At 47.9% G+C, this 142,027-nt stretch overlaps 4 protein-coding genes across 8 annotated transcripts; 3 read left to right on the top strand and 1 right to left on the bottom strand.

Moving 5' to 3' along the window:
• The first annotated feature begins 76,820 nt into the window (after positions 1–76,820).
• Positions 76,821–100,832, top strand: RAD54L (RAD54 like). Its single transcript, XM_030573346.1, has 18 exons — positions 76,821–77,544; positions 77,632–77,718; positions 79,129–79,248; positions 79,822–79,882; positions 81,754–81,889; positions 82,856–82,925; positions 84,869–85,157; positions 86,861–86,985; positions 88,279–88,429; positions 90,337–90,463; positions 92,332–92,406; positions 92,995–93,125; positions 95,230–95,340; positions 95,759–95,882; positions 96,299–96,377; positions 96,483–96,662; positions 97,790–97,953; positions 99,627–100,832. The coding sequence occupies exons 1-18, from the start codon at positions 77,542–77,544 to the stop codon at positions 99,826–99,828; spliced, it is 2,235 nt and encodes a 744-aa protein (XP_030429206.1). The 5' UTR covers positions 76,821–77,541; the 3' UTR covers positions 99,829–100,832.
• A 532-nt stretch (positions 100,833–101,364) lies between these two features.
• Positions 101,365–112,473, bottom strand: LRRC41 (leucine rich repeat containing 41). 3 transcript variants are annotated; one of them, XM_030573343.1, is made up of 10 exons: positions 112,264–112,473; positions 111,457–111,543; positions 110,425–110,495; positions 107,485–108,712; positions 106,076–106,318; positions 104,531–104,695; positions 103,626–103,724; positions 102,997–103,119; positions 102,214–102,289; positions 101,365–101,664 (listed from the first exon to the last, which is right to left on the bottom strand). In XM_030573343.1, the coding sequence occupies exons 1-10, from the start codon at positions 112,373–112,375 to the stop codon at positions 101,430–101,432; spliced, it is 2,439 nt and encodes an 812-aa protein (XP_030429203.1). In that variant the 5' UTR covers positions 112,376–112,473; the 3' UTR covers positions 101,365–101,429. The 3 variants fall into 3 exon arrangements, with proteins under 3 accessions (XP_030429203.1, XP_030429205.1, XP_030429204.1); XM_030573345.1 differs by having other exon boundaries at positions 112,304–112,396; XM_030573344.1 differs by lacking the exon at positions 104,531–104,695.
• A 25-nt stretch (positions 112,474–112,498) lies between these two features.
• Positions 112,499–116,749, top strand: LOC115656536 (cytochrome b-c1 complex subunit 6, mitochondrial). Of its 2 annotated transcripts, none has more exons than XM_030573351.1 (4): positions 112,499–112,632; positions 114,642–114,677; positions 115,643–115,804; positions 116,475–116,749. In XM_030573351.1, exons 1-4 carry the CDS (start codon positions 112,582–112,584, stop codon positions 116,505–116,507), a joined length of 282 nt encoding a protein of 93 aa, XP_030429211.1. In that variant the 5' UTR covers positions 112,499–112,581; the 3' UTR covers positions 116,508–116,749. The 2 variants fall into 2 exon arrangements, with proteins under 2 accessions (XP_030429211.1, XP_030429212.1); XM_030573352.1 differs by lacking the exon at positions 112,499–112,632 and adding an exon at positions 114,015–114,166.
• A 110-nt stretch (positions 116,750–116,859) lies between these two features.
• On the top strand, positions 116,860–127,551 carry NSUN4 (NOP2/Sun RNA methyltransferase 4). 2 transcript variants are annotated; one of them, XM_030573349.1, is made up of 6 exons: positions 116,860–116,960; positions 123,816–124,228; positions 125,074–125,228; positions 125,567–125,721; positions 126,197–126,321; positions 127,036–127,551. In XM_030573349.1, exons 2-6 carry the CDS (start codon positions 123,870–123,872, stop codon positions 127,310–127,312), a joined length of 1,071 nt encoding a protein of 356 aa, XP_030429209.1. In that variant the 5' UTR covers positions 116,860–116,960; positions 123,816–123,869; the 3' UTR covers positions 127,313–127,551. The 2 variants fall into 2 exon arrangements, with proteins under 2 accessions (XP_030429209.1, XP_030429208.1); XM_030573348.1 differs by lacking the exon at positions 116,860–116,960 and adding an exon at positions 121,311–121,406.
• Positions 127,552–142,027: the final 14,476 nt, after the last annotated feature.

Genomic DNA, 142,027 nt, shown 5'->3' with positions numbered 1-142,027 from the left:
ACAGAATTTGACCCCATCCCCCCCGCAAGTGAGGATCCCAATCGTCCAGTGCAGATTTGGGGCACTGAGCAAGGATTTGAGATGAGAGACTGACTCACAGTGTCAGGTTGGGACACAAATAGGTGACTTCATCAGATGAAACAAATAATTCTCTCTCACTTGTCCTACCTCTTCCCGAGCCCTTGTCTGTCCTCTCCTGCTTTGCCATGTCCAGTGTGGGGAAAGGCTGCCTGCCAGAGCCAGGGCTACTCACCTGTGTGGTTTGCAGGATCAGGGTCTGAGGCTGAAACCCCTTTGGGGCAGGGCCCTGTCTCGAGCTGTCATGACGCCTGTGATTCTATAGTGACAGTAATAGCACCAGGATGATTTAGCTCACAGGGAGCTCTCCTGGGAAAGCCTGTTTTTCTGGGCTGGGGAGCAGGTTCACGTTCACACTGATGCGCAGCAAGACCATCCTTGGGACTCGCACTGATTTGGGATTGCGACGTCCTGCCTGCATGCCCCGTCCCACGGCAGCTCCATTTGACTCTGCACCCCAGGTGACCCAGTTTAGAGTCAGCTCGCTGGGAGAATGTTTAGCAGTAACATATGGCTGGGCTTAGGCTCTATGATGGCAGCCTAATTAATGGTATTATGGGGGGAAGAGGGTGGAAAAGAGGAAAGGTTGGAGATGGGGAACGGGAGTGGAGTCGGGGATGGAAGAGAGCTTTCAGAGAGGCAGGATGGTGCAGTGGTTAGGGCACTAGCTTAGGGCTTCAATTCCTCACTATCCCACTGACTTCTTCGTGAGCTTGTGCAAGCCACTTCACTGCTGGGTGCCTGTTTCCCCATCTGTAAAAGGGGGATAATGATGCTGCCCTCCTTTGTAAAGTGCTTTGAGATCCAGGGGTGAACCCTCATAGAAGAGCTAGGTGCTATTAGTTGCAAAATTGTTGCTGAAATCCCCACAAATTGCATATTTTGTTTATTATTACAGGCCTCTTTAAGCCACGCCCTGACTTTGCTGAAGTCTGGCAATATCACGATCATATTACGGGGAGAACTGCAGATGAATCACTTGTGGTTCCCTCATTGAGGTAGAGTAAAGCTTTGCCCTGAAGGCAGGGATTCACCCACTCTGGGATGCATGAAGAATATCGTGTATATCCACCCCAGAATGACAGCACTTACTCTTCCAGGCTAGAATGATTTTTCTGAGAATTTACAAGTAAACCCATTACATAGTGTGCGAGCTAAAATTAATGTAAAGTGGGTCCTTTAAGAAATGTAGCACCCTGCATCAGACCCTTTTTTGATTTAAATAAACTCCTTTGTAAAGTGCCATGAGATCTATGGCTGACAAGTGCTATATAGGGGCTAGGTATTATTACCCCCATTTTACAGGGGAAACTGAAGCATAAAGCATGAGCATGGCTTGCCCAAGATTACCCCATGGCAGAGCCAGGCCTAGAATTCAAGCTCTCCCAGAGTCCCAGACTAATTTTTGTGCCTCAAGCCAAGCGTGATACTACGTATGTACTGCAGCTTTCTCCAGTCTAGTTTTGTCCAAGGGTTGGGGGAGTGTCAAAACCCCTCAGACTGTGGACTTGGGCTTGGTCCCTCTGGAAGCGATGTAGGTGATGGGGTTGTTTCCGTTGCTGGTGAACCGCTCTCCGCTGGTGCACCTGAGGGTATTTCAGGCTCTGGCTGAGCCTTTTGGGTATGGCTGTCTGTTGCTTCTGCCAATTCTGGCTCGCTGGCGCCCTCTGGCGTTGAGTTTGAAGATGTGGTTGCACTGGCTGGTGCTGGTTGCTGTTCCAGTTCCAGGCCTGGGACTGGAGGTGCTGTGGCTGTTTCAGTGGTAGGCATGGAATCCGGGTCCACTACCTCTGTCTGGGTCTCTGGTAACACAGACGGGCCATCTGTGGACGGCTCAGGAACAGGAATGGGTCTGGAAGCTTGCCTGGTTTGGCTACGTGTAACCATTCCCACTCGCTTGGCCCGCTTCACCTGGTTGGCCAAGTCTTCCCCCAGTAGCATGGGGATGGGATAATTGTTATAGACTGCAAAAGTTCACATTTTTGACCAGCCTTTGTACTGGACAGGCAGTTCAGCTGTAGGCAAATCTACACCTTGTGACATGAAGGGGTAAATTGTCACTTGGGCCTTTGGGTTGATGAATTTGGGGTCTATGAAGGATTGGTGGATAGCTGACACTTGTGCCCCCGTGTCTCTCCATGCAGTAACCTTCTTTCCGCCCACTCTCAAATTTTCCCTTCTCTCCAAGGGTATTTGAGAGGCATCTGGGCCTGGGGATCTTTTGGGTGATGGTGGTGTAATGAATTGCACTCGGAAGGCGTTCTTTGGACAGTTGGCCTTGATATGTCCCAGTTCATTACACTTAAAGCATCTTCCATCTGATGGGTTACTGGGCCGAGGTGAGTTACTGGAGACGGATGAGGTGGAAGAATAGGGTGTCTGTGGCTTTACTTGGGTTGTATGTGGGGTCTTTGGCTGTCCTTGGTTGTAGGGTTTATGGTCGGTGTGCCCCCTGGGGTATTCGTTCCCCTTGACCGTAGCTTTCTTGCTTTCTGCTACTTCCATCCATCTGGCTCCAATTTCCCCCGCCTCAGCGAGATTTTTGGGTTTTCCATCTTGTATGTACCGTGTTATGTCCTCAGGAACACCATCCAAGAACTGCTCCATTTGTATGAGGAGGTGCAGTTCTTCCAAGGTTTTAACATTGTGTCCTGATATCCAGGCCTCATAATTTTTCCCAACGTAGTAGGCGTGTTTGGGAAATGACACATCGGGTTTCCACTTTTGGGTTCTGAAACGGCGACGGGCATGATCCGGGGTTATCCCCATTCTTAATCTGGCCTTGGTTTGAAAAAGTTTATAGTCGTTCATGTTCTCCTTAGGCATTTCAGCTGCCACCTCTGCTAAAGGTCCACTGAGCTGTGGCCTCAATTCTACTATGTACTGGTCTTCAGAGATGCGGTACCCAAGACAGGCTCTTTCAAAATTTTCCAAGAAGGCCTCGGTGTCATCACCTGCCTTGTAGGTGGGAAATTTCCTGTGGTGTGGAACCATAATTGGCGAAGGGTTGTTAGGATTGGCTGGTGCATGCAGCCCAGCTTGCGCTAAGTCCAGTTCATGTTTTCTCTGTTTTTCCTTCTCTTCACTTTCTTTTTGTTGTTTTTCCATTTCTCAGCGGTGGGCCATGTCTTCTTCTTCTTGTTTCCTTCTGTGTGCCACCTCTTCTTCTTCTAGTTTTTTTTTGTGGGCTGCCTCTTTGGCTGCTTATTCTCTTTTGTAGGCTGCCAGTTTGATGCTTTCTTCCTTTTCTTTCAGCTCCACCTCTTTTTGTCTTTTTTCCAGTTATCGCCTGTGTTCAGCTTCTTTGATTTGTTCTTCGGCCTCCATTTTTGTATTGGAAGGCATGGTTCCTGTTTTCTTGTGTTGGGGTGCCCTCCGGTGTTTATTGTCTGAACTGCAGGCTCTGTTGCCTCCTGGGGTCTGCCTAGCAACAGTGCCTTTTTTCCTTTCTTTCTCTAGCTAATGTTTTCAATGTAAAGTAAACCAGAAAAACCACTTTATTTGCATGTATATAGTGCTGGTATTTGACTCCTAATGGGAGTGCTATTGTGTGACAAAAGACCCTTAACAGCTCCTTAATGGTTTCTTGCTTAATATGCAAGCCACAACTGCCAGAGAGAGCAGAAAAAAAATTCTCTCTGGTTCCCTTTTAAAACCAAACTGTTTCTCTCTGCTAAAAAGCCCCTAGCAGAGAAAAGAAAAATATAATATTCCTACTGGCTTCTGGATTCTATCTCACCACTGCCACTCATGTCAAAACCTAGTCCCAGATTTGGACCTTAGCGTCCAAAATATGGGGGTTAGCATGAAAACCTCCAAGCTTAATTACCAGCTTGGATCTGGTAAAGCTGCCACCACCCAAAAAATTAGAGTGTTTTGGGGCACTCTGGTCCCCCCAAACCTTCCCTGGGGACCCCAAGACCCAAATCCCTTGAGTCTCACAACAAAGGGAAATAAACCTTTTCCCTTCCCCCCTCCAGGTGTTCCTAGAGAGACACACAGAAGCAAGCTCCGTGAATCTAAGCAGAGGGATTCCACCCTCCCCCGTTTCCAGTCCTGGAAACACAAGCACTTCCCTCTTCACCCAGAGGGAATGCAAAGTCAGGCTAGTAAATCTAACACACACAGATTTCCCCCTGACTTCTTCCTCCCACCAATTCCCTGGTGAGCTGCAGACTCAATTCCCTGGAGTTCCCAACTAAAGAAAAACTCCAACAGGTTTTAAAAGAAAGCTTTATATAAAAAGAAAGAAAAAATACATAAAAATGGTCTCTCTGTATTAAGGTGACAAATACAGGGTCAATTGCTTAAAAGAATATTGAATAAAAAGCCTTATTCAAAAAGAATACAATTCAAAAAACTCCAGCAACTATAGACATGTAAATACAAAAGAAAAAACAATAACCCCTATTATTTTTATGATCTCTGTACTCACAACTTGGAAACAGAAGATTAGAAAGCAGGAAATAGAAATCCCCTCATAGCCGAGAGAGTACAGGCAGAAGACCCCAGAACAAAGGACTCCCACACAAAGTTCCCTCCACCCAGATTTGAAAAAGCCTTGTTTCCTGATTGGTCCTCTGGTCAGGTGTTCAGATTACTTCTTCCCAGGTGTAAGAGACATTAACCCTTAGCTATCTGTTTATGTCAGGGAGAGACTCTTCTAGCTAGTTGTTCCTGGTGAGTTCATTAGCATGGAGCTATGTTTTGCCAGGTGACAGATGGACCGATGAGGAAGTGGTGCATCATAGTTTCAGTCTGCTGACGGCCCAGGATTTGCTTAAACAAATTCCTTAATGCCCCCAGCTCTTTCTTCCCACTGAGGACAATTATTTCCAGAGAAGGTCACTATTTGTCAAGGAAACAGTTGCTTTGATAAAATATGGAACTTCTCCCAGAGAAAAGCCTTGGTGTAAGAGTGAAAGTGAAGTGGACGCCGTAACAATCTCTGACATCACAGATTTAGGGTTTGTGATAACAAGGTAGCTATTTACAAATGTAACAAGAACGGGAATGTTTTGGTGCGTCACTGGCTAGGGGTGTGTGTGTGTGTTCATGTCACTCCCTAGTGGCTGGTCCACTTATGGGATAAATGCCTACTACTGCGACTGTAACCCTCTGGTTAAGTGTTATAAGGCCTCCTCTGTGGCAGGCCCCAGATAAAATCCTTGCTATGTTACTCAGCTACTGAGAGCTGGCTCTTTTGCCCAAGCTGTAGTAGCCCAGGCTTTTGGCTCTGTAGGATCCCGGTTCAAATACTGCTGTTGGCCACCCTGGTGGGGAACATGCTACCGTCTAGCAGAGTCGCTCCTTTAGCCCAGGGGGTAGAGTCCTAGGCTAGAGGAGAAACTTTGAGTACCCCCTGCACAGCTGGCCCCAGGAACAGCTCCTAGCGCAGGGAGAGAGTCTAGTGTGATGTAACCACATGTGTGCAGCTGTCAGGGCTCCCCTGTGTCATGGTGGCTGCTCTAACAGGCCCTGGGCAACTGGCATCGTTTATGTCATCCTTCGGGCGGTATTAAGGTGCACCAGGGAGATCAGGCAGCCGTGCAGTCAGCCGAGGATTGAGGAAGCACCAAGGGTCCTTAAAGTTACCTGTGCCCTCCGCCTGAGTGCATGCCCCCTGCTGCCACTGCAAATTGGAGCCGTCTGGGGAAACTGACCAGCCTCGTTCCATCGCCCTGCAATGTGCAAAGAGTCCACAAACAGCACAATGATCTAAAGCCAGGGAGGCTTCAAAACACCCAGGATTTGTACTGTGGAGGAGCTGAAAGCCACTGAACCAAAACGTGAACCCTGTATATGAAGGAAACCGCTTCAAACCAGGGGAACGACAGCACCCCCAGCACCCTTAGTCCCAGCATCTATGAAAACACCAGTCAGCTCCAACAGCCCCTCCTCCACCTGTCAAAGGCATGAAAAGGCCAGCTCCTGGTGGGCTTGGGAGGCGGCAGGGAATTCCACGCTTTGGATGCCTTTGGAGAAGGGACAGCATGGGCTGCTGGACACGACCCGGGCTGCTGCAGGACACAGCAGGCTGGGAGGCTGAGCTCAAGACTGCGGGATGAGTGCAGGGAGCAGCTCAAATCCTTTGAGGGACAGGACCCTGAACCAGCCCTGTGGCAGTTTATTCCTGATAAAGGTGTTGGAGGGGGAATTTCTGGGTAAATTCCTGCCTCACCAATGGCTGCAGGGGGGTCTTCACCCAATTGCTAATCTAGTCTGTACCTCACTCAGCATAGTCATATTTGAGCATATTCTCGTCCTGCAGTAGGTTATGTGACTGACCTCCATCTTGTGTGTGGTGAGCAGGTGTGGGGCACTGCCTGGTTTGGGCAGGCTGGTTTGATTCTTTAAATACAGATGCTGCTGTATGTTTGTCAGGGAATGCAGGTCAGAGAAATGCACCTTGCATTTGGGGTGGAAGCTGGGGGCATTGGGATGGTGCCCAGTTCCTGCGGGAGTTCATCCCACCCTCGTGAACTAGCCTGCAAGAAAGAGAGCTCTGTCTCCTGCATAGCTGAGCTTTACCCCAAGGGGTGAGGATTTGCAATCAATTACTTCTCTGGGGAGTCCCTTTGCCCACAATCTAGCGTAGCACAGAGAGAAACTGTCTATTATAGAGCCTGAATTTTCCATCAACAATGGAACCTCTCTCACTCCTACACACCCATCTGTCTGTCTGTCTTTCACACAGTGACTGCCTGTTCTATTCATTCCCTCTGGGGCACCTGGCATTGGCCACTGTTGGCAGACAGGATTCTGGGCTAGATGGACCTTTGGTCTGACCCAGTGTGGCTGTTATTATGTCTATAAGAAGCATTTCTGCCACAGGGGGCCCGTAACCGTCCTCCCCAAAAGATACGATCACTTCCCACCCCCACCCACATTCCTTGTCTGATCTGCCACAAGGCATAAAACTCAGCTCTCCACATCTCAGCTCTCCTGGGGCTGTCTTTCATCTCAGCCCTTCCTCCTCCAGCGAGGGGGAAAACGCTCAGCTGGTGCCACCCGCCTCCGTCATGCCAGCCCTGGAATTTGGACTGTCTCCCTTGACGGTGGCAGCGCAGGAGAGATCAGAGCCTAGCATTCATCAATGGAGCAGTGCAGGTTGTTTATCCGCCTTAGGCAGAGGCCTGTCAGGCGTCTGATTGCTGCAGCACAAGGGGGCTGCTGAGATTTAGCGATAGTGTCTGTGGATGGGATATGCTTGGCTTCTGCCTGACAGAGCCAGGAGCACAGACCGTGCAAGCCTCACGTACAGCAGGGCAGAGGGATGGGGTGGCGCTGGGTTAGGACAAGCAGCCTTTCAGCGCTACGTCACCCATTCCAAGCCAGCTGGGGAAGGGACAGCTACACCCATTTGAGGATGGTTTGGTGGGTTCGGTCCGGTTCTAAGAAGTCTGGTGTGGTGCGCAGGAATAGGGTGTTGACAGTCCATCCGTGATGATGATGATGACAAAACCCATGTGGGACATTTTGGAGTGAGAAAGCTGTTGCCCAGGGGCAGCCCCACTCTCTGGGTTGTGGAAGCCAGACTTCCTTAGCTGCCCTGGGTGACCAGGACATCTTCTGTGCCTTGTCAAGCTCTCTGGGCCCCACGGCATGCTGGTGAACCGCCTTCATGGCCGTTGAATCACAAATTGATTTCCTCCGCCCAGTCCGCTGGAACAGTCCTCGCATGCTAGAGAGAGACAGTTTCTCATCTCGCTGGGGGCAAAGACCTATCGGCTACCTTCACCTGGCTTAGCCCGCTTGTCGAAGCGGGTTAGCAGGGTGTGGCCGCTGTCGCATGCAAACAGCTATTTGGAGCCACAGATGGGAGCTGGGTGTAGGTGGGGACCAAAGCGGATGAACTACTCCCTGAGGAGCACGATGTGTTCCTCAAACAGAGGTACTGCCCCTCCCTGGTATCCCCCATACACCCCATATCCCTTTAAATAGCTGGTGTGCCCTCCAATGCCGCTCACTGGGTCCTATGGTTTAGAAGCCTCCGTAAACCAGCCAGAGCAGCAGTAAATACATAATTAGGCCTTGACAGTTGCATATATTTAGTAAACAGGGATATAAATCAGCATAAATTGGAACAGCATAGAGACTATCATGAACATGGGACCCAGGACTGGTGGGGACCTCTGGGGTCATCAAGTTCCATCCCTTGTTATCACAGGCAACCCCAATGCCAAATCCCAGTCATTCATTTATCAAGTTCCATCTTCAAACTAGTTCTATTGTTGGCCCCCAGTGCTCTGACTGGGAGGTTGTTCCAGGACCTCCCTCCTCTGGTGGTTTAGAAACCTTCATCCTATTTCCGGCCCACAAGGATTCCTGGCCAGTTTAGCCTTATTTGTTCATGAGCCAACATTGGCTGTTAGCTTCCAGTGGCTCTTCTCCCTTTCTGATGCCCACCCCCTTTGGGGTATTTATAGAGAGCAAACGGCTCCTTCAGATATTCCAGGCACTCATACACGTCTCACGGCAGATAATCTGGCAAGGGGGAAGCAGGGGATTTCCCATGACCTGAACTGCAAAGCTTATTGATTAACTTTGATTGCCCTCCTCCCCATCCCGCGGGGGCGGTCATGGGTGGCACGTGACTCCTTCAGTTCAGGAGGCTGGGCGTGAGTGCTGGACTCTTCATAGAAGTGTGTGGGGGGCTGGCTCCTGGACATCAACCCACCCCTGCTTCACCCCAAAGCCCACCCCCCACTTGGCCTCCTCCCCTGAAGCCCTGCCCATGCAGTACCCCCATTCCACCACGCTCGGCACCATTCCTCTTAGCCCCCCTCCACCACCTCCTCCAAGTTTTGTGGGAAGAGACAGAGTGAAGGCTGGACCTCAGGAGGAAGAGATGGCGCAGATGCAGGAAGAGGAGCAGCGTTGGTGGGGCCACGGGGGAAGAGGACAAATGGGAGCAGGGCCTCGGGGCGGAGCGCGGGTGGGGCCATGGCCCAGGCATCCTTTTGGCAGCGACACTCCAAAAGAGGGAGGCTGGCGTCCTTCCATGGGGAGGTGAGCCCCATCGTGTTTGGATGGCGATAGATTCCCCGCTGGGGCCGAGGATCTCACAGCAGAATTTCTTTGTGGCCTGCAGAGAGTTGGAAATGAAAGCTCTTCGTTTCCCCAGGCACTCAGACTGCTGTCAGCCGGGTCTGACGAATTTGGCGTTACTCTGGTAAAGATGAGCTGCTTGACAGTGTATCATTTTGGACGTCTTTTCCCATCACGTCTCATCAAGATCAATTTAACCCGCGATGCGGATAATGCAATATAATGAATCACTGCAGATGAAAGGCCCTTTAAAATAAACCCACCGACACAATGTACTTCTTGTCAGATTGAATCCTCTGTTCACACTTTGAAACCACAGCAGGGGAGCAGGGGGCACAGGAGAGTGATCAGGGTTAAATGGAGCCCTCCCCCCAAAACATCATCACTCCCTGAGCCAACCTTTCTTGCCAATTTAGCCAGCCCCCACCAGCTGGGCTCTTGAGCTAAGAATCTGATTTTCACCTCCTTGGCCAGCTGCAGCCAGCAATACCTGGTCCAGCTTCCTGCCATCCGACCCCTTTTATGCTCTATCTGTGCATCCTGTGCCCCTGTGCAGCAAACAAATTGTTTTTCATGCACCTGCCCCCCAACACATCCAGGCAAAATAATTTATAACACACTGTTTATTCAGCGAATTCCCCCTCTTCTTCTGTTGGTTAATTATCTCTGCACAGGTCATGATTTTAATCAGACATAGCCTTTGTTCAGCCTTTGCCAAACAATGTCTCGGTCCATCATTCACTCACGATCACTTTGCCTCCCCGGTGAGCATTTCGAGTCAGAAATTTGAGCTGTTTTGAATGGTGTCGTAAGTCACATGATATGTTTCTGTCCTCTGATTGGAGAGCGTAAGTCTTTGAATCAGGTTTTTGGTGTGAATACTCATGGTGGCCAATTGAAAGGAGCATTTAGCAAAGAGTCTCCGATCGTCACCTCAAATGGATTGTTTTCTTCTCTTTTAAAAGCTCCTGCCAAAACGCAGGGCATGTCTACATTTAGAGCTTCCCAGTTCGAGAGACACACGCATTCTAGTGCTCACAGAATGTAGCCACGGCAGCATGAAACTAGCCACCCCAACTACGTGCCTGTGATCTCAGATGTGTATGTACTCGGACTAGCTACCCACTCCCACCAGCCACGCTGCCGCAGCTATACGCTACTGTCAAAGAGATGCCTCCTCCAGCTGGAAATTACTGCCCAAGCTCAAAGTGTGTAGACACACCCTTAAAAGGTTCACGGGAAGCAAACACATAAGGGACATGGATTGGGCCAATATGAATTTGTTTCACAACATTTGGGAGGACTGTCCTTTTTATCCCAGTGTTCAACTCTCCAGGGCTTGGGTTGTTTTTTCTCTTTTATAGTTAGGATCATGTGCAATGGATGGATGGATGGATAGCTACAGGATTATGTATGAGGCTGGATGGACAGATACACAGATTATGTATGAGGAAGGAGGGATGTATGGGGATAGATAGATGGAAATATTATGTATGGTGGTGGATATCTAGCTAGCCAGCCAGCCAGACGATTCTGTATAGGGATGGATGGATAGACAGATCATTGTTTGGGGACACATTGCTAGACCGGCCGACAAATAGATACGGGAAATGATTGCTGAAATGGAAACTTTCCTTCATCACTACATTAGGGTCCAATCCTTTTCTCACTGAAATCAGTGGCAAGGTACTCACTGACCTGAACTGTGATTAGTTACCAAAGATACCTCCTTAGCTAGCATCTTGCAATGCAATGACATAGCCTGAAATTAGTACTCCTGGGTGAATTCTGTGCCACTGCGCAATGCAGACGTTGCGCAGAATTTAATGTTGGGTGTGCAGAATTTCCTTTTCTCTCGCTCCAGAAATGGGCTTCGGAGCTGCTGGCTGCCACTAGGAGCCGCTGGACCTAGCAGAGCTGAGCTCGCAAATACTGCAGAAACCCAGCTGTGGGGAGGGGGAAGGAGCTGGAGGGTTCCTGGCAGCTGCAGTTCTCAGCATGCCCTGAAGGAAGGAGATAGGGTGCAGGAAACTACATACAAGCCTGGGATCCAGCATCAGGCTGGTTTTTCCCTCTGGATCCCTGGGCTCTGGAGGATAGGGGGAGTGGGTGTTGGGGCTGGGGGGATCCCCAGAGATGGGCTCTGGAGGGTAGGGATGCAGGTATCTGGGCTGAAGGGGCCCTTACCTGGGCTCTGGGGGGAGGGGATGTGGGAGACTGGGCTGTGGGTATGTGCCCTGAAGCTCTGGGTACTGAGGGGGCAGAGAAATAGGAACTTGGTTGTTGTAGGGGGTTCTTTAATTCAACTCCTGGGGGAATTTTTGCTTGTGTCTGTATTGTTAGAGACATGCTTGCTGACAGGTATTTTGAAATAAATTACCAAAGTAATTAAAACTCATGAGATTATGTAGCGTTATTTTGACAAATAAAATTTGCAGACTTTTAAATACTGTGCACAGAATTTTTAACTTTTGACACAGAATTCCCACAGGAATAAATTAGGTTTGCAACGTTACTTTGCCCCTGGCCTGTTGAACTGGCAGTGGACAACATGATCATATTGCTAAGTTTTGCAGTGATTTTTTTAGCATCTCAAAGAGACAATCACTTATGCTGCACAGAGACAGACCAATTCCCCTGTAGTACCCATGTTTCTAATTAGTTTTCTAAATACATAACAAGGTGCTGCTGCAGCAGTATGAATCTAGTTGACCTTTTGAGATGTAGAATGCACTTATTAAATGCCAAGCTACTCTGGAAACAGCCAGAGGATAATTTTCTTGACTTCTCTCTGTCAGGTTGGTTTTCTGAGTGACAGGCGCAGCAGAAAAGGGTGTTATTCAGAGCAAGGAGAGTCAGGAACATGGGGTGAGAGAAAACAGCCTTCTGCCTGCAGTGAAATGCACTTCAGAGAGATTGTTAAAATGAGGAATTGGAGGAGGACGTGACCTTGGTGTCTCACCATGCACCTGATTCTTATACTCTTGAGATAGGCTCCAAAGAAGAAAAACTATGGGCACGCAAAGCAGATTCCTTGCAGATACATCCATTTTAAATATCCTAACTGTTGATTAATAGGACAGCTAATTGCTTGGCCACACTCATGGTTTGTTATGAAAATATCTAAGAGATCGAATAATAAACATATACCCCAAATAAAAAAAAAACGTAATAAGAGGACCAAAAAAGTGCCATCGTGGCTAAACAACAAAGTAAAAGAAGCAGTTACCGGCAAAAAGGTACTCTTTAAAAATTGGAAGTTAAATCCTGAGGAAAATAGAAAGGAGCATAAACTCTGGCCAGTCAAGTGTAAAAGTATAATTAGGCAGCTCAAAAAAAGAATTTGAAGAGTGACTTGCCAAAAACTCAAACTCACAGCAAATTTTTTTGTAAAGTACCTCAGAAGCAGGAAGCCTGCCAAACAATCAGTGGGGCCACTAAGGATCAAAATGCTAAAGGAGCACTCCAGGGTGATAAGCCATTGCAGAGAAGCTAACTTTAATTCTTTGCCTCAATCTTCACGGCTGAGGATGTGAGGGAGATTCCCGCACCTCAGCCATTCTATTTAGGTGACAAATATGAGAAACTGTCCCAGATTGAGGTGTCATTACAGGAAGTTTTGGAACAAATTGATAAATTAAACAATAATAAGTCACCAGGAGCAAATGATATCACCCACGAGTTCTGAAGGAACTCAGATATGAAATTGCAGAACTACTAACTGTGATATGTCACCTATCATTTAAATCAGCTTCTGTACCAGATGACTGGAAGATAGCTTATGTGACACCAATTTTTTTTAAAAGGCTCCAGAGGTGATCCTGGCAATCACAGGCCAGTAACCCTAACTTCAGTACCAGGCAAATTGGTTGAAACTATATGTGATGGGGTGGACTAGGCCCTGAGGCCCCTGCTGGAGGCTTCGTGGTCTTGCCATACTCCACCCCAAAAAGGGCAGTGGAGAGGGTCCTCCAAGCTTTCTAAAGTGGCTGTGTGGGATGCAGCCAACCAGAAGGGGCCGCGTGCAGAAGCCAGTCAGAGCCCAGGAGACTAGTATAAAAAGCTGTAGGGGCAGAGTGAATTCGGTTCCTTGCTGGAGCTGGAGGAGGATGGATGGTGTGTGCCTGGCTGGCTGAGGGAGCTACAGGACCTTGGACAGAGCAGTGTTGGCAGAGTCCCGGGGAGCGAGAAGGCCCTCTGGGCTGGCTGCTGAGACTCAACCAGGACAAGCCCTTGAGATAAGGGTGAAGAATCTGCTTGGGCCACGGTGAAGCGGCTCAGGGAATTGTACCAGCGATGCAGTTTATTTAAAGGGCTGCAGTGGATGACTGCTGTGTATAGGGTCCCTGGGCTTGGATTTGGAGTGGTGGGTGGGCCTAGATTCCCTCCCCCCTATTAGCCACTGGAGAAGTAGCATGGATTTTTGATGCACCCCAAAAGGGGGAACTGAACTCTTTTAATGGCCCAGCAGGCTTGCTGGAGCCAGGAAGGCCCTGAGAGGGTGAAGACGTTGCCTCCAGGGAGGGAGCCCTGGGGCACCACTGTATACCAGAGCACAGACAATTTGAGAGAGCCCAGAAGGGGTTAGGATGATGTTGATTCCATATCTGTTTAAATGGCATCGCAGCATCTGCCATGGGCCAAGGATGCCACAAGATGTTCCAGCGAATGCAGTTCTCCGAGTGGCTTGTAACATCTGGAATAAAATTCCACCAACCAAGGGGTGGAGATGGCCCAGAGGCAGACTCCCTATTATGTGGGTTCATCAAGTCTGTTCCAGTATTGGGACTCTCAGGCCATCAAGCCTTTGCGGCTGTGCAGGAACAGACAAAATGGTGAACAATCGCTAGAGCTGACTGTCTGGCTACTCGTTGAAGCAGAAGAAGGGTCCAAGAGACCATTTGAACCAGAGTACTGTGATTGGCCCTGCTGGACTGATTGAGGAGTGAGTGCTGGCATAGAGCTGCAGATAAAGAGCCATGACAGAGGACGCTGAGAGAGGCCACTGTTGGACTTGTACTAGGGAAGGGGTTTGCTTTTAATTTCATACACAGACTTTGTGTGACTTGGCCGGAGGGCTGAGTTGCTGAAGACTCTATGCAAGCCAGAGAGGAAGGGCAGGTCCATACATCTGCCACGGTGCCACTGGCGAGGGGTGAGTGAAACCTGGTTACACTAGAGTAAAGAACAGAAGGATGATGAACAGGATTTGTTGGGGAAGCGTCAACACGGCTTTTGCAAAGGGAATTTGTGCCTCACCACTTGATTGGAATTCTTTGAGGGGCTCAACAAGCATGTGGACAAGGGTGATCCAGTGGATATAACCAGGGCCGGCTCCAGGCACCAGCCAAGGAAGCAGGTGCTTGGGGTGACCAATGGAAAGGGGCGGCACATTCGGGTCTTCAGCAGCAATTCAGTGGCGGGTCCCTCAGTCCCTCTCGGAGCGAAGGACCTGCCGCCGAAGAATGAAGCGGCATGGCAGAGCTGCCACTGAACTGCTGCAGATTGCGGCTTTATCTTTTTTTTCCCCCCCTTTCGCTTGGCTGCTTGGGGCAGCAAAAAAGCTGGAGCCGGCCCAGGATATAATGTACTTGGACTTTCAGAAAGCCTTGACAAGGTCCCTCACCATAGGCTGTTTAAGCAAAGTAAGCAGTGACTGGATAAGAAAGAAGGTTCTCTTGTGGATCAGTAACTGGTTAAAAGACTGAACACAAAGGATAGGTCAGTTTTCAGAATGGAGAGAGGTAAATATTGGGGTCCCCCAGGGGTCTGTACTGGGACCAGTGCAGTTCAACATATTCATAAATGATCTGGAAAAAATGGTCAACAATGAGGTGGCAAAGTTTGCAAATGATACAAAATTACTCCAGATCGTTAAGTCCGTCAATGGCTATTGGCCAAGCTTGGCAGGGATGCAGCAGCTCCAAGCCGTGGGTGTCCCTAGCTTCAGACTGCTAGAAACTGGGAGTGGACTGACAGCGGCCGGATCATTCGATAATTGCCCCCTGCCCCTGTTCCAGTGCCCCTGGCTGTGGGAGCATTGGCACAGTGATTTAAACCCAGGGGCTTGTTGCTATGGTTCCTTGAGCTGCCATCCTAAGGCCTGGCTATTTAAGCTCAGAAATCCCTCAGCGTCCAGGGAAACCTGGCTCCCCAAATGAACAACGGCACCAGTGGCTAAGTCGTGCGGTGAGTAGCAGAGAAATAATTTGCTCGGCTCAAATGACTTGTTGCTGTGAGGAAACCAAAAGGCTGCCCACGCGCAGCCTCCCCAAGAGAGTGGTGTGCGTGCTGTGTGGAGACAGGGATTAAAAATGCCTTGTGAACAACACTATCGGGTGTTTACCAAACACTGGTTAGTGCAATGTTCGCTGACAGCCCGCACACAGGCTACGCGACCTCCCCAATCTCAGCTGTGAGCAGCCAGGAGGAAACAAATTGCTCGCCGGATAGCATGTCATTGGCTTTGTCATGGCTTCCCCGACAAGACGGATCAAGGGAACGGAAGCGTGACTGTCAGAAGACTGAAAAACAGTGGACAGCCCCGGCTAGCTACGTCCTGTACATCTGCAGACTGCCTCTGTGTTTCACGGCCTGGTACAACCCCAGCACCGCTCAGGAGGATTGTTATCAGCTGCAGTGTTAGCCTTCTAGTCAAATCCCACGCTGTGCTGAGGGGCCAACGCAGGGCCCTGGGTCTGTCTGCACCACAAGGTTAACCCAGGTGATGGGTGCCCAGTTAGCCCAGGTGTGAGCTACCACACTACAATGCACTGCCCATGTTAGTTTTTGCTCTCTGGCACTGCCCTCACCTGTGCCCGTCTCTATGGCCTCTGGGGCACATCCCATGGCTCTGATTCCTGCCCAGTGAACCGTGGGAGAACCTCTCTGCCATTCTGGGCATATGGGAGGAATAATGGCACTGGAAGACCATCAGCCCTGGAGTGGTTTAGCCTGAGTCCATACTGTGAAATTGATGGGATACCAGCCCCTGTGATAACAGCACCTAGGCTTTCAGCTAGCCCAGGCTGAAACCCCCCCAAACACCCCATAAAAGCCCAAGGTAACTTTCCAATAAAGACACACCTTAAGTGTAACCCACTGGCGAATGTGTGTTACAGGTCCCCCCTCTCTGTGTCCAGCAGGTGTGAGTTGGTAGAATCCAGTTGGAGGGGGCTTCCGTGTTCTGCTGCAGCAGCCCATGCTTTTAATGGTGGCGGTCCCCTGTTCAAATCCTGGTGCGTCAGCTAACGTAGCAGTTGTCATATATGTGCCGCAGACCATAGCTGCCCCCCTTCAGGGGACTGAATTCCACCCTCCATGGATGTCCCTGGAAGGCTTTGTGGTTCAAGGAGCTGCAGACGTGGGGACATGTGACTCCTCTTCTCTTCCCATCTCTGCTACTGCTTGTATAGCCTTTTGCAATGTGCTCGGCCTCTTTGTACCATGGGGATGCCGAGGCTCACCAGCCTCTGTTGAACGCTGTGGGAGCGATGGAGGAAACAGGGCTGAACATGATTGCTGTGAATGTTGCAGTCGTCCGCATTTCTGTCTGCAGCACTGCCACAGAATCTGCTTGTTGCATCCAGTCCCCCTGATGATTGGCAGGCTGCTTTGGAGAGGATCTTCCCGGGGAATAGATGGGTCTATTGCAACTGCTGTAAATGATGCATGAATGGCACAGTGTGTTGTACAAATACATTTAAGCATCCTGGCATGAGTTTATGTGCAATCCTGCCCAGGGCACAGCATATTTTGTAAGTGAGGTCCCTTGGGGCTTGCCCAGACAATCTGGGCTTGGCAAGAAGGGTAACCTTGTGTTTAAGACACTCAACTACAACTCAGGAGCTGTAGGTTTAATTCCTACTTCTGCCACAGACTTCCTAGAGGACCATGGGCAAGTCACTTAATCTGCCTGCACCTCAGTTTGGTGGTCTGTAAAATAAGGCTAGTAATGCTCAGCGGTGCTGACTTTTGCAAGTGTATTGTGATAGCTGGTATTTCGCTTAATGCCTCAGCTCCCAGAGACAAGCGGCGGTGCACGAATCTCCGCTTGCATTTAAAACCAGAACATAACAGCATGTTTCCCAGCCCTCCTGGTTACAGAAGGAATCTTGAAGACAAGACCCCAGCACACCATGAAGGCCTGGAAGCCTGCAGGCAAAGAAAAAGAGCCCCCTTCACCTTTAAAACCCTTCTCCTGATCATAGAATCATAGAATATCAGGGTTGGAAGAGACCTCAGGAGGGCATCTAGTCCAATCCCCTGCTCAAAGCAGGACCAACACCAACTAAATCATCCCAGCCAGGGCTTTGTCAAGCCTGACCTTAAATCCCTCTAAGGATGTAGATTCCACCACCTCCCTAGGTAACCCATTCCAGTTCTTCACCTCCCTCCTAGTGAAATAGTGTTTCCTAATATCCAACCTAGACCTCCCCCACTGCAACTTGAGATCATTGCTCCTTGTTCTGTCATCTGCCACCACTGAGAACAGCTGAGCTCCATCCTCTTTGGAACCTCCCTTCAGGTGGTTGAAGGCTGCTATCAAATCCTCCCTCACTCTTCTCTTCTGCAGATTAAATAACCCCAGTTCCCTCACCCTCTCCTCGTAAGTCATGTGCCCCAGCCCCCTGATCATTTTCATTGCCCTCCCCCGGACTCTCTCCAATTTGTCCACATCCCTTCTGTAGTGAGGGGGTCCAAAACTGGATGCAGTACTCCAGACGTGGCCTCACCAGTGCCGAATAGAGGGGAATAATCACTTCCCTCAATCTGCTGGCAATGTTCCTACTAATGCAGCCCGATATGCCGTTAGTCTTCTTGGCAACAAGGGTGCACTGCTGACTCACTGATGTTTTGGGGTTGGCAATCCTGAATAGGGCCTTTGTTTATTTAGGCTCCAAGCTGGAATGTCATCGGGTTCATTGTGTGTGGTTAAGGGGCCCTTGGGTCAGGTCTCCTCAACCAGCAGGTGTGAGTAGCGACCTTTTAAGACGTGGAATGGGCAGCAGATAGTCTATGCTCTGATGGAAATAGGGTGATCAGATATCCTGATTTTATAGGGACAGTCCCGATATTTGGGGCTTTTTCTTCTATAAGCTCCTATTACCCCCCACCCGCTGTCCTGACATTTCACTTGCTGTCTGGTCACTCTAGATGGAAAAGATGAAGGAAATTTAGCAATTATGGCACAAAATGAGCCTGTTCAGTTGTTTACCAAGAACAATCTTTACAGCCTGTGTGATTATTTGCAGGAGATGCTAATTTCCTTGCTCTGGGCTCCGCAGCGAACACCCAGCAGCAACGCCTCAGCGCCTGAATAATCCTCCTGCGGCAGCTCACATAGAGTGGCAGACTCGAGCCGAGGGGGCAGGAAATGGAATCCTCTTGCCTGGTGATTTTTAATAGCTATGCCATAGAGACAGAATGACTCTGGATGAACTGTAGGCTGGCAGCGCGGCTGATGGGAGCTGACGTCCTATATGCAGAGAGATTGGTCTTTCAGCCGCCGCAGCAGGAAGAAAATAGCCCATTGATGCCTGATTTCAGTCACACGTGTGTAAGCTGCCTTAGTGGGTTTGCTGCTGTGTAACGGAGAAGAATCTGCCCCCTCACCAAATACTCAGTCATGTCGGAAATGCAGATGCAGAGCTGCTCAGAAGTGGTCTTGTTCCCGTGTGGTAGCGAATGGAGCAGGTGCTATACATGCTACAGAACACAAGAGGGACGTTAGCCAAGACAAGAGAGGAGGAGGCATAAAGATGATGGTGCAAACTGTTGCCTTTTGTGTGTTTACTTAGGCAAGGAACCTGCTTTAACGCCATTCACGGTTCGCCTGGCCTGCTTCAGCTCAAATGCAACAGGCTGGTGGAACCTGAGCTGTGGAACTGAAGAAACACTGCTCAGAACTCACAGCAGAGGAGCTGGGAAGGCAGAAGTGGCTTTTAAGCCACCTTCGCATCCTCTTAATCTTGTGTTACTGCAGGCGCTAGAGTGTCCCCCAGCATCATTTGGACAGCCCTGGGGGACGGTCTTAGTTACAGCAGCCTGTCCCTGACAGCAGTGCTGCTCAGTCTCTGCAGCATTGTATGCTGGGGCCCAACCCCAATATGTCCGCTTAGCTTCACCCCAGTACGTCCACTACACTAGGGTTTGTGAGATGGTGCTCAGAAGACAGCCTGATCTTACAGCTGTCTTCCTCAGTTCCTGCACCAGGGGAACTTTCTCCCAGCCAGTACCGGGCCTTTTAAAGTCCCTTTAAGCTTCTCTGGCCCCTGCCCAGTGTCAAGAAGCCTGAGTGGGGTTGAGGACCTCCCCCAAGGGATTTATTAAAGAAACCGGCGACAACTACAGACAAACAAAGGGGCTTCTACACAGCTTGAGTTCTAGCTTTGTTTCTGTTGTTTACCATGCCTCACCCACTCCCTGGAACACTATACAAGTTGTTTTCAAGCTTTTCCATATCAAACCCCACTTTTCCATACCACAACCCCCACCTCCACCCAGGAAATCTTCCTTTTTTCTAGCCAGGATCTCCTTTAATTTGTTAAAATAGGAATGATGAGGGGGGGTCATGACCCCATGACACTTGTTTGTGTCCGCCAGGTGGATAAGCCCTGCTTTATACAGCACACACAGACATCTAGTCAGGGTTGTGGGAACAATTTTTATCATGGGGGTGATGAAGCTGGAAACCACGTGTTGGGTGCATCCAGGAGCAACAGGGAGGGGGAAGGGCCACTGGTTTGCCTCCCCCAATCACAACCGAGGAGGCTGTGGCTGTGTTTGAGAAACACAGTGGCTGAATTCTACACTTCAAGTAAAGAGATCTTCTTGCTCCCAGTGGAGGCAAGTTTGATCAGAGGTGAGGTAGTCCTGCCGGCTTTTTCCACAACATCCCAGAAACTGGTTATCTTTCAAAATCATGAAAGGGGATAATTTCTCTGAATCATGCACCAGAAATGCCCCTCACCTCACGCTGTAGCATTGGTTTATTACCAAGCTAGAGGAAAGTGTGCTATATATCTTCAAGCTAGCGGTGTTGTTTCAACTCTGGGTAAATATTTAAGGGGAGGGTTCGCACAAAACACATCTGCTCATTCTGTGACAGGCTGTATCCTGCATATATCCTTGAGACATTTTGTTTTCATGAGACTGACAACAAATGGGGGACAGCACTCAGACGGCTCTGTTAAGTTCATGTAGTGTGCAAACTGCCCCGGGGAAAATAAAATCCATGCAACAGAACCATCACAATCACGTTCAGCACAAAAACAGAAGCGTAACATGCATGTGTGTGTAGGAACCCACAGCAATGATATTAAAGAGACATACAGAGAGTCAGCACCTCGGCTATAGAGGAAGAATTGTCTAGTGGTTAGAGCAGTAGCTTGACTTAAGAGATGCTGGTTCAGTTCCCTGCTGGCCCTGCCGTAGATTCCCTGTGTGATCTTGGGCAAGTCTCGTAGGCTACGTCTAGACTTGGATTCCCAGCTCGCGTAGACATGTGTACTAAAAACAGTAACGTAGCTGTGTGTATGTACAGCGTCTTGTGCAATGAGCCATGACTGGGGCTCCTGGATGCTACTGCAATAAAGATAATAAATAAACAGCACTAAGTGATTGTCCATGGTGACACAGTGAGTCACTGGCAGAGATGGGAATAGAACCCAGGTGTCCTGACTCCATGTCCCTTTCTCAAGTGCTTTTTATTGAAGGGAATCACAGAATGCCAAGTGGCATCTGCTGAGTATGCTGCACCATAGCCACTAGCTTATGCTGCTTCTTAATCAGTGACTAGAGCAAAGGAATTCTAAACACCTGTCCCTTACTCCCCACACCCCACGTCTTCTCTGAGCTAGGAATATAACCGGACACCAAAAGTCTGGTTAACGTGGCGGGTCATTAACCCAGGCCAGAACCTGCTCAATCGGGGCAGGCCTGCAGACAATCAGGATTCAAGGCACAGCCTCCTGAATTTCACAATTTCAGCTCCAGGAGCAGCCAATGGCAGAGCAGCTCTTGCTCCATATTCCACGGCTTCTCAGAGACAATTGCCATCGGGGCTTCATTTGCTGGGCCGGCGTTTGCGCAATCAATTCTGCTGATGACTCCTTTCATGGAGACACAAAACCAGGTTTTAAATCAACGACTTGACTTTCGCCGTGACCTTGGGGGAGCAGTGGCAGTGGGGAGGGGTGTATAAATTCCTTTTTTTTTCTCACACCCTGTGAATGATACTCAAATTTCAGGGATGACTGTATTCTGGAAATGAATTTTCTATATCATTACTCTACCAAACATCTCCAAGAAGTTATCTCATGAATAGCAAATTAATATTTCCCTCCCCACTCTTGGCTCGCAGCAAACTATTATCAGACGATATGTGGGAACACCCTTTACTAATTTTGAATAGTTCTTTTAATGCACGGGTTTTGATGCACCTTGTCTTTTGTCGCTTGCATAATTCCAGACGTTATTGGTACTTATACTGTAAAGCAAATTGCAGGGGCTATGATGCTATCCTTCCTAGAACTCTGAGAGACAGTCCCCTGCCCCAAAGAGCTTACAGTCCAAATAGATGAGACGAAGAGTGAGAGAAAGCAAGCACAGTGTCTTTAAGAAAGCAAGAGCAGAAAAAGATTGGCTTAAAGTGTGGTTATATTAGCAGTGGAGTGACCTGAAAGAGATGGGCCTGAGCTGGAAAATTTGGTTTCTGAGCCAGGTTGGTTGGGAGCACTGCCTTCTGGGGTTTTCTGTTTTGGTTTGACCAGTTCTGTGTCTCATTGATCCAGGATCAAAGAAGCAATCCTGGTATTATGGGGTGAGGAATAGCTCAGTGGTTTGAGCACTGGCCTGCTAAACCCAGGGTTATGAGTTCAATCCCTGAGGGGGCTACTTAGGGAGCTGGGACAAAATCTGTCTGGGGATTGAGCAGGGGGTTAGACTAGATGATCTCCTGAGGTCCCTTCCAATCCTAATATTGAAGACAGACTTCAGTGGGTATGCTGCATGTGCAAGGACTGAGGGATCAGGCACCAAACTGCACCTGGGCTCCAACAGTCTGTACTGGCAGAGGGGCCTCTACACTGTAACCCATATCAGACCTGAGACACCCAGTGAAGCCTGACTCACTATTCTCATCATCATCTGTATCTAAGACAGGTCTTGGGACACATCATATGTGAACTGGCGCCACACTGGTAATTGCTGTTGTAAGGGGGGTGTATGTACAGGTGAGATAGGAACAATTAGAAAGATGTGCTGGAAATATGGCCATGAAGGGCACCCTGCCCTAGACAGAGGAATGTGGTTCTTCCTGCTTGAATGGGTCTCCCCTGTAAATTGAGCACAGAGAGCCAATGAAAGCCCTCCAACTAGCCACCAGGAGAGAGAGCCATGTAATGATCACTACAGGGGAAGGAGACTGAAAAAGTGAACGTGGTAGCTTCCTGGTGGACACAGCAAGCTGAGCCCCTAGGAGAGTGGCCTGATGGAAACAGAGATAAACTTTGAGGCTACAAGCTAAGAGAGCTAGGCCATTTTGGCATCCTCTGCCCGAGGAGACAAAGAAATCCAGCACCGTTGAGCTGTGTGTTACATCCTGATCAAAGACTGGCCAGCCATAGCTAGAAGAAGGGGCAGCTGGGTTCCTTCTGCCTCCTGCATCATCCTCAGGAATAGACGTTCTGCAGTCAGAATCTGATGGCTGATTATGCCACTGGCATGCACAGCCAAGTAGAATTCAACCCACTGTCCCTGTAGCTGAATTGGCTCCTGCACGGATAATGGGAACAAAAGCTTCTAGGTGTCCATACTGTGAGGCAGGGGCATCTCCAAGGCATGTGGAGCAGATACAGGCTTTTCCATTGACTTCACTCAGCTTTGGGCCCTGGCCATCATGAGAAAGCAGGGGGCAGTTTTCTTATAGTCACATGTTGGCTCAGAAGTATACTGTAAGCCATTCCCCCTTGAAGGATCGGGCAACTGAAGCCCGGCCAGTCATCCGTTGGACTTGGGGAAGAGAGAAGATGACCGATGTGCTCTTTCATTTGATGTGAGGGACTCTGTGTAGAAGCTTTCTTGGTAAGGATGGGACAGACCTTGAGAGGAAAAACATAAATTTGGCAAAATTGGAAAAGTCTCATCAGAAAACTAGTCCCAGGTCTGGTAGCCATAGGGATGGACCTGGGTTGATTTTGAATCTGCAACAAAACCGAAAACCTGAAGACTCTGATGTGGTTTTGAGTTTTGGAATGACACTTTCAGTTGGCTACAGCTTGGGCATCTCAGCCGAAAGGGGAGGGAACCCCCCCCCCCCACACACACACACTCCCCACCTCCCAAGAAATACAGATAAATTTTAAGGCCAGAAGGGACCACTGTGATCATCTAGTCTGACTTCCTGTATAGCATAGGCCATAGGACTGCCCTGAACTACTGCCTGTTAGAACTAGAGCAGATCGTTTAGAAAACCGTTCAATCTTGATTTTAAAATGTCCCATGATGGCAAATTCACCATGTCTCTTGGTCAATTGTTCAATGATTAATTACCCTCACTGGTGTAAAAAAAAAAGGCCTTATTTCTAGCTTGAATGTGTCTAGCCTCATCTTCCAGACTTTGGCTCTGGTTAGACCTTTATCTGCAAGATTGAAGAGCCCTTTATCAAGGAGTTCCCATTCCCCGTGTAGATACCTACAGACTGTGATCAGCTCACTCCTTAGCCTTCTTTTTGTTAAGCTAAACAGATCGACCCCAGGAGCTCAATCAGTACAATGCAGGTTTTCAAATCCTTTAATCATTCTCATGACTCTTCTGTGATGCCCCTCCAGTTTATCAACATCCTTCTTGAATCATGGACACTAGAACTGGACGGTAGGCAGACAAAGCTGGAACAATGAGCACTGAGATGAGAGAGTCAGGAAATTCTAAGCAGTAATATTCACCCCAGTCTAGTCTTGAACCCTTGCCTGAGCTCAGCCACTGACTCACTGTGTGGCCTGGGATATATAACCTAACCCCTCTGCTTCAGTTTCCCTCGCTGTGCAGTGGGGAATAGCCAGGAGCAGCCCTAGCCATTTAGATGGGCAGGCCGGGAAATGTTTTCACGCCCCCCCCCCCCGGCTCTTCTGAGCAGCCTAGCAGAAAAAATACCCCCCAGAGTTCATAGCCAACCAGTCAGTGGAGCAAAAACATCCGGCCTGTCTGAGCAGAGCAGAAAACTGAAAGCACCCAAGCAGTATAGCAATATGGCTCTGCCTGGAAGTTGGCCGCTTTACTCATCTGCCCTAGACACAGCCCTGGGCACCTGGGGATAGCCGCATTTACCTGCCTCACAAAGGGGCTGTGAAGCTCCATTAGTTGGTCTGCCCTGCACTCTGCCTAAGTGCAGTAGATGTGCTGAAAACCCTCCCTATTATTACAGGGGCGCCTGGAGCCCTCCTCTGGTCTCTGAACTCCTGGCACGTAAAAAACAAACAGCCCTGTGGCTCTTTTTTGCTGCACCGCTAGCTGATTTGGCTGTTAAGATGACAAACAGAGGACAGTGGGGACACACGCCCACTCGCCCTGCGGCAGCACTGAAAAATATTCCTAAGTAAAACAGCATCGTGTTTCTTCCCGGTCCATCTCCTTGAGAGATTGGGCCTTCGGAAACAAGCCTTCCTGGGGGAGGATCTTGCTCCTCTATGCCCCGTGAGGCTCATTCCTCTGGTGGACAAGTCCTACCTCCTTTGGGACACTAACCCTGCAGAATCATTGATCCGACCAACAACAGTTCTAGGACACTTCAGACACTGGATGAGCTATGAGCAGTTCCTGAGTGTAAATAGCACTGCGTAATATGCCCCAACTGGCTCCTGCAATAAATGTGCTTTGTGATGGAGCTAGACAGAGGCCTTCTCAAAAGCCTTTGGTGAGGTCAAATGAGAGTCATTCCAATGGGCTTTGGAAGAGGCCGATTGGATGAGAGAGCTAGAGAGAAAGGGATGCTTCGGTCAAGGCTTTTGTAGCAATCTGAAAGATTCCAATGGGCTTTGGATGAAGCCCCATCTAATCTAATCTCATCCATGTCCCCTTGAAAGAGTCCCAAGGCCCTTAGACAGGACACTTGTCGTGCCCCTTTGTGGGCATGTCACACAGCATCTGAGAGGTGTGATTCGCAAATCGGGCATATGTACACACGCTGGCTCTATGCAGAGTCTGGGCCAGATTTAGGGGCAGGTGATCCAGGTGACTACCTGGGGTGCTGGGCTTGGGAGGTACTGGGCTTGAGGTGCTGTAAAGTAGTCAACAGTTTAACAAATGGGGGAGGAGGGTGCCAAAGACTCTCCTTAACTGGGGTGCCATTTGGTCTAGGGCTGGCCCTGTGCGGAGTATAATCCTACTCACCCCTGGGTACTTTACTTACTTGGGTTGCTAGCCCCTCCTATCACCCAGGCTGCCACAGAACTATTGTGTGTACATCAGCCAGCCCTGGGAATCACATCTCCGCTCTGCCATGAAGACGTCCCCTGAGGCAGTAGATTCTACACCCTGTATTAAACATTCAGTGAATATAGTTCTTTCAGTCTGTCCCCAAAAGTCAATCCCTCTCTGGACTGCACTTCTCCTCTACTATGTAGTGATGGTCACATTTCCATTTCCTGAATCTCTGTGTTTATATTATTTGATTTGTGTGAATATTTGACTTAAGAAGGAAAAGAGAGAGACAGCAGCAAGTTCACTGCGATAACTACATTGCCTTGCGTGGGGGCCATTGCTAACCCATGCCAGCGTGTCTGTTGGTTTAAGAGAGTTGATTTCAGGTTGTCTTCCCCCAGCTCATTCCTGGGATCTGAGTTATGGCTTGACGATATTATCAGACATTGACTGGCGGATGATTTCGAATGGATTATTTGCGCTGTTTGCATCGGAAGCTCTTTCCTGGCTCGGAGGCGCAGCATGACTGCAGAGATGCATTGTGCTGTGGAAGATGACAAGTAGTGAGTTCCTAGTTATCAGCTCCAGGGTATTGTGCATGTTTAATATTGTGAAATATGAAGGCCCTGATCCAATGCACAGCATTTAAGTTAAGAGTTATGTTTTGGATTGGGGCCTCGCTCACATGGGTGAGATCTGTTAATCTACGAGATAATCTCTGGAGAAGTGAGAGGATACATATCACTTGGAAAGCATAAAACTTCACTGGAGCAAGCTCTGGAGAATATATTGTAGGGAATAATCCTACACTCAACAGTGGTTGGACCTGCTAACCAAACAGACTTTTCCCCACCTCTAATGTCTAATACATCTCATACTGATGGAGCGTAGGGAGGTTGAGATTTGCTTGCATATATGCTGGGAAATGCATCATTAAGGCTCTTACAGGAAATTTGCTTTTGTAGGTCCTGTCAAAACAGCAACTTTAAAAAAAACACAAAAAAAACTATAGGTCAAAATTTTGTCCTGACTGAGACCCAATAGTTGGCAATGATGGATTAGACTGAAAAGAAATTGCTCTTTAGAATCCAGGGAACCCAAAACTAACAATATTTAGGTAAATTAAATTATTATTTATTTGTATTAATACATTTTTAAGGGCAGAAGGGACCACTGTGGTCATCTGGCCTGGCCTACTGAGTAGAGCTGGGTGAATATATGATTTTTTGGTTCAGTAGTAGTTCAAAAAATTGGGAAAAAACCTCACTGTTCTGGATTTTTTTCATAATTTTTGGCATGTTGGAAAGTCTCAAAATCTATCCTTTTGGGTCGAACGAAACATTTCATTTGACCTGAAACGAAACATTTCATTTAGATTTTGACATTTTAAAAACATTTTTATTTAAAAAAAAAAGAATATTGGAGGAAATTCTGAAGCAGTCATTTCAAAGGAATGTTTCACTGGGCAGCACAGACACTGCATGATTTATGTCAACCTTAACAGTTCTCCAGCATCTGTCTCCCAGTGCCTGACAGGGACAGCTCTGGTCACAGTTGTGAACTCCACTGCCCAAGGGTCACAGAAACTGGAATCCAAACCCTCCACCGCTTTAAACCCCCTGTATATTTTTGAAATGCTTTTTCTTGACTGCTCAATTTGGCAAGCACACCTGGCAGCTTCTCTTGTCGTGAGCAACCGCCCAGCTACGTGTGCTAGACCAGGGGTGCTGGAACAGGGGGACAGGAGGCCATGGTCCTCCCACTTTTTCTGGCTGTAAGGGCAAGTGACGGGGAGAGGAGGCAGAGAGGAGCAAGTAGGGGACAGAGCCTGGAGGGAAGAGGCAGCATGGGGGCAGGGCCTCAGGGGAAGAGGCAGCATGGGGTGGGGCCTCAGGGGAAGAGGCAGCGTGGGGGCAGAACCTCAGGGGAAGAGGCGGCCTGGGGACGGAGCCTCGGGGGAAAGAGCAGCATGGCGGCAGGACCTCAGGGAAAAGGGGCGGCACTAGGGCTGAGTCTCGGGGTGGGGGAAGGGGTGTCACAAGGGGGCAGGGCCACAGTTCAGGAGCAGGTGGCCCTCCCACTTTTAGGGACCTTCCAACAACCCTGCTCTAGATGTATTGCTATCTGGAGTAGACAGGAGATATTGGCTCTCCTGGACCTGTGCAGGTAGATTTACGGACCAGTCATAGAAATGTGGACACCTAGGAAAAGATTGCCATGGAGATGCAGATGAAGAGGTACGACAGAGAGCAGCAGGAGTGTGGCGTGAAAGCCAAGGTGTCCCTGCATTGGAGGGCTGGGGTGAGCTCGGCACACAGACCTAGGAAGGTGGCCTTTCACATCTGAAAATTCTGCAGCTGCTGCTCATCGTTGCAAACCTGCATTGCAATACGATCCCCACCAGCCAGTGCTCCTTTCTCAGGCATGCAACCCACAGCCTTGAATTGCTTTTCCCTGCATCCCTTTGCAATGTGTCCAATCCTGGCCCCCATTGCTGAGGTACTTCCTGCGGCTCTGCAGATCATAGAATCATAGAATATCAGGGTTGGAAGAGACCTCAGAAGGTCATCTAGTCCAATCCCCTGCTCAAAGCAGGACCAACACCAACTAAATCATCCCAGCCAGGGCTTTGTCAAGCCTGACCTTGAAAACCTCTAAGGAAGGAGATTCCACCACCTCCCTAGGTAACCCATTCCAGTGCTTCACCACCCTCCTAGTGAAATAGTTTTTCCTAATATCCAACCTAGACCTTCCCCACTGCAACTTGAGACCATTACTCCTTATTCTGTCATCTGGTACCACTGAGAACAGCTGAGCTCCATCCTCTTTGGAACCCCCCTTCAGGTAGTTGAAGGCTGCTATCAAATCCCCGCTCCTTCTTCTCTTCTGCAGACTAGATAACTGTTTGTCTAGCATTAGCAATGTTCATGACAACAATGCAGTGCAGGCTCCAGGCTTCTGTCAGAGACACCAGACAGCAACAAGTGCCACAGGGGGTCATGGGATTTTTTTAAAAAGGCACAAAAATGATGGGATAAGGACGGCGTTACGAGATGGAGAAAATTACGGCACCAGTTTGCCTCCTAATCAGATCAGCTCAGCAACAACTATACATCGTGCTTTTCATTATTCTCATTGTCTAGCTGATTATGTGTGTTGCCACATGGGCTGATTGCCGAGAGCGTCAATAATATAATCTCACTGCTGTGGTAGGTCTCCCTGCAAATATACTCGACATTTTGCTGATGAGCAGTTCTTCCCCATTGAAGATTTGGGCAGGTTTTATTTTTGGAAGTTGTTGCGTTTTTTCTTTTTTTTTTTCATTTTGTATTTCATGCAAAGTTTATTTCTTTTCTTTCTGTGGCTGTCTGATTCAGGGCAGGTCTCCCTGCAGCCTCGTGCTGAAATCTCTCTCCATCTGGGGCTTGTTGTCATGGCAAAGTAATTTTTATATTTGTATGTCTTTATAGGTCATGAGCAATTTAGCACTTAATCAATTTCAGAAAAATAAGTGGAGGATTTGAGAGAGCTGCCGGGCTTCTAGCAGAGAGGAGTGGGCTACGCGACTTACCAGTCTGAAAGGACAGGTGGAAGATGATGATAATTGTTCATGTATCCATTTGTATGAGGAAAGGGTTGTAAACAAGCCTCAGTTTCAACAATTCTAATCCTGGGGCTGCTCAGGGCCAGAGTACAGCAAACCCCTAGGGTGCCAGGTGCACCATGACTCAGAGGCAAGCACTGTAGGTGCTTCAGCCCTGGTGGGTCCCAGTAACAACTCGAGGTATGTCTACACTGCATGCGAAGGCTGGGCTCTGACTCAGGTTTGAGCCCAACCCCCCCTTCCGTCCACACACAAATCAGTCTGACTCGGGTCAGCGAGCACTCAGGAGCTGGGTCCTAGGACCTTGCTGGGGAGGGGAAGGGTCAGAGCCTAAGTCCTACTGTCCCTCAGGTCCAAGCCCTATCATTTGCAGTGTGGACATAGCTCAAGCTGCAGACCCAAGTCAGAAGGTCTGTGTAGTGCAGTGTGGACGGCTGGGAGACCCGGATCCAGTAATTGTAAATCCAGATTTACAATGCAGTGTGGATGCTCAAGTGTAGGCTTGGAAACACTGTCCCCAAGCCTGGGTGCCAGCGACCTGAGTTTACAGTGCTGTGTAGACATCCCCTCAGACACGTGGCTAAGGGAAAGGATTTTTACCAGGGCTGGCAGGAGGGAGAAAGATTGCAAACACCCTAGTACAAAGGCGAAAACGGTTACAATTCAAAGTGGACATTAGCAGTAAAGGTTTGGGTCCCTGGAGCATTGCAGTCAAGAGTCTGGGCTCTTCAGGCCTAGTGCGGGGGTAACCTGTCAAGGTAAGCGGACGGCTGCAGGCTCAGTTAATGTCTCTCACTGGGGCCCCTCTATGCCCAGCCACAACTGCTCCCCAGCAAACCGCACACAGATCTGCTCCCAGATGTGATGTCCGGCTGTCAGTCTGTTCTGTACACGGCTCTGCACGTAGTTCCTGCCTCCCTCCAGCTCCCAGCTTTCCACGCCGCTGTGGCTTCAGCCTCCCTCTGCGCCTGGCCAGCCATACAGCTGCTGTTCCCCCAAAACAGAAGCCAGCCACTTGCTGGTTCAGGACCTTTCCCCTTTACTTGTCCAGGAGGCGGGGGATGTGCAGTGCGGGGAGAGCTGATGCGGATTAGCAAATCTGCCACGCAACCAACCTTCAAAGAATCAGACAAGTCAGAGCTGGAAGAGACCTGTTAGCGCAACCTTTTCCAGATCAGGAACCCTCCTTCCATCTAGCCAGGACACCACTTCTAGCAATGTGAGGACGGCAGTGTGATCACAAGCCCTTGATATCCTTTGGGAGCTCCCTCCTTCTCTGATGCCGTCCATGGGTGGGCAGTTTCATCAGCCTGGATATGGAAACAAAGGTCCGAGGTTCTGGTCCGTGTATCCGCCACAAAGCAGCTCAGCTGAAAGACCCTGGACAATAATTCCCAGGGGCTTTCAGTTCATCAGGCAGGATGGGCATGGACAGACCCCCTGCCCCTTAGAGCCAGCTTCCCCTTCCTTCTATACACTGCCCTGAGCAGCCATGTCTCCAGCCAGGCACTGTTAGCCCTTCACAGGAGGCGGCACCTTTACCGTGTCCAGCCTGCTGCAGGATTGCCAGTTGATGCAGTCTAGCTTTACCGAGCGATTAGGCTGCCATCCCTTCGGTTGGGGACATTAGCCCACAACCAAGTGCACCTTTTGCCCAGAAGCTGTCCTGAGAGTCACCTTAAATTCTGCCATTTCCTATTTTCATCCCATGATACCCCTATTCGCAGGCTGTTATTGCGACGTGCGTAGTGTGACTTTTCCTACTGGTGTGTCCTTTAAGAAAGGGGATTTGCTCTGCTCCCACTGAAATCAGTAGCACCACCGGCTGCTTCTGAAAATCCTACCCTGAGTGTCGAAGGCCCAGATTGCCAAAGGAACTTAGATGCCTAACTCCTACTGATTCCCAAGGGAATTAGGCACCTACATACCTTTGAGGACCTGGGCCTAAGAACAGTTCTGCACAACAGCCAATTGGCTTTCAGTGCTGCTGCAAAAAAAACACACACACACACACACACACACTGCTGGTTGTCGCTCAGCCAGGCTATACATATTAATCTCTTTCGCTTTGTTTTCAGAGGTCGATGCCTCCAGAACTCTCCTCAGGGCAGCTGGTCCTCTCTGAACTCTTCCACTGGGAGGAAAGAGGGTCTTGCGCTTAAGGGGCTGAACTGAGACTGAGGAGATGAGAATTCTGTTCCAGCCTCTGGCACAGACATCCTGTGGAACCTTGGTCAAGTCACTTGGTCTCTGTGCTGCAGATCCCCATCTGCAGAATGGGGATAATGTTTAGATGTCTGTTTAGATGTGAGCTTTCTGGAGTGGGGCCTGTCTCTTTTCTTCTCATTATTAATCAGAGTTGTTGCCTTTAGCTCCAAAATGCTGCCTAGTGGGAGAAATCTAGGTCGGGAGAGACAGACTGTGTTTGAACATCCTGGCCTAATGGGTAGAGTAGTGGTCTACAAGACAGGAAAGGTTCCATTCCATGCCTGGCTCTGCCATTGGCCTGATTTCCTGTATGACCCGGGACAGAGACTCCACCCAGGGATTCCTGCATCCAGCAACTTGTGGTCCAGCTCGAGACAACAAGCTTCTTCTGCCTAGCCCACCTTAACTGATTGCCCTCGTTATAGTTAGTATGACAACACCCATTTTTTCATGTCCTCTGTGTATATATAACTTCCTACTGTATTTTCCACTCCATGCATCCGATGAAGTGGGTTTAAGTCCACAAAAGCTTATGCTCAAATAAATGTGTTAGTTTCTACGGTGCCACAAGTACTCCTGTTCTTCTAGCTATTTCAGTTATTTATCTTGTGAATGAACTGCTCCATCATGTGGCTGACCTGCAACATATGGGTGGAGCTAGAATGAACTGAACTGCTCATAATTTGCAGTGGAGCCCAAGGATATTTTTTATACATATACCCATTCCAAACTGGGTGAGATCCTTTGACTGAGGAGGCACTAGATAAATTGGAGCTCCTACTGGTATGTAGGAAATGAGCTGTCTAGCTGGTTGTGGTTGTGACAGAGAGCACATGAGGAATGTTTGTGCTGAGACCTACAATCTATTTGGGTTTCTTAGCTGAATTATGCTCGGCTGAGTCATGTGGAAGTATTTTTTGCATCAAAATGTTTTCTTGTTCCTGAGAGTTGCATTTTCTGCTTGGGTTAGAAACATTAGCTGGTGTGTCCTAAGTGACATAACAGAAAAGCATAACTGGAAGCAATGGCTGGAAGTTAAACTAGACAAATTCAGATTAGAATTAGGCCCAGATTAGAATTAGGGTGTTTAACCATTGGAACAAACTACCAAGGGAAGCAATAGCTTCTCCATAGCTTGATGTCTTCAAATCCAGACTGGATGCCTTTCTGGAAGAGATGCCCTAGACAAAATCAATTGATTGGGCTCAGTTCAGGTGTAACTGGATGAAATCTTCTGGCCTGTGTTATGCAGGAGGTCAGACTAGATGATATAATGATCTTTCTGGCCTTAAACACTATCAATCTACGTAATAACTGGTGACACCACATGAAGCTGTTTGAAAAGCTCTGCATTGAAACCAGTTCTGCTTATACCGTATATCTGGTATTGCACATATCCACCCTCAGTTCTTTCTTACAATCTAAGGATCAGGACTTTAGCTTGTAAACTCTTTGGGGAAGAGAGCTTTGCTGCTTAATATATTATCATAAATCTGCTTGCTTGGTTGTTCCTTTGTCCTCTTCCCTCACCCCGTGTTCATTTGTTGTCTATCATCTTCTGCTAAGAATGTTAGCTCTTTGGAGTAAGTGCTGTTTTTTTATTACAACTCTACAGCAGCAGTCGCTAAAAGTTTTCTGGCTCTCATGCACTAGAACAATGATGCAATGCTCGGGTTATAAATGTGACAGGAAAATGCTTCAACCCAAACTAAAAAAAAGCCTTTTTCCCTTAACTTACTTTTTAAAAAAAGACAAATTCATATAATTCTTGCATTAATAGCAGGTCTTATAAACCCTCATTTTAAAAATAAGAACCCAAACATGGGAGGCCTACGTTCTCAGACAGTGCCCTTAAATTACAAAGGACCACTCATTAGGCAAACAGCCTTGAGGATAGAAGACAAAGGGGGAGATCTGAGGAAAGCAGGCCAGGAAGCAGAACGTTCTCAAACTTCCTGTCTCTTGTCAGGGCCGCTCCTGCTGCAAAGATGACAGATTCTTTGTAACACTGTTTCCTTTGTGCTTAGTCCACTCCACACATCTGCTGATAGCATCCCTGGCCAAGGAAACCCAGCTGCCATGCTTAATTAGCTAATCAGCAACTCTCTCCTGTATAATCCACCGGAAATGCAGCCTGGATCTTTATGGATGAAAGCCCCTGTCTTTCAAATCTGTGGGAAACAGTGTGTCCTTTTTCTTCCACTCGTGGTAATATTTGACACCCACTCTTATCTCTTTCAAAGATCACGGGTGTGCACAGCAGCAGAGAAAAAATGATTAGGGGATGAAGCGGGGCTAGGAATTCTTGAGGAGCTCTAGGAAGTAGGGTGACCAGATGTCCAAATTTTATAGGGACAGTCCTGATTTTTGGGTCTTTTTCTTATGTAGGATCCTATTACCTCCCCACCCCCGGTCTTGATTTTTCACACTTTCTGTCTGGTCACCCTACTAGGAAGGGATCCCCTGATTTGTTCCAGTGGAAGCAACTCAATACCCTGAGATTGTAGAGGGAAGTGGAAACTGCTGGACAATAAGAAGCTGTTGTTGCTGCTTTTAGGGTGTTGTTTCCCATCTGGGGGTCCCATTGTGAGTGCTGTGATGAGCCCTTGTATAAAAACTATCTAGATTCTTGGATGGTGCAAAGTGGGACTAACATAAGCAGCTTCTCCACTGGAAAGCAAAGATTTCTAGCATTTTTTTTTTAAAAGGGGGGGTTAATTTGACAGCTCTTGCTATGTGAACTTCAATGTTTCATGAAGGAATTTACCATCTTGGAGTGTCAAAAATCCCTGATTTCCGATGCTTTCTAATCTGGAAGCTGATTTTTTTTTCAGTCCTACTGTCCATCATCATTTACTCCTGCATCTCCGAAAGCCCCCTCCAGCTGGGATTGGGACCCCATGATGCTCAGCATTTTACAAACCCGGCATGAAAAAGAGTCCCTCAGTCTCACAGCTTGCAATTTTGCTGCCCAGTTCAGCAAATACTTATGCACAAGATTAATTTTAAGCCAGAGTGGTCCCATGGGCTTTGAGGGGGTTATTATTTTAAGGGGGGAGGGATAGCTCAGTGGTTTGAGAATTGACCTGCTAAACACAGCATTGTGAGATCAATCCATGAGGGGGCCATTTAGGGATCTGGGGCAAAGATGTGTCTGGGAATTGGTCCTGCAGGGGGTTGGACTTGATAATCTCCTAAGGTCCCTTCCAACCCTGATATTCTATGATAAGTGTTTGCCAAACCTGGGCCCTAAATTATCCAAAGGGCAGCTTCCTTTTTTTGCCTGTCAATTATACACAAGGTGTTACAATAATATATAACACCACCATCTTCTTTGTATTGGATGCAGTCATTAGAATGTATTTTCTATGAGACAGGAGATTTCCAGTTTGTGTGATCCCCCACCCACCCCACACAGCTTTTTCTCTGAATCCTCTCTTGCCATATCTCAGAACCTCGCTGCTTTTTATTTTCTTAGAAAATTAAGAGCAAAGACACATTTATTTTTTCCCTGCCTAAGGAGAGAGCAGAGCAATTTACAAGGTTTCCTCAACGGAGTGTGTTTTTCTGATTGACTCCACAGTACTGTTATTTAATCTATTTCGTTTTGAGCTCTAGGAGAAATTTCTTACTGGCGCGGGGGTGGGAATGCTAGGAATTTGGAATTCAGTACCAAGTCGGTCCAAGATGTCATGTTTGTTTCAGTCCTTGGCGACTCTTGTTTTCTTTAACACAGAGAGGGGTTTGTTTTGCCAGGAGCCTAAACATTTGGGATCCTGGGGTCATTTTATGTTTTTACAGTTGCTGCACTGTCAGGCACAGGATTTTGAGAAATCCAGCCATTATGTGCTTATATTGAATGTGATTATTTGGATTGGGTCCCCCAAGCCCAAGAGTACAGGGTGGCTGGGTACAGAGACAGGCAGACATCCATTTCAGTGATAGGTACAAACGTTCAACAATGCCAATCTGCCCCCATCCTGTGTCTCTCTTGTCTACTGAGACTGTAGGCTCTTTGAGGCAGGGACCGTCTACTACGGGGTCGGCAACCTTTCAGAAGTGCTGTGCTGAGTTTTCATTTATTCACACTATTATAAGGTTTTGCGTGCCAGTCATACATTTTAACATTTTTAGAAGGTCTCTTTCTATAAGTCTATAATATAGAACTAAACTATGGTTGTATGTAAAGTAAACAAGGTTTTTCAAATGTTTAAGAAGCTTCATTTAACATTAAATTAAAGTGCAGAGCCCCCCGGACCAGTGGCCAGGAGCCAGGCAATGTGAGTGCCACTGAAAATCAGCTCTGTGCCGCCTTCGGCACGCGTGCCATAGGTTGCCTACCCCTACAAACTTAGTGTTTGTAGCATGCCTAGCATGATGGGGCTGCATTCTTGTTTGTCCCATGGAAAGTACTGTAATCAACATGATGATTATTAATAATACAAATACAGAGACATTGTGTCTGGCTCAGATCTCATGCATGTTTCTCCCTCTCTGGCAGATGCTTTCCCTTTGCTAGTGTGGGCTTCTGCATTTTCCTCATTTAATTGAAAGAGACAGGGGTCAGTTACAGCCGGACCCCACAATGTGCTGGACTTTGCTTTTCTGAAAGGAAGGGGATGAGGCAGCTGATTAATTTTTTTAAAAATGATTTAAAGATTCCCCTGCAGACTGGGGCCCACACACCCAACATTTCTACATTCATGACACACAGAATCAGCTCCTTGGCTGCGGAGTTCTCCTAGGTGCTAGTCCCTGCTCAGCCACTGACTCACTCCATGGCCTTGGCCATGTCACTTAATCACTGTCTGTTTCAGTTTCCCCATCTGTCAAATGGGGATAATCATACAACGCTCCCTTTGTTAAGCACCTTGAGATCTATCGCTTAAAAGCACTGCAGAAAAGCTAGGTAATACCAGTGGTGCATTAGAGCCAAGAAGTGAAACTGACTAAAAAAAAAGCATGATGTTAACCTGTCTAGTTTCATTGTCCAACCAGAGTGAAAAGGAAAACAATAATCACCCCATGAGTGATGAAAAGTAAATAGGAATTTCAATTTCAGGGCTGGTCAACACTGGGAATTTATTGGCATAGCTTCATCTCTCTGGGGGGAAATCCACATTCCTGAGAGATTTCGCTATGCTGACCTAACCCTGGTGCAGACAACTCTAGATCAGTGGAAGAATTCTTCCGTATACCTTGCTATTGCCTCTTGGGAAAGTGGATTACCTGTGCCGAGGGGTGAACTCCTCACGTTGGCATAGGTCGTGTCTACACTGAACAGCTACAGCCGTGCAGCAGCAGTTATGCTGCGGTAGAAGTTTAAGTCTAGACATACCCATAGCAATCAAGGGGGGTTGTCAGGGCCGGCTGTAGGCACCAGCTTTCCAAGCATGTGCTTGGGGCGGCCCTTTTCAAGGGATGGCACTCCAGCTTTTTTGGGGGGGCGGCAAAAAACCTGGAGCTGGCCCTGGGGGAGGAGGGTATTAGTAACACTGACAAAGAATCTGTTTTAAATAAGTGAGTTGCACATTAACTGTGTCTCTTTAAATGCAGCATAGCACCTGTCTGCATCAATCTTTTGAACTCAGTCACTGATTGACAGTGCAAAGCAATACGAGTCAGACACCTGGAAAGAGAAAATGAAGAACATCGGCTACATCCAACTCAAACTGCAGGGAAAAATAAGGGAGGCAGAATGTAATTGCCCAAATCGGAATCTGGCCCGGAATCTGGAATCTGGGCAGCGCTTAGATACCGCAGTGCTCAGCATGTTTTTCTAGCCCACGTAGGTTCCTTGGCAACAGGACTTTGAGGAGCCCACCACTCCATTTCTTGTGATCAGTCATATGGGACCTTTGATGCTCACAAGTGGTCAACACTTTGGCTTTAAGTCTCATTGAAAACCGGTGCCTCCAGTATCACATGGCATCACAATCAGGACTGATTGTGAGCAAAGAGCCTTAGCTATTGAATCACCAGCTCGGCTTCCTCTAGGCTTTCCTAGAGATTTACCATCCAAGTACTTATCAGGCCAGAACTTGCTTAGCTAGTAAGGAAATCACAACCAGAGGGTGAAGACTCCCCAAAGTCAGAAAGAGCAGCTGAGAAATTCTTTTATCATAAACAGGCTCTGCAGAGCATCATGCAAATCAGTCAATAACTTCTCTATTCCCCAAAGCTGCCTGAATCTCGGCTTTCCATGTGCTGTGACTCGCTTTGTAATTTGGAGTTTATAATATGTAGTTGCAGGACCAGGGAATACTTTCCCAGCTGGTGATGCTCCCTCAAAAGGCCCTGCTGTCCCTGAGCTGCCCTACATGCCAACAGATGCCTGTTCATTATCTGGTGTGAACAGGGCTAGCCCTAGACCAAATGGCGCCCCCAGCCCTCCATTTGTTCAACTTTTGAATACCTTGTTTTTTATTGCATTTGTAGCCCATTTAATGACTTTCATGCACAATTTGCATGTGTGATTTATCCCTGTCATATAAGACAATCAGGGGCGGCTCCAGGCCCCAGCATGCCAAGCGCATGCTTGGGGCAGCAAGATGCACGGGGCACTCTGCAGGTTGCCTTCGGCGGCATGCCTGCAGGAGGTCCACTGGTCCCGCGGCTTCGGCGGACCTCTCGCAGGCACAGCTGCAGGAGGTCCGCCGAAGTTGTGGGACCAGCAGACCCTCCGCAGGCAAGCCGCAGAACGCAGCCTGCCTGCCATGCTTTGGGGGGGCGAAATCCCTAGAGCCGCCCCTAAAGACAATAAATTGGCACTCTATCATCCATAAACCTGTATTTATTCATACCATATATCATTAAAAAATGGTTTCCTCTAAACTTATAGAAACTTTCAAATTTTAAGAATAACTGAAATGTATTAACATAAAGCAATCGAACTGCTCACCTACCGATGAATCCTGGTCACATGACACCTGAGGCACATCGCGAACACACTAAGAAGGCCAAAGGATAGCTTTTCTCACCTTTGCCCTCGCAAACTGAAGCACAGCATCAGAGAGATCTGAAGACTGGCCCATGGCATTTTTAAGCGATAAAATAGCTAGCGATGTCAGTCTCTCATCAGCCATTGTCGATCGAAGATATGTTTTAGTGAGCCTGAGCTTTGAAAAGCTGTGGTCACCACATGCGACCATGACCGTCCACGTGGCCAGAATCCACACATTAGGAAAAGTGTCCTTCAGCCCTGTATCGTGAATGGATTGGAGAACTTGGAGTGGAGAGTGCGAAAGGTGATGGATGTTGTCCAATTTGACACAGAGGTCTTTATCATTGACATCTGAACATTCCCCGTGTGTCAGCATTTGGTGAAGGTCCATACAATTGTTCAAGGGTGTTTTCCTGTCCACCAGTAGCTTATTAAGGTCATACAGAAATCCCCAGGTGCTTCATTTGTCCAAACCTTTCTTCGATGGACACTTGGGTAGTGTCAATAAGTGAGCAAAAAAAAATCCCTCTTGAATTTTTCTTCTGAGCTTCCCATCACCTCATCTCTACCCCCATAACCAAACTGTCTCTTCTTCCAATGAATACGAGTTTCCTTGAAGACAGCTCAGCTCCTAAGTTTTCCAGCATTTCTTTGGCAGCAGTCATGGCATTTTCAAATCTGTTGTCTCTGTAGGCCACAATGAAATCAAGGCAGCTACTCATCAAAGTAGTAGTGGTGTGATGTCCATTGACTGAGTTTGTAATGCCTTGCTTGCAATGTTTGCTTGGAACAGGATATCACACCAAATCACAACTGAGACCAGAATTTGAAGTCAGTGATCTGGTTTGCCAGGCTTTGCGCCTCGTGTTGGATTCGGGCCTCGGCTTTACTCAACTGCACCAGTTCCATCAGGGCATCATAAACCTCAGTCACTTGGTACCTCACTGGCCTTATGCTGTAAGTGTGGATCTCCCAGCAAGTGTCAGTTAGCAGCTTCACAGTCAGATCTGTAACATTGGCCATGAGGCTCTTCCATCTGATAGCTGATGCTGAGAACAGGACATACATCCTTTGCAATACTCTGAAGAGAGATACTGAATCTAAAGAAGATGACACTGTGTGACGAACTGGGAATGTTAATGTTTTCTCTGAATACTGTGTTGGTGCCTCAGTGTCCCCTAGGCAGTTCTTAAGTATTTGGCAGAGGAAAGGGCCAGTGCACCTAAATGCCTGATGCTCTGTCTCCTAGCAACTGATGGCCTGGGCCCCTCCTCTGCAAAGGTGCCAGCTGAAGGTGTTGGAGACAAAGGGATCAGGTGACCTCCTGGCCCGGGAAAGGAGCTGAGCAGAGAGGAGGGGCTGGGAGGGGTTGTTAGTCTGGAGTTGGCTGGGGACGAGGAGTGAAGTGCAGACATGGGGGGTCTGGTTCACCGCCCCCCAGAATGGACCTGGCCAAGGGGTCCGGTTTGCTGTATCTACCAGCTCTGTTTTAGACCCTGTTCCTGTCATTGAATAAACCTCTGTTTTACTGGCTGGCTGAGAGTCACTCTGACTGCGCAGTGAGGGTGCAGGACCCTGTGGCTTCCCCAGGACCCCACTGAGGCGGGCTCGCTGTGGGAAGCGCACGGAGGGGCAGAGGATGCTGAATGCTCCAAGGAGAGACCCACGAGGTGAAGCCGTGTGAGCTTCTTGCCCTGAACAAGTCTGCGCCAAGGGAGAGGAGGCTCCCCAAAGTCCTGACTGGCTGGTGGGGAGCAGTTCCAGAACATCGCCCGGTGACTCCATGACACACTGCATCTGACACAACCAGGTTGAGGAAATGGCAGCCACAAGGCACAAATAAAACTCTTTTATTCAGCGCAAGGATCCTTGCCTGGGCGCCACTGTTTCTTCCCTTTATGTTAGCGCCATCTTTGTAACTTTCTTTGGCCACGGCAGTCCTGAAGCTTTATTTTATTCTTATTCGAAACATTCATAAACATTTCTGTTAGGCTTTTTCCAGGAGAGTCGTCCACTGACTGGAAACAGATAAAGTGTCCCTTTATTTGGATACAGCCATCCTCGTTGTCATCAAATCTTACTGTAAATGACATCTTTTCACTGTGACTAATGTCGAGAGTGCAGTGCATTATTCTGGGCGGTACGGAGGCAGGGGCTAGAGGAGAAAGGGCAGAGCGAAGGTGGAGTCTCGGGGGAAGGGGCGGGCAGGGGCCATGGTTTGGGCAGTGGTGGGCCTTCCCACTTTTAGGCAGCTTTCGCCGCTCCTGCGCACAGCTGATTTGAATAATCTAAACTTCATTCATCCTCGTGCAGCAAAATACTGAGACAGACACTAAGGCAGGTCTACACTACCCGCTGGATTGGCGGGTAACGATCGATCTATCACAGGTTGATTTATCACATTTAGTCTAGACACGATAAATCGATCCCTGAGCGCTCTCCCGTCAACTCCGTTATTCCACCGCCATGAGAGGTGCAAGCAGAGTCAACTCAGCACCGTGAAGATGCCACGGTGAGTAGACCTGAATATGCTATTCAAGTAGCTGAAGTCGTGCATCTTAGGTCTATCCCCCTCTTTCCCCTCCCCCCGCCCCACAGTGTAGACCAGGGCTAAGCTTTCACACAGTCAGCTCCACAAGGAGCTTTTAATGGGATGGAGCTGTCAGATTCTTAAGACTAAGGAATAGAGAAATGGCTTTTGTTGTTGCTGTTTTGCACCATCGTAAGTAAAAAGATCCCCCAAGAAACACATCTGAAAAATGAAAGAATCCAGCAGGATTCTCATCTGCTGCTGGAGCAAACGCCTTTTGCCACTGAAAAGTGGAAGACAATCTCAGCCAGGCACACCCTTGGCTAACAAGAGCGGTGTGAGCTGGTCCCATATGTTCCTGCAAAGGAGAAATCAGAGTGAGTAATCCTGAGCTGGGAAACGGTGTAATTGCTATGCGTGGATCTTCACATGTGTTGAATGTTAAAGTGCTGCTTCAGTGTGAAAACCAGTTGGCAGGATTGCAGTGAAATTACAATCCAGGCCGGAGAATCGATGTAAACCAGAGCAAACAAAGAACACAATGGTGCCTCAGAGGATGCCTGAAATGTGGTTTTATTTCACTGCTTTTTGTCATTTCTCCTTTGCTGTGATGTGAGATTTCTGAACTTGCAATAATTAGTATTATCCAGAGCAGATTGCTGGGTTGTTATGGATGATAACGAATAAAGAGAATGACTTACGAGTGTATTTTCACCTTTCTTTGGTGCCACAAAATGCATATGTGTGTGTATACGCATGTGCATACACACACTCAATACTGGAATCGCTTCACCCATCCCAGAAATGCAGCTCTTTCTAGGGTGCAGTGCTGTTGTTGTTGAACAGTGCACAGCAACATCCCACTGTGGTGAGGAAATTAAGAATACTGCAGGGGGCATTGAGGAAGGCAGAAAGGCATCTCCCCAGCTGTAATTGGGCCAGGACTGTTGACTTGTGAAAATCCCCAGGATTGCTAATGACCTCAGTGTAGGCTGACTTCTTATTTGAAAGAGGATGCCACTGGCAGCAGAGGGAAGAGGGCTGCCTATTGAAACATCTCCGCCACTCGAAGGCTAAAAGCAAAAAACTACCCATGGAGTTGGACACTATGTGGTTTCTGCGATCGATCACCTGACAGAGCAGACGGGGGCTGCTCAGGAATGTAATGGATCGAGCAGGGAATGACTTGTCTCTGCCCAGTTGGCTGCTTCCAGCTGCTTTGGGAACATTGCCATGATTAGAAGCAGTGAGGGCAAGCACTGAGAGAGCGGAGATGCCTGGGATTTACTTGGCAATGTCTGCAGTGGCCTGTCACTGCTTCCCTGCCAGGATCATGTCCCTGGGGGGCTTTGCTTTGTTCTTAGTTTTGTGGGTGATGCAGTATTCATGAAACGGAAGGACTACGAGTGTGGAACGAAGGCCAGGCAGAATATGGCCAGCTCTGCCCATGCACTTCAATCTTAATCCACAGCCTCCTGCCCTGGGGCTCCCACTGCACCAGTGGTTCCCAAACTGTGGGGAGGGTGGAAGAACATTCAGGGGGGCACAGCAGGGCCTGGGCTATCCCTGCTCTGTCCTCAGATCTGCCCCGAGCCTTGGCCCCTGGCCTCGGGTCCACTCCCAGCCCCCAGACCCGCCCCCAGCTGCAGCCCCAGCCTCAGCCTCCTTACCCCTGTCCCCGCAGAGCTGCAGCCCCATTCCCGGCCCCAGCTCCCTGTGGCAGGGGACAGGCAGAGGTAAGGGGGGGTGGATGCAACATGAAAAGTTTGGGGACCACTGCATGACACACAGCTCTGCTGACATCCCTCAGTCTCAGAACAGCCTGTTGATCAATATATACTGGGGTCATCTATTTATTTATCTATTCACACCACATATATTAATAACATTATAACATTATATTGTGTGTCTATGTGTAAATATATATAATTTCTAGAAGTAACATGGCCTGAATTGGCCTATGTCTTTCTATAACCCTGTTCACTTGTGCCAAGTAGCGCAACCAGGGCCGGATTAACCCATAGGCTAATAAGGCTATAGCCTTAGGCCCTCCTATTTTTAGGCCCCGCATTCCATATTGAAGTAACCGCTGAGCGATTGTTGCGGGGCCATTGGAAATGTTTTGTCTCATTAGCTATTGCTTTGTGCAAATTAATCCATCAAGACTGTGAATTCAATTGATGATGGTTGTGATTTTGTCTTTGTGGGCTAAGTAAGTGCTTGTGGGCCCAGCAATATTGAACTTTGTATGTGGGAGGCCTACACTGGGCAGCAGAAACCATGTCAAAGAAAGGAGGATGGCAGAAACAGAAGGAGGCCAAAGAAAGATGCAGTGCTGAAAGGAACGCCTTCTCTCCTAACGTTTTTTTCTCCTTCTGAGTCGGGTGGGAGGGTTTGGGTTTGTGCAATGAGGCAGTTGGCAACCAGAGCCCTCGCCCTGGTAATTATGCATATACAAGGAGTGTACCCGAGCAGGGTTAATGGCTTGCTAAACTGTATTATACTGTTTCACCAATAGGAGGCAGTCTGTGTAAAAGTACCTTATTTACACCAGCCTCAGTCATCCCTGGCAGGGCATTAAAGGATCATACCGTGAATGCACCTGGTGTGTATCTCTCTGAGGCATAAGCAGTGCAGTCAGTCTACAGCCGGTACAGAAGCCTGACCTGCGAGCAGCAGTCCTGGACAAGAAGAAGATGACAAACAGTTTCTGAGTGCACAGACGATCGAATTTGCCCGGGCAACACCCTAGCATCTGCACTCCCAGGTGGTAGGGCTCCAAAATTGCTCCTGCGTGTGATCTGCAGGGGCATAAAGAGAGGCCTGGGTTTTGAAAAGCTTAACCCCTCGGGTCTGAGAGTTGCAAAGGTATCTGACTGCAGTCCTGCTGGTGCCAAGAGAACAAGGTAAAATCCCCTCCTCCCCAGTAGCCACAGGAGTACAGTAATCCCTGCAAAGCTAATGCATAGTCTGTCTTGCGGTCCATCTCCCATTGGCATTCACTCTGCACACCATCTATTACTGTGCCTCGAAATGACACTAATTTCCTATTTCAAACCCTCCCTGTAATTTGACAGCAATGTCCTGTACTTACACATGATTAGCCGTGTCTCATGTGAACTGTTGTCATCTTTCAGTGGGAAAAAATTCTGAGCTATCTTTCTTTTTAAGTGAGTTTAGTGGAGTTTTCAAAACCTGGTGGGGTGGGGGTGGGTTAATGCATGTTTTGAGTTTCATTCAACACACTCCCCTTTAAGCCATTCTTTGCCTGCTAGGGTCATTCAAACGCCGCATCCTCACCACAAAGGCCGGGCCAGGCTAGGGCACCAGAGATCACTCCCCTACTCATGGGCTATGCTCTGTTGGATCAATGCACCTGATTACCTTCTCCCATCGGCCCTTTTCCTTGGATTTCCCCTCCCTGATCCACTGTTCCAGGCAACTGTTTTCAAATCCTTCCGTAATCGGGGGGCTGTTGTCTGCTAGTGCCCTCTGGCAGTGGGATGGGGAGCTACACAACCTGACTCCATCCCTCTTATGCCCCCACAGTCAAATCTGTGTTTGTCAAGCCCTTGTTATGACCCAGCCCTCTGGCCAGGCTCTTCGCAGTCTGCCCCCTTCAGGGTAATGGAGAGTGGGAAGTCCTGTCATACACCTGCGAGTGGACAGCCCGAGGTCTGCTGGGTTTAACTTTAGAGCCTTCTTCGCCAAAGTCCTTGGCTGGAGGAGGTAGGGGAACCCCGGCCTGCCCACTCCACTGGGTTCCAACTCAGGGCCCCTCTTTGGAACAGCTGGCATCAATCCCTTCCTCTTCCCTGACCAATTTCCTACCTCTCCTCCTCTGTCAGCTTCCCCAGCCTCTTGCCCTGCTTTTCCCTCTTTGGTGTGTTGGCTTCTCTGGCAGCTTTTCCCCAGTCTGCTGGAGGGATCCTTGCTCTGCAATCTCTGCCTCTCTGGCAGCTGCCTTTCTCCTCAGGAGCTCCCCGTCCCCCAACCCCCCAACTGAGCTCCTTAGCCATTTACCATGCCCCAGTGCCTGCCTGCAAATTACTCTGAGTTAACTAGTCCCAGGAATCTGATCTGCCTCATCCCTCTTTGTGGAGCCTGTCAGAGATCAATGGGGCCCCTGACATCTTCAGAGGGCTGGCTACCCTCCGGCACTCTCCCAAAGGTTTGCTTCTTCCTGGCACTGAGCTCCACTCTGGATCTATCCACTCCGTCAAGCTGTAATATTGTAGCCAATCCATAGACATCAAGCTGCACCAATCAGAACTACACAGCCCATGCTGGGGTGGAACTTCCCTTCCCCCTGCTTCACAGGCCCAGCTCAGGAGAATCATCATTAGCTGTTGGAAGTACAGGACCCATGATACACAGGTGAGTTGTTCTGATTCAGTGCAGTAAGGGGCACTGGTGCCACGAATACACCAGCCAGGTCATTGGAATGGATTAACTTTCTGTAAATAAATGTATAAATGGTGGGGCGGGGGACATAAGAATGGATGTACTGGGTCAGACCAAAGGTCCATCTAGCCTAGTATCCTGTCTTCCGACAGAGGCCAATTCCAGGTGCCCCAGAGGGAATGAACAGAAAAGGTAATCATCCAGCAATCCATACCCTGTTGCCCATTCCCAGCTTCTGGCAAATGGAAGCTAGGGACACTTCAGAACATGGTTTTGCATCCCTGCCCTTCCTGGCTAATAGCCATTGATGGACCTCTCATCCATGAACTTATCTGGTTCCTTTTTGAACCCTGTTATAGTCTGTCGGAGGATGGAGATGGATGGCAGGAGAGAGATCATTTGATCATTATCTGTTAGGTTCACTCCCTCTGGGGCACCTGGCATTGGCCACTGTCAGAAGACAAGATATTGGGCTGGATGGACCTTTGGTCTGACCCAGTATGGCCATTCTTATGTTCTTGGCCTTCACAAAATCCTCTGGCAAGGAGGACTGTGTTTTGCGAAGAGATACTTCCTTTTGTTTGTTTTAAACCTGCTGCCCGTTAATTTAATTTGGTGACCCCTCGTTCATGTGTTCTCAGAAGGAGTAAATACCACTTCCTTATTTACTTTCTCCACACCAGTTGGGATTTGATAGACCTCTATCATATCATAACAGGAACTATCAAGCTGTGGGCACAACAAGCATATCTCATCTCTGCCTTTCCCAGTTCTTGGACTTTCATAGCCCACTCCTGCCCTTTGTTCACCACCCTTTGCTGGGCTTTGCTATTTCCCTTGGGGCAGGGCCCTGCCACTGTATTTGTCTGTAAAGTGCCATTCAACTAAGGTCCTGATCTTCAGCTCTGTCAATATCAGTGGACCTACAATGGAGGCCAGCGGAAGATCTGGCGCTGAGTAAATAACTAAACAGAAGTCAACACAGTTACAACTGGGGTGAATTTGGACCTGTGTCTCCTGCCCTAGTGATCAGGTCTTGTACGCTCGGTGGCAATATATGAGACATCACTGTTAGTTTCGCTACTTGCCTGCACTGTTGTGCTTATCAGCACCTTGGGTTTGCCTAAGGGATTTGTGCCTCAGCAAGTAAACATATTAGAGATTTGGTCTATAGAGGAAGATTTATAAGATCATCCTCTGCTGATCCACCCTGTCTCCTTCCTGGTTCCCATCTCACCCTTGAGTATGCTCTCATGGCAGCTGCGGGGATGGAGGGAACTGGCTTTTTTCAGTTCAGTAATCACAAGAAACTAAAATTCCTGCTGGTAATTAGAGATCAGCTCCAGGGCAGTGCCCATCTCTACTGGTAACCTAGGAATCTGTCTGCAGCTGGGCAAAGGGTTTGCTAATAATAAAACAAGAAAAGCCTATGGGGCCCACTCTGTAAGAGTCAGATCTGCTCCTGTTCTCTTTTCATCTGGCTTGGATTTCATTCTCGGGGGGAAGGCACCCCAAGCAGCCCTCTTCCCCCTCCTCCGGGCCGCAGCTTGCTTCAAGAGATGGCTTCAAAGGGCTTAGTGTTACTCAGAGATTTCTTTGAAATTCCTCACGTTAATTCAAACTAGCTGGAAAGTGCAAAGCTTGGCACGCCGGGGGCGATTGCTCTACAAGTGAATCGGAAGAAGGCGCTTCCTAGCAGTTCGTGGGGAATAGGGTGGCCAGAAGAGAGGGAGAAAATATCGGGATGCATGCGGGGGGGAGATCCGCCAGCAGAGCAGAAAAGAAGCCAACTGCTGCCAGCGGAGCAGAAAATATATATATATAAAAAGACGAGTGCTGCTGGCGGAACGAAATACCGGGACAAATTGCGTCCCAACTGATCTTTGGTCAAACACCTAAATATCAGGATGGTCCCGATTTTATCGGGACGTCTGGTCACCCTAGTGGGGAATTGGCTATATGACCCAAGATAACTTTGATGGGCGCCACCAGCCACAGTCCGGAATTGTCTCAGACATTTCTGACCTTGCAGGGACCCATCTATTTACTGCATTTGTTTTCCTTTCATGGAGAGTAGAAAAGGACGTTGAGAAGGGATGGTTACTGCAAAGCACAGAAGCAACAGAAACACATATGGACTTGTAATGTAGGGCAAAGGGCCACTAGGCAGAGACAAAGTAACACATATTTGTGCAAGCCCAACAGTCCATTCTCCATTCCGTCCAGCAGGAGGCAGTGGTTCATATGTTTATCGAGTGTGTTACATAAGGCTCACCTTGCAATCACTAATATTATAAATGGTTACCCTTATTCCAGATGTAAGCAGAGTCAGGATGAGCTCTACCCTGACATCTGGTGGTGAATTATGAGAAGTGTGGAAAGAATTTCAGGAAGTGTGAAATCTCAGGGATTTGCATGGGCACAGGCAGCATAGCCCAAAGCAGCCTGGGATGGTTATTTTGACAGCTCTGGCATCCCCAATTTCTTTGTTATTGGGGCAGGATAAATAAAGTGTTGCCGCCTGATTATGGGAATGAGGAACTACGAGACTGCTTTATGACAGAGATGTCTCGATATAAATTAAGTGACACTTGCTAGACAAGGGATATGGGTTCCAAAACCCAGTGAATTGAAAGAGGTTGGGGGCTAGTGTGTGTACCTGATGGTATGGGCCCTTTTGAAGGCCTGGAACACCCACTGCACATTTTCCTCTCTCCACTGTTGAAGAGTAGAGCTAATTTTGATTCTATTAGGAGTCCATCTAGAGACTGCTGAGCTGAATTCCTGTTGGGCCACTGGTGCACCAGCACCAGGGCTCCCCTACTAAAAGCTGAAATTACTGAGTGCTGTGTTAACTAGTGGGGGAGCCTGAAGACCTATTGTTAAGCAGCTGGCAGGGCAGAGCAGTTTGCAGTGTGCTGGAGCAGCCCATGGAACAGTGAGCGGAGTGAAGCGGTTTGCCGGGACGGCTGGAGGAGCAACACAGCTGGTGTAGTGGAGCTGGTCGTGGTGAAGGCTGCAGCAGAGCTCCACGGAGAGGCGGAGCAGTTGGCCCTGGCCCACGTAAGGTGCCCCTTAACACCTTGTGTGGACTTCCCCCCCATTTCCACCCAGGCTGGGGGGGGGCGGTAAAACTCTGCAGATAAACTTTTGAATTCTGGGGTGGCACTGACCAGAGACTTTTGGGTTGTTGGACTTTGGGGTGATTGGGCTTAAGACCCTAAGGGGGAAAGGACATTGTCAAACGTACTTGGAAGTGGGTTTTTGTTTATGGTTTGTGTTATAATCCTGTTTGTGGTGTTTCTCCAATGGGATGCCGCATTGTTTCCTTCCTTTATTAAAAGGATTTTGCTACACTCACACTCAGGGGGGTGTGGTATGTGAGTGTCCCAGGTCACTGGGTGGGGGCTCGAGCCGGTTATGCATTGTGTTACTGAAACGGAACCCCTGGATACTGAACCCGGCCCTTGTTGCTGCCAACTCAGAGGGGCAGAAGGGTTACACGTATAGCGTCACACAGGGTCTGACTGTAATCAAGTCACCTCCTGATCTTTTTGCTATGTAGATGGTGGTGGTTTGGTCATGTGGAAATGGACCGGCAGGCAGCCAGCAGAGAGAAGGCTCAGAGGTTATGAGAGACTGATCTGATTTGCGATTGTCTGCAATGCCATGGCAGTCGGTGGAGGCACAATGTGATTGCTGGTGGTCGTCCCTCTCCCTGGGCCTGGGAGTAGCACCACTTTTCAGTGCCACGTCCCATCTCTACGGTTCCGACCATCCCCCTCCACCACTCACCTACACACCCTCAACATCAGTGGGTGAAGGAGCTGGGTCCTTTCCCCGGGCACGACAGCCATGACCCCTGTCTCACATCAGAGCAATTTGGTTCTAATTGCATCCTTTTTGCTGGAGATGATGGGAGCCGCTCTGAAGATGCTGCTTACCAGCGGCTGGAATCAGTTCGGGGATCCTCGAGTCATTAAACCCCTCCCTCCAGCCTGACCTGCACACGGTGGGGGCAGCAGAAGCAATTTGCATGTTAGCAGCTTGCTGCAGTGAGGATGCAGCAAGGCCTGGATGCGTCTGTGCTGTCTCCACCCTGAGGCTTAGGGGTGGCGCTGATTTGGGAGAGGTTGTGGCATCCATTCAGCAGGACGGCATTAGCCACCAGCTGAACCGGGCTTGTTAACCTGCATTTACCAGCCCTATGATTACAAGGCGCACTGTCCCGTGGAAAACACTCCAAAGACGGAGTGGGGGGAATCCATTTGGCCCGCCTGTGCTGCCGTCTCTGTGGATTCCCCTCTCCAGAGATGTGGCTCTTCCCATCCTCACTCTCTCTGGGAGCTCTCATGGGTAGCTTCACCACCAGCCCTGCTCGAGGGAATCCTGGCCCCACAGAAATCAATGTCAAAACTCCCATTTACGGCGATGGGGCCAGGACAAATGGGACACAGGCAGCATTTCCAACCCTCACATTTTCTCCTGAGTCGTGCCATAGTTGGTTTTCTTCTTAAAGCCCAAGCTGCTGGGGTCATGTGACAATCATGCTTGGCTTGAGGCACAAGCACTAGGCTAAGGCTCTGGTAGAGTTTGGATTCTAAGCCTGGCTCAGTCACTGGGTGATCCTGGGCAAGCCATACCCATGCTTGGTGCCTCAGTTTCCCCATATGTGAAATGGGGATAATGATACTCCTTTATAAAGTGCTGTGAGATCTACTGATGAGAGTGAAATGAAAGGAAATGTCTAGCCTTTGTGGTTACAGAGAAGCTTGACAACATGACTCCAGACAGTCGATAAACAGAACCCCAGCTTGATTATTTTTCTAAAATCTCATGATTTTAAGCCAGTCTCCTGAGCACTGCCTGACTCCTGCCTGCTGAACCGCTGGGACTGGTGGCACTCTGCAGTCATTAGCGGGTCGGTTCTCTCCGCCCTGCAGGCGTGGAGTTGGCAAACCAGTGAAGCATCCAAAGATACCTTTTGTGGTTCTCCGGGTGAGGCGGATGGTTTGTTTCAGCCGCTTCTCGTAAATGTTCCATCAGCAGGAGCTGCAAGGGGTAAGTGTGAGGATGAGCATCCCATAACCAGCACCTCCAGTGACGGGACTTATTAATTATGATTATTAGCACTGAGGTAGCGATCAGAGGCCTCAGATGGGTTCAATGGAGCTACACTCTTTCACCCCAGCTGAGGGTCTGGCTCCTTGTGCCTGGAAAAAAGAAAATCCAAGCTTGCAAATCCCGCTGCTTCCCCTTCTCCTTCTGCATCCATTCGACCCACCCCTGAATGCTGTGCAAATTCCCTGGCTGGAAAACCTTAAAGCAGTTTGCTTGTTTGCCTGCAAGCTCGGAGCCCTGATCCCACGCAGCCAAGCATGGCGCAGCCCTACAGGGACCACGGGGTGAAAATTGAAAAGTGCCAGCGCCGTCCAAAGGTGCTGCTGAGCAGGTGGGCGGGACCAGGCCTGCTTGGAATGAGCCTCATCCTGCAACCCGCAGGCCTGCTGAGAGTTCTTGCAGTACCAAGAACTGCCAGTTTCAGAGCCAGAGAAGAGTGTTAATGAAACAGCTCCACTAGGTGTGGAAAGGCAGGAGGACCCAGTAACACGGTAGCATGAGGAAGAGGAGTCTTGGGATGCAGTGCTGGCTCCCTTCACTGAAACGCCTGGGGAATCTCCACCTGTGAAATGATAGGTGCCTTCAGTTGCAGCCGGTGGGATGCAGCCCTCAGGACTGGGCTCCTACATGCTGTTTGTGCTGAGGGCAGTTGTGCCTTCATGCCCATTTCGTTTAGGAGTCGACTGCCGTCAGCATCTGCAGACAGAGCTTTTTAAACAAGGGTGGCACATTAAAGGGCAGGTGACTCAATCTGAAACTGTTTCATGCTCGCCCAGGACATAAAAGACATACTGAGTAATCCACCCTTTTGGAGTGTGAATGCTAAAATCAAACAGGACTTGAAGTTCCCAGCATCAAATTTCCCAAGTAGCCAAAGCAATTAAAAAAATCGCAGTGTGGTTCGTGAGATTCTCCCCAGCCCTTTCTATGTGGTGCCGGTGCTACAGAGGGAGGGTTGTATCTGCTCTGGGATGCTGTCCTAGCAGAATCAGACAACCAACAGCACAAGCACTTGAGGACAGTGCAATCAATCAGGCTATGTGAACCATGGCCCTCTGCCAGATGGACTTATTGTGTGTCATAGGCCTATATTGCTAAGAGGACATGGAGATTCTCCTGTCACCCAAGTAGTGGCAGCCAGAATCTGAGTTCTGACCTTGCTGTTGCTGTGAAGTTCCAAGGGGTTACAATGGGTAGTATGGTGACAAAGGTTAAGTCCAAAGTAGCCGCGGATTTGTTACCATAGCAACATAGACTCATTATCATGTAAGATACACCAAGAGTGGAGTTCAGATGAAGCAGACTCCTTTATACACTATAAGAAAGGCTCCCTGCTTGGCTCATCTTCCTGCCTGTGGATCTTGCAAGCGGCCTAGTCTGAGTGTCCGCAGTGCTAATATGCAGGCTGGATGGCTGTATACTTCTGCCCACACAGAGCCAGTCTGTTTTCCAGCCAGGGGCCAAGATGTCTTCAGAGGTGGGCTCCAGCCACACAGATCCTCATGGATCTGCCTTTCAAACATCCTCAAAGCCCAGGCGTGTTCGGATCTGGGATTGAGTTTGGGACTAGCTAGCAAATCCGGGGACTCTGTTTCAGAAGAAATGGCTCCTGGGGAGGTCAGGCCAACAGCTCCAGAGAACCTCCAAGCATGGGTGGCCAGGTAGCCAAAGCCCATCCAACTGGTGGGAGGATGAAGTGTGCTGCAGTGATTGGTGGGGGAGCAAGGGTGAGAGGAGGAATGTCTTATTTTTAGTTTGGGGTGGGGGAGTCAGGCGGAAGAAGGTGGAGCTGCTGCTTCAAGGGGAGGGATGCTGTGCCACAGCCTTCCTGTGTGACCTTGGATGAGTCACTTTTAGCCTCTCTGTACCTCAGTTTCCCCTCTCTACAATGAAGACAATAACCCTGCCCTGCTGCACTAGGGCATGGTGAGGATAAATACATTAAAGACTGTGAGGCACTCACATGCTGTCTTGAGGGTCTGTATAAATAGAAGGGATAGTACAAAAAATGATTGCACTGCCTCCCCATTGTTCTAGGGATTACGGCTCTTTTCTCAGGAGCCGTTAATTTTTAGCGCCAGTAATTTTCACCCAGGCCCTACCAATTGCTACAAAATGCATCCTGCTATTTACAGTAGATTCTGGCTCTCAATGGACTCCAAAGCCAAGAACTTGTTCAGTTCAATTACTTCTGGGAGCTGTAAAACTTGGTGGAGTTTTGATAGTCCCACAGTTCCACACAGATCCATTTCTACCCAGCAGCTAGCAGGTTTTTAACCAAGTAATTGAGTTGGTTTTAGCTGTACCTGAAAATCAACTAACCACACAAAGATAAGGTCACAGCAGTACAGCAGGTCCTCTGCTATTATTTCTGGCTTTGAAAGACACTAAAGCTTTGTGAATAGTTCATTGATCATTTGCTAGGACAATAGAAAAACCAGGCAATTATGTTTTTCCCCCTCTATAAGCACTTTGGAGCTGGCAGTTGTAATGAATAGCGCCTTCCTAGGACACTAGGAGAATCAGCAAGAAAAGGATGGACCTTTATTCTTATTTTTGGTTACAGAATGTTCTTCAATAGTTACCTGGCAAAGCCCAGGGTCTATTGAGATTAGCTGCAGATTTTGATCTCCCCAAATTGCAGACGAAGCAGCGTATGTCTGGCTGTGCCCTCAAGCTCCTGGAGGAAATACAAACAGGAGGATGTACAAGGCACTGGCTTTGTTTGGTAAAGACTCTGGGAGTATGTCTACATAGCAAAGGAAAACCTGTAGCTGGCCCGTGCCAACTGAGTTGGACTCATGGGGCTCAGACTTTGGGGCTGTTTCATTGCTGTGTGGACTTCTGGGCTCGAGCTGTCATCCAGTGGCTGGTCAACAGTATGGCCGACTCTCACAATCTGATCCTGAGTCACATGATAGCTGGTGGTTTTGTTAAAGCCCCAGCTCCCAGAGTCAGGAACTTATGTGAGAATCTTGACTTCCATTTTGTTTTTTCTTTTAAAAAAAAAATTCTAGCCTCCATTGTTGTGGAGAAAAGCTTGAAAAATCAGACAAAAGAAATAAAACGAACCCCAAATGTATTATTCATTATTATTATTATTTTTAAAACCTATGATTTTTGAAACTCCTGGGTTGTGACCACCTGAGGTTGATAATGCCGGGTACACAGACAGCATAAGAGACCTGATCCTGCTCTCAGCTGAGGTCCCCTTTAACTGAGGTAGTAGAAGGCTGTGCTCTTGAATTAAAGGTGATGCATTCTAGAGCCCCTGCATGACTTATTTAATTTTGGTGTCGTCCACAGGGCACGGAGTCCTTCCAGAGTGCAGGCAGAATGTCCCCTCTCCCTTCACACCAGACAGCACCACCTAGAAGTGAGGCCTCCAGTAGAAACATTACATAACAAGGCTTCTCTAGAGCAGATGCTTTCCATAAATTGCCACACAGCCACTTCGAACTCTCCTCCCCTGGGATGCCTCTGAAAAACTCACAGTGGTGAGGCCGCTGGTCTGCTGGGGGTTGATCCTACCCTCAGGCCCCCCCCCCAGCTGCTCCCCTTTTCACAACCAGCGTGCCAGACGCAGGACTGATGTTCTGAGTGCTGAGATGTATGTGACCCGGTCAGAGAGAGGACGTTATTGGACATGGGGTTTATTAGTCTTCACTATACGAATGCATTGATCCTGCTCAATAGGGAGCAGTGCAGAGAATAAGCAGGAAGGTGACACAATGGTCCCAGACAAGCAAACACTGCAGGGCGGTTACAAGACAATGCCATGCCTCCGGACTCTAGGCTGAAGGGGCCCAGCTGTTCTGCCAGGCAGGGAGGTTGGAGATCAAAAGGACACTAAAGAGTTAAAAAGCCTTCTGAGGAAAGGGGGGGGGGTCAGCTGCCAGGGGCTGTGCCAAGTTGTCAGTGAGCTCAGAGAGGGAGACAAACTGACAGTGAGGGAGGTTCTGCAGAAGAGTCTCTAGAGTCCCCACATGGAAGAAGATCAGATGCCTGCTAAGCAGGCATGGATATAGGCTGGTTTACTGTTTTTACGATAGTGTTGTATGGGGAAAATGTCCTTGAAGCTGGTGGGGGTGGGGGTGGGGATGGGACAGGTAACCATCACCTGTCATCGAAGCGAATTGAAAGAAACCGTTTAGCTCCTTTGCAGAACCAGCACTCTGATTCAATGGCAGCGTCTCCCCAAACACAGCAAAGAATCCTGTGGCACCTTATAGACTAACAGACGTTTTGGAGCATGAGCTTTCGTGGGTGAATACCCACTTCGTCAGATGCATGCACGAAAGCTCATGCTCCAAAACATCTGTTAGTCTGTAAGGTGCCACAGGATTCTTTGCTGCTTTTACAGATCCAGACTAACACGGCTACCCCTCTGATACTTGTCCCCAAACACAGTTGCCCCAAACACAAGCACATATGGGCGAGGGGTTCAGCTGGGTATTGTTTTAGTTGTGGTGTGTGTGTGTGAGAGAGAGAGAGCAGCAGGAAAAAAGGGGTGGGCCAGACAAGGCCAGGAGGGATCAGAGGCAACAGCCAAGGGTCAGAGGTGCAGGGGTGTGGCAACCAGCACTTCGCATAGCCCTTGGTAGCAGGGAGAATTGAGATGGATTCCTCTGTACCCTGCATGCTGATTAATCTTGACTACCTTCCTCTACCTGCCTTGCTTTCCCCTGCAGAAATGAAAGTTCTCCAAGACCTAATCTGAACTGAGGTTTTACCATGATACCGAATAAGCTACAATGTCTGCTTGCAGAGCATCCCAGAAAAGTCCTTTATATTGAAGTTGCAATTGTTTTAATATCAGTTTAATCTCCAAAGAATTCCCTGAGCCTAAACAGGCTTGTTCTGTTTGTTTGTTAAAATCATTCCTTTATTAAACTCAGCTGTACAAAAAAATAACACCACCCCACAGCAATAAAGAGGGATTCGTTTGGATATCCCTGTGTGAGCCAGGGGGCTTAGGGTCTTCATTTCATGATAACAAATGAATTAGTTAAAATGCTAAATATGGAAATTAGAGGTGGAAAAAGCTATAATTAGAAGTTCATGGCTATTCTCCTATTAGGTGCTCCAGTACCAGCAGGATGGATGCTGGAGAAAAACGCCAGGAGCACAGAATTCTCCTGGCCAATGCAAGATGCATTTTGTCCAATCTAGTTTCAAGCATGCCAAGCACTGGTGTTTCTGTTCAGAACCTAGGGAGACTTTTCTTTGCCCTACAGGATGAATTCTCCCCAGTGCAGATAGCCAGCATACAGCCTATGAATCAATGAGGCAATGTCAAGCAGAATCAGCAACTGCAAACATTCAAAAATCATGACTCAGACTCCTTAAAAATCATGAGATTTTAAAAAACACAACACAATTAGGAATTTGTCTTTTTGACTTCAGGTTCCTGAACCTTAGGGTGCACTGGGGTCACCTTTTCAAGCTTTTCTCTGCAAACAATGGAGTTAGAAACATTTTTTTAATGAAAGCTGCAAATCTCACCTAATCACGTGACTCCAGGAGCTAAGGTTTTCACCAGCTATCGCAAGACTTGCGAGAAAATTATGAGAGCTGACGACACTGACAACCTAGATCACAGTTGAGGTGGTACATGTTTCACACCCTAAGCTGTGCCCCCAGTAAATACAGGTGTTAGAGAGAGAGAAGGACCACTTCCCTGGTCCTTCTCACATGAACAGAGAGCAACAATACCTGAAGTCGGAAGGTGCAAACAATTCAATGTTTATTGGGGTGAACTTCCAGCAAGCTTAAATCCAAGTTCCTTTTTCTTATTTTCAAATCCCAACTTACTTCCTGTTTGCCTCTAATTTATATAGTAATATTCTTAGCTATACCTTAATCAATCATTCTACTAAAATTTACCTAACCAGTGCTAACATACTGTAACATAATTAGCTAACCAATTATATCCTGCCTCTTTAATTAGTCTACGCCCAGCAAAATTAATTATACAACAGACAGAAACAATTACAGAACCAGACAGAGACTATGCAAATAAACATAGCAAAGTGGGAACTATAATGATAAAACAATACAGAAGTGAGGATTTCACAACTACCTCTATAGAGACATAAGGGTTTCCCAGCTGTGTCTATTGATAAGTGAGTTCTTACCAGACAGAAAACTATCAAACTAAATTTCCTTTTACATCTTCTACATTGCGCTGGAGGTGATAGATTGGATCACATTCCTAACAGCCCCAGATTGCCTCATTTCAGTATGGCTAGATGTGACCGCACACTTCCCAGTTTATGGCTGCCTCTTAGCCAAAGGCATTGGCCTAAAAACAGGGCCTCAAGACTGTCACAGAGAAGGCCCTTACACAGATTCTTTCTTTTCCACTTCTGTAACTAGCTAAATGATAAACATACACCTAAATTCTTAAAGCACAGGCCTTTACAGACTGGCTTGAATATCTATATCCTAACAACAGGGAAAAGCTTTCTATGCATTTTTAATTAAGTCTTTGATGTTGCCATTCAGGGGCTGGAAAGAGTAAGGGATTTGGCTACTGCTAATGGCTGAGATCTCCTGGGACTCTGGGTGCAAAGGACCTGTGCTGATCCTTCACATCTATACACCCCTGTCCTATAAAGTGTTTCCTCATATTCAGCCAGGATTATCTTTGCTCATTATTCCAGTTCTACCCTGGGGATAGGCTTAAACAGTTCTCCTCCCTCCTGTGTGTTTACACTCCTCAAATAGTGGTCGATCGGGGGCATGTGGAAATAGGGGTGGCATTTACTTGCCAGTAGAATGGACCTTTTGGTCTTGACGTTGCTTGTTACCTACCAAATGTTTCAGCCAGGAAACATCTGAGGCCTTGGCTACACTGGTGCTTTACAGCGCTGCAACTTTCTCGCTCAGGGGTGTGAAAAAAACACCCTGCTGAGTGCTGCAAGATACAGCACTGTAAAGAGCCAGTGTAAACAGTGCCGCAGCGCGGCTCCCAGCCCTGCAAGCTAAACCCCATCAGGATGTGGAGTACGTGCAGCGCTGGGAGAGCGACCACACTCTCACTTCAAAGCGCTGCCGCGGCAGCGCTGCCACGGTAGCACTTTGAAGTTTCAAGTGTAGCCATACCCACAGTAATTGTAATTGTAATGACTAACAGCCACGTGTGTAATAACAGAGCTGGGTGAAAGTTTTCTGCTGAAACTTTCTTTCAGTGAAAATTGCAAGTTTGGCGACACTGAATTCATGTCAGTTTTGTCGAACTGTTTCAGTCTAAAAAACAAACCAAAAAATCTCCCCCACAAAAATCAAACATTTAAATTTTTCGTTCTGAAACAAATTTTTGTTTGGTTTCAAAATTTTGATGTTACTTTAAAAAAAAAACAATCAAAGCCATGGCCAAAAACAAGAAGAAACATCCTATTTTGTCAAAACAAACACTTGCTTTGACCCGAAACAGGGTTTGTTTTTTTTACTTTTCCATTCGCCTACAATTTTGAAAAATGTCATTTCCCATTTGACCCAGAATGAAGGTTTTCCCCAGTTTTTCAGCATTGCCAGCGACCTGAAAAATCCATTAGTCACACAGCTCTGATGATAAGCCCCTAAGGCTACACAGGCCCTTTACCAGATACAGCCATGGTGTGTGCAGGAAGAGCTTGTGGAGCACAAAGAGCCCTAGGAGAACATGCCAGCTCCCACTGCTCTTCTTTGGAGCTGTGTCGTGTTTGTTTCTTCCGTCCTTCCTTCAGTCCTGCAGCCTGCACTGGAGAAGGAGCCATGACACTGCCCCACCGCCTTTGAGGAGTCCAGCATGGCTGCTGCTGCTGCTGCTAATGTTTCCTTAGTCTGTGAGAAGAGGCTGCCAATGAAAGCTGGTTTGGAGAGGAAAGAGGCTGCAGCCTTCCTCTGAAAACTCACTCAATCCCAGCCACAAGCTGTTACCCACTGCTTGCAAAATGGGTGCACTTTTAATAAAGTCTATGATTAAGGGAATATGTTTTTTAGAAGAGCCCTGTGTAAAAAGGAAGAGTGGTCTCATGGTTAACACTCAGGCTGAGCCGCAACAGCTCTGGTTTCAATTCCCTGCCCTGCCCCAAACTTCCTGGGTGAGCTCAGGCAAGTCTTTTTGTGCCTCGGTTCCCCATCTGTAACGTTGTGATATGAATCCTTCCTTTGCCCTGACTTCAGTCTCCGGCCTCCAGCTGCTGCTGTAATACAAACTGCAATAATTCAAGATGACGATTTAGAAGGCGTTGCTCAGTCATTCGGTGGCACCCTCTACAAAGGTGTTTTATTATTAAACCATAAAGACAACAGCCCCGGGTTTAGGACCCCGCCATCAGAATGCAAAATCTCACCCTACTCGCAGGCATGCAAAAGGCATTTAATTAAACTCACATCAGAAACCTGTTAGCGAGACCTCTGCAATTAGGGAGAGTGTGGGCTTGGGAACTGAGGCAGACATTAAAGGAATTTGCCGCATGACCCTTCTTGAGTGTCAGAGTAATTGCTACTCTTCTTCCAATGTACAGGACTGCAGTGGGCACAGAGAGGGCTGTTTCACAGTGCGATTCCGTTCCCTTTACCTCTTTCCTAGTTTCTTCTTTTTTAATGCAATATAAATTGTCTATGTAAGCAGAGTCAGCATGAGCTCTACCCTGAGATCTGGCGGTGAATTATGGGAAGTGTGGAAAGAATGTCAGGAAGTCAGATATTTGCATGGCACACCAGCAAGGCAGCCTGGGATGGTTATTTTGACAGAACTGGGATCCCTAATTTCTTTGTATTGAGGCAGGATAAATAAAGTGTTGCCACCTGATTATGTGAATGAGAAACTATGAGACTGCTTTATGACAGAGATGTCTCAATATAAATTAAATGACACTTGCTAGACAAGGGACATGGGTTCCAAAACCCAGTGAATGGAGAGAGGTTGGGGACTGGTGTGTGTACCTGATGGTATGGGCCCCTTTTGAAGGCCTAGAACACCAATTGCACATCCTCCTCTCTCCACTGTTAAAGAGTAGAGCTCATTTTGATTCCATTAGGAGTCCATCTAGAGACTGCTGAGCTGAGTTCATGTTGGGCCAATGGTGCACCAGCACCAGGGCTCCCCTACTAAGAGCTGAAATCACTGAGAGCTGTGTTAGCTTGTGGGGGAGCCTGAAGACCTATCGTTCAGCGGCTGGCAGAGTGGAGCAGTTTGCAGCATGTTAGAGCAGCCCATGGAACAGTGAGCGGAGTGAAGCGGTTTGCTGGGACGGCTGGAGGAGCGGCACAGCTGGTGTGGTGGAGCTGGTTGTGGTGAAGGCTGCAGCAGAACTCCACAGAGAGACGAAGCAGTTGGCTCTGGCCCACGTAAGGTGCCCCTTAACACCTTGTGTGGACTTCCCCCCCATTTCCACCCAGGCTGGGGGGGGGGTAAAACTCTGCAGATAAACTTTTGAATTCTGGGGTGGCACTGACCAGAGACTTTTGAGTTGTTGGACTTTGGGGTGATTGGGCTTAAGAACCTAAGGGGGAAAGGACATTGCCAAATGCACTTGGAGGTGGGTTTTTGCTTATGGTTTGTGTTATAATCCTGTTTGTGGTGTTTCTCCAATGGGATGCCGCATTGTTTCCTTCCTTTATTAAAAGAATTTTGCTACACTCAGACTCTGTGCTTGTGAGAGGGGGCGTATTGCCTCCTAGAGGCGCCCGGGGGGTGGGGGGGTGGTATGTAAGTGTCCCAGGTCAGTGGGTGGGGGCTCGAGCCGGTTATGCATTGTGTTACTGAAACGGAACCCCTGGATACTGATCCCCGCCCTTGTTGCTGCCAACTCAGAGGGGCAGAAGGGTTACATCTAAGATACCTGAACCCTGATGGGCTCTTGCCCTTTAAGATCAGCAAAACAAAAAACCTGTGACATCCTTTGAGTCTTTCCCAGCATCTTCCTCTCTCTTTGGTTTTACAGAGCAGCAACAATGCTGGTGGCCTGCAGAGTGACTTCAGCTGGAGTTGGAGCGCCTCAGCTGCTTTCTGAATCAGGCTAGTTTGCGGGCCAGATCTTTGGCTGGTGTAAATCAGGGCAACACCACTAATTTCACTGGAGCTAGGGCGCTTTATAACAGCTGAGGAGCTGCCGGTCTGGCCTTTAAGGCTGTCAGATGGATCGGAAATGAGCAGATGTGTCTCTCCAGAAGCCCTGGGGATTAGAGCATGACACATACTGTGACCCAACTTATTATTATCTATGTAGTGATGGCTAAAGGTGTAGAATTGACAGCTCCAGAGACTGGAGTCTTTTATTGATCCACCAACGGGCTGCAGCAAGGAAGATGTCGTTGAGGTGAAAATTTACAATGGGAGCTTTGCAGAAGTGGGTTCAGTTACCAGTTCAACCACAGTCTCCCTGGGTAACCTTGGCCAAGCCACTAAGGACAGATACCTATAGGGTGACACTCAGGAATGTAAAGGCAAATCAGCTCCAGGGGTGAAGCTAAAATGCATAAATCCCCTGTGTGGCTGCTTAAATTCAGGAGTAAAGAAGCCTGAGTTTGGCATAAGTGTCCTGCAAAAAAAAAAATGTGTTTTAAAACTTGGTTAAAGTAGCTGTGACGACCTGGTAAATCGAGTCAGCAGCTTGAGTTTAAGCCTATAGGGGGACCTGGGCTTGAATTTGTACTGCTAAGCAGGGTGGTCATGTCTTCACGGCTATTTTAATCTGAATTAAGAACACACTTTTTTTCTGCCTGGCACTTAGGCCTTCCACTGCAGTAAAAATAGCAATAAGTGAATAATGGACGGGAAGACGCATGAACCATTCCCAATTTGGCTTCTGCCTGCTGCCAAGATCCAATGCCCACTACAGCTAACGGAAGTCTTTTCATTGATGGCAGCTGGGAGGTAGGCGGGGCCTTTTGTGGTGCTACGTTTTGGGATGGGAGTGCGGATGTATCTCAGATCGCTGGGGAGCTCCCTAACGGAAAGTTCTGTGGCTCAGTGTGATGCATGACTATGAGCTTTATGGATCATAGATCGTATCCTCAGTGGGCGCATGCTGGTGGACCATGGACCTGGCTAGCCACATGGATAGTCACACAGCTCTGACAAAGGATCCGATCCTGCACTATTTAAATCAATGGGAGTTTTGACATTGACTGTGATGGGCACAGGAGCAAGCCCTAAAGTCCTATCCCAAGATACACCAGGATCAGTGTAAATCTGGGGTGAGCACCTGTCTTCGGATGTTTCCAAATCTGTGCAGGGTGTCCTCAGGATTTGAAAGCCACTCATATTTTTAACTCCCTTTTTAACAGGAGTATATTGCTACTGGCACAGTGAATCCTTTGGGAGTGGGGCAGGGAGATAAGGATTTGTTTTTTTGGAAATTATAAGCAGGAAAGTAGAAAATAGCACCACTTATATGTAGGAGCGAGGGACGGGGACAAGCTGCTATGACAACAAGGCACGAATGAATCCCTTAGGCACACAAAGCACCTGTTCCGGTTTGTTCAAAGGAAAGTTTATTAGCACCGCTGGAAGTACGTTACAGAACAAAGCATACACCAGCCACAAGTTAATCAGAGCCCAACTGAGATGGCCTTGAATGCCTAAATCCCATCATCAGACATAGCAAAGCAGTCTGGCTTCAAAGCAAGGATGGTTCTGTGATCAAGGCACTAGGCTAGAATTCAGAAGATCTTCCATTCCTGGTTCTACCACAAACTCCCTGAGTGAATCTAGGGTGACGAGACAGCAAATGTGAAAAATCAGGACAGTGGGCGGGGGGAGGTAATAGGAGCCTATTTGAGGAAAAGACCCAAAAAATCAGAACTGCCCCTATAAAATTGGGACATCTGGTCACCCTAAGTGAATCTGCATAAGAGGGTCATAAGTGGCTAGTGATTTTTATAGCCCCTAGCTGGGAATCATGAACCCCAAGCATTAAATTTTGTCCAGGTGGCTCAGACAATGCCCAGCACCTGCCCACTGGGCTCCTCTCCAGAACAAGGCCAGCTGCTCCCCAGCCCCTACCTCACCCTTAAAGGGGCATTCCAACCTGTCACAGTCCTGCTGCAGTTCCAACTGGATACAGCATTTTCCAGTTCTAGCGGGCAATCCTGGCCATATGAAAGTCAACGGCAAAACTCTCATTGCCAGATTTAAAGGCCAGAAGGGATCACTGATCATCATCTAGTCTGATCTGCTTAACACTGGCAGTAGAGAGAAAGCTTGACCATGTGACCCCTAAAGGCTAAAGCACTCCAGTTGGTTTATTTTATATTTCATTATTTTTTTCAGCCACTCTTACATTTTTTTGAGGATGCCCAACTCATGATCTTTGAACAGCTGGGGTTGACAATTTGGGGCAGTATCTAATCCATTCTTCTTTGCTTACTAGCCAGTGGTCTCTGCGTTTTGATCCCCTGGGCAATGGGATATGAAAGGCAGCCAGTCTGGCATTCCATGGTGGGCCTGTCATGAAATGCTGCTGGTTAATTAGCTCTGTTTGTGTCTAACATTGTGCAATAATAATCTACCTTTGTGGGAAACCAGAAACCCAAAGGTTGCTCCCAAGCATAGATCTGCAGCGCCACAGCAGGGTTGGCAAGATGTAAAACCCCGGCTATGAAAGCACAGGGATCCTTAGCAGCGATTTGCAGTCATGTTTCTTTTTATTGGGTTAAACTAACCAAGTCTCTATTTTTCAAACTTTCAATAGCCCTGGGAAATTGTATCAAAGTCTTCTCTTTGCAGACAGGTCTCCTGAATAAGCAACTGTCAGGCCTTTGAGATGTGGCTCAGAGAATCTTTAATCTTTGCACAGGAGCATTCTCCTTGTCTTTCATGCTATTCGAATCAATCTTCAGCGACATTACCAAATAAAGGGCGATTGCTTTATATACTCCTTGCACTGTCAGCCCTGGCTCAAACGCATTCAGTGTGGCCTAGTTTGAAACAGCCTGAGTAATGCAATCACTTTAGGCTTAAGGAAGGACTGGCACTCACAGTGGGAAGTGGGCCAGGGCCGGCTCCAGGCACCAGCTTAGCAAGCAGGTGCTTGGGGTGGCCACTCCGGAGAGGGGCGGCATGTGGAGCTATTCGGCAGCAATTCGGCGGAGGGTCCCTCACTCCTGGTTGGAGCGAAGGACCTCCCGCTGAATTGCCACAGATCGCGATCGTGGCTTTTTTTTTTTTTGGCTGCTTGGGCAGGCAAAACCCCTGGAGCTGGCCCTGAAGTGGTCCCATTTCATGCCAGCAGCCCCGTCTCTAAAGAGGCCTGTGAAACCTTTGCGAAGGTGCCCTGTGATTGCATCCCCAGGCTGATGGAGCTTTATGTCGGAGGCAGGGGGAGCGAGGAGAGGTACCAGTGACCTATATCTCCATGATAGGCATCTCTGCTCTCTCGAACTCCAGAATGGTCCAGGATCAGTGGGGTTGTACAGGGGATTGTAATGCTGAGGGGTGGGGGGGGGAAGATTGTGAAACACTGCCTCCTACTGGAGAGAATTAGAACTGCAATTTGTGCATCAATGGCCAAGTATTACAAACCTACCCGTAGTTTGTTACTTAAGGTGCACTAGACATGCTGGGGAGCTGCTCACCTTAGCAAGTGAATTATGGGCAAATTGATGCCCTTCGTTTTAAAGCTCTGGAACTATATTGCTCTTAATTACTTCCCCCCACCCCTCCTGAAAAGCACGCGCTGCTTCGTGACTGGCTCCCTGCTGATCTCTTTGAACCCGTCTCTCTTTACTCACAGCATCACCATGCATTTCATGAGATCAAACCAGTCGTGATTCAGGTAAAAGGCGAGCCAGATTTTTCTACGCAGTGACTGCTTTGCTAATTAGCTTGCACGGCGCACAGTCTCCACCGTTAGGGCCAATGCTCCTTGAAAATGTGATTGCCAAGACATGCAGAACAGAAGGTGCGTTTGGAGGCGGGGGCAAGTGCTTTCTTCTAATGTGGTGGGCCCACCTTGCAAAGACTGGTACACAAGTTGCCCCTGTAGCATTTGCACGCTCACTCATCATGCATGCCGTTAGCCGGACTGCACGCACGAATGGAGAGTTCTGCATGCACAACGGTGTCTGTTCAACCTTTGAGATCACAGCTCAGGAGCTGGGCTTTCATTTCACACTCTTTGGCCTTGATCCAACTATGGACACGTTTCCATTAACGTCAACGAGTGTTGGCTCAAGCCCTCTGGGAAGTAATGCCAGTTCATGCCTCAAAATTTGTATTTTTCTTCTTAATCCTGAATCTTCAAGTGGCAGGATCCCTTCTCAGTCTGCTCGAGGCCTGACAGAGTCTCAATGGTTAGCACTGCTCAGGTCGGGCTGTGCACTACCAGTGAGATGCACATGCCTGAATCTCATTCATGGATTTAAGGCTTGTGCATACAGCTCAGTTTGTGCATTTTCTCTTATGTGATGACTGGTTTACAGGCCTTGACTGTAGACAAGCAAATGCTTAACGCTCCATATAAGAGCTGCCAAGTTTGGAGCTGTGGTTTAGCTGAGACAAGATGGCCGATGTTAGTATGTGGGTCCAGTGCTTTTCTTGGCAGGGGGCTAAGAAGCCACCCCTTGCCCCTGCTCTTGGTCCACCAAGATTCCCGCTAGTGGCCCGGGAAGGTGGTAGAGGAGCAGGGGAGGGGTCTGGGTTTGCTCCTCACTCTGAGTCCCAGCCCCTCTCAACCCCTGCGAGTTCTTACCCTCTTCCCCCTTGGGTGGGGAACTTTCAGTCCTTAAACGCTGGGGGAGGAAGTCAGGAGAAGATGAAGGCCCAGTGGAAATGACGCAGATTTTGGATCCAGACATCAGAGCACTAACTTGAGCGTGGGTGGGGGGGGTTTTTTGTAGGGAAACAACAATGGTTCAAGGGAGACACTAGATTTGTTTATAGGTAAACTGATGGCTCAAGGGAGGATACCACAGTTGTTTTGTTCAGGCTAGACAATAGGAACTGCTCATTCCTGGCTCTGGGCGGTGTCCTTTCCAGGGAGCTCACAATGCAGTTAGACAGCTTCAGTGTTGTGGATCCCAGTCAAGGATTTATTACTAGAATTGGTCTGTCAACTGCTGAGCTGGGGGTGTGCAGGCGTGAGTTCATTAACAGCTGGAGCAGAGAATTCCCATCATGCACTGCTTCCCTGCTTTTCTGGTCCCAGAGTTCCCTGTGGTTCTTGCCTTGGAATCTCTGTTCTCCTCCGTTTGCTAATGGAGATGCCTCCCTGTCCCATCCTTGATGGGAATGGGCCAGGGGAGTTTCCTTAATCCTGTCGCCCTTGTCTGGAGGGGTTTGTGTGTGTCTCCCACGGCCTTTTCATGGTTCTTTATAAGTCTTTCTTCTGATCGGCTTTGGTTCAAGCAGCGGCTGGGGGAGGGGGTGTCCTTCATGAGTCAGACAGGCTGGATATTGCGCCCTGGTTCCCCACGAACACAGAGCTGACCGGTAACACAATAGGGCAGGAATTGCCTTCCTGCTTTTGTACAACACCAAATATGCCAGCAGGGTAAGGGACAAAGGAGCTTGCAAGTTGCCACTGTCCTCTGTAGACCTGAAGAATCTGGGTCATTACAATTTTCCCCCTCCACTGTTTACCACCCCCTTCCGGAGCATACAGATGTATAAAAAACCGGTGCTGGCCTCCTTGGAGCATCCTGCTCTGAGCTCCCTCCAATTGACTGTTCAGTCCTACTCTTACACAAGCAAAGTGGGGCATTGCTCAGTATAAGCCCACAACTCCCTGCCACGGCGGAGATGAAGACATGTTCCTGGCTGCTTCCCTAGGCTGACGGACAGAGAGACTTTAAAAAGGGAATTCCAGTGACAGCACCCAGTTTCTCTACACCAGACTTGTTTTGCTGGAACCCACTCTCGTCTCCTGCCCAGAGGTTTCATTCTTTATTGTGTTTAGAAGATGAAGGCTGAAAGCAGCCGTCCCCAAAATGTTGAGGGTCGTGCCCCTCCCTTACACTTGTCTGCGACACACACACACACACACACCAAGCTGGGAGTGGGTGTGAGATGCAGACAGGGGTAAGGGGGCTGAGGCTGGAAGCAGCAGCTGGGGTGGGTCTGGGGGCCAGGAACAGGGCCATAGCCAGGCCTGAGGCTGGGCTGGGACAGGAACCATGCTGAGACTGGGATGGGGCCAGGCATGGGGCCAAGGACATGGCTGGGGGCAGGACCAGAGCAGACTGGGGGCAGGGAGGGGCTGAGTGTCACTCCCTCCCTGCCCCTGTGGGGGCTGGCCTGGGCCTCGCTCAGTCTCCTCTACATCTCCTAGGGGGTTGTACCCCACAGTTTGGGACCTTTGGCTGAATGGATCACACTGACAGAACACACTGTACTGTTTGCAATGGCAGGTGTACTTTGAAATTAATGGCCCTGCAAGTCTTGCAGAAAACTACCATTGAATTCTTGACTGGCAGGGCATACAGTGGCACATGCCATTCCGCCTTAATTTATTCTTTACAACTGCCTACAAAAATTCATTTTCTCTGCCCCAGAAATTCAATTAACTGAGTACAGAAGAGGGTTGGAGCGAGGAGCATAGGGCTTTCATGCAAGTTTACTTAACTGAAGCGGAAAACATCCCATAGACTTCAATGGCTTTGGATCCGGCCCATATGTACAAGCTTCCCAAATTGGCCTTAACCAATGCCTCTAAATGAAAACCAAGGCACTGACCCTGATCACGCTTGGCCAGTTTTCCTCCATAACAAGTCCCAGAGCAGCTGGAATATTTACGATAATCTTGTAGTTAAGGCACTGGAATGAAATTCAAGAGATCTGGTTTTGATTCCTGCACGAAACAATCCTTCTTTTGTCTGGCGTGTCTATTTAGTAGAGCTGGTCATATTTTTCACACAAACAAAAAAGGCCTATTTTTTAAAAAAGGTTGCAAATCAGTGTTTAACTATCCCATTTTTTCCGATGTTTTTTACTGAAAGAGTAGCCAACTTTTATATTTACCGATAACCTGATCTTTCGGTAAAGAAAAAAGTCAATTTTCATAACATTTTCAATAAAAACTGCATGTAAAAAAAAGATCATGAACATTTAAAAAACAAAAATTGGTCTGTTACAAACCCTGTCAAATGAGAGCTTAGAAATTTGGGAATTCATCATGGAATTATTTGTCCATTTTTAAAACTAGTTCTGCCACTTAGATGATAAGCTATGCAAGGTAAGGGCTGTCTCTGACCACATGTTTGTACAGCATCCCAAAAAACACTCCCTACCCCCAAGTTTGGTTGGGATCTCTAGGAACTAAGGAAATACAAATAATAATCCAAGATCAAAATGTTGCCGCGAGGATAATAATTTCTAACGCAGAACCCAAAACGACGATTTGCATTCCAAGGAGCTCCGGTTCCTCTGTTGCTTTCTGATTGTTCTGCCATGTGCTGCCTTGCTTGTTTGACTAACAATGACAAAATAAAAGGGTGGTTGCTGGGGAGATGGCACAGATTCTCTGTGCTTCATAAACTTGCAGCATCCCCAATGACCATCTCAGTGGATCAGAGACCTGTCATGTCCCTTAACCTTTACAATCCTGGCTCATTGCGATGGATGGTCATTTGCAGGCAAGTTATTTGTCCTACCTTGTAGCACTTACTGACTGTCGTAATTAATCGATTTGTCTCTCTAATAAAATCCAGAATATCTGCAGCCCACTTAATCAGGGCTACCTGAACTGGAGGTGAGGGCTTAATGAGTCTCTGCTAATGGTCCCCACAAAGTAACATTTTCCATATCTTCTGCCGTCAGCCAAGGGAGCCAGTATTTATATTTACACTCAGACTCAGACTCTTTGAGACCAGACAAGTTAGCAATGGATAGGGTGAACATATTTCCCAAAGGGAAAATGGGACACCACGTGGAGCTAGCCCGAGAGCCCACCCCCCCTCTGCAGGCAGGGCTAGTCCGAGCCATTCACGTCCCCCCCCTTGTGGGGCTAGTCCAAGCCGCTTGCCTGAGCCCTGCAGCCCCCTCCCCATGTGGGGCTGGCATCACTGCTTGCCCAAGCCCTGCCTGCCCCTCTGCATGGGGCTGGCATCACCGCTTGCCCCCCCCGGCGCATTCCTCCAGACCCCACTTTTTTGACAAACGTGGGCATTTGTCTTGTTTGCTCTTGGCAACTGATCAAGCTGGCAAGAGCAAACTAGACAAATGCTCACTTCTGCCAAAATACATTGGGACGGCGGGGACAGGGCTTATAAAGGGGACTGTCCCAGCCAAAGTGGGATATATGGTCACCCTAGCAATGGGGAGAAGTGTAATGGCAATCCAGTTCATCGTGCCTTGGGCAGCTTATCTGAGGGATGGGGAGCGGGGGGCGGAGAAGCAGCCGATCAGGCATGTTGTGATTGCTCACTATTGTCCTGGTCTTTCTAAGTACATGTGTCAGAGGTTAGTAACTGCTGACAGTAGCCCTCCAGGTGGAGAAAGCCCTGTTTGGCAGTGATTTTTATGAACACACATGTCAGTTTCCATCAGCTCAGCTTGGGTTTTATAAATCAGAGACCAGCAGTGAATAAGGGATTTATTTCCTATTTCAGATTATTTATTTTTTTTAATATTTCTCAAACTGGAGGAGAAAAAACCCCAAAAACCCAAACAACCCAGCAGCTTCTAGGGACCTTGTCAAAGCTATTGGGTCTAAATCTGTCTCTTTTGACAGCAGTCGTACCTTTCAGTCTTGCTAGGTTAGGGGCCTCTTCCTGAGAAGCTCTGATCTCTCACAACTCCCACTGAAGTCAAGGAGAGCTTGCGGTGCTCAGTACCTTCCAGGATTAGACCTTCAGAGATTTGGGCAGACTTTTTGATGGGGAAGTCAATCAGACAGGAGTGGTCACAGCAGTGCGAGGACAGCAGAGCTCTTATAGGAGAAGTTCATGGAGGGATATTTTTTCCCCATAAAGCTTTTGGAAAGTCTGCTTAGGGCTTGTGAACATGGACGGCTTGACAGTCCCAGAGACCAGAGTCTCCTCTTTATGCACAGACCAGGCAGAGGTCTGATCCAGTCCAACCACTGCTGCTAAAATAATCTCCCCGGCTCGCCACTCTGACCTCTTCTTTGCGCCAGTCCCCTGGGCCCCCTTCTCCACTTCAGCACACACGAGCTTCTTGTCTTTACCTTGAAGGACCTTGGCGACAGACCCCCCCTCCCTCACGTAGCTGGTCTATTGATTCGCTGTCCCTTTGGCACTCCTAGTGCTCCCAGCCCACCTCCTTCATCAAACAATGTTGTGCTTTCCCCCCTGCCAGCCCTTATGCATGAGAAAAACTCCTGGGAAATATCTATACAGTCACCAGCCTTCAAATCCTTTCTTAATGTCCCATGAGAACAGGTGGACCTGTGGTTAGGGTGCTAGCTCAGGGCCCCGGCAACCCAGGTTTGATTTCCTGTGCTGCTGAAGACTTCCTCTTTGGCAAGTCAGTTAGGCCCAGCAGCTATAAGTCAAGGGGAGTTAGGTGCCTAAATACCTTTGATGATCTGGGCCTTAGCCTCTCTGTGTCCTAATTACATCACATGAAAGATTGAGAGGCCCTATGGTAATAGGAACCCTGCGAGCACCTAAGAACTTGACTAGCTGTGACTAGGCAGCTGGCAAGCTATGACTGCAGAAGAGCTTTTCCACTGCACTGTTCCTTCCCTCTAACCCAATTGTTGGGTTCATCCAGCTGTTCCTTCTGGTCTCCAACCCAGGCTGCGAGCTCTTCGAGGCAGAGGCTCATTTCACTTCATGCCTGCACAGCACAAGGGGGACCTGATCACTTGACTGATGCCTCTCTACTGTAACACAAATGGTCAGTATTGTTAGGCTGAGAAGTGCTAGCGGCTACCTGCAGGGTGGGTCCTGGATTCAAAGACAATCACAGACCAATGGGGCTGTCAACCATTCTTTTCAGGCTCAACAGAAGGAGCAATCAAGACCCTTGATGAAACAAGAACAGCGGCATACAGTGGATATGAGTGCCCAAGGACTAGAACACATGACAGGTCAGAGCTTAGCCAAGGGGACGCTGGGGTTTGCCTAATTGCAAATGTGGGGGCTAGGATATCAATTTGTAGCCTGTGTGCGCTGGAGGCAGAAAAGCCTGGAGAAAGAGCTGTGAGTGCGACCCTGAGAGGAAGCACAGAGTTTCTTGGGCACTGAGCTTGCTGGAGTGGCAGGCGTGGGGATTTCTGAGCAAGGAAACTGACGGCTGTTTGTTTCTGCTCCACTCAGGACTTCGTGTGCATTTTTTATAAATAAACAAGATCACACTAAACATATCCCTGACTCAGAGCATCCATTTCGCCTTCTGATGGAAACAACCTGCAAGGCACCAAATATTAGCTGACCACTCAGATCAAAGAGGCAGTAGAGGCAATAAGAAATGAACGAACAGAAATCCTGAATTCCAATGGATCAAAAGACTCAGAAAAGGAAGCCGTGTAAGTTAATGCCACTCCAAAGCTGCTCTGCTAGCCTGCTCTAGGAAGCGCCTGCTTCTCCATCTTTGCTAGGACAAATAACTGCAATATCCATGAGAACTTGCAATACCCTGTAGCCGCTACAAAGCTGTGAAGTTTTATATTCACACAGAGTGCAGTTTGAGTGGTTTGGGAATGGCAGCTGAGCCTGTGAAAATCAGTTGTTTCTTTTTTTACACTGGCTTTTTTTCAGCAGTTAATGATTTCTCTCTTCCTATAAACGGCTTCAGTGGAAGGGCATTTGAGCTGTTTCTGACAGTGATGAAAGGGTATTTCAACTCTAACTGACACCAAAGCAACGGGATTGCACTTAGATTCCTCTTGTGGCTTGCCAAGGAATTAACTGGTAAGTATATATAAGTAATTACTTTATCACCTGAATATACCCAAGCCACGCTCAGACTTGATCCACTTAGGCCCCGATCCTGCAGAGATCTGGTTGAATGGAACCAATTGCAAGACTGGGGCCTTAGCAGAAGAAACATATCTATCTATCTATCTATCTATCTATCTATCTATCTATCCCTGTACACCCCCTCTATCTATCCCTGTACACCCCCTCTATCTATCTATCTATCCCTGTACACCCCCTCTATCTATCTATCTATCTATCTATCTATCTATCCCTGTACACCCCCTCTATCTATCTATCTATCTACAATTTTTTAATCTCTATTTTCTGTTATGGAACCGATAAAGATGTTAAACAAGGACAAAGTTTTCTCTCAGTCAGGAGATGTCTTTCTCCTAACATCTTCCCAGCGCTCTTTGTCTGTCTCACTCTCATAGTGTATCCTGTCTGACACCTAGATTGTATGTTCTCTGGGATAGGGACTGTCTTCATTATTTTTCTGTACAGCACCTAGAACAATGGGGCTCTGATCCTTCCATGTGATTCCTAGAAGCAACCATAATAGAACATAGCTTAACAAAGAGAAGGTTAAGGGATGACTTTATTACAGTCTATAAGTATCTACATTGGGAACAAATATTTAATAGTGGCTCCTCAATCAAGTGGAGAAGGTGTAACATGATCCAATGGCTGGAAGGTAAAGTTAGACAAATTCAGACTGGAAATAGGCATTAATTGTTAATGATGAGAGTAGTTAATCACTGGAACAATGTACCAAGGGTTGTAGTAGATTTTCCATCACTGACAATTTTAAAATAAAGATTGGATGTTTTTCTAAAAGCTCTGCTCTAGGAGTTACTTTGGGGAAAGTTCTCTGGCCTGTGTTATACAGGGCGTCAGACGAGATGGGAAGTGTGTAACAATTATTACTGATTGGAGGTATGTAACAATCAAGACCCAACACAACAATTCTTAGCAGTTCTATGGCTTAATCCTGCAAAGTACAGAGTCCTCCTAAGAGATGCTGGCTACCTTCAACTCCTACTGAATTCAGTGGCAGCTGATGGAACCCGGCACCACACAAGACTGAGCACCATAGTAGCTATTACCCAACCAAATCCAAGAGCTTTATAGAAGGGAATTGATCACCTCTGCAGGGCAGACTTTCTTTTCACCTTTATGTAACTCAAAAATGGGTGAATGGAGTTTGCTCACATTTCTCCCCAAACATTCACCTTCAGGTAGAGGCCGATCGTGGAAGATTTCAGCTGAAAAGAAAGTTATGGGCATGTTCAAAGTAGGGGGAAACATCAGGGTAAAGTTAACTATGAATTTCAGTGTCAGCAGAAGTTATAACTAAGCCTGACAACTCTGCTAAGTATTAGGGGCGGAATGAGTATAAATGTCTGAATCGGTGGATAGCATCGACTGCAGTAGCTTCTTCAGCTTGTCAGATTGTGATGGTGCTAGCTAGCCAGTGTTGGGTGGTTATCCAAAAGGATGGATTGGTGGTTAAAGCACTGACCTAGCACTCAGAAGATCACTGACTCTACCACTGACTTCCTGTTTGCTCCTGGACAAGCCACTTAACCCCCTTGTGGCTTAGCTTCCCATCTATAAAAGGGCAGTAGTAACCATTTCTGTCCAGTCTCTTTGGCACTAAACTCCCTGGGGCATTTTGTGCATCTGCTAATGGTGTTCTGGTCTCACCAGCAACAGCCTGTGCTAATGTGATGCCTTAAGAGTGAGCTGCGCTATCATTCCTCAGGTGTTGGAAACACCCCACCACAAACCACACTCTTCTGGTTACCATGACACCCCTTCAGAATCACCCAGAAAACTGGCATGTAATGGGAATGGGATGATTGTGGGGTGTCTGGAGGCTGAGCGCCCCTGTATTGCTGTGCCAGTAGTTGTTATACAATGAGAGGAAGCACATTTTACCTCCATGATCTTTCCCTTACGCTTGCTAGACCACAAAACTTGTAAATTTCAAGAAGAACCAAGCAGCAGAAAGCAGAATTACCCTCCACGCTGGGGAGAGGAAATTTTAGTACCAATGTTATCAAGCCAGGAAAAATGGCCAATTATCTTTACACATAACCACCTTCTGCCCACTGAGCCAGTAATCGCCATGTCTAACATTAGTCACTGAGCATGGAAAGCACTTCTAAAGTTACATACTGAAAAATGTTGCATATTAAATAAAAAGTCAAGGGGCTAGGCCCTCGGCTGGTGAGCATAGATACATTGGATGGGATACATTTAAGAACATGGTCATATACTAATGCATATATTTAAGAAGAAACAGATGAGTGGAAGATAGAACATACAGGCAAAGTGGCCAAGTTAATTTTACGGAAGGGCCCTTCCTTTTTTGTGTTTCCTATTTACAAAATATCAACTGTGCAACCTCGGTGGGGCCTGAACTACATTTTTTTTAAACTTAATTTCATAGGTTTAAAAATACCTAAATATTCCCCTCCTTCACACCCACAGAAAGGAAGGCATCCTGCTTCTTAAAGGCAGAAATGACTTTCTTGTAAGTAAGTGCCTCATTGGAGTGTCTGTGAACATTTCACCCCTTCTGCTGCACAGCTGATGCCTGCATTCTAAGCTGCATGGCTTTACCACAAGTGTCAGCGCAGCGCTTGCAAGGACTGTAACGATGCTGCCAAATGAGCACCGTGCGGCACCAGAACATGAGAAAATGAGAAACTTAAATGTGCCACTAATGGTTAATCATCAGGGAGAAAAACACATTGTGACAGCTGTAAGGACTGGACAAGTGATGGAAGGCTTCAGCTTACAAGCAAACAACTGGACAAAAGTTGTCCAGTGCCTTGTAGAATTGTAGCTAAAAGCATCCGCTTCTTGACTCATTCGTGCACAAGCCAAATTCTGCTGTTACGCTGCTAAAAAAATAAATAAAGACAATAACTCTAGTGACCTCGGTGGAGTCACTGGACAGTTACTGAGAGGAGAATTTGGCCCAACATCTCAGAAACAGAGAGATTTTGTAATTTACAGAAAGCCTGTCCTACAAATGCTCAGTGTAGCATTGAAGAGTCATAATTTATCATTTGCCACCTGTGACCCATGGAACAAGTAACACACCCTCATTCTGTTCTGAATAGTAGCCTGGACTCCACTTACAAGTGTAATGTATCTGCTCCCAAATCATTAGTGCTGTTGGTCTGTTTTTCACCCAAGAGACCAGAAATGCCCTTGACAACGTACCTGCAGGCCTGGATTTTTGTTCTGTATTTGTACAGTGCCTAGCACAATGGGTCATTGTCCATGACTGGGGAAGGGGGGGGCAGGGCTCCGAAGTGCTACCACAATACAAATAAATGACCAGTATCTCTTTGTCTTTAGTGCAGTGTTTAGTGCTCTGAAAGGGCCTCTCCTCACTCCACAGATGGCCTCCCTGTGTATTTAGAGGCAGATCTGCTTGCTTTCATGACAAAGGCCAGTATTTCAACTCCTGTTAACATTGCAGAGGCAGGACAGAGGAGGGGATCTGGATTCAGCAGGAATGTCCACTGCTCTGATTTTGAAACTATAATCCCCATCTTCATCCTGCTGTGGCATCATTCTGGGGACGCATCAGAAATCCCCCCAGAGTCCCCTACGCTCCCCACTTACCCGTTGTACATTTCTTAGTCGCTCCAAAGGGATACCAGGCTGTGGCAGGTGTACCTCGCCCGAGCGCCTGAGACACAGATGTAGTGAACAGGACAAGAGCCGCAGCCCCTCCAAACTAATTTAACTCGTCCCGAGTTCCAGCAGGCAGCAGTTCTGAGGAGCTAGCATTCAAGGCTGGAGCATTGGAATCATCATGTTTCTTTTCCTGCTAGCACCTGAGTCTCGGTATGGACAGAGATTCACTGGTGCTACATTAGCCGTGTGCAATTATATACGACACAGCACATTATGGTTGCTGTTTAGATGGAAGAGGCTCTTCGGCAGACATCTCTGCAGAGGGGTTTCTTAGTGTGTGTGTTTGTGTGTGTGCAGTAAATCTGCCTGGAGCCCTGGCTGAGTGAGTGTCCCTATCAGCTGCTTGCAAACACCAGGATGAACAATGAAAATAACAGGCTAGATGGGGTGTAGCTCCTGAGGAAGGTTGAGGCAGCCGGGCAGGCATTGGTCACTGATCCAGAATCCCTGACAGTGTAAAATACCAGGCTTCACTCTACTACAGACCCCTGGCAAGACTGCTAGGCCCTGAAGTAACATAGCCAGGTAATATGGAGATAGATCAGGGAGTCTCAGACCAGGCTGGTCTGCTGTCAGTGCTACAGGAGTGCCTTTGCCGTACTGCAGCGAGTCCCTTGTTTGAACAGAGCCTTCAGAGCAACTTTAACAGCTCTGCTTCTCCGACAGGCCATGTCTCTACACTGTGGGTGACCAAGGAAATGGGCACAGCTCAGAACAGCAGGTGGCCGGGGAACATGGGTTTGTAGACCTGCTGCTAACAGGTCCAGACTTTTAGAGGACTTGGAATAACAGGCTCCATCATGCAGCCACGGACGCCAAGGGAGAGGTCTTGCCGCCGGTTTGATTTGGACACAGGGTCATTCTCTAATCTGCCCCTAGGAAGGGCTTGGGGGATGTCAGTGCCCCTTTGCTCTCCCCCTCCTGTAGTATTTGTTCTCCACCCACCCTCATTTTCCCCTCGCCCTCTAGTTTCGGTCCCTCTGCTGAGTGTTTCTCTCTGTTCCTCTCGCATTTTCCATCGCTCCAGTGGGCTCTCGCTCCCTGGGGACTTCGCTCATTTTCATCCGCCCTGTCGGCTTGCTTTGCCTGCTTTATTCCTTTAATAAATCTCCTTTTCCTCAGCCCATCCCCAGGAGGGGCTCCCGTGTCACCTGTGTCCCCCCCCGTCTGTCCCCCACCCCTTTGTCTGTCCCCCACCCCTTTGTCTGTCCCCCACCCATGTCTGTCTGTCCCTCTCCTCTCCACTTCTCCATCCCCTCTGTCTGTCTGTCTGTCTGTCCCCCACCCATGTCTGTCTGTCCCTCTCCTCTCCACTTCTCCATCCCCCACCCCCTCCCCTCTGTCTGTCTGTCTATCCCCCACCCATGTCTGTCTGTCCCTCTCCTCTCCACTTCTCCATCCCCCACCCCCTCCCCTCTGTCTGTCTGTCTATCCCCCACCCATGTCTGTCTGTCCCTCTCCTCTCCACTTCTCCATCCCCTCTGTCTGTCTGTCTGTCTGTCCCCCACCCATGTCTGTCTGTCCCTCTCCTCTCCACTTCTCCATCCCCCACCCCCTCCCCTCTGTCTGTCTGTCTATCCCCCACCCATGTCTGTCTGTCCCTCTCCTCTCCACTTCTCCATCCCCCACCCCCTCCCCTCTGTCTGTCTGTCTATCCCCCACCCATGTCTGTCTGTCCCTCTCCTCTCCACTTCTCCATCCCCCACCCCCTCCTCTCTGTCTGTCTGTCTGTCTGTCTGTCCCCCACCCATGTCTGTCTGTCTATCCACCGCCCCCCACCCCCGATGCCCTGGCAGGCTGTGCAGGAGGCCGGACCGGATCGATGGGACGAAGCCGGGCAGGTATCGGCGCTCGATTGGCCGCGCCTGGCGGCGAGCGGGGCAGCTCGGGATACAGCGAGGAGCCCGGGAACCAGGGCCCCGCCCCTCCCCTTCCGCACCGCCCAGAGGAGCCGGGGAAGGGCCGGACCCAGCCCGCCAGCCCCCTTCAACCAGGGGGTGACCCCCATACATCTTCCTGCCCCCTATACAGCCCCTCCCCCATCCCTGCCTGGCGTGCGAACCCCTAAGCCAGGGGGTGACCCCCCATTCATCTTCCTGCCCCCTATACAGCCCCTCCCCCATCCCCCCGGCGCGCGAACCCCTAAGCCAGGGGGTGACCCCCCATACATCTTCCTGCCCCCTATACAGCCCCTGCCCCCATCCCCCCGGCGCGCGAACCCCTAAGCCAGGGGGTGACCCCCATACACCGGCCTGCCCCCTATACAGCCCCTTCCCTCATTGCCCCCCAGAGCACGAACCCCGAGCCAGGGGGTGACCCCCCCATACACCTGCCTGCCCCCCATAGAGCCCCACGTGAACCACGGGTGGCCCCCAGCCAGCCCCCCTCCGCCAGCCCCCTTGGCGTGCAAACCCCTGAACCGGGGGGTGACCTCCCATACACCTGCGTGCTGCCATACAGCCTCCCTGAGCACAAACCCCTGAGCCAGGGGGTGACCCCCCCATACAGCCCCTCCCCATACAGACTCCCAAGGTGCTCTCCCCCCCCCTACAGCCCACAACTGGCCAGCTCCCTCCCCTGGCCTGAGCACCCCCTGCCTCCGAGCTGCACCTGCGTGGGGCTGGATGGTGCTGTAGCCCCCTACGATGGTAAGAGAGGGCACCCCCCACACACACACACTCCCATGGGGCTGCCGCACTCCTTCATTACCATCTCTCTCTCCTTCCTTCCTGCAGAGGAGAAGCCTGGCTCCCAGCCAGCTGGCTAAGAGGAAGCCAGGGGGCGATGGCTCAGAGGATGATGAGGATTGGCACCCCGAGGCGGTGAGTTCCGTACCCTGACCCTCCTTCCCCTCTGTCGTCTGGCCGGGTGGAGATCTGTTTCCAGTGCTTCTGCCTATCCTGCTCCTGGGCTGGGCAATCAGGGTAGCACCCTCCCTTGGCTGGGCTGAGAAGTGCATAGGACCAGCATATCTGCCCTCTCCCATGCACAGGCCCAGTTTTCTCAGTAGCCACCACCTCTCGGGATGCTCAGTGGTGACACTTTGGCCGACAGAGCACAGGTTCCAGTGCGGGATGGGCAGGGCAGGGCATTCCCACTCTGGAGGGCTGGGATTATGGAATTCACGTCCACTGGAAATCAGGCTGAGCCTAAGGTTCTCCACTGTTAGACCAAGCTACAAGTCCCAGTTGTTTAGGCAGGTGTTTCTCTAGACCACCAGTGAGACTCCAAACACACTGACCCTAGGAATTTAGCCGTTGCCACCTGATCATCATTTTAAGAAAGCAGTTATAAAGTCCCATGGAATTCAGTGGATCTCTAGGGTCCGGTCCAAAGTTTAGATCCAGACTTCACTAGAGTTTGGGAATGTTTGGGTGTGGACCGTATCTTAAAAGTCAAGTATGTGTATCTCATTAGAGTTGGTCTCTCTTCTTGGATAGAAAGAAACCACCGCCCTCCTGGAGAAGCACTGGATGTGCTGGGGGAGGCTAAATTACCAGAAATAAAGATTCATAGATTTTTAAGGCCAGAAGGGGTCATTGTGATCATCTGTATATCACAGGTCAGAGAACCTCACACCGTGATTTCTGCATCAAACCCATAACTTCTGTTTGAGCTACAGAGCATATTGTTTAGAAAGACACCCTCTCTGGAGGGAGAGATGGTTTGAATGCGATCATTATAAATCATTGACGTGTGCGTGTGCGTGCATGCATGTGCGCGTCTTGTCACTTTCCTGTCTTGTCACTTTCAGCTTGAAATTTGCAGCCCTTTCGCTTCCCTAATAAGAACTCTCATTAGGAGCCAATGGGATGCTAAAAACACTATAATCAGTCTGCTAGGCAGCGTGGGGTGCTAACTTTTTTCATGAAGTTTGTTAACTGGAAACAAAACAAATGCGTTTTTGCCGACCCATATTTCTGCTAGATGCACCCAAATACTGCATAGTTTAGCAATGTGACAGCATTAGTTTTGGAGGGGCTGATGGATATATTCAGAATTAGAGGAGTATTTTAAACACATTCACTTCTGGGTAGGTAACATTTTGGGCCCATAGACCTTGGCAGTGTCCTTACAATGGCAGTGAGTAATGATGTTCTGTTTTCAGACTTACTCGGCTGGCTGGCTTTATTGTCTGTGTGGTTAGATGCTTATAGAGCATGACAGGGATACATTTATCCTGTGTTGGTCTCTCCGAATCATCGGCAGCCTGTCCTGATTTTCTTTCTTAGACACCGAAGAAGCAGAAACCTGGCAGTGAGAGCCAGAGCTGGGAATGTTACATGTCACCTTTCAGGAAACCCTTGGCCCAGTTGACCAATCGACCTCACTGCCTTGATAGCAGCAAACATGTAAGTGGATCACTCGAGGGCATATTGTCAGCACATGTCAAAGAGTATTGTGCACTGTACATCTGTGATCAGAAGGGCTCACGCACTTCTGTTAGGTTCTACATCTTGGGCATTATCTGTACACGTAGCACTTATGAAAACTCGCATTGAGTCCATGGGAATTCCATGTAATGAGGGTTTGCACCATTATTTACATTATAATAGCACCTAGAGGCCTCACCTGAACTCAGGGTCCCACTAGGCCCGGCACTTTATTCATAATGAAGTTCACACAACTTGCCTATGGAAATATTCAGTGATGCAGTCTAGTAATAGTAATGTATTTAAGCAAGAAGTGTATGATGCTAAGATGTTTAATCGAATGAAATGGTATTAGTCAGTTTCATGTTTTGGAGAGTCCAAAGGGAAAACATATTAAATATGACTTTAAAATATCTGGGATTGAAACATCAGTGGGAATTGGGAGCGCTCAGCACTTTGTAGGACTGAGGCCTTAGCAAATGGCTTCTTTGTTATGTAGCCATCTATGATAGCAAATAACTTGAATGTATATTTTTCTTTCTCTGTTCCTAGGAGGCATTTATCCGCAGCATTTTGTCAAAACCCTTCAAAGTACCCATTCCAAATTATCAAGGTAAAATGAAGGGGGTTTAAGAGATCTGTATCAAGTCTGCCTCCCATGAAAAAGATGACATTTTGGTTTGTCAGACAGTGATATTTTCCACCTTTTGTATGTGTGTGTTAGTTTGAACAGAAAAATATAGCCCCATTAGTGAAGCAGTCTTACTTTTATTAGTATTTAGTTTGGATAATCCTACATTTCAGTACTGGATTCTGTATTACGATGGTTACATATTTTACAAAGTACCATAGGCTTGTATGCCATGTTACTGAACAAAACTGTGAGACAGGTTTCTGGCCCAAAGAGTTTACAGTCTAAATAATATCCTCAATGTTACTAACCGGAGGAACAATGTATGTGAAACCAATAAACTTGCACCAGTTTTCTTTATACTTGGCTTGATACTTTAAGTTTCAAGGTGATCTTTTTAATAAACCGTGTGTGATAGCTTCAGCTGTTCTTAAATATTTGGAGCACAGACTTCTGACTGGAACAAATGGGACTGTTTCCCCCCCTTGATTCAATAACAGGTTAACCATTTTCACTCAAATGTTATTTAATGAAAAACCCACATTTGGACTGAGACCAAGAAGGGTAATTATCAACCCAAAAGGAACTTATTTGATATAATGCTTAGCAGGTGAAAAAGCAGGTTTGAAAGGAAGTTGGAATTAAGCCTTATTTGTAACGGGTGTAGTCCGTGTCTTCACAGCATATATTTATGGTAGGAATCACTAGATGGCACTGTTACACGTTGTCATCTTTTCTTAGCAGGCGAGCAATGTGCAGTCTTTTAAGAGAACCTGGATTGTTGTTTTGTGCTTAATGTTCTTTTGGGGGAGCTGTTGCAAGCAGCAGGAGATTATGCTTCATTGTAATGTCCCTAACTAGTGTCAATCCTTGGAGCAGAATTGCTTCCTGGGAACCAGGCATTGATGTTTGGGCAAAGATTTCTGAAGGAGGGCTTTCCCCGTGTGCCTTTTATGCCCACTTCTGTTCCATGACTGGTGTATCTGTGTAAATAAATTACACTAAGAAAATGCCCAGTTTCCAAGTCACTAATTTCCACTCTTAACGGGAAGCTCTCCTGCAAGGCCGCAACATCTTCTGCACGGCAGAGGAGGGTGACAGTACAGTCGATTATGTGATATCATTACAAGATATGGCAGTCCACTGTTAAATGTAGTGCTGTAAAGGTAGCTGCTAATGGCCACATCCTGCCCTGGGATAAATGCATGCAACTCCCACTGAGCTCTGAATTGGTATCTGAGAGGGGGATTTGGGCCAGTGGTTTGTGAGATGCCTAGTTGTATATTTACTGTACTCCTAGAACATACAGCCTTTGGCCTTGCTTGTCATTATACAAGGCTAAATTATGGCCTTGAAGAGCCTAGGGACATCTTCAGCACTCAAATGCTGTGGAAGTGCCTGTATTAGATGTAATGCATCTGCAGGACTGGCAGGGGAATGTAGTCAGTCCCCCCATAGCCCGCTCAGTCAGTGTTACCCAGTGTGCAGAGGGGGTTGGGTTGTGACTGTGTACCTGCCCCACCAGTGCTCCCCCACACTTTGCACACAGATTATTGCTGCCTCTGTGTGATTGCAATAGGTGACAGGGCTCCCTGCCCTCCCTCTCAACGCACCCATAGAGGGCCATCCATCAGCTGGCTTGTAGAGCACATCTAAGCTGCTGGTGCATGCAGCGTTGGCTTCCTCTTGAATCTGTATTCTGCTGGCATCACACTCACACTGTAAACAGCATGTTGAGCCTCCTCCTTCAGGGCAGTGGATTGTATCTGAATTCTCAGCCTTTTGCACGGCTTAGTTTTTTCTGGGAGGAAGCAACTGGCAATCCTTTGAATCCTGCCTGTGATTGTTTTCAGGGTCGCTGGGCTTGAGGGCCCTGGGCATCAAACGGACAGGGGTAAGGACTGCGCTCCATGACCCTTTTGAAGAAGGGGCTCTGGTTCTTTATGAGCCCCCGCCACTGGGCGCACATGACCAGCTGAAAATAGACAAGTGAGTTACCCACAAAGCAGGTATTGTAGCTCCAACCTCATTGACTTGTCTTCCATTCCCAAAAGGCTCTGAACCAAATTTGGATCAGAACTTTGGAGTTAAATTTGGTTCCGAGCCTTGTGGCTCTGGAATGTCTCTAGCTTGTACCAAAGGAAGGAACATATCCATATCAGATCATTTGTGGTGTTCTACCCACGGGGTTGACTTGTGGGTAAGCCCAAGGCCCATTGTACACTTCAGCTCATTCCTAAGAGGGCTTTATTCCCTGTCAGTTGAACATTTCAGTGCTCAGTCAGGATATCTCAGCATTAAGGTACAAGCTAACCGAAATGAGGAACTGAAAACTGGGGATTAGAATGGAAACTGTCAGGCAACCTTACCTAGAGTGGCCACTGATGCGCCCATTGCAGGGACGAGGCTATCTTTGATAACCATTACTTCGCTTCCAGTAACAGTATGTCAGAGAGGTAGGATGGTCCAGTGTTTAGAGAACTAGCCTAGCACTGGGGAGACCTGGATTCAGGTCCCTGGTCTGCTACAGATTGCATTTGTGACCTTGGGCAAGTCACTTATTCCCCCTTTGTACAATGGGAATAACAGCATTACCCTGCCTCACAGGATGTGAGAATAACTACATTAAAGATTGTGAGGTGCTCAGATCCTATGGTAATAAGTACCTAGGCTAGATATGTTCTGTAACCTTCATCTAGGAGTTGCAGGATATTTCAAGTTTGTAACATAGATAATAGTGCTAAAGTATTCAAGCCACAGCATCTAGTCATAATGTGGCTGCCCTGGAACATGGTCACCAGCCATTCCTGTATTGTGGTGGGTGCGGGCAGGATTTGCTGGCAGTTGCCTTCCTTGTGCCACTTACCAGGAGTCCTCAGAACAGCAGCAAGCAAAAAAAAGCTGGGATCAGTGCATTCATTCTGCTCTCTTTCCTTTCTTGTTTGCCTCCTGCAGGGACAAAGTGCCAGTCCATGTTGTAGTGGACCCCGTTCTCAGTCGCGTTTTACGGCCTCATCAGAGAGAAGTGAGTTTTGTGGGAAATTACTTCGAACTTGTCCATCAGGAGTTCCCTAATCTCCACCTCAAGTGCTTAAACTTCAGAGAATTCTGGGCAGATGGGTGGAGGGAGGCCATACAAAACTACACTGCCACCTTCACTAGGAAGATCTGTTTCTAACTACAGTAATGGCAACTGCAGCTGAATAGATTTAAGATCATCCTTAAATATGCCAAAGACCTATTCCCCCTAGAGATCGTTCCTCTGCTGTGGCACATTCCATTCCCCATATAAAAGGGCTGAGATATTGTGGTGTGGGGCCCTGTAAGAAACACTCAGATAGGTTCAGGGTCAGTTAGATGTTAAACTGATACGATGCTAGACCTTAGCCAAAAATCACTATAGGAGATCAATTTATGATTGTAATTTCCAAGTAATATTAGCTGGCATTCTGGCCTGCTATACACACATCTTATGCGTATGTGTTTATAGTAGACTTACACAGTATTTAACTGTCTTTAAGTCAAGATATGTTCTTGCTCAACCACGAGTTATGGGCTTGATGCAGGAATCACTTGGTTGAATCTCTGGCCTGTTGTTCAGACTAGATGATCATACTTCTGGCCTTAAAAATCTGTGAATCTACCTGCTTCCTGATGGTAATATTCCCCCAAATTATCTGTTACATCAGAAAAGTTACTGTCTAAAAATGACACCATCTCGCTCCACAGATCTGCTGCTGGTGTCAGATCTGCTCACTTTAGTGACTGATGTTTTCATGACTTTGGTCTAGCCCTGCGGAGCCAAATGAGGTGGATTCTGCAGTGGCTTGTGCATCATCAGTAGAACTTTAAGGAACAGATAGATCCTGCAAGGAGCTCGGCGTAGAGCACTACACCGAGCTCCTTGAGGCTTGGGGCCTAAATTCCAACCTTTGACATATTTATACAGAGGTGTTCACCGGCTGCACACCTCGGTAGGGTTTGTGTTAATAGTGTGGTGTGCTAGTCAGGACAAGCCCAGTTTGGCTTACAAAGCTCCCAGTGCCAGTGCAACAGTTATTGTTCAGGATAGAACCACATCTCAAGAACTTTTATCATTGCATGTTAACTTGTTTGAATCTCTAACCATAAATTATCTGAAAAGCTTTGCTCCGAAATCTCTGTTCCTAAATGTCACCTGTCAGTAATATATTTGGATCCTGGGTCAGCCAGAGTAGCTGCGCTTATGCCTTTCAGTGAAAAACATCTCTAGTCTTAAATACCAGAAACAGCAAAACCCAAGGCTAATGCGTTAAAATAAACCAAAAAACTGCCACACTCAGGCTAGGTGCCTAATAAGCTGTTGAGGATCATAATGGATACAGGACATGAACAGCAGTAGACTTATAACCAGAGGCTGTCTGGGTGCAACCTGAGAGTTCTTATGACCTTCCAAGTTAAGCAGGGTCAAGTTAGCTTTGTGCCCAGATGGGAAACCTGAAGGGTTGGTTTAGGCAGTTCAGTAGCTTGTGTTTTCCTTTCTGAGTCGATACAGGACCAATCAGTTGTTTAAGCCAGCACGGTGCTTGTCTCAGCTGCATACCATTACCATCGTAGGTGTTCCTCAGGGACCTGTCAGTGCAGTATGTAGGTGCTAGTCTGAGCAATCAGATTCTGCTTGCCTAATATCACTTCTGTAATTTCAGTTGGATACTTCTTCACTTCCTGTCTCAAACTGGTGTGTAGCATCGCTATGCGTTGTTAACCAGTTGTATTGGTTGTTCCGCCCCAGAGGTAGCTGCATTTCAGGGGGATTCCTCTATATAGTTAGTATAGTGCTTTGAGTCCCTTTGAGATGTGCTGTGTAAATCTGGGATACTGTGTATGACAACCTCAGGCCCACAATGCAGGGAGACTGTGTTACTGCACACGGCTTTCGTTCTGCATCCACAAGTCCATTCTAATCAACATGCACCACTTTTCATGCAGGGCGTGAAGTTTCTTTGGGAATGTGTCACGAGCCGAAGGATCCCTGGGAGCCATGGCTGCATAATGGCTGACGAGATGGGTCTGGGCAAGACCCTCCAATGCATCACTCTGATGTGGACGCTGCTGCGTCAGAGCCCCGACGGCAAGCCTGAAATCGACAAGGCTATGGTGGTCTCTCCTTCCAGCCTGGTTAAAAACTGGTACAATGAAGTCGGCAAATGGCTCGGAGGAAGGATTCAGCCACTGGCCATTGATGGAGGCTCCAAAGATGAGATAGACCGTAAACTAGGTGTGGAGGCAACTGCGCGCAGGTGGCTTGTCTGTGTCTTGGTCTGGAGGGGTGTCTGCTAGCAGAAGGAAAAGACACTTCCACAGCTGATGTAAAGATCTAGGGCAGAGGTTTTCAAACTGGGGGCTGAGACCCCTCAGGGGGTCACAAGGTTATTACATGGGGGGGTCGCAAGCTGTCAACCTCCACCCCAAACCCCACTTTGCATCCAGTATTTATAATGGTGTTAAATATATAAAAAAGTGTTTTTGATGTATAAGGGGGGGGTTGCACTCACAGGCTTGCTATGTGAAAGGGGTCACCAGTACAAAAGTTTGAGAACCACTGATCTAGGGCCAGATCCAAAGCCCATTGAATTCACTGGGGGTCTTTCCATTGACTTCGGTGGTCTTTGGCTCAGGCCCCTACACCTCTGTGTTCATTCAGTGGATGATCTCCTGGTGTGAACCCCCAATGGGTGTGTTTGGTGAGGGCGGTTTCTGAGCTTTCCTGTGCTGGAGAGCAGTCAGCGCAGGAAAGGGCAGGGGATGAGAAGCTGAGGGGAGGGACCAAAGGGCGTTGAGTGGAGGGTAAAGGGAAGGGATGGGGACGTTAGCGGAAAAGGAGGAAGATGTGAGGGGAGGAAGCAGAAGGCCAGCAGGGAAGGGAGCCAATGGAGAGATGTGTCTCAGAATGCTAAGGGGAAGTGTCTCAGATGGGTTTGTTTAGGGCAGGGGTGGGCAAGCTACAGCCAGTTTAAACTGGTCCTCGAGTTCCTGCTGGGGAGCGGGGTTTGGGGCTTGCCCTGCTCCCATGCTCCAGCCTGGTAGCAGGGTTGGAGGCCGCTCCGCGTGCGTAAGCTGAGGCTCCCAGCAGCATGTCTCCCCTCCAGCTTCTACGCTTAGGGGCAGCCATGGGGCTCCGCATGCTGCCCCTGCCCCAAATGCCACCCCCACAGCTCCCATTGGCCGGGAACTGCGGCTAATGGGAGCTGCAGGGGTGGTGCCTGTGGGTGGGGCAGCTCGCAGAGCCGCCTGGCTGCACCTCCACATAGGGGAGACATGCCGCTGCTTCCAGGAGCTGCTCGAGGTAAGCGCCGCCCAGAGCCTGCACCCCGACCCCCTTCCCCCAGCCCTGATCCCTCTCCCACACCTCTGCCCCAGCCCGAAGCCCCCTCCCACACCCTGAACTCCTCATTTCTGGCCCCACCCCAGACCCCGCATCCCCCAGCCAACGCCCTCACCCGTCCCCCGTGGCCCAACCCCTTGCCCCAACCCTGATCCCCCTCCAACCCTTTGAACCCCTTGGTCTCAGCCTGGAGCATCCTCCTACACCCCAAATCCCTCATCCTCAGCCTCATCCCAGAGTCTGCATCTCCAGCCAGAGCCTTTCCCCTCCCCCTCCACCAGCCTGGGGCCCCCTCCCACACCCTGAACTCCTCATTTCTGGCTCCACCCCAGAGCCTGCACCGACTCCTGCACCCCAACCCCAATTTTGTGAGCATTCATGGCCCACCATACAATTTTCATACCAAGATGTGGCCCTCAGGCCAAAAAGTTTGCCCGCCCCTGGTTTAAGGCCTGCTCAAAAGCAGTTGGAATAAATGGAAAGGCTCCCCTGGACTTCAGAGGGTGAGGAATCAGGCTCAGTTGCTATCTTCTGCCTGGCTTTCAAATATTTTTCCATTCTCTGTGCCGCTAATGTCTTTCTCTTCCTTCTCGAAGCCGGCTTTATGAACCAGCGCGGCTTGCGAGTGCCTTCCCCCATCCTGATCATCTCCTACGAGACGTTCCGCCTTCACGCCGAAGTTCTCCAGAAGGGGAGTGTCGGGCTGGTCATATGTGACGAGGTACAGAGAAGGCAGCTGGTGTTTCCCTAGTCCCGTGCTGAGTTTTTTCTGCTTTCATATGGAGAAATAATCAGAAAGGCCTGGCAGCATTTGCATCTCTGTATTGGAAGTGCTCTTGGTGGCTAGCCCACAAATGGAATGTGTGATAATATCCAGCCGCCTTCAGCCAGAGCATCCCGGGAGCTGTACGAATGGCCGTCTGTAGCACTGTCCTCACTTCACAGATGGGGAAGCTGAGTTACAGATTGGCTAAATGACGTGCCCGGGTTCACGCTGCAAGTCAGGTCTCATGACCCCCGATCCTTTGCTCTGACCACGAGACCATGCTACCTCCCATACGTTGTATACATGGCGTGTGTTGTCAGGCTGGATCTGTCCCTCCCCCCAAACAGTAGAAGGTCAAGTGTTGGCTATGCTGAGGACAACACAGTACAGTTTAGGGAACAAAGGGCCTTCTCTTGGATCAGGACCTACAGGAGCATTGGACACTTGTGTGTGAGAAAGGATCACTTTCCTGAGTGCTGGGCTAGCAGGAGGAGCCTGACCTGTGGAGCTGTAAGTGCGAATGCTTGCCTGAAGGGGAGCCCCTGAGTGGTCTCCTGGCACTGCTGGGGGTGGGCTGGCGATACAGGGGGAGAACATGTGAACGGCCAAGGTGAGTGATCCTTGCTTGGCTAACGCTCTCCCAGCGCTGGATTCTACTCTGCTAGGGCTGGATCTTCGGGAGCTGCCTTCGTATGAGTGAAATGTAGCTCCATTCAAAGCTTTTCCCCTTTCGTTCTCTGGTGCTGTGTATCAGTATCCAGGTTCGCATTTATGCTAGAGCTTCGTTTCCCTAAAGGGAAAGCAAGCCAAGCAAGCCCGTGCCCAGCCCCAGACCAATGAAGAGCTGTACAGCACTCTGCCCATGCACTTAATGTTTCCTCTGCCTCCCCAGAGGAGTTTTGTTGAATGCTAGTGATACTCAGTGGCTTGATTCTGTATCTGCTATGATGCAGACTGAGATGATCCTGAATATGAAGCACATTCTTTTCCCCCTACGTACACCTCTTCCTCGATATAACAAACGAAATGTTTGCTTAATTTGGGCCATATAATAATAATTATTAGGGTAGCACCTAGGAGTCGCACTAGTCATAGAGCAGGGCCTCACAGTGCCAGGGACTGTATATACCCAGAACAGAGACAATCGTGTCCTTACAGTTCAAATAAATCAGTGTTGACAGAGATCTTAGACCTGCTTCCTCTCATCAAGTGCCACAGGATTTCCTGTTTGCTTTTTTTTCTTTTTAGGGCCATAGGCTGAAGAACTCTGAAAACCAAACGTACCAGGCTCTGGACGGCTTAAACACCCCACGGCGAGTTCTCATCTCAGGGACCCCCATTCAGAATGACCTGCTCGAATACTTCAGCTTGGTGCACTTCGTTAACTCGGGCATCCTAGGTAAGGAGCGTGAAGTTGTTAACCCCTGTGCAGCTTATAGAACCATAAAAATGTAGAGCTTGAAGGGACCTTGAGAGATCATCAAGTCCAGGCCTCTGCACTGAGGTAGGACCAAGTAAACCTAGACCATCCCTGGCAGGTTTTTATCCAACCTGTTCTTAAAAACCTTAGAAGAGGGAGATTCCACAACTTCCCTTGGAAGCCTGTTCCAGAGCTTAATTAACCTTAGAGTTACAACGTTTTCCCTACTATCTCACCTAAATCTCCCTTGCTGCAAATTAAGCCCATTACTTCTTGTCCTGCCGTCAATGAACATGGAGAACTAGTGATCATCGTCCTCATTATAACAGCCCTTAACATGTTTCAAGACTGTTATCAAGACCCCCCTCAGTCTTCTTTTCTCAAGATTAAACTGTGAATCAAGAGGCAGGTGGCCTAGCCGGCAGGGACCTCCCACAGCCACCAGTGCTGGAGAAGTCAGCAGCACCGGTCTTTGTGATAGGCCTGAACTGCAAAGTTCAAATGCGAATCTGAGCATTATCCTCATTTATAGTATGTGTATTCCAGTAGTGTCTAGTCACCAGATTGGGTCCCAGTGTGCTAGGTGCTGTACACATTCATAGTAAGAAACATTCCTTGCCCCCAAAGAACTTACAAGCTAAATAGAGTAGGCAGACGAAGGAAGGGTTAATTATGCCCATTTCACAGATGGGGAACCGAGACACAGAGAGAGGAAGGGACTTGCCCTGGGTCACATGGGGATTGTGTGTCAGAGCTGGGAACTGAACACTGATCTGGAGTCTCAGCCTACTGCCTTAACCACAAGACCACCCTTCCTCTTGATTTCTTTGTCCAGTAATAGTCACATCCAGGGTTTGATTTGGGACTGCTTCCGCCAAAGATGAGGAAGTTTGTGAATCTGGGGTTCACCTCGTCACCTCATTTACAGGGGAAAGGAGAAAAGCATTTGAACAGGGGCATGGTTTGATTTGTTTCTATTTCCTCCTTGCTGGCGGGTCTAATGCTCTTATGGCTGCTTCTGCAGATTAAAATGTGCTGGCTCTGGGCTCCGTCCTGCATCCATTGCCCTTGGTAGTCCATGTTCTGGTTTATTTGAAGAGCAAAGCACATAACTAATCTGTTAGTGCTTTATGTTCTCCACTGCATCACAAGGTTCAGATTGGCTCTGATGCTGTCTGGTAGGGAGGGCGAAGGCTTGTCCCAGAAAGGCCACGTTCTGTTCAAGGGCAAGAATAAATACACCAATCCACAAATCAGTCTTTTATGTTTTGTTGCTCCTCTGAGGGCCCTGGTCTTTTTGTGGTGAACAGTAATGACGTGGCATTAAATCTATCCCTTCCTCGCCCCCACAACTCTCTTCCCAGTCCAAGAGCAATATGCGGGCTGTGTCTGATTCTGCACCCAGAATTTCATCCAAGGGAGGATGGGATGGGGATAGAAGATGTTTTTATTTCCTCCTCTTTTTCTCCATAAGTTTTGATTTGGCCTGGGGACTTAGTACAGGGAGGCAACGTGATCGATTGTCCTGTGTCTTTGGCAACTCATGGAATCTATTTGTGCCTCAGCACCATATTCTAGATTGGGGAGTTATAGCTTCTGGGGGTTAGGGTTAATTATATTTGAAAAGTCCTTTGGGGATGGAAATGCTGTATAAACATTAAGTGTTATTCCGTTGCTCACATTCACTTGCATTGCCTGAATTATTTCTGATGTGACAAGCTAGGGTTTAAGTGTTAAAAGCTAGAGCTTAAGTGTTTCCGTCCAGGGCCCATAACCCTGTGGCAGTGCCAGGGATGGAGGGTAAATCCACTTTTCTGTCCAAGGCTCACATGGCTGCAGGTGAGATGCTGTTGTAACATTTGTCTTTTCCCCTCTGCTGTGGACAGGGACAGCACAGGAGTTTAAAAAGCATTTTGAAATCCCGATTCTAAAAGGCAGAGATGCAGATGCAAGTGAAGTGGAGAGGCACAAAGGGGAGGAGCGTCTCAAAGAGCTGATCAGCATTGTGAACAGGTGAGTTCGAACAGCCTCTCCCCGGAAAGCTAAGCATAAACCCTCTCCCACGTGCAGCCATTTTTGAAGATTACAGTCCGGTGTTGGAACAAGTTCTGTTGCGAGTTTTGCACATGGACTAGCTGATGAGTCAGGAGAGCCGTGGTAACACTAAGACATAAGGAATATCCTTAATGTGCAGTTACACTCTGCAAAGGGACTGTCAGAATGACACTCACGGCTCCCACTAATCCCCAGTTCATCACGTGTATTCAGATTACAAGTCAAATGAAGATTTTTCTAATTGTCCCATGTTTCAAACTCCATCTGGTGCTTTAGTATCCCACTGTTTTCCTTCTGCTTCTTGCATCAAACTTTATGATAAAGATTCGACAACGAAGACAGCTGTCAACTTTCATGATGATACATAAGGCAGAACAGAACCCAGCTCACTCTCCCATAGCTGTGTTGGCTCTGTGGGGATAATAAGAATAAACCATATTCGTGCCAGTTAGGTACCTAAGAAGTTGTGGCACTACGAGCAAATCTGTTGAGTATTATTAATACTTAGCTCTTATCTAGCGTGTTTCGTCAGCTGATCTCAATGCGTTTTACAAAGGAGATCAGTATCATTATCCCCATTTTACCGATGGGGAAACTGAGGTATGGAGAAGGAAAATGACTTCCCCACGTCACCCAGCAGGCCAGTAGCAGAGCTAGGAATAGAACTTAGGACTCCTAAGTCCCGGTAAGTGTTCTGTCCACTAGGTCACACTGTAAGATGGTTTCATTTTTTTACACAGTTACTTTTCTGATTACGAATCGTAAGTAACCATGCTAACGAAATCTTTGACAGGTAACTGATTGACAGCAGAAGAGCCCTCACTGGAGTCTCCTTTGCATTCACAATGTTGCTGGAGTCTTGGTTCTATATAAGCTTTTGCAGCCATTGCAAATGCCATAGAGCGGTTTAAATTCACGGCAAATTTAATTTCACATTGTATGGCCACTCTGCAAAATTGGCCATGACCTTGACACAGCCTGGCAGTAAAAAGGTTCAGTGAAACATGTGGCCGGGAGGGGTAGAACGTACCTCTTCTGATCCTGCTGGGCCGCTGCTTTTGTTCATGGTGAAGTGGATTTGAAGCTGCTGCTCTGGGGTCTGTTCAGTCTCTCCTGCTTAGGGCGTTCCTGACTATCCCCCATTCAGTGTGCACGCAGGGCCAGCTTTAGACCTATTCCACCAATTCCCCTGAATTGGGCCCTGTGCCCAGTGAGAATCCCTTCCCTGGCTAGAGGTGCCTTTTTAATTTTTACTCACCTGGCGGCGCTCTGGGTCTTCAGTGGCACTTCGGCGACGGGTCCTTCGCTCATTCCGGGTCTTCAGCGGCACTTTGGCGGCGGGTCCTTCGCTTGCTCTGGGTCTTCGGTGTCACTTTGGCGGCAGGTCCTTCAGTATTGGGCCCCGCACTTCCTAAAGCTGGCCCTGTGCGCATGGCCAGGTTTCAGTAACTCACTCATCCTGGAATCATGATACAAAAGCAAGGCACACAGAGAAGGTCAAAGATTGGTCAACTGAAATCAGTGGTGCCTATAGTCAAGGCAGCACATGAGAGAGACTGGTAGAAATACACTGAGTAGCACTTCCACAGCAGAGAACCCTCAGCCTAGAAACACCTGCCCAATGCCTGCATGTAGGAACCAAGAATACACCCATCCTGGCTGATCACACCTGCCAACATAGGGGTGAGGCATTTTCTCAGGCACTTCGGGCCTAGATTCTAAGGGACTTGTACAGTCATATTAGTCAGGGACAATATTGCAGTTCACCACTGGCTTTTTGATTTTCATGTCATCTGTGTTTCTAATCCTTGTTTCCTTCATTGCAGATGTTTGATCAGGAGAACTTCAGATATCCTGTCCAAGTACCTACCTGCGAAAATCGAGCAGGTGGTTTGCTGCAGGTATGGGACTGTCTGCCCAAGTCAAGGACAGAAAAGAGAAAACAAAAGTAAAGGCTAAACTAGGGGCTGGCAACCTTTCAGAAGTGTTGTGCCGAGTCTTCATTGATTTACTCTAAGGTTTCGCGTGCCAGTGATACATTTTAACGTTTTTAGAAGGTCTCTTTCTATAAGTCTATAATATAGAACTAAACTATTGTTGTATGTAAAGTAAATAAGGTTTCAAAATGTTTAAGAAGCTTCATTTAAAATTAAATTAAAACGCAGAGCCCCCCGGACCGGTGCCCAGGACCCGGGCATTGTGAGTGCCACTGAAAACCAGCTCGTGTGCCGCCTTCAGCACACGTGCCATAGGTTGGCTACCCCTGGGCTGAATTCACAAAAAATAGTCTTGACTTTAGGTTCTTGGATTTTAGTGGTGTCTTGTGATGGAATCTGTGTAGGACTAAGGCTCTTCCCAATTAGGGGTGTGTTTCTGTGGCCCAAAAAAACTATAGCAGAGCTGGAGGAGGAAGATTGAGATCATCTGGCAGATCTGCCCACAGCTGTATAACGTTGGTGCTCTGTGCTAAGCCCCTTGTTCTGTTGCAGGCTTACACCTCTGCAGACTGAGCTGTACAAACACTTCCTGAAGCAGGCGAAGCCAGCCGAAGAGCTGAAGGAGGGGAAGATCAGCGTGTCGTCTCTCTCCTCCATCACGTCCCTGAAGAAGCTCTGTAACCGTGAGTGAGGGGTTGGTTTAATGCTATTATTGTGTTATCTACAGAGCATTGGATGCAGAGCTTCACGAAACACTTAAGCCCAGCGCTCCGCTCCAAAGAGCATGTAATGTAATGACTCCATGTGATACACTCCCTGTATAAATCACCCCAACATCTGGAGAGCTGGAAATAGACCCTGGAGCCTCCTGACTCTCACAGGCCGCTCTCACTTGACCCAAAGGAGATTTCCTGTGGCTAGGTGTGCTAAGGTCCAGCCACTAGAGAGCAACATCACTTCACTCAAATACAGCCAGCAGTAAGGTGGCCCGGAACTTTTAGACTAAACATTTTGTCGTTGAAAAATGCCAATTCGTTGAAACAGAAACTGTTTGTGAAGCAGGGTCGGTTCTGATGACTCTTCTGACCCAGAATGTTTTGGGGAAAATTTTTTTGAAATTGTCTGAACCAAATATTCTGTTTTTCTGGTTCACCACGACTTTTTCTTTTGAAACTTTGATTAATGAAAAAAAGGTTACTAGAAAAGGTCAAAATCAAAAGGAAACGTTTTGATCGAGTTGAACCGAAACTTTTTGGTTCTCAAAAGAATTTTGAGATTTTGATTTTTCTTCCCCCTTTTGGGTGGGAAGAATTTTTTAACTCTCCAGAATATTTGCAGGACAGAAAAACTGTTTCCCGCCCAGCCCTACACAGCAGGTACATCAGCCCCAGATACTCAGACACTGTCGGAGGAGATCGTGCAGACGTAGGTGCTGAATTGGGAAGGAAGGAGAAGATTTGATGGCTAGCGAATGGGAGGTAGTTCTCAGCAGAAGGGGTGGCATACCAGAGAGGAGCAAAACTACAGGTGGGAGAAGGAAACCAGAGCCAGCTGGGTGGAGCAGAGGCGAGAAGGGGTGCTGGGCGAGACAAGGACTCAGCTGTAGGCAGGGAAGAGTTGTGATGCCATTGAAGTGAGGATGAGGAACTTGAACTTGAGGCAGAGGAAGAGGGCAAGCCAACCAGGGTCATTTAGAACCCAGTCCTGCTTCCATTGAAATCAGTGCTCAGACTCGAGCGGATGCAAGGTTAGAGCCCTGATCACCATTGCCATGCTCTTCTGTGGCGCCCTCTGGAGGCAGCTTCTTCCTTCCCTGGTGCTGCGCTTTCACACGCCTGACCCTTTCCCTGGGGTGGGGAAGACCCAGGAGGTTGTCAGCTTGCTTTTATGGAGACAGCAAGCTGCTCCGAGGCGTGCAGGTGATTTTTGTTCCCATAACTGGATTGGACTTCTAGAGACAGATGTAATGCACGGGGACCAATGTACTGCTGCTCTGCAGCCTCTTGGCTAAGAACTGGTAGTATTCAATCACTATCTTGAATTTCCTGCATCTGGAGACTCTTCTGGCCTTCAAGGGACTCCATATGAGGCATCTCCAAATTCTGTGACCTAAGCAGTATCCGTGCTGTATAGTTATTTTACCAACCCGTTATGGTGACCAGTTAGTGTAATACAAAGGGCTGGCAAGAGACCCATGCATTACTACTGCTGTAAGTCCTTTGTAAATGGAACTACCTGCTGTAGGTTTCCATGAGGCCCACCCACAGAAAATGCTTTCAACTGGTTATTTTCCCCAGCACGTGATACATGATTCTATTAGAGCTCTTGGGCTTTCCCCTGATGTCCCCCAGCTGTAACCTCCATCCTTCTGGCCAGATTGGAATGCATGTGCTCCTTACAGAGCCCATCACGGCTGCTCCTCAGCTGACCTGAGAGGTGGTCATTTAGCAATGCCAAACTCTCCTTCCTTGTGCCTTGGGGTTGATGTCACGCCCCCTAGCTTGGGGAGCATGGTTAGCATGCAACTCCCTGGCTGCTGGGGTTTGAAGGAGTGATCCTGGCAGTAGGATATGAGGAAGGAGGAAACTGCAGCAGCAGCAGATCTGGGAGCCAGACGGAAAGGCCAGGGTGGGTGTCTCTTACGCTGCATTTATATGTAATTATACAGTCAGTACACTGACGAGGATGCAGTTGTCTTGGTGCCGTCGCAGTCCTGCTTCCCTCCTCGGGGAAGCCCTGCAAACGTCACAAATCCACAGTGGTTTCCAGGTTTTGTTTGTTCTTCAGACCCTGCCCTGATCTACGAGAAGTGTGTGGAGGAGGAGGAAGGGTTTGCAGGAGCACTGGAATTGTTCCCTGCTGGCTACAGTCCCAAGTCCCTGGAGCCCCAACTGTCAGGTAACCACACTGTAACTCCACTGTGTGAATCGATTGCTTGAGAGAGGGTGGCCCCCTGCCACAGGAAGCATGGAATCTTATGCAGTGACCGGGGATACTTTGGGGTGACCTCTTAGGAAGAGGCTGGTCTCATGTACATCTCTGTATGTGTCGTCTCCAACCCTGTTAATACTCACTTCATCTGTAGATCTCAAAGCATTTTACAGAGGTGGGTAAATATTATCCCCATTATTCAGATAGGGAAACTGAGGCACACGGTGATTTAATAGCTTGCCCAAAGTCACACACAGGCAAAGCTAGGAATAGAGCCCAGGTCTCCTGACTCATAGTCCAATGCCCTGTCCACTGGACTGTGCTGCCTCCCTACATATTGGCAATGGGATGTTTTTAACAGCATGTTCACTTCTCTTTCTTCCAGGAAAGATGCTGGTGTTGGACTACATCCTGGCTGTGACTAGAAGCACTAGCAGTGACAAGGTAGTCCTGGTCTCCAATTACACCCAAACTCTGGACCTCTTTGAGAAGCTCTGCAGGACTAGGAGGTTTGTTGTTGGTCTTAACCAATAAGTGAGGTTTTTTACTCACGAAAGCTTATGCCCAAATAAATCTGTTAGTCTTTTAGGTGCCACCGGACTCCTTGTTGTTTATACTTGCAATATAAACCTTAGCCTGAGTTGGCTGTTCTTGAGGTGTCTCCCTGCATGACCTACTATTCTGAATTCTAGCCTCAGAGGGAGGCCCTGGAAATTGAACTAATGTGACTCATCTGGTCTGGCTTGCAGGGTGAGTCAGCAGAACAGCTCTGTCCATTTCTATAGGGGCCTACAGCCGGGCACTCAAACACAAGGCCATTTGCAGAACTGTTTCTGTTCATCTTGGGTTTTATCATTGTAAAACCGGGGCTATTAAAAGGCTATGATGATCTGATCCCATTAATCATTGTGTTGTCCTGTGCCAGGTATTTATATGTCCGACTGGATGGCACCATGTCCATTAAAAAGAGAGCAAAGATCGTAGAGCGGTTTAACAGCCTCTCGGTAAATAGAGATTCCCAGACCCACATCATTAGTCCTGCCAGTCTTAGCAGGTGTGATCATGTGACAACTGGCAGGGATTTAATGTAAGTATGTCTTGCCCCACAGAGCCCTGAGTTTGTCTTCATGTTGAGCAGCAAAGCAGGTGGCTGTGGCTTGAACTTGATTGGGGCAAACAGGCTCATCATGTTTGACCCGGATTGGAATCCGGCCAATGACGAACAAGCCATGGCTCGAGTGTGGCGAGACGGCCAGAAGAAGATCTGCTACATCTACAGGTTGCTCTCAGTGAGTCCGGAGCTACTTTTTTTTAACCGTGTCGGGATGTGGGGGATAGCCCAGTCTGCAGTTGATTATACTGCAGAATAATTGACCTTGCAACTGGAACGAGATGCTGTGGCTTAGAATCCTTAAGTGTCTGTAGCCATGTGGCCTGGATTGCGCTCGATTACATCAGGCTTCAAATTGTCCGCCATTGCAGCCAAAGAGAGCATCGCCATTGATTTCAATGAGGTTGCTTTTGGGCCCTGGCTCTTTAGTGGTGGCTGGCTTATGGGGAATAGAAGTGACTGAAGCTTTATAAATAGGACATTAATCTTTTGTGGCGGGGTAGAGACATGGCTGTTGGCAGGGCACCATGTTCCCATAATTGGTGTAGAACCCTACAGCTGCTCCTGTAGATGTGCTCCCGTTGGTTGTTGTGAACGAGCCCCTCTCCCTCCCGTTGAAAGGGTGTTGGAATTCCTAGTTGCCTGTCGTCGGGGTATCTGTGCAGCTCTGACACCGCAGCCCACAAGGCTCAGGACTGCCGTACTAACTGGGTTGATGACAGAATCGGCAAGTCCATATTCAGAGCTTTAACCGCCCCCTCTCCTCCGTCAGCTGCCCCTGTGACGCAGCGTTGCTCTCTTCAGCCACTGCGTTCCCCCAGCAGGGGCCTTGGGGCCATGCCACTGTCTGTCGGGGAAAGTTCCCTGAAGGGGAATCTCCAGCAGGAATTCCAAACACTGTTGTCATGGTGTAGCAGTTGTGTACTCTGTAGTTTTCCTGCATGTTGCCTCTTCACTACAGCCTGCGGCTGCATCCGCTCATGCTGTGAGCATGTCACATGTTGCAAGATAAGTGGGAGTGGGCTGGGTCAGTGCCTGGAGTGGTGAGGGCACTGCATGAAGTAGTGGTGATGATGTCTCTCTTGGATTCTGTACTGAACATGTGCCCTCAGCAAGGTGGCTCTAGGCAGCTGGAGGAGTTACCTTCGGGAAGAAGGGGGACTTGAGGCTCTGACCACTTATGGCCAGTAAAGACCCCATGGTACTTTTTATACAGATAAAGGCTTAATCCCAGCGTCCTGGCCAGATCCCAGCTTTAGCCTTCTCCATGCTGCGCTTAATCCCATGGGCCGTTCTCTCTCGTAGACGGGGACAATTGAGGAGAAGATTTTCCAGCGTCAGACCCACAAGAAGGCACTCAGCAGCTGCGTGGTGGATGAGGAGCAGGATGTGGAGAGGCACTTCTCGCTAGGGGAGCTGAAGGAGCTGTTCATATTGAATGAGACCACAGCCAGCGATACCCATGACAAGTACGTTTAGAAACACAGTGATGGGTTAGGGTAGCCAGTGACCATGGCATAAACAGTGGCTGACTTCATGATTGACACAGGGGCTGTAGGTGGAGACACAAGCACTCTGGTTGGCTGAGAACCACTTAGTGAACCATTCAGACTCGTGACGTTATTGATTTGTTGATTCAGAAGTTGCTGGTGCAGCAGGAAGATAATTAGTGTCTCATTAGTAGATTTCAAAGCACTTCATGGTCTTTAATGGATTTATCCTCACAACACCCCTATGAGGCAAGGCAGGGCTATTATCTTCATTGTACAGAGGGGAAACTGAGGCACAAAGAAGTGACTAACTGAAGGTCCCATGGGAAATCTGTGTCAGAGCAGGGAATTAAACCTGGGAGAGACACCTCCTAGGTTAGTGCCCTAAGCACGTGACTATCTTCCTCTCTGTTGATGGGGAGGTAGAAGAGGTGAATGTTTAGGCTGGACTTCTATTTTCAACACTCAGTTATTCATAAGGAAACTGACACTTCCTACTTATCCTCTCATTTTATTATGAAAGTTTCTATTATCAGACAAGTACTCAAACCACCCCTGCTGATGCCTCCACCTACATCCTCGGGAGGGCGAGAGGGAGGGCGAGAGGCTGTAACATATCACGGGGAAGAAATATTTCCCAAAGCTTATCAAGCACAGAAAGTCCAGGGATGGACAATCCCTATTGGATCATCTGCTCTTTCTCCCCCCCGCTTCCCCCCAGCACTGCAAGATTGTTCTCCACTGTGCATTTAACGAATGGCTTATCTGGTTTTAAATGAACAGTGGGGCCTCCACCACTTCCCTTGAGAGGCCAGTAGATGTTCATTGCCATAGGTAGTGATGCTTTATATGCAAACTGACAATTAACTGCATGTAAATGTGTGAAAATTTAGATCCTTCCTGAGTCCTGCCAAGTCCTGAGTTCAGGATTCCTTATTTAAAACCCACTGCACCATAACCACTTAAAACAGCTGTGCTGGGCTGAGAGAGATGGTGTTGCCCTTAGGTGATGCAAGGGAATTACCAAAGTATTTAGGTCCTGGAAGGTAAAAAGATGATTTTCTAAGCAGACTTGTAATTCAAGTCTACACACATGCTCTGTTTCTGACCTAGGATTTTACGGGTGATTAGGTTTGAGGTCTTACTGGTCTCAGTAAACTAGAACAAGTATTATTCACCTTCTCAACTCCCTTTGGAGCCACCACTGCTGGCTCCACGTAGTTCACCTCTTTTCCCATGAATTGCCCAACTTTGAACTTGGATGGACTTTGTTATAACGCTTTCATTGTATGTATAAACGTTCACGTGGAGCCTAGGGTGCTTTGGAAATAAAAACCCCAATTTTCTGAATTGAATGACGGTAACCAAAAATTCTAAAGGACCAGTGACGTGTCTCCGGTTATTTGCACATGCTGTTCTAGTATACGTGCACCTAGATTGGGCACTTGATTTTGCATGGGCTTTTTGTTGCATTATTAGACAAATGGGAGCAGACTAACCCCAATGTTGATGATATGCATTCTGTTTGTTTATGCAGTCTCCATTAACTGTGCACCCTTTTGCCCAAATCTGAAACCCTAAGATTCTGTACCTAGCCCAGCAGGTGTAGAACATGCCCTGGTCCTCACCTGTAGAACATCTTTGTGTTTTAGGATTAAGTGTCGCCGCTGTGTGAATGGCCACCAGGTAAAGCCTCCTCCTGACGGTTCTGACTGCACCTCTGACCTCTCCCAGTGGAACCACTGTGCTGACAAGCGTGGGCTCCAGGACTCTGTGCTGAAGGCCACGTGGGATGCTGCTGTCACCTTCACGTTCCATCACCATTCCCACGAGGAGCAGCGAGGGATTCCCTGACAATGCATCTCTGAGGGTGGGGATGAGGGAAGGCTCCTGTGGAAGTCAGTCAAGCCCGCTTCAATCACTTTCAAAGCAGAGGTCTGATAACAATGCAGCCTGTGCTGTATCTGGATCCAGAACAGCAGGACAACGTTGTTCTGTTTTCTTCCACCAAGAAATTGGTAGGTCTTGAAAACTGTTAAACTTGTGCTTGGGACAGCAGGAAGCACAAGGTATTATCCATGCCACTCTTGTGTATATAGTGTGTACTGGAGAAACAGCTGTTTGGCTTGTGTAGTGATGTGCTTCAGTTTAACCTAGGATCTATTGTAATAGATAGCATCAGGGCATAACCAGGTCTGCATCTGTGAGAGCACATGCAAGTTTGCAATTTGTATCATCTTTTTATTTACCTGAGTCCCATTACAAACAAACAAGCTCCATCTTCAGGTGCAGGTTAATTCCTGGCTGCAGATCTGGTTTTCCATGTGCAACTACCACCTACACAAGATTTTTTTCTCAGAGCCACAGTTTACAGGCTAGATACTGAATGCATAGGCACTGATGAGATCTGGAATTGGCTGGCAGGGTTGACCTATATTATGTAGTAGACACCTCTGGGAAATATAATTCATCTCCAGATCAATCCAACTTAAGCCATTTTTTAAAATCTTGGTCTAAATCACTTGTGCTTCTGGATGGACCAATCTGAGACATCTCCAAAGAGCCTGATTTTCAGAAAGTGCATCAGTCAGGCCCCATTAAATTAACTCTTCACTTTAAAATCTTGGCAGAAACAACTAATTTGTGTTGGCATCATTTTTAGCAAGTTCATCTTTTGACAATGCAGTAAAAGAATAGTCCCTAATGTACCAAAACTTCTAAACTACATTTTATAAAATAAAGTTGCTGAAGGACAAAAAACCTGTTCTGTTTAAAACATTTTTATAAAATAAGTGTACGTATTAAATAAATACACGTTAAGGAAAGCAGGGCCTAAGGACGGACTTCCCTCCAAGGGTAAAATGGTTGCAAGCAAAAGCTTTTTGTTGTACTGAAGTGTCTCTTGCAATGGGGAGCTCTTTATTTGCCAAATATAAGAGGGCCCTGTGCATTGGCTTGGTTTAACTTTTTTATTTTCTAGTCACAAGTGTGAGAGGGTGAATGGGTTCAGGGTAGTTTGGGTTCGAAAAACAAAATGAAAGATTGAGCCAGAGCTGCTCCTCGAATGCTCAGTAACTGCAAGATTCCAGCAGACATTAATAACCATTCGACTGCAGCTTAAAGTCCTCAGAGTCTGTAAGGTGAACAAGAATGTTGTTTTAAATGTGTCCGGTTCAGTGGGCTAGAATCAGGTAAGATACTCCTCCCTCCCCCTTCTTTATCCCTTTCGTCTATAACCTCAGTGTTGCTGAGTTTGTTTCCCTAACCCAGTTGCACTATGAAAGTGGCATGATCAATTCTACCTTGCTTGGAGGCGAGGGGTGTCAGAGCCTCTACTTTGTTAGCTCTGCTCCTGCACACAGTGTGAACAGCACTGCCAAAGAGTGCAAGCACTGTTCTGTACAACTTTATTTCAAGCTATCGCTATCGATTTTACAGCAGTTCCTGGGCGCTCATTACATCACACTAATGTAGTCAGCGAAGGCCTGCGAAGAGTCCCATGTGTTGCTGACCACGCTGCACACAGCTCTGAGCCGCCGAAGCGCCTCTTGAGCTGTTGCAGCATCTTGGTCCAACCAGTTCTGAAAGAGGCGGAGGTGGGTAAACTTGATCTGCCCACCTCTCTGCAGGATGTGGCTCTCCAGCTTCTTTGCAAACTCCAGGAGCCCGTCGGGCTTGATGCAATTTGAGCTTTAAGGGGGTAAAACAAGAGGAAAATGCAGTTAAGATCATAGGTGCCTACAAGTTAACATTCATTTGAGGGGGAAGCGTGTGCTTGTTCGCAAGCATCACAGTAATAGTGGTAGGCAGTAGATACCACACAGCTTGACGGTATCTGATGGAGACAGGTCATGCATAAGAGTTGGTTATACTCTGCCTCTATCGAGGGCTGTACTGTTCCGTCCATTCTCCCAGCAGGTGGCAAGCAACTGAACAAGCACTGGTGCTTTTGTTATTAAATGCATTCCTAGCCATTTAAAACGGGGGCTTGGATGCTCCACAATGAAAGATGTTCGTATTTCTTTTTCTTCCCTTACCGTGTATGCAAGGATACCTACCTTTGAGAATGCTCAAATCCTCAGTAGTGGCAGCAAGGTGTTCCCTAAAACAATCTTAGCTGAAGTGGTATCAGCTCAGCTAGTGTCCAGAACTATGCTCAGGATTTACCCTGCTGCCTGGAGCACTGAAGTATAAGAAGGGACGTGACTGGAGAGTACTATGGTTGAGGCAGCAGCATACCTGACGTCCAACTGGCAGATGGAAGAGGATGAATCTTCAGAGAAAATGTCAGCTAAGGCAACCAACCTGTGATTCCCTAATGACAGGAAAACACAAATTACATGTGAAGCTGCAACCACTGAAAGTGTCAAAGGAAGGAGGGCGGCGCAGCACCAAGGCACGCAAGCGGCTTCAGTGCTGGCCCATTACTACTAGAAACTGGGCTGCCCTCAAACACCACCAAACAGCAAAAGCGTGAAAGTCACTAAATGTTGGGCTCATTCAGAGTTGGGGGGGCCTAGCACTGAGAGAGATTTGATGGGTCCATTACAAGTCCCCTGAGCCATTCAGTTCCTCATCCTCACTACACCTTTAACTGTTACCTGAACATTACTAAAGCAAGAAGGTTTTGTAGGAAATCATTAAAGAAACCTGTAATGTCAAAGATTTAGCTGCACTGAGTAAGCCAATGCAGTGTCCGCATGTTCCCCGCGGCGAGAGCTAGTGCTATCAGCTTTATTTCTAGCTATTCTAGAATCAGGCCATTAATCTTCCACATCTGGAATCCAATCTCTGGCAGTGGCCAAAATCTAGCGCTTCAGAGAAAGGAGGGGGGAGGGAAATCCCATCATGCACCTGGATAATTGTACAGTGTGGCACATCGCTGGAATGCCCTATCTACCCCCACGAAAAAATATTCATTCCACAAATACCACTCTTAAACACAGCAAGTGTTATACTCATTGGTAGAAGTTGGTCAGCTATAGCTCTGACTACTATCCTGGTTGCATTGACAGTACCTACCAAGTCTGTTTCCAGGCAATTTGAGGCTCTTCAGAGTTGAATTTCTCTTCACTATTTGGATTATGTCAGATAGAAACTCAGCGGTGCAGCTTTCAAATAGCCGACAAAAGGAAAATGTAATTTCTACCAAAAAAATACACACAGTGATAGATGTACCTTTGGCCTCTCACCCCACAGTCAGTAAATTATTTAATTACATATTGCAGATCGCTTTGGGGGCCCGGTGTAAGAACTGAAACCACCATTGCTAGGTACCTAGTTACAATATGCGTAAAATGAATAGTGTAGGCAGGACCCTTAATGGTGTTCTGTTACCTGGGTAAAACCCTGATCATATCCCTCAGTTATATGACCTGATTATAGGGTTATAGCGTCATGCATGTTATGTCCAACAGCCAAGACCTTAACCCAGTTGTTTTGTATTGCAGACTGGCTTCTGAGCTTTACCGCTCCTTAGCCACAACCCAGGTGCGTTCTCATTCCCCCCCAATTCACACAGCTCCTTCCCACTCCTGAGAATGAAACTGTTGGACAAATCCGCATTCCCTAGGATCACACACTGACTCCAGCCTCAGCCCCACCAGCAGTCTGTGGTGCAGCACTTGTGGGTGGGCAGATGTTCGCTGTACCTTGAAGGACAGGGTCCTGCAGCAGGAGGAGAACTTCCTTCTGGTAGTCAGCAAGGTTCACATCATGGAAACTCAGTCTCTTCAGGCCTGGATTACACTCTGCAAGATGGACAAAACCTTACTGATCAGATATCGTGTGCCTGTGTGTCAAAAGAGACGAGCTACCTGCTAAGGAAATCCCAACCACTCAGCTGGCTGTCCTGGATAAGTAACAGCTCACCATTTACAGTACTTAAACTTACAAATTTAGGGCCAAATCCTGCCTTCAGATTTATGTGATACAGGAACTCCCAACTCCCCACGGTAATTTTCACTGAAACAAAAATGGGAAGAAAATCCCTACTGCCTTTTCCATTTCTCTGTATCCACGTATCGCGCCAGGTGTGTGCATCGTAGAGACAAGGAGGAGAGTAAAATTTTCAAAAGCCCTTAGGTGCCTAATTCACTTTTGAAAATGGGACTTGAGTATGTTAGGCACTTTTGAAAATTTTACCTAGCGCTTACAGTCCAAAGCAACAGACATGCAAAGGGTTAGGGCTGGTCCACCCTAGAAAGGCTTTGCTGAGACAGCCATGCCAGTATAGCTATGCTGGTGGAGCCCCCTACTGGAGATACAACTTATACCAGCATAAGAAAATCTATAGATAAACTGCCTGCCTGAACAGTTTTGCAGGCATAGCTGTGTCTACATGGGTTTTTTGCCAGTGTTGCTATTTCAGTCAGTGGTGTGGAATTTTTCCGCACACCTGCGTGAGACAGCTATGCCCACAAAACTTTGTAGCATACACCTGTCCCCCTAGACAATACGGGTGGGAAAGGAACAGGGAGGCCCCTAGACAAGCTGCTCACAGGAGACCATGATATGTTTTGTCCAAGAAGCTCACTACGCAGTTTTATCATGTTACCTTTGAGTGCCTGCAGAAGGAGCCCAAACTCCAGGGGACATGAAATGGTAGCACTGTCCAGGGACAACTGCTGGAGAGACCTTGAGGCTTTCAACACAGGCAAAAGGAGACTGGTCTGCAGAGGTTCTCTGGGGAATCGGATCTCTAACTGTTCCAGGCAGCTCTCTAAAGGGAGGGGGGAAAAGATGTTTGTCTGCAAACACTTTGTCTCAAAAATGTCTGATAAATGCATCTGGATCCCAGAGGAATTAAGTTATCCATCGTAATTATTTGCCATTTTAGATTTGTAGAATGTACCCATCACCAGTGTCTGGGTGCATGGAACAATAATGAATATACAGACTTTGGGTAAAAGTTCCCTATGTGACTTAGGCACCTCAGTCTTTTTAGTTTTCAGTAGGACTTATGCTCTTAACACCTAAATCACAGTTGAAAATTTTACCCCCTTATCCACAAGTAGCTGAATCAGACTTTCATTCCAGGACACAGTTCTTCACAGATCTCGTTCAAAGCCAAAAGCCTGCGGCTTGGTCTACACTTAAGTTATACCAGCATAGCTGTGTTGATCAGGAGTGTGAAAAAACCACCCCGACTGACAGTTACACTGACCAAACCCCCAGCATAGAGGCAGCTGTGTTGACGGAAGAGTGTTTAGCTAACATAATTCAGGGAGGTGATATTCCTATGTTGACAGAACAAGAACTTCTGTCAACAGAGGCTGTGTCTTCACTAGGGGATTACACTACAGGCTCTGCTGCCATAGTCCCCTGGTGTAGAGACAGCCTCTGCTGCCATAGATGAACGGGCCTTTTGCCATGCCCTGAAGACCAACAAATCTGTTGAAAGAATGGAGGCAGTGGGTCCCTGCCCTGCCACAGCACTTAGACAGAAATCCCAGGCTTGGCAATTGCCTTGCACTTGATCTCAGCTATCATGATGGTGAACAGGTTTTTTGGTTTTTTTTTCTGACTGACATCAGCCAACCTCTATAAGGCCTTATATATCACAGTCAATAGCATGAATTGCACACACAAGGGAACAGGAAGCCAGCATAGCAGATCTGGACCACACAGGTAAGCAAGCCAACAGCCACTTTTTGCACTGACTACAGGTTCTGCCTGGCCTTGTTAGGGCTGACATTGTGTTTGGTATTTGATGTGACACAATTCAAGGTGTTCTGTCCAGGAGCCCTGCAAAGTTGTGCCATGTCAGAGGATACAACAGACTGGAGGCACAATCAATCTGGAGGTGGAAAATTGTGAAAAGGTCTGTGACCATTCCTTTGTGAGTCAATCACCTAGTTACGTGCAAACTGGGCCAGGACTTAAGCATAGAATCATAGAATATCAGGGTTGGAAGGGACCTCAGGAGGTCATCTAGTCCCACCCCCTGTTCAAAGCAGGACCAATCCCCAGACAGATTTTTGCCCCAGATCCTTAAATGCCCCCCCGGACTGAACTCACAACCCTGTGTGCAAAGGAGGTTGAACTTATTGCTTTAAACAAACAGCAAGATCTCATTTACTAGTCAGCATCTATAATCTACCTGGAATTTCTGCCTCCGAGCTCGAATGCCCTTCTGGCCTGTTCCCCTCCAGCTGGTTTTTGAGATCAAAGCTGACCGAGAGAGTGTGAAGGCGGGGGAAGGCAGTCAGGATTGACCAAACAAGCTCCACTGAAGGGATGTGTGAGAACACGTCACTCACACGCACCACGCGGAGGCTGCAGTCTCTGCGGTGAGAGAGGGCCCGGAGCCCAGACAGGATGCAGAAGACATTAGCGCCCAGGCCTGAAACCAACATTTCAACAGCAAGCAAGATGGGTGTTACACACAGAGAGCAAATAATTCAGCAAGGCTGGAACAAAGACACAGCCTATATCATCTACACCTTTCTAATAGATCCCAGTGTTGGACTGTTGACCGGTCTCCTCAGGGAAGAGGTAGAAGCCATCACTTAAGTAATTTAAAACTGGACAATACATTAGACAATAAATTACAGGGAACAATCCTGCACGTCAGGGATGGATTAGATGGCCTCTGATTAGTAAAATATGTGATTAACTCTAGGCAACATCTTAAGAACTCTTTTTTCATACATATTGACGTTAGCTATAAAAGATCCACTAGGTCACTTTGTCCATTTCCACTAGCCAGGGCAGAATTCTTCGCAGCAGAGCTTTATCCAGCCTAGTGCAATCTTCTGAGTGATGCGGTTCCTACAATTCCTTTCAGGAACTATTCTATAATCTAAGGCTCTTATCCTGTAACCTGCCCCCACACGGAACTCCACTGATTTCAGAAGAGCTCAGCGTGGGTTCAGGAATCTACCTGCATGCAAAAGTCTGGAGGATCATGGTCTATCCTTTTGCTCTGTCTCTCCCCCACTACTCCTAGTTAGACTCATTTGTCCCTTTAATCTGATGGGTTTACATCCCAGTTCCTTCTCCAAAGCAAAGTTACAGGAACAAAAAAATGTTACAGGATGTTTTTACTCTGCGGTAAAGAATCTCCTCTGGACCCCTTTTATTATTAATAATGGATAATATAGTGGTGCCTAAGGGCCAGGCAAGAATAGGGCCCCATTGTGCTGTACACAGTAGGTCTCTGTTCATTTCTTCCTTTCCCTTCTCTCTCAGCTTGTATCATCTTCATTACTCTCTACTTGCATCTTGCCACCTTTTCTTCTAACACAGACATACCCCTCTCATATTTTAAGCCTGGTTGCTGCTGATCAGCTTTCTCTTGCTTTTTTCCTACTTAAAGAAAGCCTGGCATGGTTTGAAGCGTCCTTGCTACCTACATTTTCAGGGTGAGTTGAAGAGTGCCCAAAAATGTCTGTTCCACCCAACCAAAATTTCAGAGCAGATCTTACCAGTTTTTAGAATTTGGCTTCAGTCAGAAACCAGAGACTGTCAAACATGGCTGAAATTAAAAGTTCTGTTATTACTACTAACCATTGTAAGACAGAACCAGCTTTTCTAAAGATACCCAAGAGCTCAGCAGGTTCCCCAAAGCCCGACAGGTGTCCCCAGTCAGAGGGATGGAGAACAATTCCAGCGTGGAGATACTTCGGAAGTGGCAAGCCGCTTTCAGAGGAATGATTCCGACAGATCCTCCTTCCGTGCAGCCCACATCCTCAAAGCTAGGAGTGTCTGCTGGGGAAGGGGCCCAGTCATCAATGCTTTCCCTCTCCTGGGCATTGCTTTCATAGAGCGACTCTGCCATCTCCTCCTCTTCCCTAGCAACGGCAAAGACAAAATCATAAAGATCTTCTGGGTCTGCACGAGCTCTGCGGTTTCTCCTGGGGCAGCGGCGCTTTCTCCCCACTGCAGTCTTAAACCGTCTATAGGGCTTTTGGAAAGCTGGGCCAACCGAAGACCTTTTTGGTAGAGAAGGAGAAGACTCTCCTTTAATGTAATACTCAGGGGGCACCTTGCAGCTTACATCTTGACATGCTAGGTTTTGCAAAGGGTGGCTCCTTAATCCACAGAGCACTGGAGTTTTAACAGTGCCACTACTGCTCCTGGACAGTTCTATAGATGCTTGAGAGTCTGGATCAGCTTCTTGAAGTGCTACGGCTGAAGCAGCTTGGACCTTCTTGCTTCTTGACTCACTATCACCCCACTGGCTGGTCTCTGATTGCTCAGTAGAGCTGCAGCACAGCTGATTTGACCCTAGCAGGGCACCATTCTCTTGAGTTAGCAGGCCTTGGGCATCAGACTCCTCTCTGCAAAGACTGCAAGGGCTACCCTGGTGCATAAGTGTCTTACCTGGGTGCCAAAACCCAGCACTCATACTCAGAATGAGGACTAAAAGTACTTTGTCAGGAACTGGCCAGGAACACATGGACACCTGGCTGACAGCTCCATGGTGGATCAGATGATGAAGCAGCAAACTTAGTGACTGTCTAATGGACAGATCGGAGGTCAGCAGATGACGGAACTTCAAGGTTCTCAGTGAGCCAGCCAGGTTTTCTAGCACTCTTTGGTTGCGCTCAGCAGTGAGCTCTGCTACCCCCTGCAGCATGTTACAGATGGTGAGCTGTGTAACATGCCGTGAGCTGTGGAGCAGGGGTGAAAAACGACGGTCACTCAGGCGCGGATCTGAAGAAACATCCAAAACTCCATGCAGGACATTTGAGAAGAAAGTTTCAAGGAACTTCTTCCTCCAATTTTTTATGTTCTGTAATAAAATCCCAGAATTAATGGATTTTATCCTCATTTAAACAAGGACACACTGGATGCTAAATCAGATTCTATCCAGGTCAACAGTGACCATAAGCTGTTATCATCTGACAAGTGTTTAGTGGCTTCAGTCAGTATCACAGAAACCACCACTGCCACTCCTCTCCAAGTGGTCATCAGTCTCTGTAGAGGTCAAGGATGTGCCATGGAGACTGAAATACCCTCTCATCCCAACAGGCAGTCCTTTCAGGAAAGTTTGGGGTGATATTGGTGGTAAACAAGCTTATACTGCCACAGCCTGTGCCACATGGATTCCATGTTGCAAGGCAGCATTTGACACCAGCTAAGGTTCTGATCCTAAAAAGTACTGTAGTCTGTCAACTAGAATTGAAGGTCTTAATTAAAATCAGTGGGAGGGCTCGGGGTAGCAGAATCAGGCTTACATACATATTGTACTCCCTCATCATTCAGGCTTCTAATTCAACAGCTTATTCCCATGTGTCTTTACTCCAACATCTGCACAGCAGAAGCTTTACAACTAGGGCATCTGGGGGTAGCACTCACACAGCAATAACAGAGATAGGGGCAAGAATTTTAAGGCCAGAAGGGACCTTTATGATCTTCTAGTCTGACCACCTATATAACGCAAGACACAGAATTGCACGAAGTGGCTCCTGCATCAAAAGCCCATTATTTCTAGCTGAGCTAGAGCATCTCTTTAGTTAGACATCCAATACTGATTTACAGAGACTCCACCCTGTCCCTTAGTAAATTGGTTCCAATGGACAGTTACAATCACTGGTAAAAAAAAAAATTGCACCTTATTTCTACTCTGAATTTGTTCGGCTTCAGCTTCCAGCTGTTTGATCTTGCTACGCCTTTGTCTGCTGGATTAAAGAGCACTCTACTATCAGAAATCTTCTCCTCAAGCAGGTACTTATAGACCAGGATCAAATCACCTCTTAACCTTCCCTTTGTTAAATTAAACAGATTGAGCCTCTTTATTCTCTCACTCTAAGGGAAGTTTTCCAGTCCTCAAGTCATTCTTGTAGTTCTTTTCTGATCATTTTCCAATTTGTCCAATTTTTAAAGTTGTGACATCACAACTGGACACAGTAACACCATATACAGTGGGCACAACACTTCTCTATTTCTACTCTACATTCCCCTACTTATATATTGAAGGATTACAGTTGTTCCCTTAGCCACCACATTACACTGTGACCACATGTTCAGTTGGCTATCCATGACCCCCAACTCCTATAAGTCTGACCTACATTCTTGGTTCTGAAATGCAAGACCTTCCTCGAGCGTAATAAAATCAGAATAAAATAAATTTATTTTCATCCCAATTACATGCACCTTCTTTGTGAGGCCCAAAATGTACAGCACACATGCATACACTCCAGTAGTGGGCTTCATCCTAACATATTAAGCCCACAAAGTGCTACAGTATCTTTCTGGATGAAAAGCTCTATATAAGTACAAGATAAGGTGTTTTTTGGAAAGTTTTGAATACCAGGGTGACATCCTAATCCCTGATCCTGTAAATACTTACACACGTTTAACTTTAGACACTTCAGTAGTCTCACTCAAATCAATGGAGTTAGTCACATGCTCAAAGTGAAAAATATGCATAAGTGTTTGCAAAATTGACGTGAAAACTTTGCGTCCTTTCTAAATTGGTCCATTAGCAACTTTCCAACTCACCTCTGACTTGGGTGGTCTGATTTTCATCACATCGTTCCAGAGTTTGTGCCATATGGGCTGGGTTGAGAGTCCTGAAAAACAAACAATTTTACACCAAACCCTCTATCTCAAAAGGTTTACTCAATTTTCCCTTCTCAGGTTTCACATTGATATTAATTTGAAACAAGTAAGATTAGAAACATGAGTCATCAAATACTATTTTTTGGAGAACATTCAGGGCACTAGATCGATACTGATTTAAAAGAAATGACACATTTTATGTTTGCTAAAGAGGCACTATGAGGTTAAAATAATATTTTAAAAGACATTTCATACAAAAAAATCATCTTTTCCCCTGTTACCTATTACATATCAGATTGTTATTCTTTTAGTTTTGGTAATCTAATTAATTATTATAAATTAATTAAAACTTTTCTGTACTAATCCTGCCTAGGTACTTTTAGTATTCCTCATTTTGGACACTAAATAATAATTTCTCTGTTGAATACTTACACAGAAGTAAAAAGCAGCAATGTTTGTATTGCAAATATTGCAAGCAGAGTTATTATTTACAAAACTATTTCCAGTGGAATTTAAACAATCAAATATACTAAGTATTTCTTGTTTTAGGAACTGAAAATGTCATTTTTAGAAAGCCAAAGTTTGAGATTAAATTTGACTTGAAGGTGTTTTTAAAAAAATATACATTGGGGATTTTCAATGAATTCTCATCTATTTAAACAGACTGGATGTATCAGATACCATCAGCTCTATTTAATATTATTATTCATCTCATTGTTATTCATGAGCCATGGTCAGCAGCCACTGAAAATCATTATCGTTAATGCTGTTCAGTGCTCTATAAGAAATGTATTTGACATTCTAAATCCAGTTCCATTTAGGGAAAGCATCCACACCAAAACACTTCTCATAGCAGATAGTAATTGTTATTCCTTGTTGACAGTTTCAGCAGAGAGACCAAGAACCAAATAGTCAATGGAGACCAAACAACCCTTCAACTTTAGAGAAGAAATTTCTATGACTAAAACTGACCTTTTTTCAAAGCAGGTTCCTCAATCCTTTCCAGGTAATAGATATTAAGCAAAGGCAGGATGCCTTGGAGTATCTGTCCAGGGAGTGCTTTGGGATGGGGGAAGAGAACACATACAGAATGATTTATAAGTCTGAGAGGTGGACAAGGTTTTGAAAGACAATAAAATAAAATGGAGATTGAAGTTCCCACTAGGGTAATACTGCAGTGCGTGGATTATCATAGAATCATGGAATATCAGAGTTGGAAGGGACCTCAGGAGGTCATGTAGTCCAACCCCCTGCTCAAAGCAGGACAAATTCCCAGACAGATTTATACCCCAGATGCCTAAATGTTCCCCTCAAGGACTGAACTCACAACCCTGGGGTTAAGCAGGCCAATGCTCAAACCACTGAGCTACATGTGCATTTTGGCACTTACACTTAAAGCAGAGACAAGAACCCATCACCGATGCACAAGCTGGTCCAGTTACATTCCATAGTGATGCCTTATTGGCATCAAACCTTCCCCACAAAGACCCTGGGGATGGGGATGTTCTGGTAACTGGGGCAGCCCGCGCTCAGTGTGCTGCCATCCCAGACGTCTCAGACCTAACTCAGGTCCCACCACACATGCTGCATTGGAACAGGCCTGGGATCCGCGCCTCCCCCCAGACAGTTGTGTCATCCCCTCAGCTGGGCCCCCCCAACACACATATCTAAACACTAGGCCAGGGCTAAGCCAACCCCCTTCCCCCAACTGCCCAGGACTCAGAGGCCTGAGCGCCCCGCCCCCCGGGGACAGGCCTGGGGTCCCCGCGCCCCCCTTACCCCAAACCTCTCTCTCCAGGGTCCCCATGGCGGAGCTCACCACCGCCCCACTCAGCTCGAAGAGGCTGGGGGGGCTCCCAGCAGCGGCCTCTCGCTCCGCCCGCGGCTCCATGGCAGCCCCCGCAGCCCTCACTCAGACGAGCGGCCTAGGGGCGGGCCCGACGCACAGAGAAAAACAGCTCCGGGCGGCGCCGCCATCTTGGGAGGGTCATGAGGGCCCGGCTTCCACTTCCGGGTCAGGGGGGAGAGGCGGGATTTCCGGCGGGTGACCCTGGTGAGTCCTTCTGCGCCTGTGAGGGATCCCGCAGCAGAGCAGCGATGGGGCTGCAGGACGAGGAGATGCTGGGGAGCCGCAGTGGGGAGCCCGAGGTGAGGCACAGCCAGAGCCAGCCTGCCCCGAGCACGGCGGGCTGCCCCTACCCCACCGCGCCCAGTCCCTGCCGGGTCCCGCTCATCCCTTGCCGGCCTTCGGGACCCGGCCCGCGGCACAGCGTCCCCCGCGCCAGGTGTGTCCCTTCCCGGCCCCCGTACCCTGCTCATCCCTCCTCCCCTCGGGACCCTGCCTGCGACACAGCTTCCCCTGCGCCAGGTGTGTCCCTTCCCGGCCCCCGTACCCTGCTCATCCCTCCTCCCCTCGGGACCCTGCCCGCGGCACAGCTTCCCCCGCGCCAGGTGTGTCCCTTCCCGGCCCCCGTACCCTGCTCATCCCTCCTCCCCTCGGGACCCTGCCCGCGGCACAGCGTCCCCCGCGCCAGGTGTGTCCCTTGCCGGCCCCCGTACCCTGCTCATCCCTCCTCCTCTCGGGATCCGGCCCGCGGCACAGCGTCCCCCGCGCCAGGTGTGTCCCTTGCCGGCCCCCGTACCCTGCTCATCCCTCCTCCCCTCGGGACCCTGCCTGCGACACAGCTTCCCCTGCGCCAGGTGTGTCCCTTCCCGGCCCCCGTACCCTGCTCATCCCTCCTCCCCTCGGGACCCTGCCCGCGGCACAGCTTCCCCCGCGCCAGGTGTGTCCCTTGCCGGCCCCCGTACCCTGCTCATCCCTCCTCCCCTCGGGACCCTGCCCGCGGCACAGCTTCCCCCGCGCCAGTTGTGTCCCTGCCCGGCCCCCGTACCCTGCTCATCCCTCCTCCCCTCGGGACCCGGCCCGCGGCACAGCGTCCCCCGCGCCAGGTGTGTCCCTTGCCGGCCCCCGTACCCTGCTCATCCCTCCTCCTCTCGGGATCCGGCCCGCGGCACAGCTTCCCCCGCGCCAGGTGTGTCCCTTGCCGGCCCCCGTACCCTGCTCATCCCTCCTCCTCTCGGGATCCGGCCCGCGGCACAGCTTCCCCCGCGCCAGGTGTGTCCCTTGCCGGCCCCCGTACCCTGCTCATCCCTCCTCCTCTCGGGATCCGGCCCGCGACACAGCTTCCCCCGCTCCAAGTGTGTCCCTTCCAGGCCCCTGTACCTTGCTCATTCCTCCTCCCCTCGGGACCCGGCCCCAGGCACAGCTTCTGCCCCCTCCTGACCCCCGCGCCAGGTGTGTCCCTTGCCGGGCCCTGTACCTTGCTCATCCCTCCTCCCCTCGGGACCCGGCCCGCGGTACAGCTTCCCCCGCGCCAAGTGTGTCCCTTCCCGGCCCCTGTACCCTGCTCATCCCTTCTCCCCTCGGGACCCTGCCCGCGGCACAGCGTCCGCCCCCCGCGCCAGGTGTGTCCCTTGCTGGCCCCCGTACCCTAGTCATCCCTCGACCCGGCCCGCGGCACAGCTCCCCACTCCCCCCCAAACCGGTCAGCGTGCGGGGTAGGACTCAGCAATTCAGTTTCAACGGCAACAGTGGAAACGTTTGTGGGAAACAGAACAAAACTGCTTTCTAATGGTGCAGGGGAGACTCTTATGCTGGAGACGTAAAGGATCTAGAGCAGAGGTCGGCAGCCTTTCAGCAGTGCTGTGCCGAGTCTTCAGTTATTCACTCTGATTTCAGGTTTCATGAACCAGTCATACATTTTAACGTTTTTAGAAGGTCTCTTTCTATAAGTCTATAATATAGAACTAAACTATTGTATAAGGTTTCAAAATGTTTAAGAAGCTTCATTTAAAATTAAGTTAAAATGCAGAGCCCCTCAGACTGGTGGCCAGGACCCAGGCAGCATGACTGCCCATGGAAATTTCCACTACATGCATCTGACGAAGTGGGTATTCACCCACGAAAGCTCATGCTCCAAAACGTCTGTTAGTCTATAAGGTGCCACAGGATTCTTTGCTGCTTTTACTAAAACCTTGTGTGTCAGTTGTGGAAATAGCTTTTATACTCAATAGACTCTTAAGTGTGTGTAATGACATAAAGGCTTTCTGTATGGCATAATATAACTAACTTTTATCTGGTATCCCTTTTTTCCCAGGAAGAGGAAGAGGAGGAGGAGGAGGCAGAGCTAGTGGTAAGAACTACTGAAACTTAGAAACTTTTTCCACCAAGGAAAAACTGTTCAAGAAGCATAATTTTTTTATAATGGATGTGAACTATGCTTGTTATCTTTGATTAACCAAACTTGCTCCAAACAAGAGGCTGATGAAATGAACACTTGTGGAGTCTCATTTACTGTGCTGCATACAGGGAATAGAATGAACTAATGTTTAAAGACCTGGTTTCCAGTGAACTTGTAGGTGTACACTTGCATGTGCAATTTTTGTACTGTGGTTACCATGTGCTCAGGCTTATCTGGTAATGTATGCCAGTGGTTATCAAACTTTTTTACTGGTGACACCTTTCACATAGCAAGCCTCTGAGTGTGGATTCTCCCCCCGCCCCCCTTTATAAAAAAAAACAACACTTTTTTCTATATCTAACACCATTATAAATGCTGGAGGCAAAGCAGAGTTGAGGTGGAGGTTGACAGCTCGCGACCCCTCATGTAATAACCTTGCAACCCCCTGAGGGGTCCCAACCCCCAGTTTGAGAACCCCTTGGTGTATGCCAAATAAGTGCTTGTTTGTACATGTGCAGATGTGTGGGGTTTTTATTAGTGTTTCTACGGGTTTGCTGATTATCAGGTCCTAGATATGTGTAGTTTATATGGTGATAATGCTTTCATTTTGAGAACCATGGAGGCTTCTAGCACCACAAATGGTGGTGGGTGGTTTTTGCTCATCTCTTTTTAAAAGAGGTACAGAGCAGGGGGAATTTACCCAGCTGAGGACATGCCCCCTAGCTTAGGGTTTGGAAGTGCATGTGTAGCATTTTATGTAAATGTTAGCTGTTAGCATACAAGGAAACTTGATTTAGAACTCTTGTCTGAACTTTCAAAGCCTAATCGTTGCATATGATTTGCATCTGATCACGTAAGTAACTCTACAAACTGTGTTTAAGAACAAAAAGTGTGAGATCTTTTAACTTGACCCTCAGGATCCTTTAACCACAATCAGGGAGCAGTGTGAGCAGACTGAGAAGTGCGTGAAGGCACGGGAGAAGCTGGAGCTGTGTGATGCGCGAGTGTCAGCAAGGTCCCGCACACAGGAGGAATGTACGGAAGAGCTTTTTGACTTCCTGCATGCCAGAGACCACTGTGTAAGTCCAACGGAGGCTGATACCTAGTCATTTGTGTTGGTTTGCAATCTCTAATGGGACATGACTGAATTAGTGTGTTTTAATTTTGAAGAACTCTGAACCTTGATCCTGTGAGGTGATTTTTTTTCTCTTAAATATTTATTTGTTCCTGCTTTTGAGTTGAAATTCTTATCCCATAGAGTCCAGTAAATATAATGGTTTTAATGAGAGAGAACACTCAGGGGAGTGGTTTGGGTTTGGTTTTTTTAGCGGGCCCTGTGCTGATCAGTATGCACTGTAGTAGTACTGCTACTCAATACAGCTCATCTCTGAAGCACAGGGATTCATTTGAAATATTGACGTTTGTAAAGCAATTCAATATTGTTTTTGTCAGCCTCTAGTAATTGGTTTGAGATACGCTTCTGTAGCCTTCGTAAGTTTGTTTAGAGAAAGACAAAGGTGGGACCATATAGACAATTAGAAAATTATTGGTAGTCAACAGAGACAAACTTCTCTGTGATCAATTCTCTAATTATATTGCTGCTGTTTTAATGAATCTGAGATACAGAAGATAGGGACATAAAGATAGGGAAGAGAGGAGAGAGCGAATATGATGTCTGTCCAGTTCTCAAGACCTTTGTGTTGAGAGAACATGTCAGTTACTGAAAGCTTTCTTCATCTTGCATTTTAGGTGGCTCACAAACTCTTTAAGAATCTGAAGTAAATGTTGGAGCAAGTCCCACCATCTGCCTCCATCATTCAGCTGGAACACGGTGCAGTTTCATTTTGGATTCCAAGTGCTGCTTGCTGCCCATTATTGTGAATGTACAGTATAAGTGAGCAGCATCCTGGCTGTGCTGCGGTGATCCAGGTGCCACCTTGTCATTGCATCTATCTTCCGTGAAAAATGTGCAGTTGTAACAAAACCGTCTTCTGTGGTTTTCCATATTAAACATATTCAAAGTTCCTGTGGAAATGGCTTCACTCTATGACTACTTAATGAAGGCGGTTAATTAATATTAATAACTAGACAGTAGGGAGGGGAAGTTTCCTCCTTTCTGTAGGAATTCCCTTGTGCACAACGATTACTAGCAGCATGAGGATCAAGGATAAGCACAGATACAACTTTGTGCTTGTTGGAGCTGTGAAGAGATGATTTTGGGGCCCCTTTTTTCTGGTATGTGGAGACTAGATATGACTACTCTTAAATCTATAGTATCTTAATCAGCAGGAAGGCACAAAGGTGTTTATGCCCCTTCTACAAGGGATGGATATGCTACTTCCAGACTATGCTTAAGAAAAGGAGTAGAATCCTGTTTGTGCAATATGAAAGGTCCCCATTGTTTTAAACACCTCTGACTTTGACACCCTCCCTGGTGTCTCCACTGCAGCTAGTATTACAGTGTATGCAGATTCGAACCACGTTAGCAATTATGTCAGCTGCTGTATCAATGTATTGGATATGCCTTTTTCACCAGAATCATGACTGGAAGGGGCCTCGAGAGGTCATCTAGTCCAGTCCCCTGCACTCATGGCCAGACTAAGTGTTATCTAGACCATCCCTGCCAGGTATCTGTCTAACCTGCTCTTAAAAATCTCCAGTCATGGAGACTCCACAACCTCCCTAGGCAATTTATTCCCATGCTTAACCACACTGACAGTTAGGATGTTTTTCCTAAAGTCTAACCTAAACCGCCCTTGCTGCAATTTAAGCCCATTGCTTCTGGTCCTATCCTCAGCAGTTAAGAAGAACAATTTTTCTCCCTCTTCCTTGTAACAACCTTTTATGTACTTGAAAACTGTTACCGTGTCCCCTGTCAGATTTCTCTTTTCCGGACTAAACAAACCCAATGTTTTCAATCTTCCCTCATAGGTCATGTTTTCTAGACCTTTAATCATTGGTTTGCTCTTCTCTGGACTTTCTCCAATTTGTCCACATCCTTCCTGAAATGTGGCGCCCAGAACTGGACACAACATTCCAGTTGAGGCGTAATCAGCGCAGAGTAGAGTGGAAGAATTACTACTTGTGTCTTGCTCACAACACACCTGTTAATGCATCCCAGAATGTTTGCTTTTTTTGCAACAGTATTACACCGTTGATTCATATTTAGCTTGTGATCCACTATGACCGCCAGATCCCTTTCCACAGTACTCCTTCCTAGGCAGTCATTTCCCATTCTGTATGTGTGCAACTGATTTGTTCCTTCCTAAGTGGAGTACTTTGCATTTGTCCATATTGAATTTTATCCTATTTACTCAGACCAATTCTCCAGTTTGTCCAGATCATTTTGAATTTTAATCCTAGCTTCCAAAGCACTTGCAACCCCTCCTGGGTTGGTATCATCTGCAAACTTTTTAAGTGTAATCTCCATGCCATTATCTAAATTGTTGATGAAGATATTGAACAGAACGGGACCCAGAACTGATCCATGCAGGACCCCACTCATTATGCCCTTCCAGCATGACTCTGAACCACTGATAACTACCCTCTGGGAACAGTTTTCCAACCAGCTATGCACCCACCTTATAGTAGCTCCCTCTAGGTTGCATATCTCTAGTTTGTTTTATGAGAATGTCATGCAAGAGAGTATCAAAAGCTTTACTAAAGTCAAGATATACCACATCTACTGCTTCCTCCCCATCCACAAGGCTTGTTGCCCTGTCAAAGAAAGCTATCAGGTTGATTTGACATGATTTGTTCTTGACGAAAATACATGGTGACTGTAACTTATCATCATGGCCTTATTGGCTTCTACAAAGCTGTCTTGGTGCACACCCATCAAGTGCATTGAGAAGAAAATCTTGGCATCTAGCCCTTACTGGCTCAGCTGCTAATGCCAGGGCTGTGGGTGTCTTTTATATGCTGAAATATACTTCACAATCTTGTCATACAGTGTGACCAGCAAAGTGGTATAGTCACAGATGTAGTTAGGGAAGTCCTCCCCCTCGAAGAGCCAAAATGGAGTTACAGTTCAACAATTGTGCTAGAGCCCTGCTTGGGAACAGGGTTAAAACACTATACACCCATCATGACTGAATGCTCCTAGTGACTTTGGGTGCCCCACTTCACACACCTTAATGGAGACTGAGCTTGAGGGTTGGTGCTCAGCACTCTTGGAAAATCAGGCTGCTTTAAGGTTTCAAGTGGGACACCCAAAACCACTAGTCATTTCTGCATGTGTGGGCCCATGTTTTGTGGGGTCAGCTACAGGGCTGACTGAAAATGTAGCTCTTTGTAGTACAAATGGGGCTTGGGCTCAATTAAGATTTAAGGGGCCATCTTTAGTGTCTAATAATTTTCCTACGGATGCTGTCACAAGCGCATTGTGACACTACACAAGTAACTCTATTAATATTTTTCCCTCATGCCTGGAGCTTCAAAGCACAAAATGTAAAATAACAGTTCTTGGATTTAAAAGCAGTAGTCTTTCTTACTGCAATAGTGTTCTGTAATTCTATCAGTAATGGATTAAATGGAGCATCCTCACAGCCCTGGGATGGATATGAGAGCTTCACGTTAAGGAAAATATTTTGTGGGCCCCAGAAACTGAAAATTACTCTGATATTTTAAAATACTACAAGAGAATAATTTCTAGCTCAAAAGTGCTTTGAAGTATGTGCACAAAAACTCTTTGCTGAAGGACTGCTCTGATCATCGTATGCCTTAAAAATTTCTTTTGGAAAAATTGCAAGACTGGAAACTGGATGTCTGTTTTTTCACTAGAAACCTGTCACACGAGGTATTCTAAGCAGCTGTCTCTGCGCTAAGATTTGCAGGTATAGTGAATGTTATGCTTGTGAAAGGTGTGCTGGCTTTTCACCTATGGAGATCAAATTCATTGGTGAATGCAGATAGCCCTAGCAGTGAAAGTGAAATTTGGCCGTAGATGGTTCCCTATCATTCTGTCTCAGTGCTGAACTGGAAGATCCTCCTTTTGGGCTTATTATGCCTGGGGTCTGTTGGGAAGCATGCCGTAAATTTCTTCGAGATGCTGTGATATTTCTCAGGGGGCCCAAGACTGAGTGTCACCTTCTTTCCATCCCTTCCAGTGAGAGGGAGGCTTGCTTGTGCTTAAGTGGCTGTCAGTCACCCAAGCATTCTCCTCAGGCCAATACTACACCTTTGCTTTGCAGATTAACAACAGGTGCACTGTAAGCCCCTGTGAAATCTGCCTTTTGCATTCAGCCATTACCCACTGAACACTCCCAGTAACACCAGCTGTGCTGTGCCCAAAGGAACAATGTACACACCAAGTTGAATAATTCAGCTCAGGATCAGCTCCTCTTACAATACCACAGTAGGGAGTTATGCTTATGGTGAAACCAATCATAAACTTATTAAAAATCAAGATTTTAAGAGCTAGTGAGACAGGATAATGGAAACAGAAGGGTTACGTATAAAACAAAATCAATAGGTGCTTTCTAGAGACTAAATTTTTAACAAGCCAACCCCCTATCTAAAGCAGTCTTATCTCACCCAAAGCCTTGTGAATGTAACCACACTGCCCAATTACTTCCCAAGTGCAGGATAAAGGGGTGTTCTTTGCCTCCTAGTAACCCCCTCCCCAAAATTAATGGTCTTTGCACAGGGCCAGGCTAACCCCCATGGCTCGTTTTATCTTGTGTGCTCCTTTGCTGTTGACTCTGTAGGTAAATAGAGTGTCTGTTGTGTTGGCTTAGAATGCTTAATTTACACCTGGCAGAAAATACACATCTTGCCTCCTGTCTGGAAGAAACCTCTCTTTGGTTGGTGCCAGATGTCAATATGTATTTTCCATGACTCCTTAAATATCATCTGTAAATTTAGCATGAAATGGAGGATCAGTGTGACATAAGCTTGTATGGGAGATCTCATGTGACCCTCTTTGGTGAACTGGAATGAGCATGCCAGAATCAGAACATTCTTGGCACTGAGGCATTCTTGGGGGTCATAGATGTTCAGGTGGAAGGTGTGCACAGGGCTGTATAGAGCCACAAAGGCCTGGGTGAAGTAGTAGAAAGTGGATCAAACCAGTGCTCCATGTATCCCCATTTTTCAGGTGGGGAAACAGGCTCAGAGAGGCTAAGGAATGTACCCAAGGGTATATAGTGAGTGGGGGAAGAGCTAGACTAGAGGGAACAGGAGGGTCTCCTACAGAGCTGGATTCCTAAGCTGCAGAGGGCTTTGAGGAGATGGGGAGTCCCCTAGCATAGAGCCAGGGAGGAACCTTTAAACTGGGGGGCTCTGGAGGGGATGGTGGCTCCCCTAGCACAGGGCTGAGGGTGGGACCCCCAAGCTGTGGGTGATCTGGAGGGGTTAGAGGGTCCCCAGCACAGGGCCGGGGGGGTTCCCACGCTGGGGGGGGCTCTGGAGGGGCCCCTAGCACAGGGCCGGGGGATCCCCACGCTGGGGGAGCTCTCGTGGGGGAGGGGGTATCACAGGCTGCCCCGCCCCCGGCCGGCGGGAATTGACTCCCCGGCGGGGCCAGGCCGGAACCTGCAGCGGCGGCCCCGGTTCCCGGCCGGCCCCGGCCTAGCGGCGCGCACCATGGCGGCGCTCAGGGGCCCGGCGCGGCGGCTGCTGCCGGGGGCGCTGCCGGGCCTGGGGCTGCCCCCGCGGCGGTACCGGTACAAGGAGAAATGGGTGAGGGGGAACCGGGAACCGCCCACACAGCCCCGCGCTCCCCCTGCTACCTCCCCAGGGACTCCCCCAAATCCTCCCCGCCCCATCGAAATAACCCCCCCGCCCCGCTAATCCTCCCCCCACACCCCGCTGACCCCCCCCAGAGCTTTCCCCCGTATCGTTCCTCCAGGGACTCCCCCAAATCCTCCCCGCCCCATCGAAATAACCCACCTCACCCCGCTAATCCTCCCCCCACACCCCGCTGACCCCCCCCCCGAAAGCTTTCCCCCGTATCGTTCCTCCAGGGACTCCCCCAAATCCTCCCCGCCCCATCGAAATAACCCCCCCACCCCGAAATCCTCCTCCCGCACCCCACTGACCCCCCCCGAAAGCTTTCCCCCGTATCGTTCGTCCAGGGACTCCCCCAAATCCTCCCCGCCCCATCGAAATAACTCCCCACCCCGCTAATCCTCCCCCCACACCCCGCTGACCCCCCCCAAAGCTTTCCCCCGTGTCGTTCCTCCAGGGACTCCCCCAAATCCTCCCCACCCCATCGAAATAACCCCCCCGCCCCGCTAATCCTCCCCCCACACCCCGCTGACCCCCCTCAAAGCTTTCCCCCGTATCGTTCCTCCAGGGACTCCCCCAAATCCTCCTCACCCCGCTAATCCTCCCCCCACTGACCCCCCCCCTGAAAGCTTTCCCCCATATCGTTCCTCTAGGGACTCCCCCAAATCCTCCCCGCCCCATCGAAATAACTCCCCACCCCGCTAATCCTCCCCCCACACCCCGCTGACCCCCCCCCGAGCTTTCCCCCGTATCGTTCGTCCAGGGACTCCCCCAAATCCTCCCCGCCCCATCGAAATAACCCCCCACCCCGCTAATCCTCCCCCCACACCCCGCTGACCCCCACCAAAGCTTTCCCCCGTATCGTTCCTCCAGGGACTCCCCCAAATCCTCCTCACCCCGCTAATCCTCCCCCCACTGACCCCCCCCGAAAGCTTTCCCCCATATCGTTCCTCTAGGGACTCCCCCAAATCCTCCCCGCCCCATCAAAATAACCCCCCCTCCCCGCTAATCCTTCCCCCGAAATCCTCCCTCTACACCCCATTGACCCCCCCCAAAAGCTGCCACCCCACTATCCGCCCACGGAATTCTCTCCCCACACCCTGGGACTCGGCCTGCCCAGAACCAGAGCCCAGCTACTGGCTCAGCCCCACTAACCCCCCCCAATCCACCTCCTGCATTCCCTACTAACACCCCAAAATCCTCCCCTGCCCCTGAAATGTTTCCCTTCCCCCTAACCCCCACCCATCCCCTGAAATTCTCTCTCTCCCCCACACCCTACTGATACCCGAAAAGATGCTCCAGCCCCCTTGCTAATGCCTCATCGAAATTCTCCCTATCCACCCTTCAGCTCAGGCCACCCAGTACCAGAGCCCAGCTACTGACCCAGCTCCTGGCCCCCATGCCCTACTAAGTTCCCGAAATCCATCCCCTGCACTCCCTGCTAACCCTGGAAATGTTTCCCTTCCCCCCCCCCCCTCATCCCCACTAACCCACTCTGCATCTAAAAATCATTCTACTCCCCCTCTAGCCTTCTCAGTAATCCCCCCCAAATCCTCCCCCCAAAAATCATTCCTCCACCCCTCTGCTAATTCCAGCAGCCCAAAATTCTCTTCTTCCCCCCCCCCCACCTTAGGGAGGGATAGCTCAGTGGTTTGAGCATTGGTCTGCTAAACCCAGTGTTGTGAGTTCAATCCTTGAGGGGGCCATTTAGGGATCTGGGGCAAAAATCTGTCTGGGGATTGGTCCAGCTTTGAGCAGGGGGTGGGACTGGATGACCTCCTGAGGTTCCTTCCAACCCTGATATTCAGTTAATCCCCCCAAAACCTAATCCTCCTAGCTAATGGCAGATCCCCCTCATTCTCCTTCCCATCCAAAGCCCCTTGTCTAGTATCTCCTTTCTCCAGCCCCAGGCGTTCTGTCTCTTTCCTATCAGTAACACCCCACCACTATGAGTCCCAAGGCCTCCTTTTCACATGTTGCTTCTATGGCTTAATTTCTGGTTCCACACGGCTTTAATCGAGCTGTAAAAACATGCTGAAGCGAGGCCGTGTTCCATTTCCACTCTGCACACCCAGTCTTGCTATTTTCAGACTGAATGCAAATTGCCCTGCTTTTCTGTGCCTTAGTTTCCCCATCTGTGCAATGGGCAGAACAGCTGCCTCCTAGCAGGGCTGTTTTATGTCTGGGTTGTTTGGGACTCAGTTAAAGTTCCTCCTGGGACAGGTGCTGGCAGAAGTGCCAAGTGTAACCGTGGTAAAGCAGAGCCTTGCTCTTGATCATTCCAATCACAGAAGTGGGGAAACATCACAGTGTAAAAGTGTTTGGTTCTTTCATGTGCCTAACCTTTCAATTCCTCTGAAGGCTGGCACTGCTCCCAAGATCTCGGCCATCCGGCTGGCTCTGCAGAACTTTGACATGAACTACAGCGTGCAGTTTGGCAGCCTGTGGCCCTCGATCCGCGTCAGCCTCCTCTCGGAACAGAAATACGGCGCGCTTGTCAACAATTTCTCTGACGCCGACAGGGTCAGCCGAGAGCTGAAACTTCTAAATGCTGTGGATTTTGTTTATGAATCTCAGAAAGCAGCTCAGCATGTGCACGGGGATTCGCCTGTAGAACGAGTGAGGGGTGAGGAAACAGCACCCCAAGAAACCCACAGAGAACAGTTGTCTGTGGAACAAACACAGGTGCCATCATCGCTTTCTGCGTCCATCAGCCCCAACATCAAGTGTTACACATTCTCCAAAGGAGACATCAGTCGGTTTCCTCCGGCAAGGTATGGCACTCGGAAGCTTGTGGCCTGGAACTCAGGAAATCTGGGTTTGGTTCCTGTATCTGTCACTGGCTTGCTGGGTGGGCTTGGGGAAATTGCTTTAATCGCTCTGTGCCTCAGTTTCCCCATCTATAAAATAGAGATTTTATACTGCGTTCTTTGTAAAGCACTTTGAGATCTACTGATGAAAAATGCTGTATAAGAGCTAGGTATGAACTGTTCTGTCACACTGATTGGAAAGTTTGAGCCGGTTGTGCTGTGTATGTACGTGTTACAATTCTTTTCCCCTACCCCCTCCTCAGAAACGGATGTTCAGCCTCTGGGTCTGAGGCTACCTTGTAGGAATCATCTTCCAATCTGGGCCTTGTAGAGTAACAGAAATAAAAGCCATTCGCCCCCTCCCCCCCCAAATTCATCACATACAGCATTGTATTTAGCTGCATTGAACTTAAATTCTACATGTTTCCTCTGTAGCTCAGCTGCTGGTTCTACACAGCTTTAATGGAGCTTGTGAAAACATTGTGCTCGAGTGAGGTGAAGAAACGTATTAGGGTTTGTAAAATACGTACAATATAGGGATATTTAAAGCAGACACAGCACTAAGCAATGTACTTTGAGGAATCGTTCTTTGGTGGCCTGGAAATGAACTAGGTCATCATCAAATCGGTGTCTTCCATCTGGAACATTGTATTTTTCTGGGATTGTATGTTCTGGTCCTTCATCAAACATACCTGATGGGTAACTATCTCTGGGAACATGGCGTTCATGTGTTTTCAAGCTCTGTATCTTGACTTTTGTTCAGTTTTTCATAATACACTTGGTTTTCAATTATCTCTTGGAATTTCTAGACCAGACGCTTTAGGAACCCTTGGCTACTATCTGCTGGATGCCGCATCGCTCTTGCCTGTCTTGGCTCTCAATGTGCAGCCTGGTGACTTAATCCTTGACCTCTGTGCAGCACCTGGTGGCAAGACGCTGGCTCTTCTGCAGACAGGATGTTGCCGTAAGTAAAGTTGGCAATCCTACCCTTCACCTGTTCACAAAGATACTTCAGGGTATAGATGGGGTTAGATGGTTAGCAGGTGTTCTTTGCTCACTATGACAGAGTTGAAATGATAAATTCCTTATAGTCCCCAATTTGACTTTCTGCTCCCTCTCCCCAAGCTATATTGGCATGGAGTGTTCTGCAAAAGCCCATCGGTTATTGTCAGGTGGGTTTTCCCCTCTGACCACTCTCCTGTGATTATAGGGGCTGGGCAATTGGGACATCAGTTTGTCTCTGTTTGTTGGTTTTCTTCATGTTCTTTTTCTGTGTGTGTTCTGTTGTCTCTCTCATGACAGGGCACCTGGCTGCCAACGATATCTCTGCTTCCCGCAGTAACAGGCTGCGCAGAGTTCTCTGTAGCTACGTTCCTAAAGACATCAGCGCTGATGTGCGCATCACATCCTGGGATGGAAGGAAGTGGGGGGAACTGGAAGGGGACACTTACAATAGGGTAAGTGACTGAAAATATGGAAAAGGCAGATCTGTCTAGCCGAGTTTCCTAGCACTGGCAGAGGAAAATGCTGGATGCTTCTGAGGAAGGCAATAATTTATTTATCCAACTACGCAAGGTGGAGAAGGGGGAATTCTCCCCTTAAATGTTGATCTGCAGGAGAGAACCTGTTGTTTAATTTACCTACTCTTAGCTGACATAATTTCATGTTGTCGCATTTGTAGCTATCAACCCTTTTAAAATCTAGCTCTCAATCTGCCTATCCCCCGGACTCATGAGCAACCTACCGATGACAATCCAGTATGTGTACCTGGACTCTGATACCATGGTGATAGGCACTATCTAGACAGCTGACTAGATCAGAATATGTGCAGGGATAGTGGAGGAACTGGGCAAAGGAAAAGGACTCTGAACAAATTTCTAAGCTTTAATCAGGTGGAGAACTGAGCTGAGATCCCAGTCCTCTATCACACAGGTGCTTGTGGATGTGCCGTGCACGACTGATAGACATTCCGTCATGGAAGAGGACAACAACATTTTCAGTCGAATGAGACTGAAGGAGCGTCAGATGTTGCCGATGCTGCAGATGCAGCTGCTTCTGTGAGTGAGCTTGACCCTACCTGAGGCAGGCAATCTGTCTGTCCACCCAGGTTCTCATACTGGCTGCTGAGCTGAGTATAGAAAACCATACCTCAGGATGGGAGAGATTGGAGTCAAATGATACCTTGTTTGGAGAATTCATGTAGCTTCCTTTAACTGCAGCATCTGAGTGCCTCACAGACGTTAAGAAACTTGTATCCTCACAATACCCCTGTGAGACAGGAAACTTTAGCATCACCATTTTACAGATGGGAAACTGAGGCGCAGAGGTGGCACCCAGGGATTCTATAGCAAAAAAACAAATATTGAAGCCAATCTTTAAAATCCCAACCCAGTCCCTTAACCACAAGACCATTCCTCCTCTGCATCCTTTCTCAGCCTGTTCTGTGTCCCTGGAGCATGTGGCTGAATGAACTCTCAGTCTACTGCTTATGGTCTCCTTTCCAGCAGAATGACCCATCCTGCTTCTGTTTACTGTTTGCCTCACTGTGGGACAAATGCTTATTATCATTGCAGTGTTAAATTCTCCTGCAACTGCAGTGATAGCGTGGAGCCGTCTAGACTGCGGCATCCAGAAGCCCTGTCCATCTCTCACTAGCCAGGAGGCTGGCTTCCCCTCTTCAGCAGACAGTCTGTGCTAATGACGCACACAGTCACAGCAGGGCCTTACTCCTTTACATCCCATAATCATCCTTTTGTTCCCCTCCAATCTAGCGCTGGACTCCTCGCTGCCAGACCGGGAGGGGAAGTGGTGTACTCCACGTGCTCCCTGTCTCAGCTGCAGAACGAGTACGTTGTTGAGAGAGCTGTTGAGGTAGCAGAAACCGAATACAACATCAGTGTCCACGTTGAAGACTTAAGCTATTTCAGGAGACTCTTCCAGGACACATTTTCTTTCTTTGCAGACTGCAGGCTGGGGGAGCTTGTCCTTCCCCACCTCACGGCAAACTTTGGACCCATGTACTTCTGCAGATTACGCCGGGAACAGTAGGGGTGTCGGCTTTTTGACCCCCTCTCCCTGGTGGAGGTGAGATTGGGCAGTTTGTCTTCATCCAGCTGCATCTCTGTTGTGACGTTCTGAATGGAGGTGATCTCACTCTTTTCCAGGCTGTAATGAAATACCCAGAGGTTCCAGAGAGAGAACTGCTTTGTGATTCTTTTAAAACACCTGGAGGGACGTCTGCTTCTGTGCTACAAACACTGAGAATAAATGATGCAGACATGATAAGACTGTAATGTGTCTTCTCTGTTTTTGGAAACAGGGCTTTCCAGGATCTCGCTAAAATTTGTTTGCAACTCGATTGTTTTTCTTCTCCAACCTCCTCTGCTTATTTGTAAAATAACCACAGAGGGAATTAGTGCTCAGAGCGGAGGTTGAGCACTCTGGAGTTTGCTTCTGGTTCTGCAGCCACTTGGCCTTAAGCAAGTCACTTCGTGTGTCACAATTCCTCACCTGTAACATTGCAGTAATATCTTCCTCCCTCCCCTCTGCTGGCATTTGGAAATGCAGCCCCAGGTCCACAGACGAAAGGCTCTATAGACACGCATGCTATTACATACGCCCCTGCAGTCAGATATGGATAGGACTATATACGGGATGTATTAGCTCTTGTGTAGTACTTTCCCAACAGAAGATCACCAAGTGTTTTTTAAAGGCAGGTAAGTACCACTGTCCCCTTTTCTAGAGAGGGAGAATGAGGTCTGATGGGTGGGAGAGCTGCCAAGGACACCTAATGAGTTAATAGTAGAGCAGTGGGTAGAACTCGGTCCCAGGTCCTATTATGGTGGTTTCAGTTGATTTTCAGTGAGCAGATGTCTGTATTACATCACCTCCCACAGTCCCCTCCATTGTTAGCAGACCAGAGTAGCGAAGAGCCACACCCACATGAAATAACTTCCTACCTGTACTTCCCCATGGAAGCAGTTGTTGTGGGGTGTTCAAAAGGCCTAACGGAGATGGGGGGTTCTGCTGCTATTGAAATGCTACTGGAGTTAGGGGTGCAACTCCCTTAGGCTCCTTTGAAAATCCCCTCTGCAGGTATTGTCAGCAGTCAGGAATGGGAGAGGATGTGCCATGAATGAGAGGACAGGGAGTCCTTGAGAGAACTTCTGCACCATAAGAACCTCCCATATAGAAACAAGAGACTTAAGCCCTAACTCAGTTGTTGATCAATTGCATAGTCAATTGCTTGACTACGCTGTGGTTAGTTGGTCTTGAGTATATTTCATAAGGAACCAATGTCAGTCAGGTGGTACAGGAAAACAGTTCTATACGTTACCAGTCTGCGAAGAGGAGTCCCATGCGTGAGATTCACCTTACGTAGCAGGTGTGCACCCCGAAGTTATATCCCTTAAGCCACCTTTTTATACCCTACTTGTTTACCAGCAAAAGGTACTGTATATGTCACCTGAAGCTGGATTCAACTGATCAGCTTCCTACCTTGTTTGTTTCTGGTATCATGGTGTACCCCTTTATCTTTTGCTCTAAATCCATGCATTCCAGGTCATGATGCATCCTTATCTTTGTTCTGAACACATGCATTTCATGTATAAAGAGGCATGAAGACACCTAGGTCTGTATGGGTAACTCCTTTCCTGTTGCCATGAGGAAATAATCATATGCTCTGAGACTGACAGTTTTCCTATCTACTCAAGCTAAGGCTTGCTTCAGCTAATGCAAAGTGTTATGGGCTACGTAGCATACGTGTGCATGATTACAACAAAGGTACAGGTCAATTTTGGGCTATATAACTGCTGTAGTAATCCTTAATAATCTGTGTACAATACTTAACTGCTTGGAATATGTATGACAGGTAGTATTGTCAGCATAACATGGATATAAATTAGCCTGTGTATATTAGCATCAGCTACAATTAACAATTACATTTTTACCAGGTGACAAAGTGGCTGACTACAGAACATGGTATCTGTGATTTGAGGGAATATGGAACATGTGGGAATGCTTTAACTTTGAACCTTTGCATAAGTTTCTCTTGAGCTGCAGGCCTTCATGGAAAAGTTCTGCAAAGCTTAGTAGGGATGAAAATACCAGGGTTTTAAAGAAATGTCATAGGGTTCTGGAGAAATGATTCCATCTCCCTCTGGAATGGAACAGAGAATCTTACCAAAGGGATATACAGCTGTACTGAATTCTCTAGGGCTTTGCCACATGGTGGGGGAGTTGTTACGGGGGATGAATGCAAACAAAGCATGGGTCATGGCCCAACACCATCTGACCATCCATCATGCTTAGGGTGGAGGCTAAAAAGGGACCCATGCATCTTATGGAGGGTGGAGCCAGTTCCCCATGGGGATAGTGACTTTCATCCCAGTGGTGGGAGCCGACTATGTACAGTCTGGGGGTTTAGACTGAGGATGGGGCTGGGCCCTCTGTTTGTCTAGTCTATTTCAATAAGTCCTCTAAATTGAAAGGGAACCAGCCAGTCAATTAGAAGCTACATTTAAATAATTAAGTTACACAGGTTGGACCTGAAGAGTCGGTCTTTACAATGTATTGTGCAGAAGAATGATGGAAACACTAAAAAGCTTGTCGGGCAGAAACAATTCCATGGGAACATGACAATGTGGCAACGTGGGTTGGAGGTCATTCCTATGCCCCACTTAACGCCTTTAAAACAATGGGACTCAAGTGGGGCAGAGGCCTTGCATTGGCCTTCAACGAGATGAGTTTCATCCATAACTTCATGGAACAAGTCTCTTGTGTTCATATCTGACCAATAGCAGGTTGGCATTAAGGACTCTAGTTCTAGCTCAACCCCTCTAGCAAATACTAGCTGGCTTTGGACATAGACAATTAATACTTATAGTTATGAGGGCCAGGGAGCCACTAGATGGTGCTGTTAGGCAAGTTCTATTTCACTGCTGGAAGAAATCTCTGTCCTGCTTTTAGTTTGGTATAAAGGATTCCTTGGGGAGAGCTGTAGTGAGCAGCAAGGGAGTTTGCTCTGTTTTAATCTTGCTAATTAGAGTCAATCCTTAGGGTGGAGCTGCTATCCCGGAAACCAGCCTAGGGCTTGCTAGAAAACTGCCCTAAACTAAGTGTTGTTGGCCCCCAAAACGTGGAAAAAAAAAGCCCCAAAAATCAGGGGGCGGGGTTTGCATCAAGATGTTATGACACTGGGTGGGAATTTGCATCCAAACATCACGAGGCTGGGCGGGGTTTGCATCATGACTCCATGCTGCCGCCTTGCTCTGGTCAAGAGAGGAAAAAAAGTGTACATCAGTGACAAGTGAAAAAACCACAGGCCGCAACTGCCTGACAACATCCATCCAACGCCACACGGACAAGTTACTTCTAATCAGTTGCCTTAGCTACAATTTCATCTGCATGCAGTTGCTGACCACCCCTGTTCCAGGACTGGTGTGTATGCAAAACATACATACCCAGACTCCACGTCAATGATTTCCCCTCCAATGGCAAGCCAACCTGCAGAGCCAAGGCTTAAGAGAAGCAGACCTCTCCTGGACCCACTCTGAGACAGCAGGCATTGTGGGGTGAGGTGAGGTGTATTTTATATTTGTATGTTATATTTTATGAAATTCAGAGAGATTTTTGTGAATGGCAGTAAGATATGTTGACTTCATGTCATGTTCATAAGTTGACATTCTATATAAGGGAGAAAACAGATCCTTTTTATGGGTGATCTACAGAGTTATACAAAACTCATGTTTTTGAGAGTTTCTGGCTGTACGTTGTATTTTAGGGAAAAAAAGCTTTAAAAAGGCAAAAACCCCATTGTGAATTTATTGTATTTATTCAGAAACAAACAAGCAAGATTTTTTTTGTTAAAGCTTCATTAGTATGTGCATTAGAAAGCACTTTCCAGCTGTTTTTGACTGCTGGCTCACTACTTTTGTGTGAAGTCTAGGTACAGCAAGGAGACCAGGAATGAGTGTGGGGAGTGGGGGATTGGGACTTGGACAGCAAGCTCGGAGCAGGAGGACTGGCTGTGCAAGAAGACTGGGACTGGGATGAGAAGCCTGGGAGAAGGCGCCAGGGATGGGGAAAATGCAGGCCAGGGATAGACTGGAGGGAATGGGACAGCAAGGGTCAAGCACGGGGGAAATGGGCAGAAGAGTCTGTGCCCACCGAAGCACACTCCCCTCCAGAGCCTGGAATGGAACCCAACATGCCTGAGTCTCACCATTACTCTATCAGCAAATCTATGAAAACACACTGGGCAAGTGGGTGTCTCATCCCCCTTCCTCCAGTGCTGGTCCACATAGCAGTAGTGGGTTGTTATCCTCTATCAGTTACTGCATTAGCTCAAGTGCTAGAGTTCTGTGTGATGGCTCCAACCCTGCTGATGAGGCATGTGGGTGTCAGTATGAAGCTATGTTGATGGAATTTGGTTTTTTTAGTTTTGCTCTTTAAAATGTTTTAAAGAAATTACAGACAAAACAACATTAAAAGCCTATTATTAAGGTCGCAGAGTCAAGCACTCAAGAGTTAGGAAATCTCAGAATTAAAATCATCTGTGCAACTTTAATTCAGCCTCGTTATGCGTATCAGCATCATGCATGTAAACAAGTGGTGGCTTGCTCCCCCCAGAAGGTAGGGATTGCATTAACAAAGGAAACAGTGAGTTTGGAACAGCTATTTGTTTATTTCACTTCCTTAAAACTGGGCAAATTTAGTCTGGTATAAAACTCATTAAAGGAATATTCAACAGCTATTGATAGATTCCAAGGCCAGAAGGGACCATTGGAATCATCTAGTCTGACCTCCTGGATAACACAGACCAGAGAACTGCCCAAAATAATCTTGTTAGAATATAGATATTCAGGCCTACCTGTAAAGGCCTGTACTTTAAGAACTTGGGTGTATTTTTACCCCTTAGCTAGTTATAGGGGTATAAAAACAAAGAATCAAAATCACAGTCCGTCTGAGTATGAACCTTATCTCACTAGGCTAGTCTGAGACCTTGTTCTTAGGTTAAGGCCTTTGGCTAAGCAGCAGGGGCAGCCATAAGCTGGGAAGTCACATTAGGGTGACCAGATGTCCTGATTTTATAGGAACAGATCCCCAGTTTTGGGGGCTTTTTCTTATATAGGCTCCTATTACTCCCCACCCCTGTCCTGATTTTTCACACTTGCTGTCTGGTCACCCTAGGTCACATCCTCACGTTCCAAACCAGTCACATTGAAATAAGGTGCTATTGGGCTGTTAGGAAGATCCTGTCCTGATAATGCCCATCACCACCAGATAAAGAGACAGATCTTAAGATAGTTAAAGAAAACTTAGTTTGACAGCAGTCTGTGTGGCAAGAAATCACTTATCAGTGGTTGGTTGTGGTTGTGAAACCCTCATTTCTGTATTATTTTATCTGTATGGCCCCCACTTTTCTATTGTTAATCTACCTGGTTCTGTAATTGTTTCTGTCTGCTGTATAACTAATTATGCTAGGTGTAAGTTAATTAGAGTGGTGGGATATAATTGGTTAGAGAATTATGTTACAATATGCTAGGATTGGTTAAGTATGGCTGAGACTATTACTATATAAACTGGGGTCAAACAGGAAATGGAAGGGAAATTGGAATCATGGGGAGGGGGTTGGGAATAGGGAATGGGGAACAGGGACCCAGGCAACGCTCTGCGACGTTAGCTGGGAAGGGGGATGCAGGGTAAATGGTCTGCATCAGAGCTGGGAACAGAACACTGAGAAACAGACTATCAGCGTATAGAGATATGCTCGACTGGTGCGAAGGGATTCGGAATATGCTTGCTTGGACATTAACCCCAATGAACGTTGCATTGTCTGCACTTTGGACTTCTGGTCGTTTGCTGCTTGCTGCCAGTGTGAGAAGAACCAGGGAAGTGGGAGGGTTGAGGGAAAGCCCTCCAACAAATCAGAGAAAAAAACATCCAATCTTGATTGAAAAATTGTCTGTGATGGAGAATCTACAACCCCTGCTAAACTGTTCCAATGGTTAATGGCTCTCGCTATTAAAAGTGTATGTCTTAGTTCCAGTCTGAATTGGTCGAGCTTCAACATCCAGCCATTGGATCATGTTAGACCTTTCGCTGCTAGACTGAAGAGCCCATTATTCACTATTTGTTTCCCATACAGATATTTAGACTGTAAACAAGCCACCCCTTAGCCCTCTTTGTCAAGAGGAAAAGATTGAGCTCTTTTTGTCTATCACTGTTAACCCTTTAATCATTCTCATGGCTCTTCTCTGAACTGTCTACAATTTTTCATTTATTTTTAACTCTAGCCCCCACATACAAGAATTGTCTATGCCCCGATCATGCTCAATCTTCCAAAACAATATTCTGTCCTCATATGTGTTCTGCCCCCTCCAAGTCTTATCATCAGTTTTCCAAGATGCCAGTTCTTGCCCACCGCTCCAACATCAGTTCTTCTTCCAGAGACCCCACATCAATTCTACTCCGCCTCCCAAGCCCTGCCTCACTATTTTACATAGAGGGAAACCAAGTCACGGAGATGAAGTGACTTGCCCAAGTTCACCCAGCAAGACACGGGAAGAGCTGGGAACAAAGCCCAGATCTTGTGTTTCCTAATTCAGTGATGATCAGTAAAAAGAAGCCACAGTCCCATTTTTGGAGCAGAGCTGCACTTTAAAGAGAGGACCAGACCTCATGCCTTCTCTTGTCCCCGTTTTCTTTGTTGAGGACTCTGGCTCGGATACCAATCAGAGTGTGCTGTGCTCCTTTAAAAGCATTTTCTCCTCTCTTTTGGCTTCCCTGCAATCACGTAACCTCCTGCATCACCCTGAAAACTTCCCCCAGCTGAAGTCTGATCTTAAGTCTGCCTCAAGCCCTGAAACAGTGTCCTATCCCTTTTCTTAAAGGGACCACGCAGCTGCCCATGTGTCAGATACGCCAGGTGTATTTTACTGAGCGACCTGAAGATGGTGACAGTGCAAAGAACATCCAAGGTATAAATTATGTAGGACATTAATAATTGGAATCATTTGCATTTACACTGAGGGGAGGAGAGACCGGAGCTTTGCTTCCCCTCTCGTGTTGGAAAAATGACCCAGAACAGTTTGTACATGTCTGATCTGACAGGGGAATTCCTCTTTCCCACACCCTCCTGGTTTTGCTGGGTGCTATTCTGGGTTGGTTGCTTGCTGGTTTCTGGCTATACGTTGATTCTCACACACTCATCCTGCACTTTAGACAACAAGTAAATACTGAGAGAAACCTTGCATTGTGTTGCTGAAAGGACTTTTGCAATCCTTTTATTGGCTGCGAAGGAATAGCTGGATTCCTTAGAGAGAGAGAGATCCTGAGAAGTCACACTTTTCTCCTCTTCCTCCCTTGGGTGAGCCTCTCCACTTCTTTCATGAACCGAAGGCACAGCTCCTCCTGCCACGGCAGAGGCAACAGGCAGCCCCACTGCTCCTTCCACAGCCTGCAGAGGAGAAACAAGCTGTGGGATGTTACCTGGAATGTCAGGTTCTGGATCCAAATAGTTTTTGGAATCCTGATCTGAACTTCCTAGCTGGACCATTCTGGCAATGGGGTGAACCTAAATGCCAGATCCCAACTCCCCCCAAATGTGGGGGAAATCTGAAGCTAAATGCTGCAGTTTGGGCCTCTCTCATGTTCAATTAGTTCCTGTTCTAATAAGGAGAGCGGGGGAGTGGGAAGGGGAGAGGATATTCTCATAGTGTAGCTCTTCTGCATCCGTCTCTGCCCCATCCATTTCAGTACCAAGATAGCTGCAGCTGAGCTACCAAGCAGGGCTGAGACTAGGCGAGGATCCACCTCCACCTCAGGTAGCAGCTGCCGCAGCATATCTAGGATCATAGTGAGACCCTGGAGCAGCTGCTATAACTCCAGGCTACTCCTCAGATGCTATGACAAAGCAAAGCAGAGGCAGGGCACTTTAACCCCACGCAGCCTCCCCAAAAAAGCGGCTGGAAATGAAACCCGCGCACAGGGTGAGGGCAACGCCCCCGTGTTTCCAAGTGTTGAGATTCATTCAGATGCTTTTTCTGCACTTGCATAGCTCCAAAACGGGTTGAAAGTTCAAAGCTGACATCTGCATAGTCCTTGTGGCTTAGGCATGCGTCTGGAAATGATTGCCCGGGACATGGAGAATGAACTTCACCCCCGGGCAGAGGGCCCGCACGGGACCAATGAATCTGGTTGCTGAAGAGACAAAGGTAAGTGGCACATAGGTTGGTGCTGGCCTGTTGCACTGGGCAGACTTTTACCCCTGGGGTGAAGCTGTCTAGTGGGCTGAGAACGCAGATCTAGGCAACAGGATCTTCTGCATTCTGATCCCGGTGCTGACCCCACTCCCCCTCTGTGGCCTTAGAGAAGACCATGCGAAGGATCAGATCCTGCTGGAAATGGTATGACTCCCTGCCCCGGATTTTCCCCCCATGTTGGGAGGAGATCAGGGGAAGAACAGAAGCAGAGGGCAAGTCTATGCACATATGAGACCAGTATCCCCAGCCAATGCCCTGAGCCAACTTCTCTCCCACAGGATCCCCACTCGTAGTTAATGCTCAGCCCCTCCCCAAATACACACAGCATTCGCTAGTGCTTAACTAGATCACTCAGGTGGCTTGTCGGTCTAGGTATGCGAGACACTGGCTAACCCAGAATTGCCAACAGCTACAAAATACAGCCTAAGACAAAGCACAGCCCCCCACTTCCCTCTCAATATCCCTCCCCTCCCCGCAGTCAGGTACATTTAAAGGCCTCCCTTCCAAGGATAATGGACAATGCAACCTTTCCCGCCACCCCATGCACTAGCCTTTCTGGACCTGCCTAATTCCCAGGGAGAAATGTATCTGCTTTATTTTAATATGATCCATTTCAGCATAGAAGCCGCTGTGTAAGCAAAGTGGTGGTTAAACATCAACCCCCATAGAAAGTCTTCATTATTTGCTGATTCCCCACCTCACAAGGAAAAAATGCAATTAGTGCCAGGGCAATGTTCTGCTCCCAGACGTTTTTCACTGACCTGGAAAGTTCACAGAACACAGTGAAACAAGTAATGCATAGAATTTATACTGTTATTTCCAGGCCTAGAGCACAGGACAGACATTAACTAATTCATCCTCCCAACATCCCTGGGAAGTGAGTGGGCAAGTATTGTTATCCCTATTGATTTCACAGATGGGGAAACTGAGGCAGAGAATTGCAGGGACTTGCCCAAGGCCAAATAGCAAGTCAGTAGCAGAGTCAAACCCCCAACTCTGGGTTCAGTCCTCCAGGTGAGCCAATGCTCATTCAAGTCAAGGGATAGGCTCTCACTGACCGTCATAGAATATCAGGGTTGGAACGGACTGCAGGAGGTCATCTAGCCCAACCCCCTGCTCAAAGCAGGACCAACCTCCAACTAAATCAAAACTTTGATGTGCATTGCATCAGCACCTAAGGCCCTGAGCCAGCAAGATGCTTAAGCACATGCCGAACTTCAAGCACGGGAGTGCAAATGGAGGCACTGATCTGGCACACACGTGCACATGAATAATTTTACACATGCAAGTCCTCCTATTGAACTCAGTAGGATTACTCATGTACTTCAAGTTACTCACCGGCACAAGTGCTCACTAGACCAGTGCCTCGGAGACACAAAGTAAAGAGTGCAGACAAAGAAAAGGAAAAAGGACACTTTCATGTAGGGTTGGCTGGAAAACAAGAATTATCTTCCGCAAAAAACTGGGGTATGACATTTGGTTTTGCTCCACAAACAAAAAGAAGACACCAGGGAGCTCTACCCCAGAATGGCCACTGTAATGTGGGAGACCCAAGTTCAAAACCTTGTGCTACAGAATCTCTCCTGTTGGAGGCGTTCCCAGGGCCGGTGCAACCACTAGATGACCTAGGTGGTTGCCTAGGATTTGGGTGTGGGGTGGCATTTCAGCAGCAGGATCTTCGGCCGCCCCGGTCTTCAGCGGCAGCTTCTCCTGGAACCACCTCTCTCCTGTTCTCTTCCATCCTAGGCCCCGCGTGGGGCAGCGAAAAAGCTGGTGCTGGTCCTGGGCATTCCACCTGATATAAATAATTAACATTCATTGGACAGAGCCAGCTCTACACTGACTTTATAGCCCAGCCCTTAGGGCACTCAACAGGGGTGTAGGAGATCCAGGTTCAAATCCTTGTTCTGCCTCCTTCAAACCAGTCACTTGAAGCTGAGTATCCTCATCTGAGGTGACTTACCAAGCTGCTGGTTATCATGGGAGCAGTGGGTTGGTCTCGGTCTCTCTCAGGAACTCCAGCCTGGCCCTGAAAATACCTTCCTGACCAAATATTCATCTAAATTGACCCAATAAATTTCAGTTTTGACAAATTAGTGTTTTCTGATGAAAAATCATTTTGTCAAAAAAAAAAATCCCTGACCAGCTTTTCTTTCAACATTTTTGGCTTTTGGAACCTAGCCCAGCATTAGTAACAAGGACAAGGAACACATCTGTACCTTTTGTCTTGATTGGGTCACTTTGTGAGCATTTTCACTCATCTTTCTCCATGGCACAATTTACAGTCGTCATGGTATAATTTCCCACTCTGAACCTTAGCCTCCAAAAGATGGGGTACCAGCATGAATTCCGCTAAGCTCAATTACCAGCCTAGTACTTGTAGCGCTGCCACCAACCAGGTATTCCAGTGCCTGGTACACTCTGGTCCCCCCAAAACCTTGCCCGGGGACCCCCAAGACCCAGTCCCTCTGGATCTTAACACAAGGAAAGTAAACCCTTTCCCTCACCGTTGCCTCTCCCAGACTTCCCCTCCCTGAGTTACCCTGGAAGATCACTGTGATTCAAACTCCTTGAATCTTAAAACAGAGAGGAAAATTCACCTTTCCCCCTCCTTCTCTCTCCCCCTCCCAGACTCTCCCTGAGAGAGAAAGTAATCCTAACACAGAGAGAAATTAACCTGTCTCTCCCCCTTCCCTCCTTTCTCCCCACCAATTCCCTGGTGAATCCAGACCCCATCCCCTGGGATCTCACACCAGAATTAAAAAAAAATCAGGTTTTTAAACAAGAAAAGCTTTTAATTAAAGAAAGAAAAAACAGTAAAAATTATCTTTGTAAATTTAAGATGGAATATGTTACAGGGTCTTTCAGCTATAGACACCGGGAATACCCTCCCAGCCTAAGTATACAAGTACAAATTAAAATCCTTTCAGCAAAATACAAATTTGAACTCCTTCCAGCCAAATACACATTTGCAAATAAAGAAAACAAACATAAGCTTAACTCGCCTGATCTACCTAGTACTTACTATTCTGAGTACATAAGAGCCTGTATCAGAGAGATTGGAGAGAAACCTGGCTGCACGTCTGGTCCCTCTCAGAACCCAGAGAGAACCACCACCAAACACTAACAGCACACACAAAAACTTCCCTCCCTCAAGATTTGAAAGTATCCTGTCCCGATTGGTCCTCTGGTCAGGTGACAGCCAGGCTCACTGAACTTGTTAACCCTTTACAAGCAAAAAAGTACTTCTGTTCTATTAACTCTTTCTTATCTGTTTATGACAACAGTGAACCTTTATGGTAGCGCCTTGTGTTCTGTAGTCTCCTTGGCACATATTAATTAAATAGATGTTTGTGTGTTAAGCTCTTTAATTTTTACAAAGACCATGTGTAAATTAACTGATCTGTGTGTATGTGTATTGCTCCCCTCTACGCCAACCCTCCAAGATTGCCCTGGCGTCTTCAGGAATCGAAGATTAATCTTTAATTAAACCTATGTCATGTGATGAAACCTCCAGGAATACATCCAACCAAAACTGGCAACCTCACCTCTATTGGATGGTTGGAATGTATCAGTTTACTATAATGACACCTCCCCCCTTTGCTCACTGGGCAGAGGTTTACGTATTTCAAGCTACATGTCTTGAGTTCTAGTCCTAGTCCTTGTTTTGCTGCCATCTGTTGGCCGCAGAGTCTGGCCACAGATTGTTGCAAGAGCATCATCGAGGATGAAATTACCCCTGTGTAGAGAAGTAGCACAAAGCTTATGCATTACTCAGGTCTCACTAACACCCTCAAACTTAAGTGGGATGTAAGGGGCGAATTTCAGACCAGGGACTACAATCTCCATGTTAGTCTTCCACCCCTATTTTAAAAGGATGTGAAAACCCGCAGGCATTTGCAACCTCTACATAATATCTGCGGGCCTCAGCCCAGCAAGACACTTAAGTACCCGCTTAACTTTAAACACCTGAGTTGTCCCACTGAAGTCGCTGGGACTAAGAAGTGCTCTGCTGGAGCCAGGCCAAAGCCAATCAAAACGCGTGTAGGATAAAGGGCTAGAGGATCAGTGTGGAAATCCTGCTGTAATTCTGCCTTGAAAAATACACACGTAACCTAAGCTTATAGTGTGCGCTCCCGAAGCTGGGACACCAGCACAGCTGCGAGCTACAACAGCCACCTGGATACCGATATACAAATGGAAACCCGGTTTCCGAATTCCTATTTCATATCCCATCCTGCCATAAAAAAGCAGCATCTGAAATGAAGCAGGCTTTACCCAGATCAGTGATATATATCCAACTGTGGTATGTTATAAGCTAACGAACTGTCTGCCCTTTCTTACTATTCCTTCCTTACACAAATACCCCATTTCAGTACAGCTGTTTGAATGGGATGCTGACACTGAAGTCTGAAATAAAAGCCTCTTACTGTGCTTCACACAGGTCATTCAGATCTCTGGCAGTTCAGAGAAACTAAGAGGAAATTCTATTTTAAATTAGCCAGGTAACAGAGCAGTCACAGCAATTGCCAGACTCTGGATCAGACCTGAGGTCCATGTATTCAGCGTCAATATGATTGTATCGGTAGATGGTTCACTGCTCTCTTTTGAATTTCCAAGACCAGGGGCCAAATCCTTAGCTCGTTTGATTTCAGTGCAGCTATGCTGACTTATGCCAGCAGAGGATCTGTCTCAACGAGTATTTAAAATATAGTGAATTTGCAAAACAGATGTGTATCTCCTCTCTTTGTTACTCACGTGTATCCCTTTTTCTAAGTCTCTCTCATTCCCAGCTCGATCTATCTGCCTAGATGCATTACCAGGATCTGCGTGTCTAGGGGCAGCACCAAGGGTAAGCTGCCAGCTACTTTACATAGAGCTAACAAAGGGCGCACACTGATACACGAGAAGCAAATCACACATAACCAGTCAGGGATATGAAGATGGAATGCAGCTTGTTACAGAAAAAAATCCCACTCAAAACAACAAAGGACATTCTCACCTCTGTGCCTTAACTATGTTTTTAGCTGCATTATTGAGCCTAGAATTTGATCATCAACAGGCAAGACATGGAAACCCAACACTGACTCCATAAAGTTTATTATTATTATTATTGTCCTATTTCAGCTTGAGGAAGAAGCGGATGTTGCTTGATTTCAGTTAGCGAGCTTGACCCAGTCGGGCTCGGAGCAGAAGAGATGATCACAAATAGAAATTCATAATGTAATACCGGTTGAGGGAAATGGCATTTCACTCTGAGGATCCAGAAGTCCTTATCAATTTACATCTCGCAACAGCCATCAGTGCAAATACTGAGGCAAACACTTGCCATATAAGATGCATTTAGGAAACTATTGAGAGATCAAATTTTCAAATGTAAAACACGGTCTTTACATTTCCCACAGCAACCTCGCTGATTTATTCCTGGCAGTCATTCCTAAAGCGTCCCTAAAGCAATCAGCACGAAATGCAATAGCTGGCCCGCTAATCAGCCAACGTGTTGTACATGGTCACTGTTGTTGAAAGATAGTGTTTATTTTAACAAAATACAGGGATGCACTCAGGTGCTCCCCGTAAAGGAGGGACATTCTATGCCCATGGAGCATTAAAATACTTGACAAAGCTAACACGATGAAACCAAAGATATTTATTATATTATTATTATTATTATTATTATGAAGGCTAGGACTATAACAGCGTTTAAAAGAGAACTGGATAAATTCATGGTGGTTAAGTCCATAAATGGCTATTAGCCAGGATGGGTAAGAAATGGTGTCTCTAGCCTCTGTTTGTCAGAGGATGGAGACGGATGGCAGGAGAGAGATCACTTGATCATTACCGATTAGGTTCACTCCCTCTGGGGCACCTGGCATTGGCCACTGTCGGTAGACAGATACTGGGCTAGATGGACCTTTGGTCTGACCTGATATGGCCGTTCTTATGTTCTTATGTGTTGCAGTAGTGTGGAGAGGTCTGAGCCAAAATTCAGGGCCCTGTTGTGCTGTACACATGGTAAAAGGCAATCCCTGCCCTGAAGAGTGTATAATCAAAATAGGAGTGGGAGAAAGAGATAACAGTCCAGCCTGTTTTACAGATGGGAAGTGAGGCACAGAGAGATTAAGTAACTTGCATCAGCTCAGTCCACACCTGTTGAATCCTAGGCCAGTAACTTAACCACTAGGCAATTCTTCCTCTATCTCCATCTGCTGGACCCTTTGTCTTACTGCAGATCTCTGAGCATTTGCCACAACAATGTGAGGGAATGAGAAAGATGCACGTCTAGATGACTCACCATGGGGTTTAAGATCAGAGCCAAAATCCTCTGCACCGAAACGGCAGGCTGGCACAATGGATCTGGGATTTCAACATGGCATCCATAACATCTCCTTCCCTGGGAGGTAACAGAGAAAGGAGGCCTTTTTGGGCAATCCTGCTGTTTGATACCAACACTAAACAATTCCAGTTCCTAACCAGAACTTGACTGGACCTGGATAATGGA

This window comes from Gopherus evgoodei, chromosome 8, assembly GCF_007399415.2.
Source record: "Gopherus evgoodei ecotype Sinaloan lineage chromosome 8, rGopEvg1_v1.p, whole genome shotgun sequence".
Classification (NCBI taxonomy): domain Eukaryota; kingdom Metazoa; phylum Chordata; order Testudines; family Testudinidae; genus Gopherus; species Gopherus evgoodei.
This window is presented reverse-complemented; position numbering and strand designations above follow the sequence as displayed.

Excerpts from the sequence above, each read along its gene's own strand:
- RAD54L (XM_030573346.1), top strand. Across the intron at positions 77,719-79,128 it reads AGGATTGGCACCCCGAGGCG|ACACCGAAGAAGCAGAAACC; the intron begins GTGAGTTCCGTA and ends TTTCTTTCTTAG. Across the intron at positions 96,378-96,482 it reads AGCGGTTTAACAGCCTCTCG|AGCCCTGAGTTTGTCTTCAT; the intron begins GTAAATAGAGAT and ends CTTGCCCCACAG.
- LRRC41 (XM_030573343.1), bottom strand. The coding sequence starts at position 112,375 with ATGGAGCCGCGGGCGGAGCGAGAGGCCGCTGCTGGGAGCCCCCCCAGC. Across the intron at positions 110,496-111,456 it reads GGAACCTGCTTTGAAAAAAG|GACTCTCAACCCAGCCCATA; the intron begins GTCAGTTTTAGT and ends TTTGTTTTTCAG. Across the intron at positions 102,290-102,996 it reads ATTGCCTGGAAACAGACTTG|GGAATCACAGGTTGGTTGCC; the intron begins GTAGGTACTGTC and ends TCCTGTCATTAG.
- LOC115656536 (XM_030573351.1), top strand. The coding sequence starts at position 112,582 with ATGGGGCTGCAGGACGAGGAGATGCTGGGGAGCCGCAGTGGGGAGCCC. Across the intron at positions 112,633-114,641 it reads GCCGCAGTGGGGAGCCCGAG|GAAGAGGAAGAGGAGGAGGA; the intron begins GTGAGGCACAGC and ends CTTTTTTCCCAG. Across the intron at positions 114,678-115,642 it reads AGGAGGAGGCAGAGCTAGTG|GATCCTTTAACCACAATCAG; the intron begins GTAAGAACTACT and ends CTTGACCCTCAG.
- NSUN4 (XM_030573348.1), top strand. The coding sequence starts at position 121,311 with ATGGCGGCGCTCAGGGGCCCGGCGCGGCGGCTGCTGCCGGGGGCGCTG. Across the intron at positions 125,229-125,566 it reads TCTGCAGACAGGATGTTGCC|GGCACCTGGCTGCCAACGAT; the intron begins GTAAGTAAAGTT and ends CTCTCATGACAG. Across the intron at positions 125,722-126,196 it reads AAGGGGACACTTACAATAGG|GTGCTTGTGGATGTGCCGTG; the intron begins GTAAGTGACTGA and ends TCTATCACACAG.